Raw genomic sequence first — 132089 nt, 5'->3', positions numbered from 1 at the left:
GCTGCCTATAGTTGTTTGCGGATAGGTTCAGGTTTGCGGTCAATCCAGATACCACATCCCCAGAGCTGGTCGTCGGTTTAGTTACTTAGCTAGTCAAACTTGCCATCCTTGCCACTAGGATCATAACAGACGAGCTCTGGAGTAGGTGGCCTCTATACTGACCGCAGACCCTGAACTTAACACCGCAACTATAAGTAGCCGTGGGATGTTCCTGTCACTCCCTCGACACCTCGTCACAGCCGGAGGACTAATTACCCCTAAAGAAAGAAACAGGAAAACTATCTTGCATCAGAGAAAATCCCCAAAGGAAAGACAGCCCCCCACAAATATTGACTGTGAGAGGAGAGGGAAATTACAAACGCAGACTGAAAACAGAATTTAGCAAAGGAGGCCACGCTACCTAGAAAGAAAAGACAGGACAGAGTACTGTGCGGTCAGTATTAAAATACTACAAAAATCCACCACAGAGAATACAAAAATCTCCACACCTAACTAAAGGCATGGAGGGTAACTCTGCGACTCCAGAGCTTCCAGCTTGGCTGAATAAATCCTTACACAGACAAAGCTGGACAAGAAAAAACATAGCAATTCACTGAACTATAAAGTCCACCGCATGTGGACTGCAAAAACAAAGCCAGGACTTATCTTTGATGATTTGGACAATCCAGCAGGAGAAACCAAGCAGAGAAGTGAATCCTCCAGAAAAACAATGGACAACTGGCACTCCCTAAAGGGTGAAGCCAGACTAAATAGTCCTGTCCAAAGTGGAAGCACCTGATGACTGCTGTGAAGGACAAACAGCAGCACTACCACTTATAACCACCGGAGGGAGCCCAAGAGCAGAACCCACAACAGAATTCACAACAGGCTCCTTTTGCATCAATTACTGCATCAATGTGGCGTGGCATGGAGACCATCAGCCTGTGGCACTGCTGAGGTGTTATGGAAGCCCAGGTTGCTTTGATAGCAGCCTTCAGCTCGTCTGCATTGTTGGGTTTAGTGTCTCTCATTTTCCTCTTAACAATACTCCATAAGTAGTGTAGCATCGGGTGGTTTCGTCAAACTCAATCTGACAGGTGGCCCGCCCCCTATCAAGATGTATCAAAAGGGTGTAACCCCTCCTCCCCGCCCTGTCAGCAGCTGCCTCTCCTTGTCTGGGTGTCAGCTTGTGCTATAGTATGATATTGTTTGATCCCTGGATTATTATCCTAGTATTTGTTTTAATTAGATTTTGGTATTAATAGTTTGATACAGCGCTTGCATTCAGTAATCAGGGCATGTGGCCCCATGGTGTGTCGTATTTCTTTTATAGCAACAGCCTCATTATATGGAGCTGCGATATTAAAACATTTGTTTGGGGCATCTGTAACATGTATTTTAGAAACAACTGGCCACTGCACATTTAGAATGAAACAGCATATTTTTCAGCTTATAACGCAGTTTCTCACTTTCATGCGTTTTAAGAGGTCATGTTATGTGTGATAAGGGGGCTACATGCTCGTGTGGTTAATAGATAAAATACAGATATGATATGCCAATTCACCAACAGTGACCGGCTTACACATAACTCGACAATAATCAAGGGTAGATATACAATACAAGGCAATAGACTTTATTAAAGTATGTATCAGACAGGCGTGATATTTACTAAGGCAGCTGAAATGAATTTGCCTCTGTAATCAGAGCAGTGTATTTTATACACAGTGTTCACATATAGTGAATAGTGCTTCTATATGTATTTGTGCTGAGAGTGCATTCTGCAACCAGAGCAATACTGCTAGCTATCAGTGTGAAACTTTCAGACAAGTACAGTATATTCTGGACATATTATGTATAATTATTAGTTAATTGTTCACTAAAACGATCATTTCTGACAGAACAATGTCAAATTTTGACAAAGACAATTCAATAATATAAAAATTCTTACAGAATATAAAAAGCAAAAACATTAAATATGTATGTACACATGCATGATTTAGCTTAAAAGACATATTATGTATAATTATTAGTTAATTTTTCACTAAAATGACACAAAATTGTGTTTTATAATACACCATGCTGTTTATTCATTATATGTTGTATTAAATAGAGTCTAACTATCACATTACATGTCTTGCTGTACCAGTATGTATCAGACTGCAATGGCACATCACACTGCTTGCTGTAGTGAATAGAGCTTCTATATGCAATTGTGCTGAGAGTGCAATCTGTTATCAGTGCAATACTGCTAACTATCAGTGTGAAACTTTCAGAGGACTGTGTTATGTGTGATAACTTACCGAAGCGGTAAAAGCAAAACACAGATGTAGAAGTGCAAAAAATGACAGTCACTGTATGAGTTTTAATAGACTTTAATAAAGTATGTATCAGACAGGCGTGATATTTACTAAGGCAGCTGAAATGAATTTGCCTCTGTAATCAGAGCAGTGTATTTTATACACAGTGTTCACATATAGTGAATAGTGCTTCTATATGTATTTGTGCTGAGAGTGCATTCTGCAACCAGAGCGATACTGCTAGCTATCACTGTGAAACTTTCAGACAAGCACAGTATATTCTGGACATATTATGTATAATTATTAGTTAATTTTTTCACTAAAATTATAATCTCTGCCCGAACAGCGGATTAAACTTGAAAATTTTGACAAAAACTATCCTATATTAATGTGCGTATTTTTATTACACTCACCCCAGGTCATATTATGTATAATTATTAGTTAATTGTTCACTAAAATGATAATTTCTGCCCGAACAGCGGGTTAAACTTGAAAATTTTGACAAAAACTATCCTATATTATGGCTCGTATTTTTATTACACTCATCCCCAAATGAGCCATTGCTAATTTGATGACACAATTTTTAGCATTTCAACACTATACATTAACTAAATGCTAGAGCTTATGTTACAGTATTTTATCTGTTTATTTTATAGCATTTTATCTGTTTATTTTATAGCATATTAGATTTTCACATTATTTGTAGCTGTTTGTGCGGCTGCCTCTGTAAGCCGCATTTTTCTGCCGACAGGCCATAAAGATGTGACCGTAGCCGCAGCTCGCTGAGCGTTACCACCGGACTCACTTCTCTTTGGAGGCTTCTGAATGTACACTATTCCCACCCACGGACAGTTTTCATTTAAAAATATGAATATTATTGAATATAATGTATTACCTATGTTACAGTATTTTATTTTCCCGGTGTTACATTTGTTTTGCTGTCTGTTTTACCACTTCAATGCTATACATTAACTAAATGCTAGAGTTTCTGTAACAGAAACTAGGGACCAGTGTTTTGACAGGGTATAAAGCGGTTGTTTTATACATGACAGGTATATGAATATAAAAAGTAAAAATCATCACATGTACAATTAACATACACCATTACACTTCTTATAAAATAGAGTATATTATGTATATTCTGTGTTTCTGCCCGATTATTTGATTATTTGATTTATACCTCACTGTATGGGATTATTATGTATAGATATGAATATTACTGAATAGCCTCATATCTCCCCGGCCGTAATAGGCTCTAATGCTATAACATCCCACCTCTGCTTGCTGTCTCAGATCTCAACCACAGTAATAGAGTCTGGTGGTATAACCGGCCACCTCAGTTTCTGTAGGGGGAGCGGGGTGTGTTTCTACAGTATTATTCTGTTGTGAGCTTGAAGTCTGGGCACTATAACTGCTAACAGCTGCTAAGATTTTCTGTGGTGCAGATACAAGCACTCAACTTGCTAGCAGCTGTTAAAATGTATCTGTACTGACCACTAACTAGATGTCAGGTTGTGTGATATAGTTTAATTTGTTAATACAGTGAATATTATCCCAGTAATTGTTTTATATTAGATGTTTATATGATATATTAAGATTAGTCTTGCTTGACAAGCCAGTGTTCTGACATTTTCATAAACCTATAGCCCCAATAATATTTATTTGGACTGCAGATAATTAATTAAAAGCGCATAAAGCGTGTTAAATAGACAGTACACCAAAATCACAGCGAATCAAAATGTATTAAATTGATTACTGATACGCTTCCAACAAATTGATAATAATATCAAAAGTGTACCAACAATATTTATTCTCTTTTATTGACATCGGATATCGTAGCGCCTGTGCCGTCTATTTGCACACAATCATTTTGAAACCGTGTTTTGCTGACCTTAAACATTTTGTATAACAGATGTGTTTCTCCGGATTTTTCTAGCGCAGCTCGCTGAGCGTTACCACTGCACTCACCTCTCTTTGCTGTTTCTGAATGTACACTATTCTTACCCATAGACAGCTTTCCTTTAAATAATACGAATATTATTGAATATAATGTTTTACATATGTCACAGTATTTTATTTTCCTGGTGTTACTTTAATAATAATAATGATAATAATAATAATAATAATCATACACCGCAAAATTGTGTCAATATTGAACGACTATGAAATTTTCCATAAAAATCTTCTTGGTTAGCCCAAGACACGTAAGAAACAAATGCAGGACTTTTACAACCGCCACAGACACGTATATTATTCCATCATTCTTTAATTCAACATTATTTTATCACACATTAATTTCACAGATGTCTGTGCCATCTATTTGCACACAACCATTTTGAAGCCGTGTTTTGCAGACCTTAAACATTTGTATAACAGCTGTGTTTCTCATGATTTTTCTAGCGCAGCTCGCTGAGCGTTACCACTGCACTCATTTCTCTTTGCTGCTTCTGAATGTACACTATTCCCAACCATGGACAGTTTTCCTTTAAAAAATATGCGTATTATTGAATATAATGTTTTACATATGTTACAGTATTTTATTTTATTAATAGTTACTTTTAACTATTCTTTTAGAGTGCCTAGTAGATTTATATTCTTTGCCTGATATATTTCTACACAAAGCTTCAAACTATTTTGTAATTTATAATGTATCACAGTAGTTTCATATGAAGTTACATCTTAGGCCCCATTCAGACTATTGTAATATCTGTAGCTTAAAATAGAGCCAAATAGCTACTTTCAAATCCGGACATACACCACTGATTTTAATGGGGTCTAAGGGGGTTCTATCATGGTTTCCACATAATAGTTATGGAAAGAATAATGCTACAGAATTGGCCGCTCCGGTTATAAAACAAAAATGATGAAAATTATCCATGATGTTAATGTGAAAAAGGCTTATGCCGTGGGTTTATGGATCTCTACAATAAACACCATGTGTAGAAATTTGGCTCTAGAACTTGTTGGATTAGTGAATATAATAACGTTTGTCATATTTTATAACATGCAGCTAATGATTCCTGCTTTCAACTTGTATGTAACTGGATTAAAATAAAGAATAATGACCTAGCTGATTTGGGTGATATTGTAAAACCATTTATTGTTTCTACTACTTGGCAATTGTTACATTCAGTTATTTTTATTTATTTATTTATTTTTATTTTTATTTATTTATTTATTTATTTTTCCATGGAATTTGTTAGTCATTACAATTATTTTTGCTCCCAAGATAGGCTATTAGAGCCACCAAGCTACATAAGTGTGCAGGCTCCTGAATATTACAATTACAAAACATTCAAAGTTTGTTTCTCCACTTTTTGCAGATAATAAATCTTAATTTCTTTATAATCTGACTTTTAGTTATAGTTTGTCGCCGTTCTTTGGCGTTCTATGTATACCGTAAATTTTGCTTCCTTTCAGTGAATAATATAAGACAGATTATTTTTATTCAAAAAACATCTAACTTATGTATACTTTTAAAGCTTTGTTACATTTCTAACCGGTCTTCACCATGCTGTGTAACATAAATACATGCGGCCTTGTAGTGATTTAATATAGTGCACCAAACATGATATGGTTTTTGGTTTCTCTGAACTGACGCAAACAAAACATATAAGGTAGTACGGCACAAGACGTGAGACACAACACATGCAACACACACAACAAACACACACAACAAACACACACAACACATACAGCAAACACACACAACATACAGAACACACACAACACATACAACACAAACAACAAACATACACACACACAACATACAGAACACACACAACACATGCAACACACACACACACACAACAAACACACACAACACATACAACACACACAACAAACATACACACACACAACATACAGAACACATGCAACACACACAACAAACACACACAACAAACACACACAACACATACAGCAAACACACACAACATACAGAACACACACAACACATACAACACAAACAACAAACATACACACACACAACATACAGAACACACACAACACATGCAACACACACACACACACACAACAAACACACACAACACATACAACACACACAACAAACATACACACACACAACATACAGAACACACACAACACATACAGCAAACACACACAACATACAGAACACACACAACACATACAACACAAACAACAAACATACACACACACAACATACAGAACACACACAACACATACAACACACACACACACAACAAACACACACAACACATACAACACACACACAACAAACATACACACACACACAACATACAGAACACACACAACACTGCAACACACACACAACAAACACACACAACAAAACACACACACAACAAACACACACAACAAAACACACACACAACAAACACACACAACACATACAACACACACAACAAACATACACACACACAACATACAGAACACACACAACACATGCAACACACACACAACAAACACACACACAACATACAGAACACACACAACACATGCAACACACACACACACACAACAAACACACACAACACATACAACACACACAACAAACATACACACACACAACATACAGAACACACACAACACATGCAACACACACACAACAAACACACACAACAAACACACACAACACATACAGCACCTTTCGACAATTCTCACCTCTCTTTACAGAGCCACAAACTTATAATGGCAAAATGTTGATGCCTCCATCAGCACAAAGCTGGATTTTTGCATTATTTCACAGTGAATGATGAGTTCAGGAGGCAAAGGTGGAGGAGAAGTGGCCATGAGTGCAGAAGTATTATTTCTATAAAGATTGAGCTGCGGGCACGCTCACGGCTTGTGCCGTACTACCTTATATGTTTTGTTTGCATCAGTTCAGAGAAACCAAAAACCATATCATGTTTGGTGCACTATATTAAATCACTACAAGGCCGCATGTATTTATGTTACACAGCATGGTGAAGACCGGTTAGAAATGTAACAAAGCTTTAAAAGTATACATAAGTTAGATGTTTTTTGAATAAAAATAATCTGTCTTATATTATTCACTGAAAGGAAGCAAAATTTACGGTATACATAGAACGCCAAAGAACGGCGACAAACTATAACTAAAAGTCAGATTATAAAGAAATTAAGATTTATTATCTGCAAAAAGTGGAGAAACAAACTTTGAATGTTTTGTAATTGTAATATTCAGGAGCCTGCACACTTATGTAGCTTGGTGGCTCTAATAGCCTATCTTGGGAGCAAAAATAATTGTAATGACTAACAAATTCCATGGAAAAATAAATAAATAAATAAATAAAAATAAAAATAAATAAATAAATAAAAATAACTGAATGTAACAATTGCCAAGTAGTAGAAACAATAAATGGTTTTACAATATCACCCAAATCAGCTAGGTCATTATTCTTTATTTTAATCCAGTTACATACAAGTTGAAAGCAGGAATCATTAGCTGCATGTTATAAAATATGACAAACGTTATTATATTCACTAATCCAACAAGTTCTAGAGCCAAATTTCTACACATGGTGTTTATTGTAGAGATCCATAAACCCACGGCATAAGCCTTTTTCACATTAACATCATGGATAATTTTCATCATTTTTGTTTTATAACCGGAGCGGCCAATTCTGTAGCATTATTCTTTCCATAACTATTATGTGGAAACCATGATAGAACCCCCTTAGACCCCATTAAAATCAGTGGTGTATGTCCGGATTTGAAAGTAGCTATTTGGCTCTATTTTAAGCTACAGATATTACAATAGTCTGAATGGGGCCTAAGATGTAACTTCATATGAAACTACTGTGATACATTATAAATTACAAAATAGTTTGAAGCTTTGTGTAGAAATATATCAGGCAAAGAATATAAATCTACTAGGCACTCTAAAAGAATAGTTAAAAGTAACTATTAATAAAATAAAATACTGTAACATATGTAAAACATTATATTCAATAATACGCATATTTTTTAAAGGAAAACTGTCCATGGTTGGGAATAGTGTACATTCAGAAGCAGCAAAGAGAAATGAGTGCAGTGGTAACGCTCAGCGAGCTGCGCTAGAAAAATCATGAGAAACACAGCTGTTATACAAATGTTTAAGGTCTGCAAAACACGGCTTCAAAATGGTTGTGTGCAAATAGATGGCACAGACATCTGTGAAATTAATGTGTGATAAAATAATGTTGAATTAAAGAATGATGGAATAATATACGTGTCTGTGGCGGTTGTAAAAGTCCTGCATTTGTTTCTTACGTGTCTTGGGCTAACCAAGAAGATTTTTATGGAAAATTTCATAGTCGTTCAATATTGACACAATTTTGCGGTGTATGATTATTATTATTATTATTATCATTATTATTATTAAAGTAACACCAGGAAAATAAAATACTGTGACATATGTAAAACATTATATTCAATAATATTCGTATTATTTAAAGGAAAGCTGTCTATGGGTAAGAATAGTGTACATTCAGAAACAGCAAAGAGAGGTGAGTGCAGTGGTAACGCTCAGCGAGCTGCGCTAGAAAAATCCGGAGAAACACATCTGTTATACAAAATGTTTAAGGTCAGCAAAACACGGTTTCAAAATGATTGTGTGCAAATAGACGGCACAGGCGCTACGATATCCGATGTCAATAAAAGAGAATAAATATTGTTGGTACACTTTTGATATTATTATCAATTTGTTGGAAGCGTATCAGTAATCAATTTAATACATTTTGATTCGCTGTGATTTTGGTGTACTGTCTATTTAACACGCTTTATGCGCTTTTAATTAATTATCTGCAGTCCAAATAAATATTATTGGGGCTATAGGTTTATGAAAATGTCAGAACACTGGCTTGTCAAGCAAGACTAATCTTAATATATCATATAAACATCTAATATAAAACAATTACTGGGATAATATTCACTGTATTAACAAATTAAACTATATCACACAACCTGACATCTAGTTAGTGGTCAGTACAGATACATTTTAACAGCTGCTAGCAAGTTGAGTGCTTGTATCTGCACCACAGAAAATCTTAGCAGCTGTTAGCAGTTATAGTGCCCAGACTTCAAGCTCACAACAGAATAATACTGTAGAAACACACCCCGCTCCCCCTACAGAAACTGAGGTGGCCGGTTATACCACCAGACTCTATTACTGTGGTTGAGATCTGAGACAGCAAGCAGAGGTGGGATGTTATAGCATTAGAGCCTATTACGGCCGGGGAGATATGAGGCTATTCAGTAATATTCATATCTATACATAATAATCCCATACAGTGAGGTATAAATCAAATAATCAAATAATCGGGCAGAAACACAGAATATACATAATATACTCTATTTTATAAGAAGTGTAATGGTGTATGTTAATTGTACATGTGATGATTTTTACTTTTTATATTCATATACCTGTCATGTATAAAACAACCGCTTTATACCCTGTCAAAACACTGGTCCCTAGTTTCTGTTACAGAAACTCTAGCATTTAGTTAATGTATAGCATTGAAGTGGTAAAACAGACAGCAAAACAAATGTAACACCGGGAAAATAAAATACTGTAACATAGGTAATACATTATATTCAATAATATTCATATTTTTAAATGAAAACTGTCCGTGGGTGGGAATAGTGTACATTCAGAAGCCTCCAAAGAGAAGTGAGTCCGGTGGTAACGCTCAGCGAGCTGCGGCTACGGTCACATCTTTATGGCCTGTCGGCAGAAAAATGCGGCTTACAGAGGCAGCCGCACAAACAGCTACAAATAATGTGAAAATCTAATATGCTATAAAATAAACAGATAAAATGCTATAAAATAAACAGATAAAATACTGTAACATAAGCTCTAGCATTTAGTTAATGTATAGTGTTGAAATGCTAAAAATTGTGTCATCAAATTAGCAATGGCTCATTTGGGGATGAGTGTAATAAAAATACGAGCCATAATATAGGATAGTTTTTGTCAAAATTTTCAAGTTTAACCCGCTGTTCGGGCAGAAATTATCATTTTAGTGAACAATTAACTAATAATTATACATAATATGACCTGGGGTGAGTGTAATAAAAATACGCACATTAATATAGGATAGTTTTTGTCAAAATTTTCAAGTTTAATCCGCTGTTCGGGCAGAGATTATAATTTTAGTGAAAAAATTAACTAATAATTATACATAATATGTCCAGAATATACTGTGCTTGTCTGAAAGTTTCACAGTGATAGCTAGCAGTATCGCTCTGGTTGCAGAATGCACTCTCAGCACAAATACATATAGAAGCACTATTCACTATATGTGAACACTGTGTATAAAATACACTGCTCTGATTACAGAGGCAAATTCATTTCAGCTGCCTTAGTAAATATCACGCCTGTCTGATACATACTTTATTAAAGTCTATTAAAACTCATACAGTGACTGTCATTTTTTGCACTTCTACATCTGTGTTTTGCTTTTACCGCTTCGGTAAGTTATCACACATAACACAGTCCTCTGAAAGTTTCACACTGATAGTTAGCAGTATTGCACTGATAACAGATTGCACTCTCAGCACAATTGCATATAGAAGCTCTATTCACTACAGCAAGCAGTGTGATGTGCCATTGCAGTCTGATACATACTGGTACAGCAAGACATGTAATGTGATAGTTAGACTCTATTTAATACAACATATAATGAATAAACAGCATGGTGTATTATAAAACACAATTTTGTGTCATTTTAGTGAAAAATTAACTAATAATTATACATAATATGTCTTTTAAGCTAAATCATGCATGTGTACATACATATTTAATGTTTTTGCTTTTTATATTCTGTAAGAATTTTTATATTATTGAATTGTCTTTGTCAAAATTTGACATTGTTCTGTCAGAAATGATCGTTTTAGTGAACAATTAACTAATAATTATACATAATATGTCCAGAATATACTGTACTTGTCTGAAAGTTTCACACTGATAGCTAGCAGTATTGCTCTGGTTGCAGAATGCACTCTCAGCACAAATACATATAGAAGCACTATTCACTATATGTGAACACTGTGTATAAAATACACTGCTCTGATTACAGAGGCAAATTCATTTCAGCCGCCTTAGTAAATATCACGCCTGTCTGATACATACTTTAATAAAGTCTATTGCCTTGTATTGTATATCTACCCTTGATTATTGTCGAGTTATGTGTAAGCCGGTCACTGTTGGTGAATTGGCATATCATATCTGTATTTTATCTATTAACCACACGAGCATGTAGCCCCCTTATCACACATAACATGACCTCTTAAAACGCATGAAAGTGAGAAACTGCGTTATAAGCTGAAAAATATGCTGTTTCATTCTAAATGTGCAGTGGCCAGTTGTTTCTAAAATACATGTTACAGATGCCCCAAACAAATGTTTTAATATCGCAGCTCCATATAATGAGGCTGTTGCTATAAAAGAAATACGACACACCATGGGGCCACATGCCCTGATTACTGAATGCAAGCGCTGTATCAAACTATTAATACCAAAATCTAATTAAAACAAATACTAGGATAATAATCCAGGGATCAAACAATATCATACTATAGCACAAGCTGACAGCCAGACAAGGAGAGGCAGCTGCTGACAGGGCGGGGAGGAGGGGTTACACCCTTTTGATACATCTTGATAGGGGGCGGGCCACCTGTCAGATTGAGTTTGACGAAACCACCCGATGCTACACTACTTCCATAGATTCTCTGTGAGGTTAAGGTCAGGTGAGTTTGCTGGCCAATAGTGATGAGTGAGTATACTCGTTGTTCGGGTGTCCTCCGAGTATTTTTTACATGCTTGGAGATTTAGTTTTTGTCGACACAGCTACATGATTTACAGCTGCTGGACAGCCTGAATACATGAGGGGGTTGCCTGTTTGTTAGAGAATCCTCACATGTATTCAGGCTGTCAAGCAGCTGCAAATCATGCAGCTGCGTCGACAAAAACTAAATCTCCGAGCACGCCAAAATACTTGGAGGACACCCCAGCATGCTCGGGAAAACCTGAGCAACGAGTATGCTCGCTCATCATTACTGGCCAATCAAGCACAGTGATACTGTAGTTTTTAAACCATGTATTGGTACTTTTGGCACTGTGGACAGGTGCCTGTTGTGAAATTGGATTTTGGGCTCCCCCGGTGGCCACTGGTGGAATTGAACTGGTGTGCATCATCCTCTCTGTTCACCTGTTTCCATCTGGATGTGGGAGTCGCTATTTAGCCTTGCTCCTCTGTCACTTCCATGCCGGTCAACATTGTAATCAGAAGCCTTTCTGTGCATGTTCCTGCTGCTAGACAACTCCCAGCTAAGTTGGACTTTAGTCCTTGTTTGTTTTTGCATTTTGTTCCAGTTCACAGCTGTAGTTTCGTTTCTGTGTCTGGAAAGCTCTTGTGATCTGAAATTGCCACTCTGATGTTATGAGTTAATACTAGAGTCTTAAAGTAATTTCAGGATGGTATTTTGATAGGGTTTTCAGCTGACCATGAAAGTGCCCTTTCTGTCTTCCTGCTATCTAGTAAGCGGACCTCAATTTTGCTAAACCTATTTTCATACTACGTTTGTCATTTCATCTAAAATCACCGCCAATATTTGTGGGGGCCTCTGTCTGCCTTTCGGGGAAATTTCTCTAGAGGTGAGCCAGGACTATATTTTCCTCTGCCAGGATTAGTTAGTCCTCAGGCCGGCGCTGGGCGTCTAGGGATAAAACGCAGGCTACGCTACCCGGCTACTGTTAGTTGTGCGGCAGGTTTAGTTCATGGTCAGTTTAGTTTCCATCCTTCCAAGAGCTAGTTCTTATGTTTGCTGGGCTATGTTCTCTTGCCATTGAGAACCATAACAGTTTGACCGGCCAACAAGGGTTAAATTAATTGACAGAGAAAGGAGAGAAAAGAGAAGTCTGCTGAAGATTTTTTTTTTTTTTTTTTTTTTTTCCTTCAGTTCTGAGTGTGCTTGTAATTGAATCTCTTGCAAGTCTGCCTATATTGCAGCCTTTCTCTCTCTCTCTCCTTCTAATCCTGGAATGGCTCTGTGTTCACCTGTTTAAAATGGATATTCAGAGTTTAGCTGCAGGTTTGAATAATCTCACCACGAAAGTTCAAAATTTACAAGATTTTGTTGTTCATGTTCCTATATCTGAACCTAGAATTCCTTTGCCTGAATTTTTCTCGGGGAATAGATCTTGCTTTCAAAATTTCAAAAATAATTGCAAGTTGTTTTTGTCCCTGAAATCTCGCTCTGCTGGAGATCCTGCTCAGCAGGTCAGGATTGTGATTTCCTTGCTTCGGGGCGACCCTCAGGATTGGGCTTTTGCATTGGCTCCAGGGGATCCTGCGTTGCTCAATGTGGATGCATTTTTTCTGGCCTTGGGGTTGCTTTATGAAGAACCTAAGCTTGGTTCATTACCTCCGCACCGGGAGTGCGATTGTGCCATAGATTTGATTCCGGGTAGTAAATACCCTAAGGGTCGTTTATTTAATCTGTCTGTGCCTGAACATGCTGCTATGCGAGAATATATAAAGGAGTCCTTGGAAAAGGGACATATTCGTCCTTCGTCATCTCCCTTAGGAGCCGGTTTTTTCTTTGTGGCTAAGAAAGATGGCTCTTTGAGGCCGTGCATTGATTATCGGCTTTTGAATAAAATCACGGTTAAATATCAATATCCGTTGCCACTGCTGACTGATTTGTTTGCTCGCATAAAGGGGGCCAAGTGGTTCTCTAAGATAGATCTCCGTGGGGCGTATAATTTGGTGCGAATTAAGCAGGGGGATGAGTGGAAAACCGCATTTAATACGCCCGAGGGCCACTTTGAGTATTTGGTGATGCCTTTTGGTCTTTCAAATGCCCCTTCAGTCTTTCAGTCCTTTATGCATGACATTTTCCGTGATTATTTGGATAAATTTATGATTGTGTATCTGGATGATATTTTGATTTTTTCGGATGACTGGGACTCTCATGTCCAGCAGGTCAGGAGGGTTTTTCAGGTTTTGCGGTCTAATTCCTTGTGTGTGAAGGGTTCTAAGTGCGTTTTTGGGGTTCAAAAGATTTCCTTTTTGGGATATATTTTTTCCCCCTCTTCCATCGAGATGGATCCTGTCAAGGTTCAGGCTATTTGTGATTGGACGCAACCCTCTTCTCTTAAGAGTCTTCAGAAATTTTTGGGCTTTGCTAACTTTTATCGTCGATTTATTGCTGGTTTTTCTGATGTTGTTAAACCATTGACTGATTTGACTAAGAAGGGTGCTGATGTTGCTGATTGGTCCCCTGCTGCTGTGGAGGCCTTTCGGGAGCTTAAGCGCCGCTTTTCTTCCGCCCCTGTGTTGCGTCAGCCTGATGTTGCTCTTCCTTTTCAGGTTGAGGTCGACGCTTCTGAAATCGGAGCTGGGGCGGTTTTGTCGCAGAGAAGTTCCGATTGCTCCGTGATGAGACCTTGTGCTTTTTTCTCACGTAAATTTTCGCCCGCCGAGCGGAATTATGATGTTGGGAATCGGGAGCTTTTGGCCATGAAGTGGGCTTTTGAGGAGTGGCGTCATTGGCTTGAGGGGGCTAGACATCAGGTGGTGGTATTGACTGACCACAAAAATCTAATTTATCTTGAGTCCGCCAGACGCCTGAATCCTAGACAGGCGCGCTGGTCGTTGTTTTTCTCTCGGTTTAATTTTGTGGTGTCCTACCTGCCGGGTTCTAAGAATGTTAAGGCGGATGCCCTTTCTAGGAGTTTTGAGCCTGACTCCCCTGGTAATTCTGAACCTACAGGTATCCTTAAGGATGGAGTGATATTGTCTGCCGTTTCTCCAGACCTGCGGCGGGCCTTGCAGGAGTTTCAGGCGGATAGACCTGATCGTTGCCCACCTGGTAGACTGTTTGTTCCTGATGATTGGACCAGTAGAGTCATTTCTGAGGTTCATTCTTCTGCGTTGGCAGGTCATCCTGGAATCTTTGGTACCAGGGATTTGGTGGCAAGGTCCTTCTGGTGGCCTTCCCTGTCTCGAGATGTGCGAGGCTTCGTGCAGTCTTGTGACGTTTGTGCTCGGGCCAAGCCTTGTTGTTCTCGGGCTAGTGGATTGTTGTTGCCCTTGCCTATCCCGAAGAGGCCCTGGACGCACATCTCGATGGATTTTATTTCGGATCTTCCTGTTTCTCAGAAGATGTCTGTCATCTGGGTGGTGTGTGATCGTTTCTCTAAGATGGTCCATTTGGTTCCCCTGCCTAAGTTGCCTTCTTCTTCCGAGTTGGTTCCTCTGTTTTTTCAAAATGTGGTCCGTTTGCATGGTATTCCGGAGAATATCGTTTCTGACAGAGGTACCCAATTCGTGTCTAGATTTTGGCGAGCATTCTGTGCTAGGATGGGCATAGATTTGTCTTTCTCGTCTGCTTTCCATCCTCAGACTAATGGCCAGACCGAGCGGACGAATCAGACCTTGGAGACATATTTGAGGTGTTTTGTGTCTGCAGATCAGGATGATTGGGTTGCTTTTTTGCCTTTAGCGGAGTTTGCCCTCAATAATCGGGCCAGCTCTGCCACCTTGGTGTCTCCCTTTTTCTGTAATTCGGGGTTTCATCCTCGATTTTCTTCTGGTCAGGTGGAATCTTCGGATTGTCCTGGAGTGGATGCTGTGGTGGAGAGGTTGCATCAGATTTGGGGGCAGGTAGTGGACAATTTGAAGTTGTCCCAGGAGAAGACTCAGCTTTTTGCCAACCGCCGGCGTCGGGTTGGTCCTCGGCTTTGTGTTGGGGACTTGGTGTGGTTGTCTTCTCGTTTTGTCCCTATGAGGGTTTCTTCTCCCAAGTTTAAGCCTCGGTTCATCGGCCCGTACAAGATATTGGAGATTCTTAACCCTGTGTCCTTCCGTTTGGACCTCCCTGCATCTTTTTCTATTCATAATGTTTTTCATCGGTCATTATTGCGCAGGTATGAGGTACCGGTTGTGCCTTCCGTTGAGCCTCCTGCTCCGGTGTTGGTTGAGGGCGAGTTGGAGTACGTTGTGGAAAAAATCTTGGACTCCCGTGTTTCCAGACGGAAACTCCAGTATCTGGTCAAATGGAAGGGATACGGTCAGGAGGATAATTCTTGGGTGACTGCCTCTGATGTTCATGCCTCCGATTTGGTCCGTGCCTTTCATAGGGCTCATCCTGATCGCCCTGGTGGTTCTGGTGAGGGTTCGGTGCCCCCTCCTTGAGGGGGGGGTACTGTTGTGAAATTGGATTTTGGGCTCCCCCGGTGGCCACTGGTGGAATTGAACTGGTGTGCATCATCCTCTCTGTTCACCTGTTTCCATCTGGATGTGGGAGTCGCTATTTAGCCTTGCTCCTCTGTCACTTCCATGCCGGTCAACATTGTAATCAGAAGCCTTTCTGTGCATGTTCCTGCTGCTAGACAACTCCCAGCTAAGTTGGACTTTAGTCCTTGTTTGTTTTTGCATTTTGTTCCAGTTCACAGCTGTAGTTTCGTTTCTGTGTCTGGAAAGCTCTTGTGATCTGAAATTGCCACTCTGATGTTATGAGTTAATACTAGAGTCTTAAAGTAATTTCAGGATGGTATTTTGATAGGGTTTTCAGCTGACCATGAAAGTGCCCTTTCTGTCTTCCTGCTATCTAGTAAGCGGACCTCAATTTTGCTAAACCTATTTTCATACTACGTTTGTCATTTCATCTAAAATCACCGCCAATATTTGTGGGGGCCTCTGTCTGCCTTTCGGGGAAATTTCTCTAGAGGTGAGCCAGGACTATATTTTCCTCTGCCAGGATTAGTTAGTCCTCAGGCCGGCGCTGGGCGTCTAGGGATAAAACGCAGGCTACGCTACCCGGCTACTGTTAGTTGTGCGGCAGGTTTAGTTCATGGTCAGTTTAGTTTCCATCCTTCCAAGAGCTAGTTCTTATGTTTGCTGGGCTATGTTCTCTTGCCATTGAGAACCATAACAGGTGCCAAGTCCTGCTGGAGAATGAAATTTCCATCTCCAAAAAGCTTGTCAGCAGAGGGAAGCAAGAAGTGCTCTAAAATTTCCTGCTAGACAGCTGCGCTGACTTTGTTATTGATGAAACACAGTGGACCTACACCAGCATATGACATGGCTCCCCAAACCGTTACTAATTGTGGAAACTTCACACTAGACCTCAAGCAGCTTGGATTGTGTGCCTCTCCACTCTTCCTCCAGACTCCAGGACCTTGATTTCCAAATGAAATGCAAAATTTACTTTTATCTGAAAACAACACCTTGGACCACTGACCAACAGTCCAGTTCTTTTACACCTTGGCCTGGGTAAGATGCTTCTGGTGTTGTCTATTGGTCATGAGTGGCTTGACACAAGGAATGCGACATTTGTAGCCCATATCCTGGATACGTCTGTGTGTGGTGGCTCTTGAACCAATAACTCCAGCAGCAGTCTACTCCTTGTGAATCTCCACCAAATAATTGATTGGCCTTTTCTTAACAATCCTTACAAGGCTGTGGTTATCCCGGTTGCTTGTGCACCTTTTTCTACCACACTTTTTCTTTGCACTCAACTTTCCATTAATATGCTTGGATACAGCACTCTGTGATCAGCCAGCTTGATTAGCAATGGCCTTTTGTGGCTTACCCTCCTTGTGGAGTGTGTCAATGACTGCCTTCTGGACATCTGTCAAGTCAGCAGTCTTCCCCATGATTGTGGAGCCTACTGAAACAGACTAAGGGACCTTTGTAAATGTTTAGGAAGCCTTTGCAGGTGTTTTTTGTTAATAATTCTAATTTACGGAGATAATGACTATTGGGTTTTCATTGGCTGTAAGCCATAATCAACAACATTAAAAGAAATAAACACTTGAAATAGATCACTCTGTTTGTAATGACTCTATAATATATATGTGTTTCTCTTTTTGTATTGAAGAACTGAAATAAATTAACTTTTTGATGACATTCTAATTTAGTGAGGAGCACTGATATATCAAAAATCACGATCTCCTATGAAAACCTGCCATGAGCCGGCGTTCGCAGAAGATTCACAATGACAGGCACAGGGGTCTCACGTAGACCCCCAGCTGTCATGGCAACCCAACAAGAGATTCACTTTTTGTTTTGAAGAACTGAAATAAATTAACTTTTTGATGATATTCTAATTTTGTGAGGAGCACCTGTATATGAGGGTTTGTTTATGAAGAGGAGGTTTCTAGATGAGGCTAGAACTATTTTGATATATGTATAATTTTATTCAATATATTATAATTCTTTGTGATGGTATGCTAGCTCCACCCCATAATATCTTCCATTGTTTTCAACTATGCTTCACAGTTTTTTCCCCAGTTTTTTAAGTAAAATGTACAAATACAGCAACATTAAATATAAATAAGCTATAGGTTTTTTTTTTACTTTGAAGTACGGTACTTTTACTCAATAAAAACTTGATTTTGAGAAAAAAGTCTATTGCAAATTGCTTAAAGGGTTATTCCCAAAATCATAATGTGGTCTTATAATAATGTACACATTTATTAAAGGAAACCTGTCACCCCCCAAAATCAAAGATGAGCTAAGCACACCAGCATCAGGGGCTTATCTACAGCATTCTGTAATGGTGTAGATAAGCCCCTGATGTAACCTGAAAGATGAGAAAAAGAGGTTAGATTATACTCACCCAGGGGCGGTCCCGCTGCCGTCCGAGTCCCCATGGCTGTACCCCATGTTTGTACAAAAAATTGGCCCTCATATACAAAATAATTATGTTGTAAAATAAATTGTATGCATTCTTGGATGAACTGAACCTGTGTTGATTTATAAGTACCCAATAGTTCAAGGTAGTAACTTGCTGCCTGGCAGCTCTTGGTCTATCTATCCGATCTATCTAAATTAAACAAATTATTTTTTGTTTAAAATGTCCATAGACTTTACCCTTAGAGCATAAAATATTTAATTTCTTTGCGAAATATGTGGTAGGGTCGCTTTTTAATTTTTTGTATGTAATTGCATCGCTGACCAATGTATGGTCACCGCAGATATTAGGAGAATATATAAAAAGAAACCGATATTTAATTTTAATAAATTAAATAAATTTATTTTTAAAATAGATGTAAATATTTTTCACTCTGTCCTCCCTTTTCTTAAACTAGTGAATGCCTTCATGTTTATAACTATAAGGTTAACCAGCTCTTAACATGGGGAACCGAGGGCTTATATCCTTGCTTGGAATCTTGGGTTAAAATAAGGGGCGGGGCATCACCTGCACAGAGTATTTATGAAGGATCTGAGGTTTGGGGGACCATAACCCTGATGAAGAAGAGCGCAGCTCTTTGAAACGCGCTGGTTGGTCCATCCATCCCTTTTTGAGCGCCACAGCCCTCCTTCCTTAGTGTGATGTCACAGGCAGGTGGAGCCTAGCGGCCATTTTTTCCTGTTCCGCGCTGTATCTAGGGACGCCTTCGGCCGGGGAGTCCCTGGCTCTATACAAGCGCTTGAACATCGGATACACACGGCACCGGACTCTCCTGGAGTCCTCTTCAAGTAAGAGATTCTGCACTCAGCATTATGGCATCTTTGCAGTGACATCGCATGCTGGATAACACCCAGTAATTACAGGTAAGTTGACAGCTGAGTATACTTGTCACGTACACTCTCTCGGGGGCGCAACTCCATAACCCCCCCCCCCTGTTACTACACACTGACCCGTGGGGAATCTTTGAGTATGTTAATGCTAATACCACTGGGCGGGTGGATACTGTATTAATTAGCTAGTTTACTACATTCCTATCGTGGCTTTGTGTTATACAATCTGCATGTAACAATCCTCTAGCACGGCACCTTTTAAATCTGCCCCAATCCCCATATATCACCCACTAAAGTATCACGCTCCATTTGCCATTGGAACCATCCTAGTGTAGTTTCAGTGCTACTAGACAATTATATACAATGCTGTGTCTCTCAGCTGGCTTAAGGTGATGAGTCTCCTTCATTACAGTGCAAAGCTCATATCAGGAAATAGCAGTGTGGCGGTGTGCTGATAACTAAGAGGATCAATATGCTGCAGGATGGGTCTGTGTATAGAGGGGCTGAAAAGTTTCAATTACCACAGTATGGGGATGAAAGATGTGGTGCACTACTGGATAGGGGTATAGAGGGGCTTAGATGATTGATATATTACAGGATGAGGCGTATATAGTAATGTAAGGCTGTTCATCACCTGTCTCACACAGGTTACTTTAGCAAAAAATAAAGTGTCATAGCAGGTCATAGTATCAGTGACCTGTATACAATGATACAGGGTAACAGACAGTTACTTTATCTGACATGTCTCAAAGATCAGAATAGCATGTAACTGCTTATCCCATATAGGTTATCCCAGCAGATAAAGTGTAGCAATAGATGAAATATCAGTGCTATGCATAATATGCGGTAATATAGATTAGCAGGATTTATTTATCCCATCTGAAATGCCTCAATGCGTGTTTACCCATTGGTGGTTATCAGGAGGCCCCAATAGTTGAGATACAAATTGATCTAAAGATGGATAGAGGATCAGGGATGCTGTCATATGCACTGTGTCTGTTCGATTTAAATATCCCACCTAAAATTAAAAGGAGGCTCATTTCTGGGACCTGATTAAGTGTATGTGTTACTCATACCTGTGCCACATCCAATGCGTATGCATCAGACAGGATGCTGTGGGATATGCAAGTTCTGGGCTGGTTTTAGACAAAGTGGGGCCCTGGGTAAAAGTTTAAAGTGGGGCTCTAAATGCTCACATATTGCACTATCACATAGAAACATTTTGGCTGTATTTACATGCACTGAGTTCAGGCTGTTAAATGAGCGTGATCGGCAATAATTAAGTTTTTCAACGCTTGTTTCCTAGCCTGTACACCGGCTGAGGAAGAATGATGGACTCAGAACGATCACTGTTAGATCAATTTGTCCCCATACAGTATGATATTATCAACAGCATATCTGCAGTTTCACCAGGCAATGTGCTGCTTAGAACAATGATTTCTGTTCCGGCATACACAATATAATCAATCAATGAATAGGCAGCATTTTGCTTGTTTAGTATAATATACCCCATAGTCCTCCATATAGTATAATGCACCCCATAGTGCTCCGCATAGTATAATGTTCACCCCATAAGCCTCCATATAGTATAATGTGCCCCATATCCCTACATATACTTTAATACACTCCTCATAGTACTCCATATAGTTGTCACAGGTGTGTCTGGCTACAGAAGGTCTCTGCATTTGGCATTGCAGATGTCTTCTTAATCCTTCTGACTTTTGGACCCAGTGGCAACCTCCCAATGGCTCTAATTGACACACCTGGACCTGGGTGTTTATGGACTCCCAGTCAGCTTCAGGGAGCAGTCGGTGATATTCACATTTTCCCTTGTGAAGGCTTACAACAATAGAAGTTGGCTAACTTCCTGTCTTGTGCTGTTGGAGAACGTTTGGTGTTATCTCTCTGAGTCTGCTCAAGATATGTTGCTTCCACCTTGTTTGTCTCCCTTCTTTTCTTTAGTGTACAGTGGGGTCTGACCAGTGATACCCCCCACCCTCTCTATTCAGGGTCTAGCTCTAGGGATATACAGAGCTTAGGTCCTGCTCAGCAATTGTTGGATCCAATATATGGAGGGGGCAGGGTGCAACTAGATCTGCCTAGGGTTTTCCACTCCCCTTTCCCGAGCATCTGTGCTTCCTTCCCTTTTTCCTCTCGTTGCATTTAGTCTTCCCACACTGTGCATGACATTATCACCAGCCGTGCATATTTAGGGGAAAAAAACTGACAGGTGGTTTTATTAGTGTATGTTTTTTCCTTTGGGCGTGTTTTTTTCCTTTTCTCCCTTGGTTATGGATCTGTTTGCAGGGCTGGCAGAGCAGCTACGCTGTCTGTCTCGGGAGGTGAGTGACCTCCGCTATGAGGTTCAGCAACAGCAAAAGCGGCTGCAGGTGGTTGATGTTGAGGTCTCTGCAGGTAGGCCAGTCCAGCTGGGACCCAAGGTTACCCTCCCGGACAGGTTTTCTGGAGGTAGAGACAAGTTTTTTGTGTTCAAGAAAGCTTGCAAACTGTATTTTAAACTCCATCCTCACTCCTCTGTAAATGAGGAGCAACAAGTTGGTATTGTGATCTCTCTGCTGCAAGGAGATCCTGAATCCTGGGCTTTCTCATTGCTGCAGGATTCGGTTAATCTCCAGTCTGTGGAGGGATTTTTTTGGCTCTAGTTCTTATCTATGATGACCCTGACCGAGTCTCCTTGACTGAGTCCAGGTTGCATTGCCTTCAGAGGGGAGGGAAATCGGTCAGTGGAGACATATAGCTCCAAATTCCATAGATGGGCAACCGATACAAATTGGAGTGACCTGGCTCTCAGAAGCCAATTTCTTCAGTGCCTTACTGAAAGGTTGAAGAATACTTTGGCAGTGTTTGAAACCCCTGAGTCATTGGAGGCTGCTATATCGTTGGCTATACCTGTTGATAGATGACTTTGGGATAGGTGGGTAAGACCACCTTCGCCGGAGCCTCTTTTTCTGGGTAATGCCCCTTTGCCAGGGGAGTGGTCAAGCAGTGAACCAGTTCTGTGGAAGGTGGAGGAACCCATGCAGTTAGGGGGTGCCTCTGCATTGTACATTTCCCCGGAGATTCGCAAAAAGAAAGGAGTGTGATTTTTGTGGGAAAAAGGGACATTTTATTAGGGCCTCTAATTTGATGCCTAAGCAAAAGGAGACTCGATTAACCCTAGTCTGAAGTTGAATAAGCAAGGGGTGCATTTATCGTCAACCTGCAGTTCCCGGTTGATCCTGACAGCAGAGGTGGTGCTGGAGAGCAAAACCGAGGAGATTCCTGTGTTTGTTGACAGTGGAGCTGGAGTCAGCATGATTGATGCTGAGTTTGCTAGAACTCATGGGCTGGCTTGCTTTACTTTAGTTAAGCCCATTCCCATCTTCGTCATCGACTCAGCGCCACTTGCACAGAAAGCTGTGACTCAGATTGCACATAATGTAAGACTGAGGGTGGAGTCGATTCATTGTGAGATAATTCCGTGCTATGTCCTGGACGGTCTTCCCACCCCAATTGTATTGGGTCTTGCCTGGTTGGTGAAACATAATCCATTGGTGGAGTGGCAAGCCAGAGCGATCGTTGAGTGGAGAGATTACTGCCATGCGAACTGTTTAAGGATTTAATTACGGAAAGTCTGGAGAAGGGATATTGCCGACTCTCATCTTCGCCCGTGGCAGCAGGGTTCTTCTATGTAAAGGAAAAAGATGGCGGTCTACGTCCCTGTTTATATTTCTGGGAATTAAATTAGATTACCATTCGAGATCAATATCCTCCTCCTCCTCTGATTCCGGATCTGATTATCCAGCTAAGGTGTTTTCCAAGTTAGATTTAAGGGGGCCTACAGCTTGGTTAGAATCAGAGAAGGTGATGAATGGAAAATGGCTTTCAACACCCCTGAGGACCATTTCAAGAGTCTGGTCATGCCTTTTGGTCTGACCAAAGCACCCGCAGTTTTCCTACATTTCATTAATGATCTTTTCCATTATTTGGTGGGCAGGTTTGTGGTGGTCTCTCTGGACAATATTTTGGTCTACTCACCAGATTTTGAGACACATCAGGGGCATGTTAAACAGATGTTGCAAATATTAAGGGATAACAAAGTACATGCAAAACTAGAAAAAATCTCCTTTTGCCGTCCAGGAGGTACAGTTTGTGGGGTACCTGTTGTCATCTTCAGGTTTTCAGATAGATCCAGAGAAGGTCCATGCCGTCCTTAATTGGGACCGTCCCTAAAACCTGAAGTCTCTACAACGTTTTCTGGGCTTTACTAATTTTCATCGGAAATTCATCCAAAATTATTCTGTAGTTGTGTAACCCCTTATGGACATGACAAGAAAGGGGTCTGATTTTTGCAAGTGGTCGGATGCCACCCTAGAAGCTTTTTCCTCCCTAAAGAGCTGTTTTTCCACTGCCCCTATACTCAGTCATAGAACCTACAATTGAATTTCCTTAGCCAGACCGGAAAACAACCCTTAGGCTAAACACTTTAAACCTAAAACACTAACTTTTTTATATATTGTAGAACCCCAGAAGAAATATATATATATACTGTATATTCCCAATGTATTATATGACAATAATCATACAGTCAGAGGAGTTCGCTGAAAAGATAAGGGGATTTCAGAATTTAACCATATAAATCTTTATTAAATATATCAAATGCAACAAACATCTATATAGACAAACAGTGTATATATATATAAGAGACAGCTAAAAATGATTTCCTGGCGTAACCAGAGATGGATAGTCTGACGTCAGGAATGGGAGAAAAAGATCGTGTCCCACCAAACAGCACTATGCACCATTAGGTGGAGTAATGAAAGCTTTTTCCTCCCTAAAGAGCTGTTTTTCCACTGCCCCTATACACAGTCAACCTGATGTTTCCCAACACTTTGTTGTGGAGGTTGATACGTCGGAGGTGGAGTTGGGGCTGTGGTGCCTCAGGGTTCGTCCCCGGGTAAATGGCGTCCATGCGCTTTCTTTTCTAAGAAATTGTCTTCAGCTGAGAGAAATTATGACGTGAGCAATAGGGAACTTTTAGCGATTAAATTGGCATTTGAAGAATGGTGACATTGGATGGAGGTGGCTGTCCATCCCATTACTGTTATTACTGACCATAAGTATCTCTCATATCTTCAATCGGCTAAATATGTCAACCCTAGGCAAGCCACATGGCCCCTGTTTTTTACAAGGTTCAATCTTGTTGTCACTATCCATCCAGGGGTCAAAATGTCAAGGATGATGCTTTGTCCCTGAGCTTCCTTGGTGGTAGTGACCATGGCAACCCTGCCCCGATATTGCAGAAGGGGGTAGTTATTTCGGTTCGGCCTCCTGCCCTTTATTATTTATTATTATTATTTATTATTATAGCGCCATTTATTCCATGGCGCTTTACATGTGAGGAGGGGTATACATAATATAAACAAGTACAATAATCTTGAACAATACAAGTCACAACTGGTACGTACAGGAGGAGAGAGGACCCTGCCCGCGAGGGCTCACAATCTACAAGGGATGGGTGAGGATAAAGTAGGTGAGGGTAGAGCTGGTCGTGCAGCGGTTTGGTCAATCGGTGGTTACTGCAGGTTGTAGGCTTGTTGAAAGAGGTGGGTCTTCAGGTTCTTTTTGAAGGTTTCGATGGTAGGGGAGAGTCTGATGTGTTGTGGTAGAGAGTTCCAGAGTAGGGGGGATGCACGAGAGAAATCTTGTATGCGATTGTGGGAAGAGGAGATAACAGGTGAGCAGAGAAGGAGATCTTGTGAGGATCGGAGGTTGCGTACAGGAAAGTACCGGGAGACGAGGTCACAGATGTATGGAGGAGACCGTTTGTGGATGGCTTTGTATGTTATGGTTAGGCTTTTGTACTGGAGTCTCTGGGTAATGGGGAGCCAGTGCAGGGATTGACAGAGGGGAGAGGCCGGGGAATAGCGGGGGGACAGGTGGATTAGTCGGGCAGGTTCTTTAAACAACATAGTAGAGAGGAATATCATAGATTGGGGATCACCAATGACGAGATGGAGGGATATCATACTCTAATGGGACTTTTACAAGAAAACTAAAGGGACAGGGGAAAGGGACCGTTCAAGGACCTAAAAAGCAAGAGTAAAAAAATACCCCCACAAAATGATCTCACGAGTGTGGACATATTCATTAAATTAGTGGATGAAGATCTAAAATAGATTCCACATGACAATCCCTTGCAAGGATCCAATTTATCTGATGAAGAGCAGCGTGCTATACATGAATTATAGAAAATCAAACATCTAATTCTAATACCTTCAGATAAGGAGGAAAAGTTTTCTTAATATACCACTCTCAATACTCAGATGAGGATGCATATGAAGTAATTAGATGGGATCCTAGCCTACATGAAGCAAAAACAGATCTACTTTTATCAAATAATAAATATAACTATCTTCTCCCTATTTTCCCTACGTTACCAATGTTCTCCTTTCTACCCAAGATTCACAAAGGTCTAGACCCACTCAAAGATCGCCCCATTGTGTCAGGCATCAGGTCAATCAGCGAGAACAGTGGAGTCCATATTGATAACATTCTGCGGCCCTTTGTGACATCCCTGTTATACCTGAGGAATACGTCTGACCTGAGGAGAAAGCTGGAGAGGGTAACTGTTGGTGATGGGATCATACTGGCTTTCATCGATATTGAGGTCTTATAGAGCAGTATACCTCATAATCCAGGGATAGGAGCAGTGAGGCACTTTTTAAAAACAAAGGTGGTTGAATATTAGAGACATAACACATTTATGGAGAAACGTCTCCATTTTGTGTTTAATCATAAGTACTTCATATTTGACGGAAAATACTTCAGCGATCTCAGGGGCACTGCGATGGGGAGCCCATGTGCTCCCACATATGCCATTATGTTCCTGGGCCAGTGAGAGTAAACTCATGTATTTGGGGATGACAATGAGTGGTGGTGTCCACACATAAGCCTCTGGACCAGATTCATTGGATATTTTCATCTTGTGGTCTGGCAGCTCAGAGACTGAATTTTTGGACTTCCTCTGTGGCCTCAATATAAATAAACTCTGTCATGATATGTACTTTTGCCCTGTCCTGTATTTGAATAATATGCCATTTGATGTATGTAACTGTTCTCTGGTTTCTATTAGCTGTAATTTATGTATTTTCTTGTGCTGGGAGTTCACCTGTAACAATATGTCTCCTTCCCCCAATACTTGCAGCCCTAAGCTATAATGTAATTAAGCTTTGTCAACACCACTAGTGGAGGAATAGCCATTCTTCCTCACAGCAGGTGGCTAGTCAAATGTACATACTATATAGACTAAGCGGAGCCCACCAGTCTAGAATCTTCTGGTGGACCCAACCATTGAATAGAAGGTGTGACTTCATGGGCGGAACCCAGGAGCTCAGACAATCCATTCTTATTTTTGAGATGAGATGTGAGTTGATCTTTGAAGGAGAAGGAGTGGGGATTCTTAGCTGAGGCAAGACCCCACGTCCATCTCGGACTGCGGAAGCGAACGGGGTGAGACTTGAGCTGAGGACATATCTCGTCGTTCGTGAGATTGTTTTGGGATCCCTTGGACTCATGTGGACTATTGCTTTGTTAGCTGGCACAAGGATTATCGGGAGGTGCCCCCGAACCTGTTCCGTTGGACTAATTGTGGACTCTGTAGATCTACCTGCATGTGTTGTTCCAGCGTTCTTGATAATAAATCTGTGGAATCATCCCTTGGCCTGTTGTCCCTTCTTGCTCTGCCGTACACCCCGTCACAAACTCTGCCTGAGGTTCACCTCTGAACATGATGCCAATAGCATTGCGATCTTGAATTTAAACATCAGTAAGGATGAGAAGAGGTATTTTAGTACTAATATCGATCGGAAGCGCACATCCACAAACAGTTTTTTAATATGGGACAGCCACAACCCCCTACCTTTAAAGTGTGGAATACCAAAAGGACAGTTCCTTCGAGCTAGAAGGAATTGTTACAATATGGAGGATTTTGAGGCACATGCCCAAGATATTACAATGAGATTCTCTGTAAGAGGATACTCCCCAGGCTCTTAGTGCATCATATTCGTATGCTCTAGAATAAGATAATAGAGAAAGGCTACTACAGAACAGAAGAAATATAAAAGATGAAGAATACACGAGGATAGTCAGCACAAATGACAATCAGGCTGATAGGGTTAATAATGTTATATTTTGATAGATTGGACTTTTATGACAGTGATACCAAATATTTTTACTTTTTAATATACTTTAAATAAGGAAATAAAGGGGCAATTTGAACTGTTGTGTATTAATATTTTTTAAACTTTTTTTTTACTTTTTAGTAGCTGTCCTATCACATTGTTGATCACCTGAGGAGTCTGGCAGCAGTTTTCTCATAGAGAACAGAGGAGCATTTGGCAGATCTGTGTTTTAAGCTAATGTTTTTATTGATATAATCTTGAAATGACTGAAAGTGTCATTTCTGATATTTCCATTTTTTTATGGATCACTGGTGTTTCCCAGAGCCCAGCAAAGAGTTACAGTACTTGAGAAAAAGTTTCACATTAAATGCAGAGAAGAGTCAGTTAGCCAAGACAAATAGAGAAATTGCTTGACAAAGTGTTTTCTAGAATAATGCTGAAATTAAAACAGAAGTAGCATCCTCACTATCTGTTCAAGCATTTTTAATCATAACAGAGTAAAACTGCATCCCTGCCCCCATTTTCTAGGGCTTAGCCCCCCAAAAACGCGTAGGGTCTCTTCTGAAGTGTTTACCTTGGTGTTTGGCAGATAGGCTCACAAAAATGTGGTTCAAGATGTGCGCTAAAAAAGGTAACCTGACAGCCGATACCTGCTGCCCAATCCAGGTTCAGCATGTACAGTATCAGACACTAGCTGCATGATTTTGGCCATATATGTTTCACTCTGAAATGCAGCAGCATTTCAGTGGAAAAACACTATCTATTAGCCAATGGGGACAAAGCAGCACAGGAGACTTGTTGGGTCCCTGGTGATTTCTGCCCTGCCTGCTGCCCTGGAATGCCCTTATTGTGTCTCCCTGCAGCTTTTAAACTGTGTTTTTGTCACGATTCCACCTGTCTGAGTGTCTGGACACAGACAATTCAGCTCCAATATCGGAATGGGGCGTGCTGAGCTGTCAGTGTTTGGAGTGACAGTTTAGCCATCCATTCTGAGCTGTCAGTGTTTGGAGTGACAGTTTAGCCATCCATTCTGAGCTGTCAGTGTTTGGAGTGACAGTTTAGCCATCCATTCAGGGCCAGGATGTGTTGGGGCTTCATCCACGTGTCTCTTGTCAAAAGTGATTATCTGGCTACTTAACCATCTCTCTGCCTTTGATTGCTACCAATTGTAGCTTTGCTCATGAGGTGTGTGTTTGCTCTGTGATCCTTGTCCGGTATTCTGATCTTTGCTGTTTGGCCTTGGATTTGTCTTGATCATCCATTTGCCTAGCCCTTTTGTTGTGATCACTATCTTCTTGGAATATTGACCTAGGACTGTTTCCTGACTACTTTTGCCTCACCCCTCCGTCTATGACAGACTCTGGTGGCTTCTTACCTCAGACCTCTTGACTATCCAGCCTCACACCATGTCCGTGAGCAGTGAGTAGAGTCACAATGTTTTTCCCAAAAGCTGCATTGTTTTTCAGAGTCAAACATTTATGGCTGAAATCTTGGATTAGGCAGCATGTATCAGATGCCAGGTTCCCCATTCTTATACTTAATGCTAGCATATACTTCTGCATGCTGTTACATATGTTTGTGCTTCTTTCTTTCTGTACAGGCACACAGTGAGATTCAATACATTATTCATAAGCTACTTCTTCATTTTTAAATACCATACTTTTTTCTGTTCCTGTGGTAACATACGAGGGGCATGCATTAAAGATTTCCCCTGACCCACTTCCACACCTCCCAACCGTCCCGGATCCAGCGGGACAGTCCCGATTTTGACAGTCAGCCCCGTGATCACGGGCGGGACATTAGTTGTCCCACACTGGTTGGGATGTGTGTAATATCAGCCGGTCAGCTCCCTGAGTCCCTGCACCCGCAGAGCAGCACACCACATATTGGCTGCACTGTGCGCATAGGACCTGTGATGAAGTCACAGGATGGGAGGAGTCAGGGGTCACATGATCGGGAGGACCTCCGTGTACAGGACTCTGCTGGCTATCATGGCGCTGGATGAGGGTAAGCGTACTGTGTGAGGTCAGGAGGTGTTTACAGTGTGGATGTAGCAGAGCCGTGTGTGTACGAGGTGTATAGATAGGAGCAGCATGTGAAAGGTGTATGGAGCAGAGTCTTGTGTGTAAGAGGTGCTGAAGTGGTGTGAGGTTTGATAATAAGCCCAGTGGAATACAGAGCAGTCATCTAGTTCCTTTACTTGAAAGGCTGCACACCAAAGGAGACATTTGATGAGATTAAAAAGGTTTATGGTGATGATTTCCCATCATATGATGTAGTCAAAAACTGGCATTGTCAATTCAAATATGGTCGGACTTCAGTGCAAACAGCTCCATTTCCAGGGGGACCGAACTCTGCTATTGAAGAATACACCATCCAGCAAGTGGAGGTCTAGCCCAAAATGTCAAGATTAGTGTGTGCTCCGTAGAAAAAAATCATCCAAGACCATCTTCACATGCATAATTATCCGCTCACTGGGATCCCCAGCTGCTCACACCTTTCCAGAAGCAGGAACGAGTCGAATGCTCTCAGGCTCTGTTTACGATGTGCCATGGAAACCAGGAGGACTTTTTCAACAGACTGATCACACAGGATGAAAGCTGGGTCCATCACTATTATCCTGAGACTAAAGTCCAGTCGATGCAATGGAAGCATCATGACTCACCGCCTCCAAAGAAGGCACGTGACCAAGCCTCGGCAGGCAAGGTCATGCTCACAGTATTTTGAGACCAGCACGGAGTAGTATTGATGGATTTCCTAGCAAGGGTACCATGATCACTGGGGCATACTATTCTTCACTGCTGCGGAAATTGCGGGAGGTCATCAAAACCAAGAGACATGGCATGCTCACCAAAGGTTTCCGCCTTCTGCAAGACAATACACCAGTTCACAACTCACATGTTGCCCAAATGGAAGCACGCTCCTGTGGCTTTGAAATTCTACCCTATCCCCCTTTTTCACCCAACCTCACACCATCGGACTTCCCCCTCTTTCCAACAATGAAGTTATTTTTGAAGGGCAAGCATTTTCCAGAGCAAGGTGCTTACAGTTGCTTAAAGAGATGGGAGAAATGTGTGTCCCTAGGTGGCCCCTTTGTAGAGAAGGACTAATAAGTGTGCCAAGTTTCATTGTCTCAGTCTACAGGAAGTGGGTCAGGGAAAATCTGCATGAACACCCCTCGTATATTAACTTGATGGAAGCCAAAAGGACATTTTTGGGCTTCTATCAGCTTAATGGAATGATACAGATACACTGAGGCCCTGATTCATTAAGACTGTTGTTTTGAACTCCGTGTTAAAAACAGGAATTGCTGGAATAAGGTGCACATGCTACTTATTGAATTAGGAACATTTTACAATTGCCAGTTATTTCCAGCAGAAATGTTACTCCTGTTAGGGACCAGAGTATATTTCAAGAAAAATGTGTGCAATTTAATTAGAGGAATTAGAAGAGCAGGCTTTTGCTATGCACCATCCCTTGCCCATTTTGGCAGAGCTTGCAAGACAGATGTGAAAAATACCAACTTTGAGTTGCGCAAAAAAATTGTGCGACTTTTGAAACTGCCTGAAAACTGGTAAACAAATTGATTAATTGAGTCTTTAGTGTATGTACCGTGAGCCTTTTCTGCCATGTATGCTAAGTGTAGCTCACTAACATGGTGTGAACAAGGCCTAATGCTGCTTTTATATGAGTAAATAATTGAGTTTGCAGCCTTCAAGCCATCTAAACAGGCCGGAAAAACACTTGTTTGTCAGGTGTTATTATGTTTTAGCCTGTTTACAAATGATTATTATTATTTATTTATATAGCATCATTGATTCCATGGTGCTGTACATGAGAATGGGTTACATACAAGTTACAGATATCACTTACAGTACACAAACTAACAATTACAGACTGATACAGAGGGGCTAGGACCCTGCCCTTGCGGGCTTAAGGCCCCGTCACACACAGCGACGCTGCAGCGATACAGACAACGATGCTGATCGCTGCAGTGTCGCTGTTTTGTCGCTGTGTGGTCGCTGGGGAGCTGTCACACAGACTGCTCTCCAGCGACCAATGATGCCGAGGTCCCCGGGTAACCAGGGTAAACATCGGGTTACTAAGCGCAGGGCCGCGCTTAGTAACCCGATGTTTACCCTGGTTACCAGTGAAGACATCGCTGAATCCGTGTCACACACACCGATTCAGCGATGTCAGCGGGACCTCAACGACCAAAAAAAGGTCCAGGCCATTCCGACACGACCAGCGATCTCACAGCAGGGGCCGGGTCGCTGGTACGTGTCAAACATAGCGAGATCGCTACTGAGGTCGCTGTTGCATCACAAAACTTGTGACTCAGCAGCGATCTCGCTAGCGATCTCGCTATGTGAGACGGGGCCTTAACATTCTACAGGATTATGGGGAAGGAGACAATAGGTTGAGAGTTGCAGGAGCTCCGGTGTTGGTGAGACAGTATTTACGGTAGTGATGAGGAGGCAGCGTGGTCAGTGCAGGCTGTAGGCTTTCCTGAAGATCTGGGTTTTCAGGTTCCGTCTGAAGGATCCGAATGTGGTTGATAGCAGTCGGACGTGTTGGGGCAGAGAATTCCAGAGGATGGGGGATATTCTGGAGAAGTCTTGGAGGTGGTTGGATGAGGAGCGAATAAGCGTGGAGGAGAGAAGGAGGTGAATTAGTGGGGCAACAGAGTTAAGGATGATAGTTTTTGGCTGCACATAGTTGTGTGCAAATGGGACATGAGCTGCAGGGAACAATGATATCCTATGTGCACAGAACAATCGTACTAGCTGTCGTCGGCCAAATATCTTGCATGTAGCTGATCACCGCAGTCAAATCATGTAAACCCAACATAACAAAAAAATTCTGGTCTTTTCTGTACATGCTAGAAAAATTACAGTCTATGGAATAGAGTTATGTTATCTCTGTGCACACAAGTCCCTGGTCCGTAGCCAACAGTGTTCTCATGTAATTGAACCCTCCTCTATTGCAGCATCACAGGGGAGGGAGCAGGATATTGAAAGCTGCCGAAGTAAGAAAGCCAGAAGAGCAGGAAGGCCACCAACAAGAAGGGGAAGCCCTGGATATAGCAGAGCGCGTAACATCGAAGAAAGATTAAGCATGTACCTCATCCCAGATTTCTCCAAAGAAACCTGGATCCTGCTCATCTCACTGCTGGCACTTCTCACTTAGTAAGTTTCCTATCCTTCACTCTCTCTTTATATGAAATGCTTTGTGTGTTGTTTTGATATAACAGGAGAAGGATGGTGAGGGTGACTTTATATCCATGATCCTGAATGTACATGTTCCTCATTAATAGATGGGACATATTTACGATAAATGTTCCTGCCGCCTCCTATTCCTGAGATCAGCAGTAGGTGCTGAGCCTAATATGTTACCACGTCACTGCACATCATGTTCTGTAAATGAACACTTTTATCTTCACCCTTCAATAAAGTATATAGTAGTAGGTGCAAGCGGAGATATATAGACCCCTCTTCATCATATTGTTTCTCCCCTTTTCTGCACCAATTTGCTCCTTTTCAATTAGTTTAATGTTTGCGCCTTATTCTCCATACGATTTGCTCCACTTTTTTTTAGGTGTTTATCTTCTTTTAAAATTTTTTTTTATTCTTCCAGAAGAACTTTTGCTTCTTTAGATGGTTTAAACATACTTGTTTCATTTTATTTTGGAGTAAGATTTCTGGAGGAGATTTAAATTTAATGCATTTTTTGCAATTTTCTTTTAAATAGATTTTGGCGCTACAAAGTTGCATAAACTGGTGTAAGAAAAAACTTATCATTGGAGTGTCGCCTTAGGCCTCATTCAGACATCATATTTTTTTGAATACGAGAAAATCAGACTGAGTTTCATCAGCAATTTTCATCAGAGTTTTATGAGATTTTCATCATTTCCATCCAAGTTTATTCCAAATTTTCACCAATTTTTCTCATACGTGGAAAAAAAGTTTATCCACTTTTTATAAACCAGAAGGTAGAAAATGAACATCACACGGATGGCATCCGAGTGCTGTCAGATTTTTTTTCACAGACCCATACACTTGCATTGCTGAGTTGATCCAACACTCGGATTAAGGCCACATTCATACCTACAGTATTTGGTCAGTATTTTACCTCAGTATTTATAAGCCAAAACCAGGAGTGGGTGATAAATACAGAAGCGGTGATGTGTTTCTATTATACTTTTCCTCTGATTGTCCCACTCCTGGTTTTGTCTTACAAATACTGAGGTAAAATACTGCCCAAATACTGAACGTGTGAACATGGCATAAGATCGGACATGTCTTTTCGAAAAAGTCACAAATATGTGAACAACGTCATAGACTATCATAGGTATGAGCGCTTTATGTGAAAACCACAGATATCACTCGTAAGCGAAAAACTGATGTGTGAATGAGTCCTTCCTTATGCCACAATAGTATGTATAAGCAGCTTTCCTTCATTTGTAGACATTTTTACTTCTCTTATCTTCAGATGGATGCTCTTGATCCGTACACCACTGGGCTTTTTTATAATTACATAAATTTTATATAATTCACAAGAATTTTCTGCATGTAAACTTCACAGAAATTTGACATTTGGCCTAATAGCATTTCTTTCTAGGAGTGAGTTGTTGTCCACCAGGACCAGTGCAAGGTATTTTGGTGCCCCAGATGAAGCTGATGGTGCCCCCCACCCCACCATCAACCCTCAGCCCCCAAGTGTAGGAATGGGTCTAGGGACTAAAGTAACAGGTCCACCACTTTCACTAAAATTATTATCTTTTTTCTCCCAAAAATTCCAGCAAAAGTAAAAAGAAGTGGTGTATTTAAGGGGTGAGGCTCAACAGTGGGTGTGTTTTCAAAGTTAGCTATAGAATTATTAATTGTTTGCAGACCATTTAGACAATACATTGACAAATGATGATGTTCATCCCTGATGTCCTATATTTTAAAGTCATACCCAAGGAGGATCATGGAAACTAATATAGCTTAACTATAATGGGGTCTGTTTGAATTCAATTAAGGTGTCCAGCATTTGGCTGATATCCTGATGGAAACTAAACAGACCCCATTACAGGTTATGAAATACATCTGGTGGTTTTTAAGTCCTTCATGCGACAAATACAGTTTGCAGCAAAACTGATGGTGGTTCTGGTGCCATGTTCCTGTACAAACTGTGGTTCTTGTGATTTATTCATGTACAGATGGTGGTTCTTTTGACATATTCATGTAGTGATGGTGATATATTCATTATAAGAACCATCATTAGTACATGAATACAAAAACAAAATACTCATCAGTACATAAATAGAACACCAGACCTTTCAATAGTACATGAATATGGTACCAGAACCATCATCAGTAAATCAATAGGTCACTAGAACCACCAATAATACATGAATACAGCACCAGAACCACCATCAGTAGACAAATGCATCACCAAAATCACCATCAGTGCATCACCAGAACTATAATCAGTACATGAATATATCACAAAAACCACTTCCAGTAAATAACTACAACACCAGTACCATCATCAGTACATGAACAGTGGGTACAGAAAGTATTCAGACCCCTTTAAATTTTTCACTCTTTGTTTCATTGCAGCCATTTGGTAAATTCAGAAAAATTTCATTTTTTTCTCATTAATGTACACTCTGCACCCAATCTTGACTGAAAAAAACAGAAATTTAGTAATTTTTGCAAATGTATTAAAAAAGAAAAACTGAAATATCACATGGTCATAAGTATTCAGACCCTTTGCTCAGTATTGAGTAGAAGCACCCTTTTGAGCTAGTACAGCCATGAGTCTTCTTGGGAATGATGCAACAAGTTTTTCACACCTGGATTTGGGGATCCTTTGATATTCTTCCTTGTAGATCCTCTCCAGTTGTCAGGTTGGATGTTGAACGCTGGTGGACAGCCATTTTTAGATCTCTCCAGAGATGCTCAATTGGGTTTAGGTCAGGGCCGTGGCTGGGCCAGTCAAGAATGGTCACAGAGTGTTCTGAAGCCACTCCTTTGTTAGTTTAGCTGTGTGCTTAGGGTCATTGTCTTGTTGGAAGGTGAACCTTTGGCCAAGTCTGAGGTCCAGAACACTCTAGAAGAGGTTTTCATCCATGATATATCTGTACTTGCCACAATCATGTTTCCTTCAATGACAACCAGTTGTCCTGTCCCTGCCGCTGAAAAACACCCCATAGCATGATGCTGCCACCACCATGTTTCACTGTTGGGATTGTATTGGACAAGTAATGAGCAGTGCCTTTCTCCACACATACCGCTTAGAATTATCACCAACACGGTTTATCTTTGTCTCATCAGACCAGAGAATCTTATTTCTTATAGTCTGGGAGTCCTTCATGAGTTTTTTAGCAATCTCTATGTGGGCTTTCATATGTCTTGCACTGAGGGGAGGCTTCCGATGGACCACTATGCCATAAAGGGCTGCAGTAATTACCTCTGTAACCAACGCTTTTCTCCCACAATTGCTCAGTTTGGCTGGACGGCAAGGTCTAGGAAGACTTCTGGTGGTCCCAAACTTCTTCCATTTAAGGATTATGGAGGCCACTGTGCTATTAGGAACCGTGAGTACTGCAGAAATTCTGTTGTAATCTTGGCCAGATCTGTGGATTGCCACAATTCTGTCTCTGAGCTCCTTGGCCAGTTCCTTCAACCTCATAATTTTCATTTGGTCTGACATGCACTGCGAGCTGTGGGGTCTTATATAGACAGGTGTGTGACTTTCCAAATCAAGTCCTATCAGTTTAATTAAACACAGCTGGACTCCAGTAAAGGAGTAGAACCATCTGAAGGAGGATCACAAAGAAATGATAAGTATGTGACTTAAATATGAGTGTCTGAGCAAAGGGTCTGAATACTTATGACTAGGGTTGAGCGAAACGGGTCGGCCATTTTCAGAAGTCGCCGACTTTTGGCAAAGTCGGGTTTCATGAAACCCGACCCGACCCCTGTGTGGGGTTGGCCATGAGGTCCGCGATCTTCTGAATCTGGTATCGGAATTCCGATACCGAGTTCCGATATGTTTGCGATATTGGGAATCGGTATCGGAATCCATATTTAAGTGTTAAATAAAGAATCAAAATAAAAAATATTGATATACTCACCCTCGGACGCGCCCTGGTACTAACCGGCAGCCTTCCTTCCTAAGAATGAGCGCGTGAATGACCTGCGGTGACGTTGCGGCTTGTGATTGGTCGCGAGCGGTCACATGGGCGGTCACGCGACCAATCACAAGCCGCGACGTCATCTAAGGTCCTTCACGCGCTCATTCTTAGGAAGGAAGGCTGCCGGAAGGAAGCATGGCGCGTCCGAGGGTGAGTATATACCTAATAGGAATATACTCACCCTCGGACGCGCCCTGCTTCTTTACGGCAGCCTTCCTTCCTAAGAATGAGCGCGTGAAGGACCTTAGATGACGTCGCGGCTTGTGATTGGTCGCGTGACCGCCCATGTGACCGCTCGCGACCAATCACAAGCCGTGACATCACCGCAGGTCATTCACGCGCTCATTCTTAGGAAGGAAGGCTGCCGGTTAGTACCAGGGCGCGTCCGAGGGTGAGTATATCAATATTTTTTATTTTGATTATTTATTTTACACATTAATATGGATCCCAGGGCCTGAAGGAGAGTTTCCTCTCCTTCAGACCCTGGGAACCATAGTATCCCATTGCACTGCATTGGGTTTCGTGTTTCGGCCGACCCCGACCCCGACTTTTTTATAGGATCGGCCGATTTCACTCGACCCGACTTTTGAGAAAGTCGGGTTTCGTGAAACCCGACCCGATCCTATAAAAATAAAAGTCGCTCAACCCTACTTATGACCATGTGATATTTCAGTTTTTCTTTGCTATTAAATTTGCAAAAATTTCTACATTTCTGTTTTTTTTCAGTCAAGATGGGGTGCAAAGTGTACATTAATGTGAAAAAAATGAACTTTTTTTGAATTTACCAAATTGCTGCAATGAAACAAAGAGTGAAAAATTTAAAGAGGTCTGAATACTTTCCGTACCCACTGTATAACCAGTACTATTGTGATGAATCATGTGTTTGGTTTTAATATAATCGAATAAAATTATAGTTTTTAGTGGGGGATTTTCTTCTTTAGTTATTCTATTTTGGCCCCCTAAGGTCATAAGCTATTTTATTTTTGTAGTTTTGGTACAATCTCTAAAAAGAGAATTTAAATAACATGATCAACATTGCCCACGAATAGCGCAGTACGTATCAGGTGTCAATTTCTCTTTAAACATAATCACATATGAACAAGTTCTAATATTAGAAATGTTGATAAATATTCTGCAATTATTGTATTAAACATTAAATAAATAACACCATTTTTTAAATTTCCTATCTTCTTTCCAGTTATGGGATCTGGCCATACAGAATATTCAAAAAATATGGAATCCCCGGTCCTAGACCCCTACCATTTATTGGAACTTTTCTTGAAAACAAAGATGTGAGTATAAAGACATATAATCTGATTCCATCCATTATATTAAAGTATTCTATTATGAAGGTATCTAGTAAATAAATCAAATAAAATACTAGACTTTCTCATTAGTTTTGCGGTTAGAATTTATTTCAGTGAGCAGCAAATCTTTGTGAAACTATACTTACTGTTACAGCTAAGGGGGAGGAAATAAATCCAACAAGATAACCTTATGTCTTTTTAATAAAATTGCTTTATTAACAGTGCAAGGCAAGAGGGCAATGATGACAACATAGTCGCCCAATAAAAATATAAAAACAACTAATACACACAAAGAACACCGGGAAAACCACCTGCAGACCCATATCAGAAGGTTCTTATCAGTAGGGTTGAGCGACCTTGACCTTTTTAGGGTCGAGTTATGTTTTGCGAAACCCAACTTTTTGAAAAGTCGAGTCGGGCGAAATCGGCCGATTACTGCGAAAAGTCGAGGATTGGCCGGAACACGAAACCCTATGCACGTCAATGGGGATATTTTTATTTTTTTCTCTCTCTCTCTCTCTCCCTCCCCTCCGTCCCATATTCCCCTCCGTCCCATATTCCCCTCCGTCCCAGCACAGAAAATCTCGTGTTACACATTGCAAATCCCTACTGCGCACAAGCGATAAAATGATGATAGCCGTGCACGCCCCTAACCCCTATGTCATCACTCTGCCCACACTCCTTCATTGGCTGAAAAAATGGCGCTAAACGCGTCATACGAAACGCGACTTTGGAGCCAAGATCGCGTACCGCATGGCCGACCCCACACAGGGATCGGGTCGGTTTTCATGAGACGCCGACTTTGCCAAAAGTCGGCGACTTATGAAAATGAACGATCCGTTTCGCTCAACCCTACTTATTAGAGCTATCAACATATTGGGTCAAAGTTGCAAGACCAATAGGGGGACTCAGCCTATATCAAAAAGGCCCATGTAAAAAGTCGCTGTGTCCTATACATAGTAATGCCACAATCAGCATACAATCTAATACAGCATAATGCAGAAGGAAAGAGCGATAAGAAAAGTTAATACATCACCCCAGAATATGGTATTTGGCAGGTGCAGAGTCCCGGTGTTGGATTTTGGATGTTGGTGTTGGTTGTTGGATTTATTTCCTCCCCCTTGCTTGTATATTGTCTGGATAACTGTCTTGATCCAATACTAGGGCAAAAAAATTCCATCTGTGAGTCATTGCTATTTAATATATATTTTTTGTTTATTATTATTTATCCAGATGGTACATTATAGATACCGTATTTTTTGCCTTTGGTTACCCCTATTCTTCTTCTTTACTGTTACAGCTCCACATCATTCCTTAGTACAGTTTACGTTTGTTTCCCTGGTTGTGCAACTACAGCAAACAAGATGCGTGTCTGAACTGTATTAATGTGAAAGACTAAAAGCTTTTTGTTACTGGCCAAGGTAGAGCTTCACTGACAAACAGTATTTGTGTGGAACAAATATTCTGGATGACTCTGCTAATCTCAACTGCCAAATCCTTACATTTTGGTTCTTCTTGCACCATAGGCAAAATAATGAGCTGCACAAATGTGATGGCCTGGTGTTGAAGCCAGAGTGGCGCTCACATGTACCTTTTCCATCTTGGCACAGTATGTGACGGAACATAATAAGAATAATCATGATGGGACCTTTAGCCCGGCTACTTTTTCACATTAATCAGTGAAGGCTGGACCTTCCGAATATGAAAGATTGCAAGATACAGTTATAGTTATAAATGATTAACCTAAAATAAGACAGCACATTGCACCAGTCAGCTAATTTTTTAGGAAAATAAAAAAAATTGGAGTCCGGCTCAACAGGACTGGATTTTCCTTTTCTTTTTATTTTTCAAAAGAAAATATAGTGCATACAAAATAAAAATTTACATGTTCCACATGACCCTAGTCGACGCCTTTCGACTGCACTAAGCAGTCTTACTCATGTATTACTCACTATATTTTCTTTTGAAAAATAAAAATGAAAGGAAAATCCAGTCCCGTTGAGCCGGACTCCAATTTTTTTTATTTTCCTTGATGTGAGGCCAGGGCGAGGCAGGTGTCTAAGCCCCAGATGGATGAGCATAGAACTACTAGGTGAGCAGGAATCAAATTTTTAGCACATTTTTTTAACTCAAAATATTCATCCATTGAAAGACTTTGCACAAGCCTCTCCACTTAGCAAGCTCCAAGACCACCTTGGTATTTTCCCTTTCACCACAATGTAAGGCTTTCACCTTTCCTGGATGGACCTCTGGGTAGTAGCTTCTGGCTAGTTGAGCAAGTTTAGGGGAAAACATATAACATGCTGGCTCAGTTATGTATGCAGTGAGCCACGGAGGAGGCGACAGTTGTTGCAGCGGGTCCAGCTGGGACATGTAGTTCCGCTCGCAGCAGATTTTAATGTCACGGTAGCTGAAGTGGATCTCTGGATCTCTAAAACAGTTCTCTCCTGTCCACAACAATTGTCAATAGCGGGAGGTGGCACTTTTGGGGACAGCATAGTACGCGGGGGGCACTCCTGTGCACATGTTGGAGCACCTGTCATGTTAGTGTAATTACAAGTAGCCAGACACATGTAAATTTGGAAACATAACACTTTACTAAAGTTGAAAACAGAGTACAGTCTCTCACTTAAAGGCAAAGTGGCGGTAGTTCACAGTATAGGTTGCACTGCGTACTGCGTATTTTGTGTATGAAAGAAGGTGACTTCTCCTCATGAAACAAGCAAGTTTAGGGCCTCTCAGGGCGGCTGGAGCACAGTGTTTTTTACTTGCTATTCGGGGCGGAAAATATTATGCAGTCCAAGTAATGCTACAGTGATGGAGGGACCTTCACGTGTTGATCCCCGTGGCCACACAGCAGTAGTGTGGGAAGAATCACGGTTTATGCCCTACCATTCCTTATTGCAGGGGGTAGGTCAGATAAAGTTCATGGCTTGGCTGACACGTGGATGTGGTTTCCAGCTTGAAGCACATAGGATAACCAGTAGACAGGAGAGCACTTGTTCAGCCTTATCTCTTCTGACTGTTTGAGGCTTCACTCCTTTGTGGAGGCAACTAGGTGGAGAATGATGTCTCCTCAGCGTTGACTGGAATAGATTCTGGGAGCAATGGAGCTTCCTTCCTCTGCCTTGACTAGACAGGGCTATAATAGACTAAACTGGTTTGTACCAGCTCACAGGAAGTTTGTAAGAACGGAGCTGGGAGGCTCCTCACAGCCGTTTCTATGGCATCCTGTTGTGAGGAAATTAATCACCTAACTTTCATGTGCACACTTTGGCCAGTAGATGGCAGCACAGTACAATTTACAATGCACATTTATGAGTCCGCAGTGTACTCTCACATGAAACGTATTACATTTCCTAAGGCTACTTTCACACTTCCATCCGTACAGGGCCGTCGCAAACCGTCGGCCTGACGTACCGACGGACGTTGTGCTAAATGTAGCACAACGTGGGCATTGGATGCAGTTTTACAATGCACCCGCTGCCCATTGTGAGTTCTGGGGAGGAGGAGGCAGAGTTTTGGACGTGCATGCGCGGTCGAAAATGGCGGACCCGACGTACAAAAAAAGTTACATTGAACTTTTTTTGTGCATCGCGGCAGCCAAAACACAACTCATCCGTCGCACGACGGATACGATGTGTGGCCATACGTTGCAATGCGTCGCTAATGCAAGTCTATGGAGAAAAAACGCATCCTGCGGGGAACTTTGCAGGATGCGTTTTTTCTCCAAAACGATGCATTGCGACGTACGCCATAAGACGGAAGTGTGAAAGTAGCCTAATTCACAATGCTCGAAGTAGTTCTTTCACACTGGAACAAATCCACTGCCACAAAACAACTGTCTCACTCAGCAGCAGTGGTCCACAACAAGCGGCGGACGCCGCATCAGACCACACACCAGGCTATTGCACCATTATTAACACCCCCTGGATTCAAAGGAAACTAAGTCTTTGAAGCCTTTGAAACACATCATAGGATATAAAGGAGGCACAGTGTCTTGTTCCTCTTTACTAATACTCTGCCCCAAATAGCAGTCGGTACACTGATGAAGGTCATTGTTAGACCGAAACATCTGGACTTTGTACTACAGTTTTTGACTGCATCAAAATCCACTTCATTTCTTCAAAAGTTGAGTGCCAAGTTTCTTTTTCACAGCAATTGGTTTGGGACCCTACTTGAGCACCACCCCAGTAGTGCCACATTCAGAGGCGTAGCTAAGGTTTTGGTTCAGGGGGGTGCGAAACTTCTGAGTGGGCCCCTAACCAGGTAACCTTGATTACAACTTGGTGATGCGCCCTTATAGTTGAGGAGAACCACAGCAACTGACCGCGCTGTTACTGAAGATAATCTCTATATAACGACCAACATGGATATTACCGCCATATGGTCAGAGGTAGATACCAGTCCTACAGAACATATAAGAGCTCACAGCACAGTTACAGATAATGACTTACAGCTGACATTCTTTCTGATGGAATCGTTCACTTTTCTAATCTTTTCCATCTGGCCCGGACCGACATGACAACTTCTTCCAGCCAGGACTCGGCTACAGAGAATACACCAAAGACATATTTCACATCTCACATTTTCAGCATGTCACCATCTATTCCCAACCTGCGCAAACTCCTCATCCTTCTGGTACCCCAATGCTGCTGCTGTATGTGTCCCTATTACTGCACCTTCTGTGTGGTTCTCTGTACCCTCTAAATTCTAAAGCACGCCTCTAGAATATAGTAATGCAAAGTGCAAGTGCCCTAGAAAACAGTGCCCACATTTTGTCCCCTAAAAAGTAATAATGCCCTCTGTGTGCCCCTTTGACAGTCACACTAACCTGAGTTCCCCTATAACAATAAGTGCCCAGTTTACATTTAATAATGTCCCGAGTCTCCCCATGTACAGCTCCCCTATACACAGTATGATGCTCTCTTATACACTGCAATGCCCCCTCACTGTATATATACTGACCCCTTAATATCCCCCAAACTGTTTAATGGCTCCAATTCTGTATGATGGCCCCTTCACTGTAATATCCACAGTATAATGGCCCCCTAGAAAGCCTCCATATAGCATAATACACCACATAGTCCTCAATATAGTACAATGCACTACCCATAGGTTTCCACATATTATAATGCACTCCCTATGGGTCTCCATATTGTATAATGCACTCCCCATAGGTCCACCGTCTCCATATAGTATAATACACTCCCCATAGGCAGACTCTATATAGTATAATGCACTCCCCATAGGCCTTCCTATAGTATAATGCATGCCCCATAGGCCTCCTTATACTATAAAACATGCCCCATAGGCCTCCATGTTGTATAATGCACTCCCCATAGGCAGACTCTATATAAAGTATAATGCACTCCTCATAGGGCTCCATATAGTATAATGCACTCCTCATAGGTCTCCATATAGTATAATGCACTCCCCATAGATCTCCATATAGTATAATGCACTGTACATAGGTCTCCATATAGTATAATGCCCTCCCCATAGGCCTCCATATTGTATAATGCACTCCCCATAGGGCGCCATACAGTATATTGCACTCCCCATAGAGCTCCATATAGTATAATGCACTCCCTATAGGTCTTCATATAGTATAATGCACTCCCCATAGGTCTCCATATAGTATAATGCACTCCACATAGGCAGACTCTATACTGTATAATGCACTCCCAATAGGCAGACTCTATAGTATACTGAATTCCCCATAGGCAGCCTCTATAATGTAATGCTCCCCCATATACGCCAGTGTCAACGTCTACAGTGAAGAGGCGACTCCAGAATGCTGGCCTTCAGGGCAGAGTGGCAAAGAAAAAACCATATCTGAGACTGGCTAATAAAAGAAAAAGATTAATATGGGCAAAAGAACACAGACATTGGACAGAGGAAGATTAGAAAAAAGTGTTATGGACAGATGAATCCAAGTTTGAGGTGTTTGGATCACACAGAAGAACATTTGTGAGATGCAGAACAACTGAAAATATGCTGGAAGAATGTCTGACGCCATCTGTCAAGCAGGGTGGAGGTACTGTGATGGTCTGGGGTTGCTTTGGTGCTGGGAAAGTGGGAGATTTGTACAATGTAAAAGGGACATTGAATAAGGAAGGCTATCACTCCATTTTGCAACGCCATGCCATACCCTGTGGACAGTTCTTGATTGGAGCCAATTTCATCCTACAACAGGACAGTGACCCAAAGCACACCTCCAAATTATGCAAGAACTAGTTAGGGAAGAAGCAGGCAGCTGGTATCTATCTTTAATGGAGTGGCCAACCCAGTCACCAGATCTCAACCCCATTGAGCAGTTGTAGTAGCAGCTTGACAAATTTTTGAACGGTAGTGTATAAATTAAAAAAATTTCTGTTGTTATTCTATTTTATGGTTTATTGTTGCTCTGTTCTTTTCTTCTCTGCATTACAATGTTTATATCATTGTGTGCAGTCCATGATTTTTCACAGACTCAAAGACTTTTATAGGTAATTTTGGTCCATGTCAAAAATGGATGTCTCTGTGATTTTTTGTAGGACACACGGTCTGCAAAAAAATCACAGACGTGAACAGCCCCATAGAATATAATGGCTATGTGTTCCATCCACAAAAAAAAAGATAGAACACGTACGTAAAAAATGGAGGTTTGGATGAGGCCTGTGAAAGAAGTGGTTAATTTCTGTTCTGAATAAAATAGAAGAAAATAGTAAGTTATCATCTGTCTACATGCCAATATTCTTATGGCTAATGGTCAGTTCCTACGATTCCCAGAAATTGTCAAAGACATGTTGTTTTTTTCAATATGGTCTGTAATCGCCCAAAAATTCTATTTCTTCAACCAGATTCTCTTGAGAACTTCAATTTTTGAACTAGAACACACTGACATAAGGGAGGTACCCCCACATTCTCTTATGTAATTTATCTCATATCATAGGATGTGTTTGACAACCCATTGTATAACTCATATTTCTGCCAGATTATTGTGTAATGCCTCATTTCCCTCTTTGATCTTGTACTATTAAAGAACATCCTAACCCCCCATTAAAGAGACATTATTTGGAAAGGCAACGAGCAGTGTTTCTCTGTGATTATTGCTTCATCGCTTAGGTACCTAAGTGTTGTGGATTCTGTTTTTGGGCTCCCTCTGGTGGTTACAGCTGGTACTGGGTGACTTTGGTGGGTTGCGGTCTCTGGTTTCCACCTGTCCATCAGAGGCTGGGTGTTTCCTATTTAACCTGGCTTTCCTGTCATTCCCTTGCCGGCTATCAATGTATCAGTGTGTCTCTGTTACCTTTGCTACCTGCTCCTAGGCCTTCAAGACAAGCTAAGTCTGGATTTCCCTGTTTCATGTTTGCTTTCATGTTTTTAGTCCAGCTTGCAGATATGTAATTCTCTGCTGCTGGTTGCTCTAGTGGGCTGAAATTACCACTCATGTACCATGAGTTGGCACATGAGTTCAAGTAATTTCAGGATGGTATTTTGAAGGGTTTTAAGCTGACCACGCAGTTCACCTTTTGTATCCTCTGCTATCTAGCTTAAGCGGGCCTCATTTTGCTGAATCTGTTTTCATAACTACGTTTGTGCCTTCCTCTCATTTCACCGTCATTATATGTGGGGGGCTGCTATTTCTGTGGGAATATTTCTCTGGAGGCAAGATAGGTCTGTGATTCTTCTGATAGGGGTAGCTAGATCTCCGGCTGGCGCGAGACGTCTAGAGTCCCCCAGGAACGTTCCCCGGCTGCTGTTAGTTGAGTGTTGAGGTTCAGGATCGCGGTCAGCTCAGGTTCCATCACCCTAGAGCTCGTCCTGTTTTTGCCCGTGTTATGTGTTTAATTCCCTGCCATTGGGAACATGACAGTATAGCCGGCCCACAAAGTGTTAATTGTTTGGGCTGAAGCAGGAGAAAAAGAAGTGTTGAAGGGAAATTTTTTTTTTTTTTTTTTCCCCAGAGTTTTGCTGCCTAGCCCTTAATTGCTGTCTAGCTGCTTCTTACCTCCTCTTAACCCTTGAATGGCTCTGACCTTAGCTGTTTAACATGGATGTCCAGAGTTTGGCTTCCAGCCTGAATAATCTTGCTGCAAAAGTTCAAAACATACAGGATTTTGTTGTTCACACTCCCATGTCTGAACCTAGAATTCCTATTCCAGAGTTTTTTTCTGGAGATAGATCTACCTTCCTGAATTTCAGGAACAATTGCAAATTGTTTCTTTCTTTGAAATCTCGCTCCTCTGGAGACCCTGCTCAGCAGGTCAAGATTGTAATATCTTTCCTGCGGGGCGACCGTCAGAATTGGGCATTTGCATTGGCACCAGGGGATCCTGCATTGCTCAGTGTGGATGCGTTTTTTCTGGCACTGGGATTGCTCTATGAGGAACCTAACCTGGAGATTCAGGCTGAAAAGGCATTATTAGCCCTCTCTCAGGGGCATGATGAAGCGGAAGTATATTGTCAAAAATTTCGGAAATGGTCGGTGCTTACTCAGTGGAATGAGTGCGCCCTGGCTGCAAACTTCAGAGATGGTCTTTCTGAGGCCATTAAGGATATTATGGTGGGGTTCCCTGCGCCTACAGGTCTGAATGAGTCTATGGCTATGGCCATTCAGATTGATCGGCGTTTACGGGAGCGCAAACCTGTGCACCAGTTGGCGGTGTCTTCTGAACAGGCACCTGAGACTATGCAATGTGATAGAATTCAGTCCAGAAGTGAACGGCAAAATTATAGGCGGAAAAATGGATTGTGTTTTTATTGTGGTGATTCAGCTCATGTTATATCAGCATGCTCTAAACGCACAAAAAAGGTTGATAAATCTTTTGCCATTAGTACTCTGCAGTCTAAATTCATTTTGTCTGTAACTCTAATTTGTTCACTGTCATCCATTTCCGTCGATGCCTATGTGGATTCGGGCGCTGCCCTGAGTCTTATGAATTGGTAATTTGCCAAACGCTGCGGTTTTAGTCTGGAGCCTCTGGAAGTTCCTATTCCTTTGAAGGGAATTGACTCTACACCATTGGCTATGAATAAACCGCAGTACTGGACACAAGTGACCATGCGCATGACTCCCGTTCATCAGGAGGTGATTCGCTTCCTTGTACTGTATAATTTACATGATGTACTAGTGCTTGGTCTGCCATGGTTACAAACTCATAATCCAGTCCTGGATTGGAAAACAATGTCTGTGTTAAGCTGGGGATGTCAGGGGGTTCATGATGATGCACCTCTGATTTCAATCGCTTCATCTACTCCTTCTGAGGTCCCTGCGTTTTTGTCTGACTATCGGGATGTTTTTGAGGAGCCTAAGCTCAATTCGCTCCCTCCTCATAGGGATTGTGACTGTGCTATAGAATTAATTCCTGGCAGTAAGTTCCCTAAGGGTCGTTTATTTAATCTGTCAGTGCCAGAGCATACTGCTATGCGGAATTATTTTAAGGAGTCCTTGGAAAAGGGACATATTCGTCCATCTTCGTCCCCTCTGGGAGCAGGTTTTTTTTTTCGTGGCAAAAAAAGATGGTTCCCTGAGGCCTTGTATAGATTATCGCCTTCTGAATAAGATTACAGTCAAATATCAGTATCCATTGCCATTATTGACTGATTTGTTTGCTCGCATTAAGGGGGCTAGGCGGTTCACTAAGATAGATCTTCGCGGTGCGTATAATCTTGTGCGGATAAAGCAGGGTGATGAGTGGAAAACCGCATTTAATACGCCTGAGGGCCATTTTGAGTATTTGGTAATGCCTTTTGGACTTTCTAATGCTCCTTCAGTCTTTCAGTCCTTTATGCACAATATTTTCCGTGAATATCTGGATAAGTTTATGATTGTGTATTTGGATGATATTTTGGTGTTTTCTGATGACTGGGAGTCTCATGTTCTACAGGTCAGGAAGGTGTTTCAAGTCCTGCGGGCCAATTCTCTGTTTGTGAAGGGCTCAAAATGTCTCTTCGGAGTCCAGAAGATTTCTTTTTTGGGGTACATTTTTTCTCCTTCTACTATTGAGATGGATCCCGTCAAGGTTCAGGCGATTTGTGACTGGACACAACCTACATCTGTTAAGAGTCTTCAGAAGTTCTTGGGTTTTGCTAATTTTTATCGTCGGTTCATTACTAATTTTTCCAGTGTTGTTAAACCTTTGACTGATTTGACTAAAAAGGGTGCTGATGTTGCTAATTGGTCTCCTACGGCTGTGGAGGCCTTTCAGGAACTTAAGCGCCGGTTTTCTTCTGCTCCTGTGTTATGTCAACCAGATGTTTCACTTCCTTTTCAGGTTGAGGTTGATGCTTCCGAGATTGGAGCGGGGGCGGTTTTGTCACAGAGAAGTTCCGATGGCTCGGTGATGAAGCCATGTGCGTTCTTTTCTAGAAAATTCTCGCCCGCCGAGCGCAATTATGATGTGGGTAATCGGGAGCTTTTGGCCATGAAGTGGGCATTTGAGGAGTGGCGTCATTGGCTTGAGGGTGCTAGACATCGTGTGGTGGTCTTGACTGATCACAAAAATCTGATTTACCTTGAGTCTGCCAGGCGTCTGAATCCTAGACAGGCTCGTTGGTCGTTGTTTTTTTCTCGTTTCAATTTTGTGGTTTCATACCTGCCAGGTTCAAAGAATGTGAAGGCAGATGCTCTTTCCAGGAGTTTTGTGCCTGACTCTCCTGGAGACTCTGGGCCTACTGGTATCCTTAGGGATGGGGTAATATTGTCCGCCGTCTCCCCAGACTTGCGACGTGCATTGCAGGAGTTTCAGGCGGATAAACCTGATCGTTGTCCACCAGAAAGACTGTTTGTTCCGGATGATTGGACCAGTAGAGTCATCTCCGAGGTCCATTCTTCTGTGTTGGCTGGTCATCCTGGAATATTTGGTACTAGAGACTTGGTGGCCAGGTCTTTTTGGTGGCCTTCCTTGTCAAGGGATGTGCGCACCTTTGTGCAGTCTTGTGAAGTGTGTGCTTGGGCTAAGCCTTGCTGTTCTCGGGCCAGTGGGTTGTTGTTATCCTTGCCTATCCCGAAGAGGCCTTGGATGCACATTTCCATGGATTTTATTTCAGATCTCCCTGTCTCACAGAAAATGTCCGTTATCTGGGTTGTGTGTGACCGCTTTTCTAAGATGGTTCATTTGGTACCCTTGCCTAAGTTGCCTTCCTCCTCTGAGTTGGTCCCTTTATTTTTTCAGAACGTGGTTCGTTTGCATGGAATTCCGGAGAATATCGTTTCTGACAGGGGATCCCAGTTTGTGTCTAGATTTTGGCGGACGTTTTGTGCTAAGATGGGCATTGATTTGTCTTTCTCGTCTGCATTCCATCCTCAGACGAATGGCCAGACGGAGCGAACTAATCAGACCTTGGAAACTTATTTAAGGTGTTTTGTTTCTGCTGATCAAGATGACTGGGTTGCCTTTTTGCCACTGGCCGAATTTGCCCTTAATAATCGGGCTAGTTCTGCTACTTTGGTTTCTCCTTTCTTTTGTAATTCGGGGTTTCATCCTCGTTTTTCCTCTGGTCAGGTGGAGCCTTCGGATTGTCCTGGAGTGGACGTGGTGGTGGACAGGCTACATCAGATTTGGAATCAGGTGGTGGACAATTTGAAGTTGTCTCAGGAGAAGACTCAGCAGTTTGCTAATCGCCGTCGCCGCGTGGGTCCCCGACTTCTTGTTGGGGACTTGGTGTGGTTGTCTTCTCGTTTTGTCCCTATGAAGGTCTCTTCTCCTAAGTTCAAGCCTCGGTTCATCGGTCCTTATAAGATCTTGGAGATTCTTAACCCTGTATCTTTTCGTTTGGATCTCCCAGCATCGTTTGCTATTCATAATGTGTTCCATCGGTCGTTATTGCGGAGGTATGAGGTGCCCGTTGTTCCTTTGGTTGAGCCTCCTGCTCTGGTGCTGGTGGAGGGAGAATTGGAGTATGTTGTTGAGAAGATCTTGGATTCTCGTGTTTCCAGACGTAAACTCCAGAATTTGGTTAAGTGGAAGGGTTATGGTCAGGAGGATAATTCCTGGGTGGTCGCCTCTGATGTTCATGCGACTGATTTGGTCCGCGCCTTCCATAGAGCTCATCCTGATCGCCCTGGGGGTTCTCGTGAGGGTTCGGTGACCCCTCCTCAAGGGGGGGGTACTGTTGTGGATTCTGTTTTTGGGCTCCCTCTGGTGGTTACAGCTGGTACTGGGTGACTTTGGTGGGTTGCGGTCTCTGGTTTCCACCTGTCCATCAGAGGCTGGGTGTTTCCTATTTAACCTGGCTTTCCTGTCATTCCCTTGCCGGCTATCAATGTATCAGTGTGTCTCTGTTACCTTTGCTACCTGCTCCTAGGCCTTCAAGACAAGCTAAGTCTGGATTTCCCTGTTTCATGTTTGCTTTCATGTTTTTAGTCCAGCTTGCAGATATGTAATTCTCTGCTGCTGGTTGCTCTAGTGGGCTGAAATTACCACTCATGTACCATGAGTTGGCACATGAGTTCAAGTAATTTCAGGATGGTATTTTGAAGGGTTTTAAGCTGACCGCGCAGTTCACCTTTTGTATCCTCTGCTATCTAGCTTAAGCGGGCCTCATTTTGCTGAATCTGTTTTCATAACTACGTTTGTGCCTTCCTCTCATTTCACCGTCATTATATGTGGGGGGCTGCTATTTCTGTGGGAATATTTCTCTGGAGGCAAGATAGGTCCGTGATTCTTCTGATAGGGGTAGCTAGATCTCCGGCTGGCGCGAGACGTCTAGAGTCCCCCCAGGAACGTTCCCCGGCTGCTGTTAGTTGAGTGTTGAGGTTCAGGATCGCGGTCAGCTCAGGTTCCATCACCCTAGAGCTCGTCCTGTTTTTGCCCGTGTTATGTGTTTAATTCCCTGCCATTGGGAACATGACACCTAAGACACAGAACACCAGAGTAGGTTATAAATCCCTTCTCTGACAACTTGGAGGCCCCAGCAAGATATAATATTCCCCTTCGACTTTCATCTCAGACTGAACAATTGACTGCCTCCGTCCCGGTCAGAAAAACAGATCCAGGGTAAGTGAGTAGATTTATTACTCACACAGCTTTCTCTCCAGGAAAGTAGGCTTTCTAGAGTCAGTATTTGGGGATTTCTAACAGGAAAACCCTCAGGTAAAAGAAAGAAAGTATCTGTTATTTGTTAGTGTCAAATCCAAGAGGGCATCCAGGGGTTAAGGCCCCGTCACACATAGCGAGATCGCTAGCGAGATCGCTGCTGAGTCACAAGTTTTGTGACGCAACAGCGACTGTTGTGAATTAGACTTTTTGGCTCCCTCTTGTGGTTACTAGTGATATGACTCTGGGATTGTCTTTCCTCAGTTTGGCACCCACCTGGGTCGTTAGTCCAGGGGTGTTGCTATATAAATTTCCTGGATCCTTAGTCCAGTGCCTGGCATCGTGGAATCAGATCCTTTCTGTTTGCTCCTGTCTGCTGCTCCTTGTTCGTGCAAAATTAAGCTAAGTCCTGCTTCTTTGTTTTTTGGTTATTTGCTTTGCTCTTACTTTTGTCCAGCTTGTACTAAATGTGATTCCTGACTTTGCTGGAAGCTCTAGGGGGCTGGTGTTCTCCCCCCAGGCCGTTAGACGGTTCAGGGGTTCTTGAATATCCAGCGTGGATATTTTGATAGGGTTTTTGCTGACCATATAAGTCATCTTACTATATTCTGCTATTAGCTAGTGGGCCTCTCTTTGCTAAATACCTAGCTCATTCTTACGTTTGTCTTTTCCTCTTACCTCACCGTTATTATTTGTTGGGGGCTTGTATCCTACTTTTGGGGTCTTTCCTCTGGAGGCAAGAAAGGTCTTTCTTTTCCCTTCTAGGGTTAGTTAGTTCTCCGGCTGGCGCGAGACGTCTAGAACCAATGTAGGCACGTTCCCCGGCTGCTGCTATTTGTGGTGCTAGGATTAGATATATGGTCGCTCAGTTACCACTGCCCTATGAGCTGTTTTTTTGTGTTTGCAGACCTAGTAATTATTTCTGAGACCCTCTGCCATTGGGGTCATAACAGTATGCCAGGCCAACATTGAATGTTTAATGCATTGCAGAAGTGGGATAATAAGAAAGGAAATTCTGAGTTTTTTTTTTTTTTTTTTCCCTCTCTTCCTCCCCTTTACCTCTGAGTGGCTTGTGCTTGCTGCAGACATGAATGTCCAGACCTTGATTACAAGTGTAGACCAGCTTGCTGCTCGTGTGCAGGGCATACAAGATTTTGTTACCAGTAGTCCAATGTCTGAACCTAAAATACCTATTCCTGAACTGTTTTCTGGAGACCGATTTAAGTTTAGGAATTTCAGGAATAATTGTAAATTGTTTCTATCTCTGAGACCCCGTTCATCTGGAGATTCAGCTCAGCAAGTTAAAATTGTTATCTCTTTTTTACGGGGCGACCCTCAGGATTGGGCTTTCTCGCTAGCGCCAGGAGATCCGGCATTGGCAAATATTGATGCGTTTTTTCTGGCGCTTGGATTGCTTTACGAGGAACCCAATCTTGAAGTTCAGGCAGAAAAAGCCTTGCTGGCTATTTCTCAGGGCCAGGATGAAGCTGAAGTGTATTGCCAAAAATTTCGGAAATGGTCCGTGCTTACTCAGTGGAATGAGTGTGCTCTGGCCGCAAATTTCAGAAATGGCCTTTCTGAAGCCATTAAGAATGTGATGGTGGGTTTCCCCATTCCTACAAGTCTGAATGATTCCATGGCGCTGGCTATTCAAATTGACCGGCGTTTGCGGGAGCGCAAAACCGCTAATCCTCTGGTGGTGTTGTCTGAACAAACACCTGATTTAATGCAATGTGATAGAATTCAGACAAGAAATGAGCGGAAAAATCATAGACGTCAGAATGGGTTGTGTTTTTACTGTGGTGATTCTACACATGTTATATCAGCATGCTCTAAACGCCTAACAAGGGTTGTTAGTCCTGTCGCCATTGGTAATTTGCAACCTAAATTTATTTTGTCTGTGACTTTAATTTGCTCATTGTCTTCTTACCCTGTTATGGCGTTTGTGGATTCAGGTGCTGCCCTGAGTCTTATGGATCTGTCATTTGCCAAGCGCTGTGGTTTTGTTCTTGAACCGTTGGTAAATCCTATTCCTCTTAGAGGTATTGATTCTACGCCATTGGCGGAAAATAAACCGCAGTTTTGGACGCAGGTGACCATGTGCATGACTCCTGAACATCGGGAGGTGATTCGTTTTCTTGTTCTGCATAAAGTGCATGATTTGGTCGTTTTGGGTCTGCCATGGTTACAGACCCACAATCCAGTCTTGGATTGGAAGGCAATGTCTGTGTCAAGTTGGGGCTGTCAGGGAATTCATGCTGATTCCCCGCCGGTGTCTATTGCTTCCTCTACTCCTTCGGAAGTTCCTGAGTATTTGTCTGATTATCAGGATGTATTCAGCAAGTCCAGGTCCAGTGCTCTGCCTCCTCATAGGGACTGTGACTGCGCCATAGATTTGATTCCAGGTAGTAAATTTCCTAAGGGAAGACTATTTAATCTGTCTGTACCTGAGCATGCCGCAATGCGTTCGTATATCAAGGAGTCTCTGGAGAAGGGGCATATCCGTCCATCCTCTTCCCCTCTTGGTGCGGGATTCTTTTTTGTGGCCAAGAAGGACGGATCTTTGAGACCTTGTATTGACTATCGGCTTCTGAATAAAATCACTGTTAAATTTCAGTATCCTTTGCCTCTGTTGTCGGACTTGTTTGCCCGGATTAAAGGTGCCAAGTGGTTCACCAAGCTAGATCTTCGTGGTGCGTACAACCTTGTGCGCATTAAGCAAGGAGATGAATGGAAGACAGCATTTAATACGCCCGAAGGTCATTTTGAGTACTTGGTGATGCCTTTTGGGCTCTCTAATGCTCCCTCAGTCTTTCAGTCCTTTATGCATGATATTTTCCGGAAGTATCTGGATAAATTTATGATTGTTTATCTGGATGATATTCTGGTTTTCTCTGAAGATTGGGACTCACATGTGGAGCAGGTCAGGATGGTGTTTCAGGTTTTGCGTGAGAATGCTTTGTTTGTTAAGGGCTCAAAGTGTCTCTTTGGAGTACAGAAGGTTCCCTTTTTGGGGTTTATTTTTTCCCCTTCTGCCGTGGAGATGGACCCAGTCAAGGTCCGAGCTATTCATGATTGGACTCAACCCACGTCAGTTAAGAGTCTTCAGAAGTTCTTGGGTTTTGCTAACTTCTACCGTCGTTTTATCGCTAATTTTTCTAGCGTTGTTAAACCTTTGATGGATATGACCAAGAAAGGTTCTGATGTTGCTAACTGGGCTCCTGCAGCCGTGGAGGCGTTCCAAGAGTTGAAGCGCCGGTTTACTTCGGCGCCTGTTTTGTGCCAGCCTGATGTCTCACTTCCCTTTCAGGTCGAAGTGGATGCTTCTGAGATTGGGGCAGGGGCCGTTTTGTCGCAGAGAGGCCCTGGTTGCTCGGTAATGAGACCATGTGCTTTCTTCTCTAGGAAGTTTTCGCCTGCTGAGCGGAATTATGATGTTGGCAATCGGGAGCTGCTGGCCATGAAGTGGGCATTTGAGGAGTGGCGTCATTGGCTCGAGGGTGCTAAGCATCGTGTGGTGGTCTTGACTGATCACAAAAATCTGATGTATCTCGAGTCTGCTAAACGCCTGAATCCTAGGCAGGCCCGCTGGTCATTGTTTTTCTCCCGTTTTGACTTTGTGGTCTCGTATTTACCAGGTTCAAAGAATGTGAAGGCTGATGCTCTTTCAAGGAGCTTTGTGCCTGACTCTCCTGGAGTCGCAGAACCAGTTGGTATTCTTAAAGAGGGAGTTATCTTGTCGGCCATTTCTCCTGATTTGCGACGTGTGTTGCAGAGATTTCAGGCTGGTAGACCTGACTCTTGTCCACCTGACAGACTGTTTGTTCCTGATAAGTGGACCAGCAGAGTCATTTCCGAGGTTCATTCCTCGGTGTTGGTAGGGCATCCGGGAATTTTTGGCACCAGAGATCTGGTGGCTAGGTCCTTTTGGTGGCCTTCCTTGTCACGGGATGTGCGGTCATTTGTGCAGTCCTGTGGGACTTGTGCTCGAGCTAAGCCTTGCTGTTCTCATGCCAGCGGGTTGCTCTTGCCCTTGCATGTCCCGAAGAGGCCTTGGACACACATTTCCATGGATTTCATTTCGGATCTCCCGGTGTCTCAGGGCATGTCTGTCATCTGGGTGGTATGTGATCGCTTTTCTAAAATGGTCCATTTGGTGCCTTTGCCTAAGCTGCCTTCCTCTTCCGATCTGGTTCCTGTGTTCTTTCAGAATGTGGTTCGTTTACACGGCATTCCTGAGAATATTATGTCTGACAGAGGATCCCAGTTTGTTTCCAGGTTCTGGCGATCCTTTTGTGCTAGGATGGGCATTGATTTGTCGTTTTCGTCTGCCTTTCATCCTCAGACTAATGGACAAACGGAGCGAGCTAATCAGACTCTGGAGGCTTATTTGAGGTGTTTTGTTTCGGCAGATCAGGATGATTGGGTGACCTTCTTGCCGTTGGCTGAGTTTGCCCTTAATAATCGGGCTAGTTCCGCTACTTTGGTTTCGCCATTTTTCTGCAACTCTGGTTTCCATCCTCGTTTTTCCTCGGGACATGTGGAGCCTTCTGACTGTCCTGGGGTAGATTCTGTGGTGGATAGGTTGCAGCAGATCTGGAATCATGTGGTGGACAACTTAAAGTTGTCACAGGAGAAGGCTCAGCGTTTTGCCAACCGCCGCCGCGGTGTGGGTCCCCGACTTCGTGTTGGGGATTTGGTATGGCTATCTTCTCGATTTGTTCCTATGAAGGTCTCCTCTCCTAAATTTAAGCCTCGCTTCATCGGTCCTTACAAGATATTGGAAATCCTTAATCCTGTGTCCTTTTGCTTGGATCTTCCGGTGTCGTTTGCCATTCACAACGTGTTCCATAGGTCTTTGTTGCGGCGGTACGTTGTACCTGTGGTTCCTTCTGTTGAGCCTCCTGCTCCGGTGTTGGTTGAGGGCGAGTTGGAGTACGTGGTGGAGAAGATCTTGGATTCTCGTCTCTCCAGACGGAGGCTTCAGTATCTGGTCAAGTGGAAGGGCTATGGTCAGGAGGATAATTCCTGGGTGGTTGCTTCTGATGTGCATGTGGCCGATTTAGTTCGTGCCTTTCACGCTGCTCATCCTGATCGCCCTGGTGGTCTTGGTGAGGGTTCGGTGACCCCTCCTTAAGGGGGGGTACTGTTGTGAATTAGACTTTTTGGCTCCCTCTTGTGGTTACTAGTGATATGACTCTGGGATTGTCTTTCCTCAGTTTGGCACCCACCTGGGTCGTTAGTCCAGGGGTGTTGCTATATAAACTTCCTGGATCCTTAGTCCAGTGCCTGGCATCGTTGTAATCAGATCCTTTCTGTTTGCTCCTGTCTGCTGCTCCTTGTTCGTGCAAAATTAAGCTAAGTTCTGCTTCTTTGTTTTTTGGTTATTTGCTTTGCTCTTACTTTTGTCCAGCTTGTACTAAATGTGATTCCTGACTTTGCTGGAAGCTCTAGGGGGCTGGTGTTCTCCCCCCGGGCCGTTAGACGGTTCAGGGGTTCTTGAATATCCAGCGTGGATATTTTGATAGGGTTTTTGCTGACCATATAAGTCATCTTACTATATTCTGCTATTAGCTAGTGGGCCTCTCTTTGCTAAATACCTAGCTCATTCTTACGTTTGTCTTTTCCTCTTACCTCACCGTTATTATTTGTTGGGGGCTTGTATCCTACTTTTGGGGTCTTTCCTCTGGAGGCAAGAAAGGTCTTTCTTTTCCCTTCTAGGGTTAGTTAGTTCTCCGGCTGGCGCGAGACGTCTAGAACCAACGTAGGCACGTTCCCCGGCTGCTGCTATTTGTGGTGCTAGGATTAGATATATGGTCGCTCAGTTACCACTGCCCTATGAGCTGGTTTTTTGTGTTTGCAGACTTAGTAATTATTTCTGAGACCCTCTGCCATTGGGGTCATAACAAGCGACCTCAGTAGCGATCTCGCTATGTGTGACACGTACCAGCGACCCGGCCCCTGCTGCGAGATCGCTGGTCGTGTCGGAATGGCCTGGGCCGTTTTTTGGTCATTGAGGTCCCGCTGACATCGCTGAATCGGTGTGTGTGACACCGATCCAGCGATGTCTTCACTGGTAACCAGGGTAAACATCGGGTTACTAAGCGCAGGGCCGCGCTTAGTAACCCGATGTTTACCCTGGTTACCAGCGTAAATGTAAAAAAAACCAAACAGTACATACTCACCATCTGATGTCTGTCAGGTCCCTTGCCGTCTGCTTCCCACACTGACTGAGCGCCGCAAAGTGAAAGTGAAAGTACAGCACAGCGGTGACGTCACCGCTGCGCTCTGCTCTCACTGTATGGCGGCACTCAGTCAGAGCAGGAAGCAGACGGCAAGGGACCTGACAGACATCAGATGGTGAGTATGTACTGTTTGTTTTTTTTTGTAACCAGGGTAAACATCGGGTTACTAATCGCGGCCCTGCGCTTAGTAACCCGATGTTTACCCTGGTTACCCGGGTGCTGCAGGGGGACTTCGGCATCGTTGAAGACAGTTTCAACGATGCCGAAGTCGTTCCCCTGATCGTTGGTCACTGGAGAGACCTGTCTGTGTGACAGCTCCCCAGCGACCACACAGCGACTTACCAACGATCACGGCCAGGTCGTATCGCTGGTCGTGATCGTTGGTAAATCGCTATGTGTGACGGGGCCTTTAAACAGGAGAATAAACCGGAACAAAGAAGGGTTTAAAAATTGTCAATTCAATAAACAGCAGCATGTCTAGTACAGAGACGTGATAACTGGCAATAACTGAAGCCTAGTAGTGATTAAATAAAGTATCCAAGCCACAAAGCCCATGCCAATTAGTCCGCTAACCCACTATAGTGTTTAGTCAGCCAACAGGGCCATTGCCAAATCTATCCATAGTTATGGCATTAGAGGAGTGCGGACTGTCAGTGTTCCTGTTCTCCTGGCTGGCCGATGCAAACACTCGCAGCATGAGATTGGACACTTCCCCATCAATGCTGCCACCAGGAACATCCAGAGCATTGGCATCTGACAGTAGTGACTAACATGGGATCGGGAGTGGATAAGATTCTTAAAAATGCAGCAGGTTCATCCAATATTGAGAAGTTGAGGTAAATTGGAGAATTATTGCAATGATATTATGTAGTAATTGTAGTGCAAATTTCCACACAATGAATTAAAAAAACAACTTGAAGACATTTGACCACCTTGCTGTAAACTGAGCTGTATATTTCTTCCCATTTTCTCCTTCCCTTCAAATGTTCTCCTCAAAGTAGCTCTTGAGGACATTGCTGTTTCATTATGAAAAGTGGTAACATTCCTAAATGTTATAGTCCGAAGGACCTTAAGGCTTGTAGGGGAGCTATCCACAGGCTTACATGGACCCTTTCACAGGAAAGTAACATCAGGCCCTGTCTTCCTCACAAAGCCTAACAAACATGGAGCGTGTACCATGAGATCTCCAGCCTAGTGAGCCTTTGTTTCTTTGGTGTTGATGCTGGACCTGCATGGATGTTTAAAAGTATCTTTCTATGAGTTTGTAGCTTAAACTTATGTCTATGCACACATCACATTTATAGACATATCCATAGGAGCCGAGCACATGTGGACAGATTACTGGAATGCAGCAGCACAGATAATAATCATGCAGAAGTTGTCAACTCAACTAAAGCTGTTCATTCTCCTACCATAGAATGAAAGTTTAACTATTTCAACAAATAGTTATTCGGGTATAGGGTAACAAGTCATAGAATCTTAGCAATAATAATATTAATCACAACAGTAATAATATCTTGTGATGGATTAACGCCTTTCTGTCTCAGATCAACAGGCGTCAGTCCCAATGATAGGCCTGTCACTGCAATTATGCTGTTCACCCGCTTCTGATTATTATGCTAGCAGTAACTGGGGTCGCCAGTATTTCCTGCTAGGCTAAAAATCCATTTTATAAGCGAGCCACTTAGTACCTTGTTTGTGTTCGTCAATCTGGCCACCCTCAGTCCCTTCTGGACTGCAGCACTGGCCCACATCCTGTAGTACCCTGTTAGTGTTCGTCAATCTGGCCACCCTCAGTCCGTTCTGGAATGCAGCAGCGGCCCACACCCTGTACTGTACATCTATACTGGATGTAAGGTTCACTCGAGTCTCCTTGTCACCATGGCAGGTGTCCAATCTTCTACAATGATTAGCATCCGACCTTCAGTGCTTGACCTGCTGCGTCTCAATATCGAGTTTTGGCTTGTGAAGGCTAGACTTTGGGTCTTCACCAATGGAGTCTGGGCCTTCGATGTTGACAGGTGAAGTCTGAGCTTCGGTGCTTGACCAACGATGTCTCGCCTGCCTCGGTCCTCAGCCACCCTTCAGTCGCTCTGCCTCGGTGTCCTACCGCTCACACATCCCCTGTCTCACTTGTTGGCGTCATCTTAAAACTCTGGCCTTTTATAATTGATAGCTGCGCCAAAGCTACTACCTGACCCAGCATCCCATTCAAGTCCATTGCTTCATAATTGCTTCCTCTATTTTTTAGTACCTCCCTACTGTTTTCTCTTGAGATAGTGACATTTGGTTGTGACTAGTGCTATAGAGCATTGATGAACCACATCTTCTGCTCTCCACTCCCTTACACGCACACACAAACTCATAACTCTATAAAGGGGGATCCTCTAGAGCAGGGGTGCAGTCTGCAATGCCATTCTGTGCAACTCCTACAACCATATGGACAGCAAAATGCTTGACTGACAGGTTAACTGTATGTGAGCAGCCACACATAGAAGAGTAGTGGCAGCAGCTGAGGAACAGGGACAGGCAAGTACTATTGGCACCTTGTGTGGACATCTCAGGGTGGTGCCTCATAAATAAGGAGGATTGGGTCGCTAAACCTATTTGGCACTTCAGAAAATCATATCTGACTTAGACAGGTGGCTTGCGTGTCTGTGGCTCTCTTCACTAAAATATATTGGAGTTCTGAATCATTAGGCAGTAAACAAAAACCCATTATCTATTGTAAAGAGCTGTGTGCACAACCTCTTCTTCTTTAGGGCTTATTCAAACAGTTTTCTTTACTAAGATTTAGAAAAGGATTTTGCTGCAAGTCCACATAAAAAATGTTTCAAATACTCTTAGGATAAGCTTCCTATTAGTTTTATTGCGAAAAGTTCAAAATAACGTGAAAAACTTCACTGTGTACACTAACGGAGCTTTATCTTTTGAAGTAAATCGGGAACTTATTTAAAGAGTATTTGATACAGTTTTGATGTGGATTTAGGAACAGAATCTATTTCTAAATCCTCTTAAAAAAACCTCAATGCGAACATACCAGACATAGCATATGAGATTGTATAACAGAAGCATAAATGTCATTACCCACCAGAGACACTTAGAGCAATGTCCCAATTTCAAGGCGAATATTTATGTTTTATGAGGGCTTGTTACATCTATCTGTAATAACTGACTGTACAAGCCAGTTACTCTATCTACATCTAACAATGCTCTTTCCCTAGGTTGCATATTATCTCTTTTTTATTACTTATTAGAAAAGCAAATACTTTTTTTTTTGTCTTTAGGGAGTTTTTGAGTTTGACCTGGAATGTTCCAAAAAATATGGAAAAATATGGGGGTAAGTAAAAATCATAAAGGAGAATTTAACACTCTATGCTGAGAAATTGGTATATAAAATTTTGTGAAAAGGGAGCAGTGCTTAGAGGAGGAGCGTGACCTAGCACAGCCCAACAGATTTTGTAATAATTTATGCTAGAATTTCGCTTGAAATATAGCAAAAATGTACTGTGACTCATGACTGGAGTACATTTCTGACCCTGGTGCATGGACAGGCTGAAAAATGAGCCAAACTAATTAAAAGTCTTATTACTCCAGCAGTCTTTTAAGGTACCTTCACACTCAGCAACTTTACAACGAGAACGACAACGATCCGTGACGTTGCAGCGTCCTGGATAGCGATCTCATTGTGTTTGACACGAAGCAGCGATCTGGATCCCGCTGTGATATCGCTGGTCGGAGCTAGAAGTCCAGAACTTTATTTCGTCGCTGATGACCCGCTGTCATCACTGGATCGGCGTGTGTGACGCCGATACAGCGATGTGTTCACTTGTAACCAGGGTAAACATCGGGTTACTAAGTGCAGGGCCGCGCTTAGTAACCCGATATTTACCCTGGTTACCATTGTAAAAGTTAAAAAAAAAAACACTACATACTCACATTCTGATGGTGCACTGCTGCCGAGAGCTTCCCTGCACTGACTGTCAGCGCCGGCCGTAAAGCAGAGCACAGCGGTGACGTCACCGCTGTGCTCTGCTTTACGGCCGGCGCTGACACATTCAGTGCAGGGAAGAATGTGAGTATGTAGTGTTTTTTTTTTAACTTTTATAATGGTAACCAGGGTAAATATCGGGTTACTAAGCGCGGCCCTGCGCTTAGTAACCCGATGTTTACCCTGGTTACCCGGGTGCTGCAGGGGGACTTCGGCATCGTTGAAGACAGTTTCAACGATGCTGAAGTCGTTCCCCTGATCGTTGGTCGCTGGAGAGAGCTGTCTGTGTGACAGCTCCCCAGCTACCACACAACGACTTACCAACGATCACAGCCAGGTCGTATCGCTGGTCATGATCGTTGGTAAGTCGTTTAGTGTAACGGTACCTTTAATCAGGACTTGCTGAATTATCTACTGGGTAAATAAAGTCCACCTTTTCCACTTACCGTACTTCTATTGGAGTGCTGTTTCCAATATATAATATAATTTTTTTTTAAATATACAGTATGTATATATATATATATATATATATATATATATATATATATATATAATATTTTATTGCAATTTGACAGCATTTCAGCCTGTTTGCTGTAATTATCTATAGCTTTGAATATTATACGCAGTTATTTGCATCCCTCTGTTCACCTTGCTGAAAATGTCATCAGTATACAGGATTATATAACAGCACTTTCCAACAACGGTATTTTGCATCAGCATTTGCAAATGAAAACATGACTAATGCTCAATATCCTCACATGACTGATGGACCTGGATACAAAAAAACAATATGTTAATTTGCTTTGTTCACATCTAAATTGTGACTTCGATTTATAATGGAAACTTCAATGTAATGCCAGGGATCCATGATATGACAACAGCACCTGATGGATCCAAACGATGTATAATGAAGTCTATCGGTTCGCATCATTTTAATAGACATTACTGTGCTGCAGGCAGTTTTTTATTATTTTTTTATATAATTTCATCATTTCTAATGTTGAAGTTCCAACTATAACCCAATATGTTAACAGATGATTTGAAAAAGAACAGTGCCTTAATTGGAAAATAGGTTTTAGCAGTGACTAATGGATAGAAACCTAGACCAATACAACCAAAGCACACCTAGATAATTTCAAGATTCTATACTTTTTAAGGGACTTATCAAGGTTAAGTTAATTTGTGTTTTCTTCTTTCTAAAAGGAGTTTTCCAGGTAATAAAAATTTCTTAAAAAGACTCAGTCTGGCTAAAAAAATTGAATCATTACTCCTCTGTATTGATGCCCAGCAGGTACCACTCCAGAGCTCAACTAGACCACTAGTTGTATCCTCAACACACTGAAAGTGGCCAGAAAAGCTCACTCCGCCAATCATAAGTGGAGTTAGGTCACCGTGACTGTGTTTGTTTTTCATGGAAATTCCCAGTATGTCAAGTTCAGGATCAGGAATCATAGACCATCTGGAACTGGGTGAGTGCTCACAGGTACCTGCTGGAGATCGTGTGGGTGAGTATTGATTCTTTGCTAAACCTGAGTTTCTAACTATACTCCAGACTGAATGGGTTAAGTCTGTTTGTCCATCTATTGAGCCATTTAGAATCAGGTACTCCTCTCTGGCCAAGTGTGATGGTCCTGTTTTAAAAGTCTCAACCACTGTAAAAGACTTTGAGTTTCACAGATTGTTTGGTACCACTGCATAATATAACGGTTCTTGTCTCCAGCGTTATATTTATTTTTATTTTTTTAGAATTGTGCACATTTTCTACAGTTGTGATATTCTGTGAATACATTTATATGATCTAAAGATCTGTGCATTATAGTCATTGTAGACATAAAGGGAACCTGACCTGACAGCTGATTTGTGCTGACCAAGCCACAGGTAGAATGAGTCAGACATTGGTTCTGTCATTTCAGTAAGGTGCAGCAAGTCACTGGAAAGTTGGCTGGGCCAATGCTATATTTGAGTCTGGTCCAATAAGTCTGTCCCCTTCATGTTTCCCTGCCGTCACTCTTCTTGAATTACAGTTTCTCCTTATATACACACGTAGGAGGGGAGCGAGTAGAAAAAACCAACTAGGGACCGGCTTCTTGTACCAGTTACCCAAGCGGTATGGTCCTGACCAGACTTTAAATGTGTTTTCTCTGAAAAGCTGCGTTTAAAAGGAAAAACGTACCTGGCTGAATTGACAAAGCTGGACTCTACAGTCAGGATAAAAGATAGAATATATTAGTCTTTAGAATATTTACCTTGCTGAAACATGTGTGAACACAATTTCCGTAGATAAAGGTTTTTTTTTACCAAGATTGACAATTATACCTCATCCAAAACAAAAGCTAGAGTATAGCTTACTAATCACTGGGACCCCCATTTACCCAGACAATGGGGCTCAGAAGAGGCCTGTCTGAATGGAGTTGAGGTCGAGCATACACATTGGCACTCCATACATTGTGTAACACCCATTGCCGGCTCCCCTTCATGGGGTTCCCCTTCTACCTCCATGCATGGACGCTGACATACTCACTACCCCGGCCGCGGCAGCATCCTTGTGCTCCTCTGCCTCCTTCTCCTGTGCACGCTGCACAGGCTTCCAGCGGCGCACCTAATGCGCACACTCCCCTGTTCTTAAAGAGGCAGCACATGCATCTGCAAAGATGCCACCAACCAATAGCTGTGAGACATCTCGTATAAAAGGCACCCTTCACAATAGAGAGGTGACTGAGCAACCTCTATAGTTTCCTTAGTGGTAATGTGTGGTCAGCTGTATGTTGTCAGGTCCTCCGCCCTCAGTCTATTATAATTATTTCCTTATTCAGTATCTTCCCTATAATTTTGTGTAGTTTATCCGTGACCCAAAAGCCATTGCTGCAGTATCAGAACAGTTTCCAGAGACCTGTGCGTTTGAACGAGTACCTATCCTCGAATTTCATATTGTTCGGACTGTCTATCAGTCTCCGAATACTACGTTTCAGTGACTCTGGGCCCATGTCCATGTTCAGCGAACCCAACCTTGGGATCAGCAGCTGCAGTACTGGTAACTGCCTAAGATTGTTACCTGGTGGCTACCTGCAGCTCAAGGCTGACTCCACCATCAGGAGCGCTTGTGAAGACAAGGTAGCCGCTTTGCTACGACCCTCCTAGGAAAGCCCGGCCCGGAGGCACAGTAGATCCACAAACTGAGTAGAAGTGCATACACTTGACCTCTTCTGCATTTAAAATTATATAGAGCCCCATTCCCTGAATCAGTGGGGTCCAGTGGTTGACTCCAGCTCTCTGTACGTTATGCCATATCTTATGAATAGTCGATAACCCTGGTAAAATCCCTTTGTCTACAGAAATCTACACTGCCCCATAGTATAAAATTTTTATTGGATTGTACTCGTCCAATATATTTTCTTGTGTGAGTGAGCCCTATATCTGAACACATCTGCTTTCCTTACCAGGTTCTTTGATGGGAGACAGCCGGTGCTGGCAGTAATGGACCCCGCAATCATTAAGTCCATCCTAGTTAAGGAATGCTATACGATATTTACCAACAGAAGGGTAAGTGCACGAACCATATCTTGGTATGATATTATATATTTCTGGTAATTTTTGTTTTCTATATTAAATAACAAATTGCTTATTTTTAGAATTTTGGTCTTAACGGCCCTCTTGAATCGGCAGTGTCAATTGCCGCTGATGATCAATGGAAAAGGATACGGACAGTGTTGTCACCAACCTTCACCAGCGGTAAACTTAAGCAGGTAAAATATGAAGGCAGATTATATATATATATATATTTATATATATATATATATATATATATATATATATATATATATTAACGAAACTCCCAGAGTCATGGCAATAGTCTGGGCCAGAGCACATAAGCATTAAGTGCCCCCAGACAAAATAAGCTCTATAAGATACACATATAAGCAAGAGAAATAAGGAGCATATAGTATTAATTTATATAAACAAGTGTCTTTTATTGATACAAAATATTAAAACAGTAATACATTCCAAGTAATGGGCGTTTCCTAGTCAAGCACAAGAAGGGGAGTTTTCCCCCTGGATTGCCCCCATATATAAATACATAAATGGTCACAGAAGGGGGACAAAAACGCCCCACATAAAGAGTAAAGATAAGCAAAACCTAGGTATGTTTAAGCTAGTGCAATAGCCAAAAGGAGGGCTGTAATAATGATAGTAAATGATGCATAATAATATTATAGATACCACAGGTAGGCTTACCGATCAAGAGGGCAAAGGAGGGGGGTCCCACCGGAACAATAAAGCGCCCCTGTGGTATCTATAATATTATTATGCATCATTTACTATCATTATTACAGCAATCCTTTTGGCTATTGCACTAGCTTAAACATACCTAGGTTTTGCTTATCTTTACTCTTTATGTGGGGCGTTTTTGTCCCCCTTCTGTGACCATTTATGTATTTATATATGGGGGCAATCCAGGGGGAAAACTCCCCTTCTTGTGCTTGACTAGGAAACGCCCATTACTTGGAATGTATTACATAATATATATATATATATATATATATATATATATATATATATATATATATATATGTGTGTGTGTGTGTGTATGTGTATATGTACATAATATTTATATATATATGTATGCATGCATATACAGTGGGTACGGAAATTATTGAGATCCCTTTAAATTTTTCACTCTGTTTCATTGCAGCCATTTGGTAAATTCAAAAATGTTTTTTTCTCTCATTAATGTACACTCTGCACCCCATCTTGATGGAAAAAAACAGAAATGTAGAAATGTTTGCATATTTATTAAAAAATAAAAGCTGAAATATCACATGGTCATAAGTATTCAGACCCTTTGCTCAGTATTGATTAGAAGCACCTTTTTGAGCTACTACAGCCATGAGTCTTCTTAGGATTGATGCAACAAGTTTTTCACACCTGGATTTGGGGATCCTCTGCCATTCTTCCTTGCAGATCCTCTCCAGTTCCATCAGGTTGGATGGTGAACGTTGGTGGACAGCCATTTTCAGGTATTTCCAGTGACGCTCAATTGGGTTTAGGTCAGGGCTCTGGCTGGGCCAATCAAGATTAGTCACAGAGTTGTTCTGAAGCCACTCCTTTGTTATTTTAGCTGTGTGCTAATGGTCATTGTCTTGTTGGAAGGTGAATATATACACTGTATATATATATATATATATATATATATATATATATATATATATATATATATACACACGAGTTACACAGTGGGGGAAATAAGTATTTGATCCCGTACTGATTTTGTAAGTTTGCCCACTGAAAAGGCATGGACAGTCTATAATTTTAAGGGCAGGTTAATTTTAACATTGAGGGGTAGAATGTAAAAAATTAAATCCAGAAAATCACATTGTACAAATTATATAAATGTATTTGCTTTTTGCAGTGAGAAATAAGTATTTGATCCCTCTGGCAAACAAGGCTTAATACTTGGTGGCAAAACCCTTGTTGGCAAGCACAGGAGTCAGGCATTTTTTGTAGTTGATGATGAGGTTTGCGTACATGTCAGGAGGAATTTGGTCCATTCATCTTTGCAGATCATTTCTAAATCATTAAGATTTTGAGGCTGTCACTTGCCAACTCGGCGCTACAACTCCCTCCATAAGTTTTCTATGGGATTAAGGTCTGGAGACTTGCTAGGCCACTCATTGACTTAATGTGCTTTTTTTGTGCCACTCCTTTGTTGCCTTGGCTGTATCTTTTGGGCTATTGTCTTTCTGAAAGACCCAGCCACGGCCCATTTTTAATGTCCTGGCGGAGGAAAGGAGGTTGTCACTCAGGAATTTACGGTACATGGCTCCATCCATTCTCCCATTGATGCAGTGAAATAGTCCTGTGCCCTTAGCAGAGAAACACAACCAAAACATAATGTTTCTACCTCCTTGCTTGACAGTGGGGACAGTGTTCTTTGGGTCATAGGCAGCATTTCTCTTCCTCCAAACACAGCGAGTTGAGTTAATTCCAAAAACCTCAATTTTTGTCTCATCTGACCAAAGCACCTTCTCCCAACCACTCACAGAATCATCCAGGTGTTCATTGGCAAACTTCAGATGGGCCTGCTCATGTGCCTTCTTGAGCAGGGGGACCTTGAGGGCACTGCAGGATTTTAAATCTTTATGGCATAATGTGTTACCAATGGTTTTCTTGATGACTATGGTCCCAGCTGCCTTGAAATCATTAAAGAAGTTGTCCACTACTATAACCTTTTTTTTTTTTTTTTCATAAATCTTGCTATTATGGGCCACTGAAAACATCTACTGTGTTTATTTTAGCAATATTACCTTTTATCATGCTGTAGCAGCACATTTTAGTGCTGGATTCAGCTCTCATGGGGTTAATCGACAACTTCCTTTCTCCTGAGTCATTGTGCTCTAATACTACAAGTTCCATGATGCATTGCACTGCTACTAAGCACGAACCTACCACACCCACTCCAAAACACACCCAACCCCTCCCTCCTCTTCCTCCTCTATCTTCAAAAAGATTTGTGATGTCATTTCTGTCCGACCTCCTCTTTTACATTTGTCCAACCCACACTCCATTACACACAGATAGATAGATAGATAGATAGATAGATAGATTGATAGATAGATAGATAGATATGGGATAGATAGATAGATAGATAGATAGATAGATAGATAGATAGATAGATAGATAGATACAGATATATATCTATATATCTATTTCCATACATATGTCCATATCCATGTTTCTAAACCCCTTCACCCCCTGGAGGTTTTTTGTTTTCGTTTATCGCTCCCCTTCTTTCCAGAGCCATAATTTTTCCATCAATATGGCCATGTGAGGGCTTATCTTTTGCGGAACAAGTTCTACTTTTGAACGCCATCATTGGTTTTACCATGTCGTGTAACAGAAAATGTGAAAAAAATTCAAAGTGCAATGAAATGGCAAAAAAAGTGCAATCCCACACTTGTTTTTTGCTTGGCTTTTTGGCTAGGTTCACTAAATGCTAAGGCTGTGCACACGTTGCGGATCTGATTGCAGATCCGCAGCGTTTTTTGCTGCACTGAATTGCATCAAATCCGCAGTGTAGTGTACAACCAATGTAAGTCTATGGGAGCCGCAAACTTGTTGTGCACATGCTGCGGAAAAAGCCGCACCGAAACCACACCAAGAACTGCATCAAAACCGCACCAAAAACTGTATCAAAACCGCACCAAAACTGCGAAACTGCACCAGGTTTTGGTGCAGTTTTGATGCAGTTTTTGGTGCAGTTTTTATGCTTTTTTTGGTGCGGTTTATGCGCGGTTTTAATGCCGTTTTTGGAAATAAGTAAATAAACGGAAAATGTGCATGATTTGAATGGAAACATGCATGAAAAAACGGATTCCAAGGCCGGATTCATCATTTCACAGCTCAGTTTCATACTTTTTTTGCCGGATCCGTCGCTGTGCGTTTTTTCGCCGGACAGAAAAAACGTTCCTCTGTATGTGTTTTCCATCCGGCGGAAACAGCTTTTTTGACGGATCCGGCAAAAAACGGATGAAACTCTATGAGAAAAAGACGGATCCGTCGGAAAAAAAATGGATCCGTTTTTTTCAAAACTCGCCGGATTGTGCCTCACGGCAAAAACCTGATGTGTGAAAGCACCCAAATATATGGATAGATACATCTATGTATCTATAGATATATCTATAGATAAATATATCTATAGATAGATATATCCATAGATATATAATAGAAAGGCCGATGTTTCTATAAGGCTACTTTCACACTTGCGTTTTTCGCAATCCGTCTTTTTGGGAAAAAAACGGATCCTGCAAATGTGCTCGCAGGATGCGTTTTTTACCCATAGACGTGTATTAGTGAAGGATCGCGACGGATGGCCACACGTCGCGTCCATCGTGCAACGGATGCGTCGTGTTTTGGCGGACCGTTGGCACATCCGTCACGTCTGCCATTTTCTACCGCGCATGCGCGGCCAAAACTCCGCCCCCTCCTCCCCGGACTTCAGAATGGGCAGCGGATGCGTTGAAAAACTGCATCTGCTGCCCACGACGTGCACAAATTTCACAACGTGCGTCAGTACGTCGGCCCAACGCATAGCGATGGACCCGTGCCGACGCAAGTGTGAAACAGGGCTTAATGAGCGTTTAATTTAATAAAAAACTGAAAAAAACGACGTGGGCTCCCGCGCAATTTTCTGCGCCAGAGGGGGAAAGCCGACGGCCGAGGCCAATATTTGTAGCCTGCTATGAATATCAGCCCGCAGCTGTCTGCGTAGCCTTTACTGGCTATTAAAATAGAGGGACCCCCCAAAAAAAATGACGTGGGGTCCCCCTATATTTTGTAGCCAGAAAGGCTACGCAGACATCTGCGGGCTGATATTAATAGCCTAGAGAGGGGCCATGGATATTGGTCCCCCCCCCCCCGGCTACAAATACCAGTCCGCAGCCACCCCAGAAATGGCGCATCTGTAAGTCTACGTTCACATTAGCGTTCGGCGCCGCAGCGTCGCCGCATGCGTCATGCGCCCCTATATTTAACATGGGGGCGCATGGACATGCATTGTGCTGCGTTTTGCGACGCATGGGTTTTTTTGGCCGCAAGCGTTGGGCGCAGAGGACGCAGCAAGTTGCATTTTTTTTTGCGTCCAACTTTCGGCCAAAAAGGACGCATGCGTCGCAAAACGCAGCGTTTTAGCGTGCGTTTTGTTGCGTTTTTGTTTGCGTTGTGCGTTGCGTCTCCGACGCTGCGGCGCACAACGCAAATGTGAACGTAGCCTTAGATGCGCCAATTCCGGGACTGAGGCTGGTTTCACACTTGCGTTTTTGGACGCTGCGTTTCAGCGCTAAAAAACTCATGCGTTTTTTTCCTATACTTAACATTAAAAACGCATGCGTTTTTTCGCATGCGTTTTGACGCGTTTTCGGCAACGCATGCGTTTTTGAACGCGCGCGTTTGTTTGCGTTAAAAACGCATGCGTTTTTATAGAAAAAAACCAGAAAAAACACTGAAAAACCACCCACCACCATCAGGGTGATAAAGGGATCCAAACCCTAACCCTACCCCTAACCTCACCCCTAACCGTTTAATGAACATTTTATGACAGTGCCACGATATTTCAGTGCCACGTATATAAGTGCCACGTATGTAAGTGCCACGTGCCACATATGTAAGTGTCACGTATGTAAGTGCCACGTGCCACGTATGTAAGTGCCACGTATTAAGTGTCACGTATTTAAGTGCCACGTATGTAAGTGCCACATATGTAAGTGCCACGTATGTAAGTGCCACGTGCCACGTATGTAAGTGCCACGTATGTAAGTGTCACGTATGTAAGTGCCACGTATATAAGTGCCACGTATGTAAGTGCCACGTGCCACGTATGTAAGTGCCACATATGTAAGTGCCACGTGCCACGTATGTAAGTGCCACATATGTAAGTGCCACGTGTGTAAGTGCCACGTGCCACGTATGTAAGTGCCACGTATGTAAGTGTCACGTATGTAAGTGCCACGTGTATAAGTGCCACGTATGCAAGTGCCACGTGCCACGTATGTAAGTGCCACTTATGTAAGTGCCACGTGCCACGTATGTAAGTGCCACGTATGTAAGTCACGTATTTAAGTGCCACGTATGTAAGTGCCACGTGCCACGTATCTAAGTGCCACGTATGTAAGTGTCACGTATGTAAGTGCCACATATATAAGTGCCACGTATGCAAGTGCCACATGCCACGTATATAAGTGCCACGTATGTAAGTGCCACGTGCCACGTATTTAAGTGCCATGTATGTAAGTGCCACATATGTAAGTGCCACGTATTTAAGTGCCATGTATGTAAGTGCCTCGTGCCACGTATTTCAGTGCCACGTATTTCAGTGCCACGTATTTCTGTCACGGTTAGGGTTAGGGTTAGGCCCTAACCCTACCCCTAGCTATTTCTATTTATAGTGGGTTTTCTTGTGGATTTTGATGATTGGCAGCTGTCACACACTTCTCAGCATGCGTTTTAAAAACGCAAACGCATGAAAAAACGCATGTAAACGCGGCAAAACGCCGCATTTTTTTTCTACATGCAAAAACGCATGCGTCTAAAAAACGCAGCGTTTTGCCACGTTTACATGCGTTTTTTCACACATGCGGTTTTTAAAAAAACGCATGCAGATAAAAACACAAGTGTGAAACCAGCCTAAGCCCCTCTCTTCCCACTCCCGTGTAGCGGTGGGATATGGGGTAATAAGGGGTTAATGTCACCTTGCTATTGTAAGGTGACATTAAGCCGGGTTAATAACAGAGAGGCGTCAATAAGACGCCTATCCATTATTAATCCAATATTAATAAAGGGTTAATAAAACACACACACATTAGGAAAAAGTATTTTAATATTCTTCATTTCACCATACTTACCATACTTCAGCCCCTGCAAAAAACGTATCCCACGACGATCTCCCCTATAGAACAGAGACATCGGGTGATGTCACTGCTCTATAGGACCTTCAGTGACACACTGACAGGAGACAGTGGCTCCTGCAGTGCATCACTGAGGTTACTATAGTTCACTGGTCTCACTTTATGGCAAAAAGCTGCGTGGGAACTTTCTCATACAGCATACCATAAAGTGAGACTAGGGACTATTTTCTCACAGGGGCGTAGGAATACATTGTGGGGAATACATTGTGGAAGGATACCTTCCTCCCCTCATTGTCTTCCTGGAGCCCCTGGAGAGTGGTTGCATCAGCAGAAGCTGCTGCTCTCCACGGGAGATCGTCGTGGGACACTCGTTTTAATTGGATTTCTGCGGATCAGGGAGTATATTGGTTGTTTATTATTTTAATATTTTTTATGACACTGGCTTCGGGGATCAAAGTGACAAGTGATGGTGAGTATGTAATCTATGTTACATGTACTGTATGTCTGTATGTATGTATGTACTGTATGCGCATGTCGTCGCATGGCGCATGTCGTCGCATGGCGCATGTCGTCGCATGCCGTCGCATGGCGCATGTCGGCGCATGTCGTCGCATGCAGTCGCATGCAGTCGCATGGCGCATGCAGTCGCATGGCGCATGTCGTCGCATGGCGCATGCAGTCGCATGGCGCATGTCGTCGCGTGGCGCATGCCGTATGCCGTCGTATGCATCATGTCGTCACATGCATCATGTCGTCGCATGTCATCGCATGCTGCATGTTGTTGCATGGTGCATGTCGTCGCATGGCGCATGTTCTGTATGTGTGTATGTACTGTATATGTGTGTTTTTTTTTGTTTGTTTTTTTTTTTACATTCAACACATTAGCCGGATGATGGGACTACTACTGTCCCATCATTGGCTAATGTGTCACTGACTGTCACTGTAGCAGGCAGAGCACGATGGGACTTGTAGTCCCATCGGACAATGCCTGCACACAGAGACACACACACACACACACACACCAAAGACCACCCCACCCCCCGCAGCAGACCCAGCACATACCGGGCAGCAGAGCCCCGGCGCCGTACCTACATACCGGCGCTGGCACGCAGAGCACCGGCGCCGGCACGTACATACAGACCTCAGCGCCCGCACCTTCATCATCACTGCCTAGCCCCGCCCACCCCCAGCACAGCCCTGCAGGCAGCCACCAGCCCCGCCCACAGCCCAGTCACTCTTGATGAGTTACTGCTGACTGTGCGGCTGGGACACACCTGCTGCTGACGTCACATCAATTTCCAGAGTCTGGAAATTGACGTGACGTCGGCGGAAATAAGCGGCGGCTGCAGCCTGGGGGTCACGTGACCCGGACTCAGCCGCCGCTACAGCGCCGCTCACAGGCAAAAACGGCAACAAAAGGTATTTGCACAATTCATCAGGGGCCCCGGGGGGATACATTGGGGGGTTAATTGAAAGTAGTGGACAACCCCTTTAACAAGTTTCTCCCTCATGTAGTTTTAGGCTGATCTCTCACCTTCCTCATGATCAAGGATATCCCACGAGGTGAGATTTTGCATGGTGCCCCAGAACGATGTTGATTGACAGTCATTTTGCATTTTGCAGTTCTTCCATTACCTTACTATTGCACCAACAGTTGTCTCCTTCTCACCCAGCGTCTTACTTATGGTTATGTAGCCCATTCCAGCTTTGTGCAGATCTATGATCTTGTCCCTGACATCCTTATAAAGCTCTTTGTTCTTGCCCATGTTGTAGAGGTTAGAGTCTGACTGATTGATTGAATCTGTGGACAGGAGTCTTTTAAAAAGGTGACTATGTAAGACAGCTTTCTTTAATGCAGATAATGAGTTGATTAGTAGCATCTAACTGGTCTGTAGGAGCCAGATCTCTTAATGGTTGATAGGGGATAAAATAATTATTTCTCACTGCAAAATGCAAATACATTTATATAATTTATACAATGTGATGTTCTGGATAGGGCTGAGCGAAACGGGTCGGCCATTTTCAGAAGTCGCCGACTTTTGGCAAAGTCGGGTTTCATGAAACCCGACCCGACCCCTGTGTGGGGTCGGCCATGAGGTCGGCGATCTTCTGAATCTGGTATCGGAATTCCGATACCGAGTTCCGATATGTTTGCGATATCGAAAATCGGTATCGGAATCCATATTTAAGTGTTAAATAAAGAATCAAAATAAAAAATATTGATATACTCACCCTCGGACGCGCCCTGGTACTAACCGGCAGCCTTCCTTCCTAAGAATGAGCGCGTGAATGACCTGCGGTGACGTCGCGGCTTGTGATTGGTCGCGAGCGGTCACATGGGCGGTCACGCGACCAATCACAAGCCGCGACGTCATCTAAAGTCCTTCACGCGCTCATTCTTAGGAAGGAAGGCTGCCGGAAAGAAGCAGGGCGCGTCCGAGGGTGAGTATATTCCTATTAGGTATATACTCACCCTCGGACGCGCCCTGCTTCTTTCCGGCAGCCTTCCTTCCTAAGAATGAGCGCGTGAAGGACCTTAGATGATGTCGCGGCTTGTGATTGGTCGCGTGACTGCCCATGTGACCGCTCGCAACCAATCACAAGCTTCGACGTCACCGCAGGTCATTCACGTGCTCATTCTTAGGAAGGAAGGCTGCCGGTTAGTACCAGGGCGCGTCCGAGGGTGAGTATATCAATATTTTTTATTTTGATTCTTTATTTTACACATTAATATGGATCCCAGGGCCGGAAGGAGAGTTTCCTCTCCTTCAGACCCTGGGAACCATAGTATCCCATTGCACTGCATTGGTTTTCGTGTTTCGGCCGACCACGAACCCGACTTTTTTATAGGATCGGCCGATTTCACTCGACCCGACTTTTGAGAAAGTCGGGTTTCGTGAAACCCGACCCGATCCTATAAAAATAAAAGTCGCTCAACCCTAGTTCTGGATTTTATTTCTATCTCTCAATGTTAAAATTAACCTACCCTTAAAATTATAGACTTTTCATGTCTTTGTTAGGCTACGTTCACATTTGCGGTCTGCGCCGCAGCGTCGGGCGCCGCAGCGTCGCCGCATGCGTCATGCGCCCCTATATTTAACATGGGGGCGCATGGACATGCGTCGCACTTGCGTTTTGCGCCGCATGCGTCCCTGCGGCGCCCGCGTCCGGGCGCAGAGGACGCAGCAAGTTGCATTTTTGCTGCGTCCAAAATCAATGAAAAAAAGGACGCATGCGGCGCAAAACGCAGCGTTGTGCATGCGTTTTGCTGCGTTTTTGTTTGCGTTGTGCGTTGCGGCGCTGACGCTGCGGCGCACAACGCAAATGTGAACGTAGCCTTAGAGGGCAAACTAAGAAAACCAGCAAGGGATCAAACAATTATTCCCCCCACTGTGTATGTATGTATGTATGTATATATATATATATATATATATATATATATATATATATATATATATATATATATATATATATATATGTGTGTGTGTATGTGTGTATTTGCACATTTATTTTGATCATAGGTGAAGTAATAAACTAGAAAATAATTTGCCTGTGGTGATTTTAACTTTTTTTTCCCAGCACGATAACTTATCGCATTAAAACTACAAACTGCAATTCATTTATGATTGTGATAACTAATCTCTGAGACTCCATGATCAGTAAAATGAACAGGCTGTGGTGTTCACACACTGTTTATAGTTTATTACAATGTCATAAACGACTATAGTGGAAAAATCCTTTTTCTGGACTTTGGACTTTTATAATGTGGACAAGCAGAAAGGAGACGCACACAGCTATTGTAGCAAAGAGGAGGTGCTAGCTGAACAGGATATATATCCAAGATTCAACATGTAAGAGTTAAATCAGCCGCACTCTCAACTATTTGCAAAGATATTTAATTTATGTAATTAATTGCACCACAAAAGGCAAAAAAAAAAAATTTCTAGTGATGAGACAGAGATCAAGTAGCGTGTGGCGTTTCGACCTCGTCTGGGTCTTTTTCAAACAATGTTAGAATTATCTCATGCTGGCCTTAAGTTCTGTCTTACAGCAATATAAAGCTGAAGTTTGCTGGGGGTTTGCTGCAAGGTATGGTGTCCGGGGGGCTCAGAGTAGGTGAACGGTTATGAAAAGAAGATGGAGCCAGGAAATTACAAGCCAGTGAGCCTTACTGTTATATTAGCAAAGATCTTTGAACAAATTATTAAATAGCATGTATGTAAGTACTTGGATAAGAATACAGTAATTAACCAGAGCTAGCATGGGTTTGTAGCAAACAAATCAGACCAGATTAATCTAATTTGCTTCTATTATGGAATAACTGACTGGGTTGATCAGGGATGCAGCAAAGCATTTCATAAAGTATCTCATACTCTCTTTATTGAAAACATGACCAAATATGGGATTGACAAGCATTTTTATAAATGATCTAGATAAGGGAACTGAAAGTGAAGTAATCAATTTGCACACCATGCAAAGCTTGAACAATAGGCAGTGTGACTAATAGAATGGTATTTAACAGGGAAAAACGCAAGATTCTACATCTGGCCAAGAAAAGCAAAAATTACATCTATAGAATGGGAGGAATAGAACTAAGCAACAGCACTTGTGAAAAAGACTAATAGATCACAGACTGAACATGAGTCAACAGGGTGATGCAAATGCAAAAAAGGCAAACACAGTTCTGGGATATTTTAAGAGAAGCATATAGTCTAGATCACGTGAAGTAATTATCCCCCTCTATTCCTTCTTGGTCAGACCTCATATGGAATACTGTGTCCAGTTCTTGGCACCACATTTTAAAAAATACATTGAAAAATGGGAGCAAGTTAATTGAAGAGCAAAGATTATGGTGAGTGGACTGCAAACTATGTCCTACGAGGAATGGTTAAAGGATCTGGGAATGTTTAGCTTGCGAAAAAGAAGGCTATGAGGAGACGTAATAGCTATCTACAAATATCTGAAGGGATGTAACACTATAGAGGGATCATCCTTATTTGCACCTGGAAACATGAGAAGCAATGGATTGACACTGAAAGGGAGGAGATACAGATTAGATATTTGAAAACATTTTGATAGTGAGGGTGATCAATGAGTAGAACAGGCTGCTATGAGAGGTGGTGAGTAGGGTTGAGCGAAACGGATCGTTCATTTTCATAAGTCGCCGACTTTTGGCAAGTCGGCGTCTCATGAAACCCGACCCGATCCCTGTGTGGGGTCGGCCATGCGGTACGCGATCTTGGCGCCAAAGTCACGTTTCGTATGACGCGTTTAGCACCATTTTTTCAGCCAATGAAGGAGTGTGGGCAGAGTGATGACATAGGGGTTAGGGGCGAGCACGCCTATGATCATTTTAGCGCTTGTGCGCAGCAGGGATTTGCAATGTGTAAAACAAAATTTTCGGGGCTGGGACGGAGGAGAGAGAGAGAGAGAGAGAGAGAGAAGAAAAAGAAGAGAAAAAAAAAAAAATCCCCATTGACGTGCATAGGGTTCCGGCCGATCCTCGACTTTTCGCAGTAATCGGCCGATTTCGCACGACTCGACTTTTCAAAAAGTCGGGTTTCGCAAAACATGACTCGACCCTAAAAAGGTCAAGGTCGCTCAACCCTAGTGGTGAGTTCTCCTTCAATGGCCGTCTTCAAACAGAGGATGGACAGACAAGTCTTAGATGGGTTAGTGAATCCTGCATTGAGCAGGGGGGTTGGACACGATGACCCTTGAGGTCCCTTCCAACTGTAACGTTCTATCATTCTATGAAGGAGTGCAGATTGAAATATAGTTAAAGGAAATATATCCAAAAGATAATAGCATAGATTATAATTTGTAAGATTTTGTCAGTTTTTCCATAAAAGAATAGTAGATTCTATTAATGGGTGATCTACATATATATAGTTATTAAGGTTGAAGGAAGACTGTAAGTCCATCTAGTTCAACCCATAGCCTAACCTAACATGCCCTAACATGTTGATCCAGGGGAAGGCAAAAAAAACCCATGTGGCAAAGAGTAACTCCACCATGGGGAAAAAAATTCCTTCCCGACTCCACATACGGCAATCAGACTAGTTCCCTGGATCAACGCCTTATCAAGGAATCTAGTGTATATACCCTGTAACATTATACTTTTCCAGAAAGGTATCCAGTCCCCTCTTAAATTTAATTAATTAATCACTCATTACAACATCATACGGCAGAGAGTTCCATAGTCTCACTGCTCTTACAGTAAAGAATCCGCGTCTGTTATTATGCTTAAACCTTCTTTCCTCCAGACGTAGAGGATGCCCCCTTGTCCCTGTCTCAGGTCTATGATTAAAAAGATCACCAGAAAGGTCTTTGTACTGTCCCCTCATATATTTATACATTAAAATAAGATCACCCCTTAGTCTTCGTTTTTCCAAACTAAATAGCCCCAAGTGTAATAACCTATCTTGGTATTGCAGACCCCCCAGTCCTCTAATAACCTTGGTCGCTCTTCTCTGCACCCGCTCCAGTTCAGCTATGTCTTTCTTATACACCAGAGACCAGAACTGTGCACAGTATTCTAAGTGTGGTCGAACTAGTGACTTGTATAGAGGTAAAATTATGTTCTCCTCATGAGCATCTATGCCTCTTTTAATACATCCCATTATTTTATTTGCCTTTGTAGCAGCTGCCTGACACTGGCCACTGAATATGAGTTTGTCATCCACCCATACACCCAGGTCTTTTTCATTGACGGTTTTGCCCAGAGTTTTAGAATTAAGCACATAGTTATACATCTTATTACTTCTACCCAAGTGCATGACCTTACATTTATCCCCATTAAAGCTCATTTGCCATTTATCAGCCCAAGCTTCTAGTTTACATAAATCATCCTGTAATATAAAATTGTCCTCCCCTGTATTGATTACCCTGCAGAGTTTAGTGTCATCTGCAAATATTGAAATTCTACTCTGAATGCCCCCTACAAGGTCATTAATAAATATGTTAAAAAGAAGAGGGCCCAATACTGACCCCTGTGGTACCCCACTGCTAACCGTGACCCAGTCCGAGTGTGCTCCATTAATAACCACCCTTTGTTTCCTATCCCTGAGCCAGCTCTCAACCCACTTACACATATTTTCCCCTATCCCCATTACTCTCATTTTATGTAACAACCTTTTGTGTGGCACCGTATCAAAAGCTTTGGAAAAGTCCATATATACTACGTCCACTGGGTTCCCTTGGTCCAGTCCGGAACTTACCTCTTCATAGAAGCTGATCAAATTAGTCTGACATGAACGGTCCCTAGTAAACCCGTGCTGATACTGGGTCATGAGGTTATTCCTCTTCAGATACTCCAGCATAGCATCCCTTAGAATGCCCTCCAGGATTTTACCCACAGTAGAGGTTAAGCTTACTGGCCTATAATTACCGAGTTCAGTTTTTGCCCCTTTTTTGAATATTGGCACCACATTTGCTATACGCCAGTCCTGTGGTACAGACCCTGTTATTATGGAGTCTTTAAAGATTAAAAATAATGGTCTATCAATGACTGTACTTAGTTCCTGCAGTACTCGGGGGTGTATCCCATCCGGGCCCGGAGATTTATCAATTTTAGTTATTTTTAGACGCCGCTGTACTTCCTGCTGGGTTAAGCAGGTGACATTTAATGGGGAATTTTTATCACTAGTCATTTTGTCTGCCATGGGATTTTCTTTTGTAAATACTGATGAAAAAAAGTCATTTAGCATATTGGCTTTTTCCTCATCCTCATCCACCATTTCACCCACACTATTTTTAAGGGGGCCAACACTGTCATTTTTTAGTTTCTTACTATTTATATAGTTAAAGAATATTTTGGGATTATTTTTACTCTCTCTGGCAATGAGTCTCTCTGTCTCAATCTTTGCTGCCTTGATTTGCTTTTTACAGAATTTATTTAATTTTCTGTATTTATTTAATGCCTCCTCACTACCTACTTCCTTTAATTCTCTAAATGCTTTCTTTTTGTCCCTTATTGCGCCCCTTACAGCTCTATTTAGCCATATTGGTTTCCTCCTATTTCTAGTATGTTTATTCCCATATGGTATATACTGTGCACAGGTCCTATCCAGGATGCTAATAAATGTCTCCCATTTTCTTTGTGTATTTTTGTGTCTCAGGATATTGTCCCAGTTAATTGCACCAAGATCCTCTCTCATCCGTTGGAAATTTGCCCTCCTGAAGTTTAGTGTCCTTGTCACCCCCCTACTACCCATCTTATTAAAGGTTACATGAAAACTTATTATTTTGTGATCACTATTCCCCAAGTGACCCCCAACCCTTATATTTGATATGCGGTCTGGCCTGTTGGTTAATATTAGGTCTAGCAGTGCCCCCCTCCTTGTTGGGTCCTGAACCAGTTGTGAAAGGTAATTGTCTCTCATAGTTGTCAAAAACCGATTACCTTTGCTGGAACTGCAGGTTTCTGTTCCCCAATCTATTTCAGGGTAGTTGAAGTCCCCCATAATAATGACTTCTCCTTGAGTCGCAGCTTCATCTATTTGCTTTACGAGGATATTCTCCATTGCTTCCATTAGTTTTGGAGATTTATAACAAACCCCTATCAGTAATTTATTATTTTTTCCCCCTCCCCTTATCTCCACCCACAGGGACTCTACATTTTCATTAAATTCACCTATATTATCACACAGGATGGGTTTTAAGGAAGATTTTACATATAGACACATCCCTCCCCCTCGCTTATCTGTACGGTCATTTCTGAACAGGCTATAGCCCTGCAAGTTAACAGCCCAGTCATGGCTCTCATCCAGCCACGTCTCAGATATCCCCACCATGTCATAATTATGCTCCAACAACATTAGTTCTAATTCATCCATTTTGTTGGCGAGGCTTCTGGCATTAGTATACATGCACTTGATGTTACTCTCTGTACCTCTATTCTTTCTTAAATTACTAACTGTTCTAACCCCACCCCCCATGCCACCGCCACCCCCAACTTCCTTATTTGTGCCCAGGTCTCTATCTGTACTATCTTCCCCTCCTATAAAATGAATACCCTCCCCCCCATTCCCTAGTTTAAACACTCCTCCAACCTTCTAACCATTTTCTCCCCCAGCACAGCTGCACCTTCCCCATTGAGGTGCAGCCCGTCCCTAGCGTAGAGCCTGTAGCCAACTGAGAAGTCGGCCCAGTTCTGCAGGAACCCAAACCCCTCCTTCCTACACCAATTCTTGAGCCACTTATTAACCTCCCTAATCTCCCGTTGCCTCTCTGGCGTGGCACGTGGTACAGGCAGTATTTCGGAAAATACCACGTTGGAGGTCCTTGCTTTCAGCTTGCAGCCTAATTCCCTGAAATCATCTTTAAGGACCTTCCACCTACCTCTAACTTTGTCATTTGTGCCAATGTGCACCATGACCGCTGGGTCCTCACCAGCCCCTCCCAGTAATCTGTCCACCCGATCAGCGATGTGTCGGACTCGAGCGCCAGGTAGGCAGCACACCGTCCGACGATCCCTGTCTTTGTGACAGATTGCCCTATCTGTTCCCCTAATAATTGAGTCCCCCACTACCAGCACCTGTCTGGCCTGCCCTGCTCTCCTATTTCCCCCCTTACTGGAGCAGTCACTCCTCCGGCTTTCAGAGGACATGCCTGGCTGCAGCAGTGCTACCCCTGTACTGGCACCTAGGCATCTAAGGATTGTAAAGAATGATGTAGCAAATTGGAGAAATTGAGGGATGACAAAGGAGAAACTTGTTAAAGGATTTCTCCATACTTGCCCAACAAGGCCTTCCTTCCTCTATAAATCAATTTCTACTTTGCAAAATAATGTTGGTATCGCCATAGGCTTGGATATTGGGTAGCTCAATACCTTCTTTCCCTTTGGACTTAAATAAGTGTTTTTGCAATTCTTGCTAGTTTAGCTGCCATATATAATTAAATAATTGCTTATGAAGCTTTTTAATCCAAAGATCTTGGATCAGGATAGAAATTGTCCTTAAAATACATAGTAAGTTAGGTTAAATTAATCATTTTATTACTGTACAATCCTTCCTAACCTAGAGGAATTTACTTTATCAAATTTTCAATGGAATTTTGGATCAGTTTTATAATATTAGGTTCTGATCCTGAGCATTATATAGTGGATCTGTTATTTTTATTCATAAATAAGGAATATTAGATTTTTTCCCAAGAGAAAAGAAACTCATTTTGGATTGAGTATCTTAGGTGGGAGTCCAAGCAAAAATCTATGATTTTTTAATTTTTAACTTTAATTTTATAGTAAGAAATTGAGGCAAAGTCTTTACTGACTCAATTCCTTAAAAGCTGTCTTCTCAGTAATTAATTGTAAATAGTGCAACATCCGCAAATAACCCAATTTTTGTACTGCCAATGGTTCAGGGGAATGCCCTTTATCTGCTGATTAGTTCCAATGGATTCCACAAAAGGTTCCATAAGAAGAAGGAAGAAGAGAGGGGAAAGTCGGAAACCTTGAAGGGTATCATTAGATATAAAGATATTATTAGATAGGTGATTGTTAACATAAACCTTTGCTGATGGTTGAGAGTACAAAGTTGAAATTACCTTAAGAATATGACCTTGAAAACCAAATTTATAAAATTATAAATTCCCAATTAATCAAATCTAGTGCTTTTTCAGCATCTTAAGATAACAAAATAGCTGGGGATTTCTTCTTTTTCACTGATGAAAAAAGTTTAAAAATTTTACTTGTGCCGTCCGAGGCTTGTCTCTATTTGAAAAAATCAACTTGGTCCGAATATACTAATTTCGGAATTATTTTTAGTAATCTTTCAGAGATCAATTTGGAATAGATTTTTATATCTGTATTCAAAAGTGAGATACTTCTATAATTCAAGACCCACTCAGGGTCATTCTTTTGCTTAGGTATAACTATGTATGTATTGATTGTTTGTAAATGAGCCTTCAGTGAAAGCTTGATTAAACCTAAATGTTAAGGAAAGAGAAAAGTGAAGCCCAAATAGCTTGTAGTACTCATTAGGAAGACTGTCAGTACCTGTAGATTTGTTCTCCTTAGGCTAAGTGCACACGTTGCAGAATTGCCGCTGAAATTTCTGCGGCAATTCCGCAACTCCTGCCGCGGTTATATCGGATGCGAAATTGGCATGCGTATTCCCGCTAAACACTTGCATTTTGCAAGCGTTTTTAGCTTGCAGAATGCTAGCGTTTTCCAAGCAATCTGCAGCATCGCTTGGAAAACTGATTGACAGGTTGGTCACACTTGTCAAACAGTGTTTGACAAGCGTGACCAACTTTTTACTATTGATGCTGACTATGCAGCATCAATAGTAAAAAGATAGAACGTTAAAAATAATAAAAAATCATGATATTCTCACCTTCCGGCATCCCCGGCAGTTTTCCCGCTCCACGCGATGCTCTGGTCCCAATAATGTATTGCGGCAATGACCGCTACGTCATCACAGGTTCACAATGCATAATTGGGAACGGAAGACTGCCGGGGACGCCGGAAGGTGAGAATATCATGATTTTTTATTTTCATTATTTTTTTTAACAATTATATGGTTCCCAGGGCCTGGAGGAGAGTCTCCTCTCCTCCACCCTGGGTACCAACCGCACATGATCCGCTTACTTCCCGCATGGTGGGCATAGCCCGATGCGGGAAGTAAGCGGATCAATGCATTCATATGTGTGCAGAATCCCCGCAATTCCGCACAAAGAATGAACATGCTGCGTTTTTTTCCAGAATGCGATTCCGATCGAGGAAAAAAATCCAACATGTGCACAAAAATTGCGGAATGCATTCTAATAATAGGATGCTTAATGTATGTGTATTTTTTCGCTGTTTTATTGCGTTTTTATAGCGAAAAACCACGAAAAATCCTGAACGTGTGCACACAGCCTAAAACTTATGAATTGCTGCCTCAGTATCATCAGTGGAGAAAGGGGATTTTAGTGAATTAATGTGGTCAGAACTTAAATTATTAATATTAGAAAGCGATTACTCTTGATGTTGACCTTATTTTCTGTAGTTTAACTTGGGCATGGGTTTACTCATTCTAAGAATATTAGTGATTAAGTTTAGCTGTATTCATTAATTTGGCATAGTCATCCATCAACACCAATTTTAGTTCAGCTCTCAATCTAAGAATTATGAGATGAGTTTCATTTGTTGATTTTTTTTCTTGTTTGTTTTTCTTTTTTATTTTCTCATCATTCATTTTTTGGAACAATGGATTGGATACTTTCCTTTGATTTCTTTCTAGGTTGTGCATTTAGTTGAATGAGAGCCACTTTAATTACAGCCTTATGGGTATTCCAAACAAACACTTTTTTTAAATATAATTTTATGGCATTATCAATTTATTTTTGTAACCTAGGTGGTGGAGTAAGAAGGAATTACATCTCCATAGTCTATTGTTATATCCCTGCGATGTAGAGTTGAAGGGAAAAAGTAGTCGGAGCATGGTCCGACCATATAATGTTACCAATTTGTATGTTCTTAAAGTTTTGTAAAGTATAAATATTAGTCAAGACCAAGTCGATTTTTGAGATAGATTAATGCTTGTCGGAATAATAAGTATATTCTCTTGATGAGCAGTTCAATCATCTAAATGCATCAAATAGTTGTTCCTTGATTATCCAATTTATCAAGGTAAACATTACATTCCTGGAAGAAGATGAAGTGTCCATACCTTGATCGGGGATTATATTGAAGTCAGTAAATAAGATTAGTAAATATAGAAAAACTGACTGAACAGCCATCTAGTCTGAACTGGTGCATAACCAAAAAGTCTTACATAGCAAATAGATAATGGCTGCACTCAATTTTATTGTGCTAAGGCAAGGAAATGTGCAATATATGAAATGTGAACAGCATAATGGCTTGTGAAATTTATGAAAAAACACATGAGATTTTTAGCACAAGATTTGGCCAAAAGTTGTGAGCCCATCCACCAAACGTCAAGGTAATCTCAAAACGGATGGGTAACTAACCTGTCTGCCTAGTGTAAACACTTACCTATGGGTAATAACATGGTAAAGCCTGCATTTATAGGGGAGGTTAGAACCAACTGTGTTTGGATGTAATTAAAATCACAGCATGGTGAAGGGCGGGGCGTTCAAGTCAGAAAAAGCAATACATAGTAAATATAGAAAAACTGACTGAACAGCCATCTAGTCTGAACTGGTGCATAACCAAAAAGTCTTACATAGCAAATAGATAATGGCTGCACTCAATTTTATTGTGCTAAGGCAAGGAAATGTGCAATATATGAAATGTGAACAGCATAATGGCTTGTGAAATTTATGAGTTTGGAGGTCTTTTTGATCAATTTGTTAAGAGAGGAAATTTGTCCTCTATTAGGGCATAAATATTTACTAAAGTATAGGTATGATTACACATATAAGGATATAGAAATGCCCATTATTATCTATAATTTCCTCCAAGAATCGGAAAGGCAGTGTCACCTATAGATGTAAATACACCGGCCTTCTTCTTTTCCAAAGAAAATCTGCAAGTATGAAAATTCTTATGGGAAAAATTTGGAGGATTGTTTTGGCACTTTTGGCCAAGCTTATCTCTTAAAAGGACTAATCTGTCCTTTGACTTTTGTGAGTATTTTTTAACTCCATATTTAATTATGAGAAAGCCAGAAAACTTTCAAATACAAATTTTCCAAGAATTCGAAAAGACCAACCTATGGTAGAGCAAATATCATAATATACAAGCCTAAAAGAAAAAAACTGTTTAAGCAGCAAATCAAACCCTACCCCCAAAAACACTGCCTGATGCCTCTCAGATGACATGGGGATAGAGGTTGAGAACAGAGTAGAGCAATTAGAGCAATTTCTCGAATATTTCATCTTAAGAAAAAGGGAGAAAAAGTTCAGCATGCTCTGCCCTTAAGTCCTGAAATAAGCTTAAAATTGCATATAGGCAAACATTAGAAGACCAAAATAATAGCATCTAAAAACAACTAGAAAAAGAGAAAGATTGAACATCTAAAATCTTATTCTGGGGGTGCTTCTCTTCTTTCTCGTGAAGAATGGTTTAAATTCTCGGAGATGTTTTGCAAGATTAGAAAGTTCTGACCTTCCTCTGGATCTTGTTGTGATGATTTCACCAGGGACTTCTCTAGGTAGGAGCTTTGACTTCGGTAGATTATGTGATCTATCAATTGTCAGCTCTAGGTTAGAAAACGCAGGAAGGGTTTTGTGTAATAAGTCGTTTATATAGGAGTCAAGATCAAGGTAGGACTCTCTCAGGGATCCCTCTAAATTTGAGGTTGTTTTGACTGTTGCAATATTCAAGATCTGTGAGTTTTGCTTTAAGCCTTTTTACTTAATTTTTCAGTAACTTGTGATCTTTTTCAAAGACATTTTGCTTAATGGAAACAGATTGCACTGAATATAATAAAATCTTTGTGTTATTTATCTAGCTTTTGGATTGTGGACTTACCGCAATTTTACAGATTTCTATGTGAATGATTTAAGTTTCCTGGTTGCCAATCAACAGAGAGAGCATGTGTTCTTCAGAACTTTTGGAATCAGATGTAATAGTAGGATGAGAAGCAGGACGACTCATTGTGTCCAATCTTGGGCACTACTTGTATGGAGAGAAATTTGTAGAGATATCCTCAGAGACCTCATCAGTCTTTGATGGCAGCATTTCCATTAGATTTTTATTATCTTTATTATTGCTAGCCAATTTCTTTCTTTTATTCAAGGGAGGGATTCTTCTGTTGAAAATGAAATATTGTTATCAATGGCTTTAGTTGGATGTTTAGAGCCTTTTTAGTATTGTTCCTAGGCTATATGTCTCTTATACTGTCTCTGACAGAGGGGTCTTTCTGAACCTGAACCCAAGAATCAGCTGGCTGAGCTGTAATATGAATTGTGCGTGCTTGCGACAAGCTGCTATTTTTCTCCTTAGGGGATTTCTCAGAGTACAGGGACTCATCTGAGCTTCTATAAGGCTACGTTCACATTTGCGTTGCGTCGGGCGCAGCCGCAGCGACGCATGCATCATGCGCCCCTATATTTAACATTGGGGGCGCATGGACATGCGTTGTCTAGCGTTTTGTGACGCATGCGTCATTTTTGGCGCAACTGTCAGAGCGCAGACAACGCTGCATGATGCAGTTTTTTGGCGTAAAAAAAATGAACGCGTGCGTCACAAAACGCTGCGTTATGCATGCGTTGTGCATGCGTTGTGCATGTGTTGTGCGTTGCATCGCCGACGCTGCGCACAACAACGCAAATGTGAACGTAGCCTAAGAGACCTTTTTAATACTAATAACACCAGAGTTACCTGCCGGGATCCTTATGTGGCACTCCATATCACTACTGCTCCAGAAAAGTGATGTGCTTCGGTGCAGAAGAGAAGTTATGCTCATCGCAGCAGCATCTTCTGCTTCTGCGCAGAAACTTGTTTGGCAATTTTCGGTAATTTTTCTTCTCACTACCGTAGGTGGTCCCATGAGGTTTTCAGGGGGAGTTACCATGGTCCCTTAATGGTTGAAGCAATGCAATCAAGGAAGCGGTGAAGTGTGATGGGAAATTTCTCTCACATAAATCTTCTTTCTTGAATAATTCAGCCATTATAAGCTCTACAGAATCCAGGGAGATCTCAAAATGATCAAGGAATATCCAGGAAGATTGTAGTAGAGTGTGCAAGGTTCCCAGTCTTCAATTTAGTCCTTAAATTTACATTTCAGGAGCCCAGACATGAGCCTCAGAAACATGCGACAATTCCAGTGCGCCTTCAGGCCATGCCCTCAGTATTGATATATGAGCCATATTGTCTTCTCCATCCCTACATGTATTTATTATATATCCAATAAGAGCGTGAAGCATTGCATGCTGCTCGTGACAAATTTTATGTAAAAAAATTCATATTATTATCGCATCTTGTGTTGAAGACTTTATTAGACGTCTCTGTTGCAAATTACAGTAAAATCTTTTTGGTAAAATATACACTATGAAACAAACCCTTTGTTGTCATCCTGACAGATGTTCCCGATAATAAAACAATATGGAGACCTTTTAGTTACGAATATTCAGAAGAAAGTTGATAACAAAGAATGTATAGACATGAAAGAGTAAGTACACAGATTTATTAGTTTCCATACTCTACCACATCGTTGTTACCATATTACTGCACATAAGGGCAGACTAGCCGGACACTGACTGACTAGAGGGATCTGCCGTACATATTTATTCACAAATACACAGATGCAACTGACAATGTAAGAAATATTACCGTATGTACAGTACAGACCAAAAGTTTGGACACACCTTCTCATTTAAAGATTTTTCTGTATTTTCATGACTATGAAAACTGTACATTCACACTGAAGGCATCAAAACTATGAATTAACACATGTGGAATTATATACTTAACAAAAAAGTGTGAAACAACTGAAATTATGTCTTATGTTCTAGGTTCTTCAAAGTAGCCACCTTTTGCTTTGATGACTGCTTTGCACACTCTTGGCATTCTCTTGATGAGCTTCAAAATGGACAAATAATGGATCCATGGGCTCAAATATTCGTGCAAACATATATACAGTCTGTCTCTTTCTCTCTCTCTCTCTCTCTCTCTATATATATATATATATATCAGTGAGACACATACAGTATATATTTATATTTAATACAGAGCTAGATAGCATAAAAGCCGGTAATTCAATTGCCGGCTTTCACTAAGTCCTTACCAAACCCGACAGGATAGGAGACATGGTTTACACACAGTAATAAACCATTTTATATCCGTTATATATTTTTACATCTCCCTCACTAATAATGTTATTAGTTTGTGTGTGCAAAATTTTGGAGCTCTAGGTGTTAAAATAAAGGGTTAAATCACGGAAAAAACTGGCATGGGCTCCCGCGCAATTTTCTCCACCAGAGTGGGAATGCCAGTGACTGAGGGCAGATATTAATAGCCTAGAGAGGGACCATAATTATTGGCCCCCCTGGCTAAAAACATTTGCCCCCAGCCACCCCAGAAAAGGCACATCTGTAAGATGCGCCTATTCTGCCACTTAGCCACTCTCTTCCCACTCCCCTGTAGCGGTGGAATATGGGGTAATAAAGGGTTAATGTCACCTTGCTATTGTAAGGTGACATTAAACCTGGTTAATAATGGAGAGATGTCAATAAGACACCTATTCATTATTAATCCAATATCAGTAAAGGGTTAAAAGTACACACACATTAAGAATAAAGTATTTTAATGAAATAAATAAACACATGGGGTTTTATTATCTTTATTGTACAACTCAATCCAACTGCACTGTAAGTTCCTCTTTCGGGCATGCGCAGTTTGCGCTGCTCTTCGACTCACATCACATAATGGGAACTTACAGCGCAGACGCCGGGGACGTTAATGAAGGCACAGGAGGCGGCGCCCAGCGCATAGAGGGGCCGAGTGATGGCTGGGAGGCGTTTGTGTCCGGGGGAAAAGACATGCCCCCCGGACAGACTACAGGTATGGCGGGCAAATTATAAAAACGAATATTTCAGCATTGGAAGGGACCCCAAATAAAAGAGCCACCTTGACAGAATGCAGCATTAGTGCTGCACAAGGTGGCTTTTTTAGTTAAAAACGCCGGGGGGGGTGACAGGTTCCCTTTAACAAGCTCATTCTGGTATTTCACCATTTTGTCTTTTCAGCATCTTTGGAAGCTACAGCATGGACATAGTCCTGAGTACATCGTTCAGTGTGAATGTGGATTCATTGAACAATCCCAATGATCCATTTGTGACCAATGGAAAAAAACTTTTCACCTTCTCCTTTTTCAACCCTTTGTTCTTAACAACACGTAAGTTAATACACTATTCAATCACATTCATTAATCCCTTAACCCCCGGAGGTATTTTCGTTTTTGTTTTTTGCTCCACTTCTTCGCAGAGCCTTAACTTTTTTTATTTTTGGGTAAATATGGACATGTGAAGGCTGTTTTTTGCGGGACGAGTTGTACTATTGAACTACACCATTGGTTTTAACATATCGTGTACTGGAAAACAAGAAAAAATTTCCAAGTGCTGTGAAATTGCAAAAAAAGTCCAATCCCACAGTTGTTTTTTTGTTTTTTTAACCATGTTCACTAAATGCTAAAACTGACCTGCCATTATGATTCTCCAGGTCAGTATGAGTTTATAGACACTAAACACATCTAGGTTCTTTTTTAGCTACCGGTAAGTGGTGAAAAAAAATTCCAAAGTTTGTTAAAAAAAAAATTGTGCCATTTTCCGATACCCATAGCGTCTCCATTTTTTGTGATCTCTGGTTGGGTGAGGGCTTATTTTTTGGGAGCGGAGCTGGCCTTTTTAATGATACAATTTTGGTACAGATACCAATTGCCCATAATTGCATTTTAATGCAATGTTGCAGTGACCGAAAAAAACGTAATTTTGGCGTTATTACATTTTTTTTCTTGCTACACCGTTTAGCGATCGGGTTAATTATTTTTTTATATTGATAGATTGATTGATATATTTTTTTATTGTTTTATTGTGAATGGGGTGAATGGGGTGCGATTTGAACTTTTATATATTTTTACTTTTTTTAAATTTTTAAAAACTTTTTTTTTACTTTTGGCATGCTTCAATAGTCTCCATGGGAGACTAGAAGTTGCCATAATCTGATCAGCTCTGCTACATACATGCGATGATCAGATCACCTGTATGTAGCAGAATACCTCACTTGCTATGAGCGCCGACCACTGGACGGCGCACATAGCAATCCGGTAGTGACAGCCATAGCGGTCTCCTGGAGACCTCTGGTTGTCATGCCAACCCATTGGCGACTGCGGTCATGTGACACAGGCGCCGATGTTTTCTAGAGTGCTTGTTGGAAGCACAAGTTAAAAGAGAATGACAGTGGCATTTAACAGGTTAACAGCTGCGGGTGGATCGCAATTCCACCGGCAGCTGTTAGATGCACAGGTCAGCTGTTCAAAACAGCTGACATGTGCCGGGAAAGATGTGGGCTCAGCGCTGGAGCCCACATCAAAGGGAGGAAGTCCAACATTGGGGTACATTTACGCTCGATGTCGTAAAGGGGTAAAAGATATGCCACTTTTTACCTGATGTAAATGTTGCTGATCTTCTAAATCTGAAATTGATCATTATTTGCTTCCATGCCTAGCTGTCCCTGAGATGTGGCCTCCTCATCCCTGTACATATTGCTCGCCTTGAGGACCACAGCTGGTTGGCTAAAAAGACTCCCATAGAGCATAGTTGTGAACCATGTTCACTTTGCTAAAATGACTAGATTAATATACAGGGAAGAGAACGCCATATCTCAGGAATACAGAGGCACAAGAACAAAAGAAAATTAACATCAGATTCAACAGACTTTACAAAAAAAATCACGTATGTGTAGCAAGTGACAGATCCTTTTAAGACCTTATGTATGATTTGGTAATATGTTGTGCAAATGCTTGATGATGATATCTCAATGTCATACTTAGAAAACAGATTTAGTTACATTTGGCATCTGATATGCTCTACTGTCTGAGCAGCTATTTCTTAACCACCAAGATTTAGACATCACACCACGAATAGCCATCACTTCTCCTGTCTCCATAAAAGTGAGAAAAGGCCTCTAGCTTCTAGAAAATAAGAATCAGAATGCTCATGAAATCTTGTTTTCTTGTATAATTTTTCTTACAGTTCTGTGTCCATTCCTGATTCCTCTTTTTGAAAAACTGAATTTCTCCTTTCTTCCAATGAGTGTCCTCAACTTTTTTCAAGATGCTATAAAAAGCATTAAGAAAAACAGACAGAAAGGAATTCATACAGTAAGTGAATATGTAACTCCAACTGGGAAATATGCAGTGGTGGGATTCCCTTTTCGTACTCTGCCACCCATCTTGATTGTTATGGAATGGACAAAATGTTGATGTTTTTTTAATTCTGAGCCTAAACTGATTTTTAAATATTGTATAAACCCATTAATAAAAGGGCTTGGAACAATATATGATGCCACAATGTAAGAAATAGTAAAGGTAGTCAGTCACTAAATTATCTGAGACAAATTACAAAAGTAGAATGCAAAGGATTAAAAATACTGGATCTTTGCTTGTTCAGATCTTTACTTATGTCTTTTAGGATCGAGTAGACTTCTTACAACTTATGGTAGATGCTCAATCTAGAGGCAACAGTACAGGAGAGTCAGATCATGGCTATAAAGGTATGAAGGCTGACTTTCCACATCTTTCTTAAATGGTGTTCCATGTGGCCTTCAGATGCTGTTAAGCTTTTACAGATTAGAATTTTGCTAGAACCCATACAATAATCTTGTGATGCAATGTACAGTATTATTACATAACTCAATGTAAAACATTAGTATAAGAGAATTTACTTGACAACGATATTCATTCCATTCGAAGCATACCGACGGAGGGTGGTTTACTTCAAGAAGACCACTGCCTGTTGATCTCTGGCACACTGTTTAGGATTGCAGAAGAAGTCCAGCATTTTTAAATAATATAAGACCCCTTAAACAACAAACATATGCTTTTGTCTTTTTATTGACCAGTGTGAATATAGCCTTCTCTCTTTTGCTTTGGGCTCTATTGACATATTTGTAATTTAATGTACAAGTTAGCCAATAAAATTTTCAGGTTTTTGGTGCAGACAGGTGTACACCGTCTCTCATGTCAGATAACCAAATCTATGTTGTATTTATTTCATAGAATTGACAGACACGGAAATTATGGCTCAGGGACTTATCTTCATTATGGCTGGTTATGAGACCACCAGCACTACACTCATGTTTCTGGCTTACCATCTAGCAACTCATCCGGATGTCCAAACAAAACTTCAGGAGGAAATTGACACCTTTCTCCCCAATAAGGTAACACCGATATGGAATAATGGTGTGATGCTAGTCACTACTCATGGAAAAGCCGTGAGGCAGGGTAACATTCAACAGTCAAACATTCTGGGGTCAGATACCAAGAGTGCACATAGTAAACTAAAGGAGAAAAGCAAAGGCGAAGTCGAGTCACAATCCGAAGTGAAAATACCAGGAAGGTAGCGGATCATGGTAAAGGGGCAAACAGATGGTCAGAACGAGGTCCAAAGTCAGGCAGCAATAGATCAATAAACAGAGTTCAGAAATCTAAGGCAACACATTGAGCAGATTCTGAGTCTGACAGAGATCTGGGACCGACAGCTCAGCTAAGTAGCTGGGTAATAACCTGAAACAGGGAACACCTGTAGGAAGTGCATCACCTCCTAGGATCGGATTAGATGGCAGAGCTGTCCATCAAAACACCGACAGCTCAGCATGCCCCTGCACCAGATTGGATGACTTAGCTGTCAGTCACAGCATCCAAGACACACTGAGCGGAGCTATCATGACAAATGGCACTAAATGGTGCTCTCTAATTATATATACTATATGTATCAGTATTGTGTCTCATATTCAGTACAATATCTTGGGTGTCTGAGGTCCCGAAAGCTTGATATAGAAAAGCTAAATACAGTGGGGAAAATAAGCATTGATACATTGCCAATTTTTCAAGTCTTCCCACCTACAAAGAATGGAGACGTCGGTAATTTTTATCATAGGTAAACTTCAACTGTGAGAGAAAAAATCTAAAAAAAAATCCAGAAAATCACATTGTATGATTTTTACATAATTAATTTTTATTTTATCGCATGAAATAAGTATTTGATACAATTGAAAAACACAACTTAATATTTGGTACAGAAGCCTTTGTTTGCAATTACAGAGATCAGACTTTTACTGTAGTTCTTGATCAAATTTGCACACACTGAAGCAGAGGTTTTGGCCCACTCCTACATACAGATTGTCTCCTGATTTTTCAGGTTTTTGGGCTGTCGCTGGGCAACATTGAGTTTCAGGTCCCTCCAAAGATGTTCTATTGGGTTAAAGTCTGGAGACCGGGTAGGCCACTCCAAGAACTTGAAATTCTTCTTAAGGATCAACTCCTTAGCTGCTCTGGCTGTGTGTTTTGGGTCATTTTCATGTTGGAAGACCCAGTCACCACCCAACTTCAATGCTCTTACTGAGGGAAGGAGGTTGTTAGTCAAAATCTTGTGATACATGAACCCATGCTCCCTTCTATACGATGCAGTCACCCTATCCCCTTTGCAAAAAAGCACACGAAAAGTATGTTGTCCCCCACCATGCTTCACAGTTGGGATGGTATTCTTGGGGTTGTACTCATCCTTTATCTTCCTCCAAACACTGCGAGTGGAGTTCATACCAAAAAGTTCTATTTGGTCTCATCTGACCATATGACCATCTCCCATGCCTCCTCTGGATCATTCAGATGGTCACTGATGAACTTCAAATGGGCCTGGATATGTGCAAGCGTGAGCAGGGGAACCTGCCCTGCAGAATTTTAATCCATGATGGTGTAGTGTGTTACTAACGATAGTATTAGAGGCTGTGGTCCCAGTTCTCTTCAAGTCATTGACCAGGTCCTCCCATGTAGTTCTGGGCTGATTCTTGACCTTTCTCAGAATCATTCTTACCCCACAAGATGAGATCTTGCATGGAGCCCCAGACCAAGGAAGATTGACAGCCATCGTGTGTTTCTTCCATTTTCTAATAATTGTGCCAACAGTTGTTGGCTTCTCACCAAGCTGATTGCCTATTGTCCTGTAGCCTATCCCAGCGTTGTGCAGGTCTACAATTTTGTCCCTGGTGTCCTCAGACAGCTCTTTGGTCTTGACCATGGTGGAGAGTTTGGTGTGTGTGATTTATTGTGTGTGTGGACAGGTGTGTTTTATACAGGTAAGGAGTTTAAAACAGTTACAATTAATAAAGGTAATGAGTGCAGAGTAGGAGAACTTCTTAAAGATAACCTAACAGGTCCATGAGAGCCAGAATTCTTGCTGGTTGGTAGATGGTCAAATACTTATTTCATGCAATGAAATGCAATTTAATTATTTTAAAAACCATACAATGTGATTTTGTGGTTTTTATTTTTAAATTCTGCCTTTCACATTTTCTCACTATAGTCTCTCACTATAAAAACTATAGCCCTCTCCATTCTTTGTAGGTTGGAAAACTTGGAAAATCATCAGTGTATCAAATACCGCATATACTCGAGTATACGCCAAGATTTTCAGCCCATTGTTTTGAGCTGAAAGTCCCCCTCTCAGCTTATACTCGAGTCATACCCAGGGGCCATAATCAACATTTGTGCAGCACTATATGGGGCAAATATCTTTATGGAGCATCTTATGGGGCCATAATTAACGTTTGTGGAGCATTACGGTATATATGGGGCAAGTGTCTGTATGGAGCATCTTATGGGGCCATAATCAAGGTTTGTGCAGCACTATATGGGGCAAATATATTTATGGAGTATCTTATGGGGCCATAATCAACATTTGTGCAGCATTATATTGGGCAAATGTGTCTATGGAGCATCTTATGGGGCCAATATTAACCTTTATGCAGGATTATATGGGGCATATTTTAATATGGAGCATCTTATGAGGTCATCATAAACTTTATGGAGCATTATATGGGGCTCCTGATTCAATATGGATATTCAAAAACACTTAACCTACTGATGTCTCAATTAATTTTACTTTTATTGGTATCTATTTTTACTTTTGACATTTACCGGTAGCTGCTGCATTTCCCACACTAGGCTTATACTTGAGTCATTAAGTTTTCCCAGTTTTTTGTGGCAAAATTAGGGGGGTCGGCTTATACTCTGGTCGGCTTATACTCGAGTATATACGGTACTCGTTTTCCCCACTGTAAATAAATACATTTGGAGTACATGTACAGAACCAACAATCGTAGATACAAACCAGGCAAAAAATATTTACCCAGGAAAATAACTACAACTACTTTAAATACATCCAAAATAACAGGCACAAAGACACATTGATAAGTGAACCTATAGAGAAACACCGTTAGTAACATGGTACTAGTCACAATAATCAGACAGTGTATAAAAATGCCCAAAAGAGTATAATATATAGACTAATTTAAATTGTAGTGACAATAGAATGATTTCCTTGAAAGAGGGTCAGAAACGGTACAAGCATCGGTTGCAGATTAATAATAAGGCGCTCACCCACCATACACACAACAAGCATTTTATAAATAGTTTGTCAAGGGTCCTGTTTTGGACATATTCATGTTTTTGTTTTTTTTTAATATTTAATAAAAGTTAATTTTTACCCTTTTACAACAACTTTGGTCCCTGCACGTTTTTTGTTCTTGTTACACAGTTGTGCACTTGGACTCCCTACCTCACCTAGTGTTCCAATTTCTGTGTTTGTTTTCAGGAAAATAACTATTATATTGGTACAAGATATGGAAGTAATGCCATTTATTTTATATAAATATATATTAATGATATCTAAATGCTTTTCCAGCACATTCTCATTAAGTGAGATGACTAACTATTCTTATTTCGTTCCAATAGTAGCACTATTAGTAGATACAGGAAACAGCATTTAATATTATGTCCAGCACTGTAGATACAACAGTTTTTCAGGTATAATGAAAAGAATTGTCCTCTTCTCTCAAAGAAATTAAATATTATTCCAGTTAGAAATGGCCTGCTCCTGTTTTCTGCTGTAAGGGCTTGTTCAGACATTGCATTTCAAGATTCTAAGCAAAATTCCACATTAAAGCCAGAAAAGACATAATAATGGTCAAAATAACAAAACACGCCTCATGAAAAATGAATTACTAATAACATAACTTGTAACAACTTGCTATCATTGGTGAATGTGGTGGAAATATATGACTGTCTGATTACAGTATTTTGTGGATTATAAGATGCACTGGATTATAGGACGCACCCCAAATTTTGGGGAAGAAAACAGGAAAACCATTATTTAATAAAATGGTGGTGCGTCTCGTCATCTGCCGTTAGCTTACCTGGTGGGCGGCAGTGGAGCGGGGCCCCAGTTGGCAGGGTCACTGCTACAGGAAGCTGGCGGCGGTGGAGGCAGGAGATGCTGCAATTCCCAGGCTGGTAGGAGGTGGTGTTTGGCTGCGCGGGGCCTCCACCGACATTTTGTAAAAGTCCCGAGCCAATTGCTTTTTAATGCGGTGGACTCCGGAAAAATGGCTGACGGAGGCGGCGCACACGCAATTGAGTTCTTGGGAGCCGAGATCTGGGTGCCGAGATCTATGCATGCGCCGCTTCTGGCAGCCATTTTTCCAGAGTCCACCGCATTGAAAAGCATGGACAGTGAGGGAGCTCCGAGTTTTCACAAAATGTCGGCGGAGCCCTAGCACCTTCGAACATCACCTTCTACCAGCCTGGGACCCGCAGCACTGCCCCACTCTTTCACCGCCACTAGAAGCTTTCTGCAGCAGTGACGCCGGGACCCTGCTCCACCATAGGTGGTAAGCTACATTCGAATTATAAGATGCACCCCCACCATTTCCCCCACATTTGCAGAAAAAAGTGCGTCTTATAATCCAAAAAATACGATACATTAGAAGATGATCTTGGGTACACCAAAGTTAAAGAAGTAAAGTATTCAGTGCATTCATTGTCTTCAGGCTCCTCCGACATATGAAGCTCTGATGCAGATGGAGTACCTTGATATGGTGCTTCAAGAAACCTTACGACTCTACCCCGCAGCTGGGAGAATTGAACGTGTTTGCAAGACCACAACTGAGATCAATGGAGTGACTATCCCAAAGGGCGTTGTGACTGTTATCCCGGTCTTTGTGCTGCACCGTGACCCTGAGCTTTGGTCTGATCCAGAGGAATTCCGACCTGAAAGGTATCATATATGTGGGGGTGTTTTTTGGAAAAACATAAGAGCCCCAATTCATCATTAGTGTTTTTTTTAAGTCCCTTTCCTTTTTGTCTTATAGTATTTGTTGTAATTTTTGTGTCAAATTAATCAAAATGACGCACACAATTCATGAATTTAGCACTATATAAAAAATTTGCTTTTTTCCTGTCTTGAACTACATTTGGGATTTTTGGTGCAACAATTATTTCAGATTTTGGCCATATACTGTACAAAAATACACCAGGGGGACTGAAGTGAAGCTGCGCCAAATTTTGTGAATTTTTAAAAATCAGGAGAAAACATCTAGAATTTCTAAACTCTGCCTCCAAAAAGGAAAAGAAAAAAATCCAGACAAGCACTGCTAGACCTAATATTTACCAACAGGCCAGACTGCATAGCAAATATAAGGGTTGGGGAATAGTGATCACAAAATAATAAGTTTTCATGTATCCTTTAATAAGATGTGTAGTAGAGGGGTTACACGGACACTAAACTTCAGGAGGGCAAATTTCCAACGGATGAGAGAGGATCTTGGTGCAATTAACTGGGACGATATCCTGAGACACAAAAATACACAAAGAAAATGGGAGACGTTTATTAGCATCCTGGATAGGACCTGTGCACAGTATATACCGTATGGGAATAAACATACTAGAAATAGGAGGAAACCAATATAGGTAAATAGAGCTGTAAGGGGCGCAATAAGGGACAAAAATAAAGCATTTAGAGAATTAAAGGAAGTAGGTAGTGATGAGGCATTAAATAAATACAGAAAATTTAATAAATTCTGTAAAAAGCAAATCAAGGCAGCGAAGATTGAGTCAGAGAGACGCATTGCCAGAGAGAGTAAAAATAATCCCAAAATATTCTTTAACTACGTAAATAGTAAGAAACTAAAAAATGATAGTGTTAGCCCCCTTAAAAATAGTCTGGGTGAAATGGTGGATGAGGATGAGGAAAAATACAATATGCTAAATGACTTTTTTTCATCAGTATTTACACAAGAAAATTCCATGGCAGACAATATGATCAGTGATAACTAAAATTCCCCATTAAATGTCACCTGCTTAACCCAGCAGGAAGTATGGCGGCGTCTAAAAATCACTAAAATTGACAAATCTCCGGGCCCGGATGGGATCCACCCCCTAGTACTACAGGAATTAAGTACAGTCATTGATAGACCATTATTTTTAATCTTTAAAGACTCCATAATAACAGGGTCTATACCACAGGACTGGCGTATAGCAAATGTGGTGCCAATATTCAAGAAGGGGACAAAAGCTGAACTCGGAAATTATAAGACAGTAAGCTTAACCTCTACTGTGGGTAAAATCCTGGAGGGCATTCTAAGGGATGCTATACTGGAGTATCTGAAGAGGAATAACCTCATGACCTAATATCAACATGGGTTTACTAGGGACCGTTCCTGTCAGACAAATCTGATCAATTTCTATGAAGAGGTAAGTTCCGGACTGGACCAAGGGAACCCAGTGGACGTAGTGTATATGGACTTTTCAAAAGCTTTTGATACGGTGCCACACAAAAGGTTGATAAATAAAATGAGAATAATGGGGATAGGGGAAAATATGTGTAAGTGGGTTAAGAGCTGGCTCAGGGATAGGAAACAAAGGGTGGTTATTAATGGAGCACACTCGGACTGGGTCACGGTGAGCAGTGGGGTACCACAGGGGTCAGTATTGGGCCCTCTTCTATTTAACATATTTATTAATGACCTTGTAGAGGGCATACAGAGTAGAAATTCAATATTTGCAGATGACACTAAACTCTGCAGGGTAATCAATACAGAGGAGGACAATTGTATATTACAGGATGATTTATATAAACTAGAAGCTTGGGCTGATAAATGGCAAGTGAGCTTTAATGGGGATAAATGTAAGGTCATGCACTTGGGTAGAAGTAATAAGATGTATAACTATGTGCTTAATTCTAAAACTCTGGGCAATACCGTCAATGAAAAAGACGTGGGAGTATGGGTGGATGACAAACTCATATTTAGTGGCCAGTGTCAGGCAGCTGCTACAAAGGCAAATAAAATAATGGGATGCATTAAAAGAAGCATAGATGCTCATGAGGAGAACATAATTTTACCTCTATACAAGTCACTTGTGCGACCACACTTAGAATACTGTGTACAGTTCTGGTCTCCAGTGTATAAGAAAGACATAGCTGAACTAGAGCGGGTGCAGAAAAGAGCGACCAAGGTTATTAGAGGACTGTGGGGTCTGCAATAACAAGATAGGTTATTATACTTGGGGCTATTTAGTTTGGAAAAACGAAGGCTAAGGGGTGATCTTATTTTAATGTATAAATATATGAGGGGACAGTACAAAGACCTTTCTGATGATCTTTTTAATCATAGACCTGAGACAGGGACAAGGGGGCTGTTGTGAATTCTGTTCTTGGGTTCCCTCCGGTGGTTGTTGGTGGTATTGCAGCTGTCCCTGGCTTGCAATCATGGTCAGGTGTCCCGGCTGATTGCAGGCCTGACTGGGGTATTTAGGGCTGCTGGATTCATTAGTCAGTGCCAGCTGTCCATTGTTCTTGGAGGGATTGCTTCTCTCTCTGGTTCCTCATGCTCTGCTGCCAATTCATCTAAGATAAGTGTCTGGTTTTTTGTCTCTGTGCACACATGCAGTGTGCTTGTAATTCAGTGCAATTCATTTGTGTTTTTGTCCAGCTTAGACTTTGTTTGGATTTTTCAGTCATGCTGGATTCTTAGGAGTTGCAGATATACTTGCTATGTCTTTAGTTAGATGTAGTATATTTGTATTTTCTGCTGTGGATATTTTTAGGATTTTTATACTGACCGCTTAGAATTCTGTCCTATCCTTTTCTATTTAGCTAGAAGTGCCTCTTTTGCTAAACTCTGTTTTTCTGCCTGCGTGTGTCTTTCCTCTTATACTCACAGTCAATATTTGTGGGGGGCTGTCTGTTATGACCCCAATGGCAGAGGGTCTCAAAAGTACATACCAAGTCTTCAAACACAAAAAACCAGCTCATAGGGCAGTGGTAACTGGGCTGACCATATATCTAATCCTAGCACCACAAATAGCAGCAGCCGGGGAACGTGCCTACGTTGGTTCTAGACGTCTCGCGCCAGCCGGAGAACTAACTAACCCTAAAAGGGAAAAGATAGACCTTTCTTGCCTCCAGAGAAAAAGACCCCAAAAGTTGGATACAAGCCCCCAACAAATAATAACGGTGAGGTAAGGAGAAAAGACAAACGTAAGAATGAACTAGATATTTAGCAAAGAGAGGCCCACTGACTAATAGCAGAATATAGTAAGATGACTTATATGGTCAGCAAAAACCCTATCAAAATTTCCACGCTGGATATTCAAGAACCCCCGAACCGTCTAACGGCCCGGGGGGAGAACACCAGCCCCCTAGAGCTTCCAGCAAAATCAGGAATCACATTTAGTACAAGCTGGACAAAAATAAGAACAAAGCAAAAAAACAAAAAACAAGGAAGCAGGACTTAGCTTAATTTTGCAAGATCCAAGACCAGCAGACAGGAGCAAACAGAAAGGAACTGATTACAACGATGCCAGGCACTGGACTGAGAAACCAGGAAGTTTATATAGCAACACCCCTGGACTAACGACCCAGGTGGGTGCCAAACTGAGGAAAGACAATCCCAGAGTCATATCACTAGTGACCACAAGAGGGAGCCAAAAAAGTCTAATTCACAACAGTACCCCCCCTTTAAGGAGGGGTCACCGAACCCTCACCAAGACCACCAGGGCGATCAGGATGAGCAGCGTGAAAGGCACGAACTAAATCGGCCGCATGCACATCAGAGGCAGCCACCCAGGAATTATCCTCCTGACCATAGCCCTTCCACTTGACCAGATACTGAAGCCTCCGCCTGGAGAGACGAGAATCCAAGATCTTCTCCACCACGTACTCCAACTCACCCTCAACCAACACCGGAGCAGGAGGCTCAACAGAAGGAACCACAGGTACAACGTACCGCCGCAACAAAGACCTATGGAACACGTTGTGAATGGCAAACGACACCGGAAAATCCAAGCGAAAGGACACAGGATTAAGGATTTCCAATATCTTGTAAGGACCGATGAAGTGAGGCTTAAATTTAGGAGAGGAGACCTTCATAGGAACAAATCGAGAAGACAGCCATACCAAATCCCCAACACGAAGTCGGGGACCCACACCGCGGCGGCGGTTGGCAAAACGCTGAGCCTTCTCCTGTGACAACTTCAAGTTGTCCACCACATGATTCCAGATCCGCTGCAACCTATCCACCACGGAATCTACCCCAGGACAGTCAGAAGGCTCCACATGTCCCGAGGAAAAACGAGGATGGAAACCAGAGTTGCAAAAAAATGGTGAAACCAAAGTAGCGGAACTAGCCCGATTATTAAGGGCAAACTCAGCCAACGGCAAGAAGGTCACCCAATCATCCTGATCTGCAGAAACAAAACACCTCAAATAAGCCTCCAGAGTCTGATTAGTTCGCTCCGTTTGTCCATTAGTCTGAGGATGAAAGGCAGACGAAAATGACAAATCAATGCCCATCTTAGCACAAAAGGATCGCCAGAACCTGGAAACAAACTGGGATCCTCTGTCAGACACAATATTCTCAGGAATGCCGTGTAAACGAACCACATTCTGAAAGAACAAAGGAACCAGATCGGAAGAGGAAGGCAGCTTAGGCAAAGATACCAAATGGACCATCTTGGAAAAGCGATCACATACCACCCAGATGACAGACATGCCCTGAGACACCGGAAGATCTGAAATGAAATCCATAGAAATGTGTGTCCAAGGCCTCTTCGGGACAGGCAAGGGCAAGAGCAACCCGCTGGCACGAGAACAGCAAGGCTTAGCTCGAGCACAAGTCCCACAGGACTGCACAAATGACCGCACATCCCGTGACAAGGAAGGCCACCAAAAGGACCTAGCCACCAGATCTCTGGTGCCAAAAATTCCCGGATGCCCTGCCAACACCGAGGAATGAACCTCGGAAATGACTCTGCTGGTCCACTTATCAGGAACAAACAGTCTGTCAGGTGGACAAGAGTCAGGTCTACCAGCCTGAAATCTCTGCAACACACGTCGCAAATCCGGAGAAATGGCTGACAGGATAACTCCCTCTTTGAGAATACCAACTGGTTCTGCGACTCCAGGAGAGTCAGGCACAAAGCTCCTTGAAAGAGCATCAGCCTTCACATTCTTTGAACCTGGTAAATACGAGACCACAAAGTCAAAACGGGAGAAAAACAATGACCAGCGGGCCTGTCTAGGATTCAGGCGTTTAGCAGACTCGAGATACATCAGATTTTTGTGATCAGTCAAGACCACCACACGATGCTTAGCACCCTCGAGCCAATGACGCCACTCCTCAAATGCCCACTTCATGGCTAACAACTCCCGATTGCCAACATCATAATTCCGCTCAGCAGGCGAAAACTTCCTAGAGAAAAAAGCACATGGTCACATTACAGAGCAACCAGGGCCTCTCTGCGACAAAACGGCCCCTGCCCCAATCTCAGAAGCATCCACTTCAACCTGAAAGGGAAGTGAGACATCAGGCTGGCACAAAACAGGCGCCGAAGTAAACCGGCGCTTCAACTCTTGAAAGGCTTCCACGGCTGCAGGAGCCCAGTTAGCAACATCAGAACCTTTCTTGGTCATATCCGTCAAAGGTTTAACAACGCTAGAAAAATTAGCGATAAAACGACGGTAGAAGTTAGCAAAACCCAAGAACTTCTGAAGACTCTTAACTGACGTGGGTTGAGTCCAATCATGAATAGCTTGGACCTTGACTGGGTCCATCTCCACCGCAGAAGGGGGAAAAATAAAACCCAAAAAGGGAACCTTCTGTACTCCAAAGAGACACTTTGAGCCCTTAACAAACAAAGCATTCTCACGCAAAACCTGAAACACCATCCTGACCTGCTCTACATGCGAGTCCCAATCATCAGAAAAAACCAGAATATCATCCAGATAAACAATCATAAATTTATCCAGATACTTCCGGAAAATATCATGCATAAAGGACTGAAACACTGAAGGAGCATTAGAGAGCCCGAAAGGCATCACCAAGTACTCAAAATGACCTTCGGGCGTATTAAATGCAGTTTTCCATTCATCTCCCTGCTTAATGCGCACAAGGTTGTACGCACCACGAAGATCTATCTTGGTGAACCACTTGGCACCTTTAATCCGGGCAAACAAGTCCGACAACAGAGGCAAAGGATACTGAAATTTAACAGTGATTCTATTCAGAAGCCGATAGTCAATACAAGGTCTCAAAGATCCGTCCTTCTTGGCCACAAAAAAGAATCCCGCACCAAGAGGGGAAGAGGATGGACGGATATGCCCCTTCTCCAGAGATTCCTTGATATACGAACGCATTGCGGTATGCTCAGGTACAGACAGATTAAATAATCTTCCCTTAGGAAATTTACTACCTGGAATCAAATCTATAGCGCAGTCACAGTCCCTATGAGGAGGAAGAGCACTGGACCTGGACTCGCTGAATACATCCTGGTAATCAGACAAATACTCAGGAACTTCCGAAGGAGTAGAGGAAGCAATAGACAACAGCGGGGAATCACCATGAATTCCCCGACAGCCCCAACTTGACACAGACATTGCCTTCCAATCCAAGACTGGATTATGGGTCTGTAACCATGGCAGACCCAAAACGACCAAATCATGCATTTTATGCAGAACAAGAAAACGAATCACCTCCCGATTTTCAGGAGTCATGCACATGGTTACCTGTGTCCAAAACTGCGGTTTATTTTCCGCCAATGGCGTAGCATCAATACCTCTAAGAGGGATAGGATTTACCAACGGCTCAAGAACAAAACCACAGCGCTTGGCAAACGACAGATCCATAAGACTCAGGGCAGCACCTGAATCCACAAACGCCATAACAGGGTAGGAGGACAATGAGCAAATTAAAGTCACAGACAAAATAAATTTAGGTTGCAAATTACCAATGGCGACAGGACTAACAACCCTAGTTAGGCGTTTAGAGCATGCTGATATAACATGTGTAGAATCACCACAGTAAAAACACAACCCATTCTGACGTCTATGATTTTTCCGTTCATTTCTAGTCTGAATTCTACCACATTGCATTAAATCAGGTGTTTGTTCAGACAACACCACCAGAGGATTTGCGGCTTTGCGCTCCCGCAAACGCCGGTCAATTTGAATAGCCAGCGCCATGGAATCATTCAGACCTGTAGGAATGGAGAAACCCACCATCACATTCTTAATGGCTTCAGAAAGGCCATTTCTGAAATTTGCGGCCAGAGCACACTCATTCCACTGAGTAAGCACGGACCATTTCCGAAATTTTTGGCAATACACTTCAGCTTCATCCTGACCCTGAGAAATAGCCAGCAAGGCTTTTTCTGCCTGAATTTCAAGATTGGGTTCCTCGTAAAGCAATCCGAGCGCCAGAAAAAACGCATCAATATTTGCCAATGCCGGATCTCCTGGCGCTAGCGAGAAGGCCCAATCCTGAGGGTCGCCCCGTAAGAAAGAGATAACAATTTTTACTTGCTGAGCTGAGTCTCCAGATGAACGGGGTCTCAGAGATAGAAACAATTTACAATTATTCCTGAAATTCCTAAACTTAAATCGGTCTCCAGAGAACAGTTCAGGAATAGGTATTTTAGGTTCAGACATTGGACTACTGGTAACAAAATCTTGTATGCCCTGCACACGAGCAGCAAGCTGATCCACACTTGTAATCAAAGTCTGGACATTCATGTCTGCAGCAAGCACAAGCCACTCAGAGGTAAAGGGGAGGAAAAAAGAGAGGAAAGAAAAAAAAAAACTCAGACTTTCCTTTCTTGTAATCCCACTTCTGCAATGCATTAAACATTCAACCTTGGCCTGGCATACTGTTATGACCCCAATGGCAGAGGGTCTCAAAAGTACATACCAAGTCTGCAAACACAAAAAACCAGCTCATAGGGCAGTGGTAACTGGGCTGACCATATATCTAATCCTAGCACCACAAATAGCAGCAGCCGGGGAACGTGCCTACGTTGGTTCTAGACGTCTCACGCCAGCCGGAGAACTAACTAACCCTAAAAGGGAAAAGATAGACCTTTCTTGCCTCCAGAGAAAAAGACCCCAAAAGTTGGATACAAGCCCCCAACAAATAATAATGGTGAGGTAAGGAGAAAAGACAAACGTAAGAATGAACTAGATATTTAGCAAAGAGAGGCCCACTGACTAATAGCAGAATATAGTAAGATGACTTATATGGTCAGCAAAAACCCTATCAAAATTTCCACGCTGGATATTCAAGAACCCCCGAACCGTCTAACGGCGCGGGGGGGAGAACACCAGCCCCCTAGAGCTTCCAGCAAAATCAGGAATCACATTTAGTACAAGCTGGACAAAAATAAGAACAAAGCAAAAAACCAAAAAACAAGGAAGCAGGACTTAGCTTAATTTTGCAAGATCCAAGACCAGCAGACAGGAGCAAACAGAAAGGAACTGATTACAACGATGCCAGGCACTGGACTGAGAAACCAGGAAGTTTATATAGCAACACCCCTGGACTAACGACCCAGGTGGGTGCCAAACTGAGGAAAGACAATCCCAGAGTCATATCACTAGTGACCACAAGAGGGAGCCAAAAAAGTCTAATTCACAACAGCTGTCTATCCTTTGGGGCTCTGCTCTGAGGCAAGATAGAATTTCCATTTCCACCTATAGGGGTATTTAGTCCTCCGGCTGTGTCGAGGTGTCTAGGACGGGTTAGGCACACCCCACGGCTACTTCTAGTTGCGGTGTCAGTTTAGGGTTTGCGGTCAGTACAGATACCACTTACTCCTGAGAAAGTCTCTCATGCGGCTCCTAGGTCACCGGATTATAACAGTACAACTGGCCAACAATGAGTTAAATGCATCTCAGAAGAAGGGAAGAAAGGTGTTGAGCCATTTTTTTTTCTGTAGCCTGTTTTTTCTTTCCTTCCCTCTTTTCCTCTGGGTGACTGAGGAGACTTGTGCTAGCATGGATGTTCAGGGATTAGTTTCTCGTGTAGACCAGCTTGCTGCTAGGGTACAGGGTATTTCGGATTATATTGTTCAGACTCCGCTCTTAGAGCCTAGGATTCCTACTCCTGATTTGTTTTTTGGGGACAGGTCCAAATTTTTGAGTTTTACAAACAACTGTAAACTGTTTTTTGCTCTGAAACCTCGTTCCTCTGGTGATCCCATTCAGCAGGTTAAAATTGTCATCTCACTGTTGCGTGGCGACCCTCAGGATTGGGCATTTTCACTGGAATCTGGGAATCCGGCCTTGCATAATGTAGACGCCTTTTTTCAGGCTCTAGGATTATTATATGATGAACCGAATTCTGTGGATCAAGCGGAAAAGACCTTGTTGGCCCTGTCTCAGGGTCAAGAAGCGGCAGAATTGTATTGTCAGAAATTTAGAAAATGGTCTGTGCTGACTAAATGGAATGATGAAGCTTTGGCTGCAATTTTCAGAAAGGGTCTTTCTGAATCTGTTAAAGATGTTATGGTGGGGTTTCCCACGCCTGTTGGTCTGAGTGATTCTATGTCTCTGGCCATTCAGATTGATCGGCGCTTGCGGGAGCGCAGAACTCTGCGCGCTGTGGCGTTGTCCTCAGAGCAGATGCCTGAGCCTATGCAGTGTGATAGGATTCTGTCTAGAACGGAACAACAAGGATTCAGACGTCAGAATAGGTTGTGTTTTTATTGTGGCGATGCTTCTCATGTCATTTCAGTCTGCCCTAAGCCTTACAAAGAGAATCGCTAGTTCAGTTACCATCAGTACTGTATAACCTAAATTTCTGTTATCTGTGACCTTGATCTGCTCATTGTCGTCATTTTCTGTCATGTTCAGGATGTATTCGATGAGTCCAAGTCCAGTTCCCTTCCACCGAATAGGGACTGTGATTGTGCTATTGACTTGATTCCAGGCTGTAAGTTTCCCAAGGGCCGACTTTTCAACCTGTCTGTGCCGGAACATACCGCCATGCGGAGTTATGTTAAGGAGTCTTTGGAGAAGGGGCATATTCGGCCATCTTCTTCACCGTTGGGAGTGGGATTTTTTTTTGTTGCTAAGAAGGATGGCTCCTTGAGACCCTGTATTGATTATCGCCTCTTGAATAAGATCACGGCCAAGTTTCAATACCCTTTGCCTTTGCTTTCTGATTTGTTTGCCAGGATTAAGGGGGCTAGTTGGTTTTCTAAGATTGACCTTCGGGAGGCATATAATCTTGTTCGTATTAAGCAGGGTGATGAATGGAAAACTGCGTTTAATACGCCCGAAGGCCATTTTGAATACCTTGTGATGCCATACGGACTCTCTAATGCTCCATCTGTTTTTCAGTCCTTCATGCATGATATCTTCCGGAATTATCTTGATAAATTCATGATTGTATATTTGGATGATATCTTGATTTTTTCCGATGATTGGGATTCTCATGTGAAACAGGTCAGGATGGTATTTCAGATCCTTCGTTATAATGCTTTGTTTTTGAAGGGGTCTAAGTGTCTCTTTGGAGTGCAGAAGGTTTCTTTTTTGGGCTTCATTTTTTCTCCCTCATCTATAGAGATGGATCCGGTTAAGGTTCAGGCCATTCATGATTGGATTCAGCCCACATCCATGAAGAGCCTTCAGAAATTTTTGGGCTTAGCTTATTTTTATCGCCGTTTCATTGCTAACTTCTCCAGTGTGGTTAAACCCCTGACCGATTTGACGAAGAAAGGCGCTGATGTAGCGAATTGGTCCTCTGCGGCTGTCTCTGCCTTTCAGGAGCTTAAACGCCAATTTACTTCTGCCCCGGTGTTGCGTCAGCCGGATGTTTCTCTTCCGTTTCAGGTAGGGGTTGACGCTTCTGAGATTGGGGCAGGGGCCGTTTTGTCTCAGAGGAATTCTGTTGGTTCCTTGATGAAACCGTGTGCCTTTTTTTCTCGTAAGTTTTCGCCTGCTGAACGCAATTATGATGTCGGCAATCGGGAGTTGTTGGCTATGAAGTGGGCGTTTGAGGAGTGGCGACATTGGCTTGAGGGAGCCAAGCACCGTATTTTGGTCTTGACCGATCATAAAAATCTGATTTACCTCGAGTCTGCCAGACGGCTGAATCCTAGACAGGCTCGATGGTCCTTGTTTTTCTCCCGTTTTGATTTTGTGGTCTCGTATCTTCCGGGTTCTAAGAATATTAAGGCTGATGCCCTCTCTAGGAGTTTTTTGCCTGATTCTCCGGAGGTATTGGAACCGGTCGGCATTCTGAAGGAAGGGGTGGTCCTTTTGGCCATTTTCCCTGATTTGCGACGGGTTCTGCAGGAATTTCAGGCTGACAAACCTGACCGCTGTCCAGTGGGCAAACTGTTTGTTCCTGACAGATGGACTAGTAGAGTGATTTCTGAGGTTCATTGTTCTGTGTTGGCAGGCCATCCTGGTATTTTTGGTACCAGAGATTTGGTTGGTAGGTCCTTTTTTTGGCCTTCTTTGTCGCGTGATGTGCGTTCTTTTGTGCAGTCCTGTGGGACTTGTGCGCGGGCCAAGCCTTGTTGTTCCCGTGCTAGCGGGTTGCTTTTGCCTTTGCCGGTCCCTGAGAGGCCCTGGACGCATATTTCTATGGATTTTATTTCAGATCTTCCGGTTTCCCAGAGGATGTCGGTTATCTGGGTGGTTTGTGACCGGTTCTCTAAGATGGTTCATTTAGTGCCTTTGCCTAAATTGCCTTCTTCTTCTGATTTGGTTCCGTTGTTTTTCCAGCATGTGGTTCGTTTGCATGGTATTCCGGAGAATATTGTGTCCGACAGAGGTTCCCAGTTTGTTTCTAGGTTTTGGCGGGCCTTTTGTGCTAGGCTGGGAATTGATTTGTCTTTTTCTTCCGCATTTCATCCGCAGACAAATGGCCAGACCGAGCGAACTAATCAGACTTTGGAAACTTATTTGAGATGCTTTGTGTTTGCTGATCAGGATGATTGGGTGGCTTTCTTGCCATTGGCCGAGTTCGCCCTTAATAATCGGGCTAGTTCGGCTACCTTGGTTTCGCCCTTCTTTTGTAATTTTAGTTTTCATCCTCGTTTTTCTTCGGGGCAGGTTGAGCCTTCTGATTGTCCTGGTGTGGATTCTGTGGTTGACAGGTTGCAGCAGATTTGGGCTCATGTGGTGGACAATTTGGTGTTGTCTCAGGAGGAGGCTCAGCGTTTTGCTAACCGTCGTCGGTGTGTTGGTTCCCGGCTTCGGATTGGGGATTTGGTCTGGTTGTCTTCCCGTCATGTTCCTATGAAGGTTTCTTCCCCTAAGTTTAAGCCTCGGTTTATTGGTCCTTATAGGATTTCTGAGATCATCAATCCGGTGTGTTTTCGTTTGGCCCTTCCGGCCTCTTTTGCCATCCATAATGTTTTCCATAGATCTTTATTGCGGAAATATGTGGTGCCCGTTGTTTCCTCTGTTGATCCTCCTGCTCCTGTGTTGGTTGATGGGGAGTTTGAGTATGTGGTTGAGAAGATTTTGGATTCTCGCCTTTCGAGGCGGAGGCTTCAGTACCTTGTCAAATGGAAGGGTTATGGCCAGGAGGATAATTCTTGGGGTTTTGCCTCTGATGTCCATGCTGCTGATTTGGTCTGTGCCTTTCATCTGGCTCGTCCTGATCGGCCTGGGGGCTCTGGTGAGGGTTCGGTGCCCCCTCCTCAAGGGGGGGGTACTGTTGTGAATTCTGTTCTTGGGCTCCCTCCGGTGGTTGTTGGTGGTATTGCAGCTGTCCCTGGCTTGCAATCATGGTCAAGTGTCCCGGCTGATTGCAGGCCTGACTGGGGTATTTAGGGCTGCTGGATTCATTAGTCAGTGCCAGTTGTCCATTGTTCTTGGAGGGATTGCTTCTCTCTCTGGTTCCTCATGCTCTGATGCCAATTCATCTAAGAAAAGTGTCTGTTTTTTGTCTCTGTGCACACATGCAGTGTGCTTGTAATTCAGTGCAATTCATTTGTGTTTTTGTCCAGCTTAGACTTTGTTTGGATTTTTCAGTCATGCTGGATTCTCAGGAGTTGCATATATACTTGCTATGTCTTTAGTTAGATGTAGTATATTTGTATTTTCTGCTGTGGATATTTTTAGGATTTTTATACTGACTGCTTAGAATTCTGTCCTATCCTTTTCTATTTAGCTAGAAGTGCCTCTTTTGCTAAACTCTGTTTTTCTGCCTGCGTGTGTCTTTCCTCTTATACTCACAGTCAATATTTGTGGGGGGCTGTCTATCCTTTGGGGCTCTGCTCTGAGGCAAGATAGAATTCCCATTTCCACCTATAGGGGTATTTAGTCCTCCGGCTGTGTCGAGGTGTCTAGGACGGGTTAGGCACACCCCACGGCTACTTCTAGTTGCGGTGTCAGTTTAGGGTTTGCGGTCAGTACAGATACCACTTACTCCTGAGAAAGTCTCTCATGCGGCTCCTAGGTCACCAGATTATAACAGGGGGCATCCTCTACGTCTGGAGGAAAGAAGGTTTAAGCATAATAACAGATGCGGATTCTTTACTGTAAGAGCAGTGAGACTATGGAACTCTCTGCCGTATGATGTTGTAATGAGTGATTCATTACTAAAATTTAAGAGGGGACTGGATGCCTTCCTTGAAAAGTATAATGTTACAGGGTATATACACTAGATTCCTTGATAGGGTGTTGATCCAGGGAACTAGTCTGATTGCCATATGTGGAGTCGGGATGGAATTTTTTTCCCCAATGTGGATCTTACTCTTTGCCACATGGTTTTTTTTTGCCTTCCTCTGGATCAACATGTTAGGACATGTTATGTTAGGCTATGGGTTGAACTAGATGGACTTAAAGTCTTCCTTCATCCTTAATAACTATGTTACTATGTGACATCTAATATATAAAGCTGAATGTGTGTGTGTATGTCCGGGATTGGCATCTGCACTGTCACAGCTACAGCCACAAAATGTTGCACAGTCACACGTCTGGATCCCGAGAGCGTCATAGGCTATGTTGTGAGGCGAAATTTTAACCCCGCGCTTTCCAATTCACCAAACAATTTTGCCCCTATCTACATAATGGGGAAAAAGTGAAAGGAAAACTGTTGGAGGCAAATTGACAGCTGCCAGATGTGAACAAGGGGGACTTAAAGAATGAGAGCGATGGCGCTAAAGAGTATATACTGTACAGTTGCTAAGGTGGGGCCCCGACATGGGATACTCACCACACACGGGGATATGAACACACACAAAATGTGCCACACACTACCACGTGCTTGAAAACATATATCACCCTCAGCACACATTTCACCACACATACACCAGCCTTGCCACATAAAAGTCGAAACACAAAAGTCACCGCTCAAAACTCGCCACACGCAAAATTCGCCACATGCAAAACTCACCACATGCAAAACTCGCCACAAGTGCAAAACTCACCTCATGGAAAATTCGCCACACGCAAAACTTGCACGCGGGGAAAAATTGCCACATGCACAAAAGTTGCTACACATGCAAAAGTTGCCTCACACAAAACTTGCACATACTCAAAACACACCACACATAAAACTCGCCACACGCAAAACTTGCTGCACACAACTTGCTACACTAACTTGCCACATGCAACTCGACACACAAAAAGTTGCTACATGCATGTCACCACACAAAACTCATCTCACAAAAGTTTCTACATGCATGTCGCCACACGCAACTCAACACACACAACGTGACACATGAAACTCGCCCTAAAACACACACAAGTCTGGTATTATCCTTCAAAAATAAAAATCTGATTAATAAGCAGACAAACTACAAGAGCAACAAATGTACCATATAGGAAATACGGCAGCTGTCAGTCACATGATCTGTCTATTATGTGTATGTGTGAGCTAATATATACTGCCAGGGAGAGGGCTTCCTGTAGGCTGGGGATTTATCAGGCTGCCAATTTAGCTTACAAATACTGAGGTAAAAATACTGACCAAATAATGTGTGAATGAGGTCTAATACAGGAGGAGATGACACACAGATATATACTATATACAGGGGAGATGACACACGGGTATATACTATATATAGGGGAGATGACACACACATATATACTATATACAGGGGAGATGATACACAGGTATATACTACATACAGGAGGAGATGACATACAGGTATATACTATATACAGGGGAGATGACACAGGTACATACTATATACAGGGGAGATGACACACAGGTATATACTATATACAGGAGGAGATGACTTACAGGTATACACTATATACAGGAGATAACATACAGGTATATACTATATATAGGAGGAGATGACATACAGGTATATACTATATACAGGAGGAGATGACTTACAGGTATACACCATATACAGGAGATAACATACAGGTATATACTATATATAGGAGGAGATGACATACAGGTATATACTATATACAGGAGGAGATGACACACGTATATACTATATACAGGAGGAGATGACATACAGCAGGTATATCCTATATAAAAGAGGAGCTGACTCATAGGTATATAGAGGAGGAGATGACATACAGCAGGTATATACTATATACAGGGGAGATGACATACAGGTATATACTATATACAGGAGATGACATACAGGTATATACTATATATAGGAGGAGAAGACATACAGGTATATACTATATACAGAAGAGATGACATACAGGTATATACTATATACAGGAGGAGATGACACATAGGTATATACAATATACAGAGGGAGATGACATACAGCAGGTATATACTATTTACAGGGGAGATGACATGCAGGTATATACTATATACAGGGGAGATGACATACAGGTATATACTATATATAAGTGAGATGACAAACATGTATATACTGAGGGGAAAATGAGAGGTGTGAGGTGAAAATGAGAAGTGTGAGGTGAAAATGAAAAGGTGTGAGTGCAAAATGAGAGGAGTGAGGGAAAATAGTTGAGTGATCGGAAAATGACAGATGTGAGGTCGAAATGACAAGTGTTAGTGGGGAATGAGACGAGTGAGGGGGGAATGGGAGGAGTGAGGAGGAAAATGAGAGGAGTGAGGGGGAAAATAAGAGGAGTGAAGGGGAAAATGAGAGGTGTGAGGGAGAAAATGAGAGATGTGAGGGGAAAATGAAAGATGTGAGGGGGAAAATGAGAGGCGTGATGGGAAAATAAGAGAAGTGAGGTGCTATAACTAACCACAGATATTTACTATGCCCAGGCAACGCCGGGCTCTTCAGCTAGTATAAAATATAGTGCAAACAAAAAAAGGCATAAATCACATGAAACTAGACAAAAAACAGGCGCAAAGGCAATGATGAATCTGGGCTAAGGAGTATAAAGAGAAACTCTATCATATTAAATAGCCAGATAATTCTGCTGCATTCAATAGGTTCTGATAGCTTTACTCTAATGTATTTGGGGATCTATACACTATAGTTGAAATGTTAAGCTGGTCATACAGTATTCATTTTCTTACATTTTGTATTATATTCATGCACAGATTTAGTAAAGAGAATAAGGAGGCACGAGACCCCTACATCTTCCTACCCTTTGGGGCTGGACCACGGAATTGCATAGGGATGAGATTTGCCTTGATCAGTATGAAATCAGTCATCTCCCTGCTGCTGCAGAACTTCTCTTTCCGAACGTGCAAAGACACTCCAGTAAGTACTGTACATATAAATATGTGTGTATATATGCAGTATGTATTCGGGGGCACGGTATATATTTTATTACTATATATATTCAGTGAGGTGCCCCTTCAGTGTGTGTATATATATATATAAATATATATATACACACACTGCTCAAAAAAATAAGGGGAACACTTAAATAACACATCCTAGATCTGAATGAATTAAATATTCTCATTGAATACTTTTTTCTGTACAAAGTTGAATATGCTGACATCAAAATTACACAAAAATCATCAATGAATGGAAATCAAATTTATTAAACAATGGAGGCCTGGATTTGGAACGATACTCAAAATCAAAGTAGAAAATGAAGTTACTGGCTGATTCAACTTCAGTGGAAATGCCTCAAAACAAGGAAATGATGCTCAGTAGTGTGTGTGTGTGGCCTCAACGTGCCTGTATGATCTCCATACAATGCATGGGCATGCTCCTGATGAGGAGGCGGATGGTCTCCTGAGGGATCTCCTCTCAGACCTGGACTAAAGCATCCGCCAACTCCTGAACAGTCTGTGGTGCAACGTGACATTGATGGATGGTGTGAGGCATGATATCCCAGATGTGTTCAATCTGATTTAGGTCTGGGGAACGGGCGGGCCAATAGCTTCAATGCCTTCATCTTGCATGAACTTCTGACACACTCCAGCCACATGATGTCTGGCATTGTCCTGCATTAGGAGGAACCCAGGGCCAACCGCACAAGCATATGGTCCCACAAGGGGTCTGAAGATTTCATCTTCATACCTAATGGCAGTCAGGCTACCTCTGGCGAGCACATGGAGAGCTGTGCGGCCCTCCGAAGAAATGCCACCCCACACCATTACTGACCCACTGCCAAACTGGTCATGATGAAGGATGTTGCAGGTAGCAGATCGCTCTCCACAGCGTCTCCAGACTCTGTCTTGTCTGTCACATGTGCTCAGTGTGAACCTGCTTTCATCTGTGAAGAGCACAGGGCACCAGTTGCAAGTTTGCCAATCCTGGTGTTCTGTGGCAAATGCCAAGCGTCCTGCACGGTGGTGGGCTGTGAGCACAACCCCCATCTGTGGACATCGGGCGCTCAGACCATCCTCATTGAGTCAGTTTCTAACCATTTGTGTAGACACATGCACATTTGTGGCCTGCTGGAGGTCATTTTGCAGAGCTCTGGCAGTGCTGATCCTCTTCCTCCTTGCACAAAGGCTTAGGTAGCGGTCCTGCTGCTGGGTTGTTGCCCTCCTACAGCTCCCTCTACGTCTCCTGATGTACTGGCCTGTCTTCTGGTAGCGCCTCCAGCCTCTGGACTCTACTCTGACAGACACAGCAAACCTTCTTTCCACAGCTCGCATTGATGTGCCATCCTGGATGAGCTGCACTACCTGAGCCACTTGTGTGGGTTGTAGAGTCCGTCTCATGCTACCACAAGTGTGAAAGCACAACCAACATTCAAAAGTGACCAAAACATCAGCGAGAAAGCATTGGTATAGAGATGTGGTCTGTGGTCCCTACCTGCAGAACCACTTACTTATTGAGATGTCTTGATAATTGCCAATAATTTCCATCTGTTGTCTATTCCATTTGCACAACAGCATGTGAAATTGATTGTCAAACAGTGTTGCTTCCTAAGTGGACAACAACAAATCAAAATTAACTCATAATTGATTAAACATAGGATATCACCCTATAGTACTACCATAACCTTCTCAAAAGAATAGGGTGAAAAAATGCCAATACAAACATATTATAATAAAAATATGAAATTTTATTAATAATATTAAAATACATATATAGATTAAAAAAGGGGGGACAAACTAACAATAGAATAAGAAAAACCGCCAGTGCAATAATTGGAGTGGGTACATGGACACAGTCATAAACTGATAGATTTATGAAGAGAACCCATTAAAATATAGCCAATATATATATGCAAACCTGCATTCCAAAGTCAATAAGGCAACAATAATAGGATAAAGGAAAAATCTTTTTGCATTATAAAGTCCATACCTAATAATATCCAGTTTCCTCCAACGCACGTTTCGCCTGGTAATGGCTTTTTCAAGGAGACAGAAAGTCCAAACAAGTCGCATAATTCTTCATGCTCTCTTCTTACAAATCCTTTAGGGATCAATCCTTCTATATTATTTCAAAATACTCTTTTTCGGTGATTACTTTGTATCTCTGTTCATACTGCACCCACACACACAAATGATACACCTCTTGAAAGGTAAGCTTGCCCCCTTCATCAAGAAAATAGCCAAACAAACCACACATCCACGATGTGATCACAAAATACATTCTAAACATTAATTTTCATAAAACTGCAGTAAGCAAAAATGACCTGCAGGTGGCACCACGCTACCCCAAAGCACAATACCACAAGGCTGAAACAAATCCTAACATTTGCTTTGGGAGTCTTTCCAGCTTGCCGAACTCCTTGCCCAGCCGATTTCAGGCAGGTACATATAAAATATTTGCTACATATGTGGAACTAGAATAAAAGTAAAACTTTACCTGTTTAAGACTTCAGCTTTAACCCCTTTCTGCCATTGGACGTACTATTCCGTCCATGTGGGGAGGGCCCTAATTCCCAAGGACGGAATAGTACGTCCAGCACGATCGGCCGCGCTCACGGGGGAGCGCGGCCGATCGCGGCCGGGTGTCAGCTGCCTATCGCAGCTGACATCCGGCGCTATGTGCCAGGAGCGGTCACGGACCGCCCCCGGCACATTAACCCCCGGCACACCGTGATCAAACATGATCGCGGTGTGCCGGCGGTACAGGGAAGCATCGCGCAGGGAGGGGGCTCCCTGCGGGCTTCCCTGAGACCCCCGGAGCAACGCGATGTGATCGCGTTGCTGCGAGGGTCTCCTACCTCCTATCCCTGCAGGCCCCGGATCCAAAATGGCCACGGGGCTGCATCCGGGTTCTGCAGGGACTACTTCCGGGTGCCGTGCAGGTGCTTGTAAGCCTGCACTGCTGTAAGTGAGATCGGTGATCTGACAGAGTGCTGTGCACACTGTCAGATCACCGATCTGTAATGTCCCCCCCGGGACAAAGTAAAAAAGTTAAAAAAAAAATTCCCACATGTGTAAAAGAAAAAAGAAAAAAAAATTCCTAAATAAAGAAAAAAAAAATATTATTCCCATAAATACATTCCTTTATCTAAATAAAAAAAATCAAACAATAAAAGTACACATATTTAGTATCGCCGCATCCGTAACGACCCCACCTATAAAACTATATCACTAGTTAACCCCTTCAGTGAACACCGTAAAAAAAAAAAAACGAGGCTAAAAACAACGCTTTATTCTCATACCGCCAAACAAAAAGTAGAATACCACGCGATCAAAAAGACAGATATTAATAACCATGGTACCACTGCAAACATCATCTTGTCCCGCAAAAAACGAGCTGCCATATAGCATCATCATCGAAAAAATAAAAAAGTTATAGTCCTCAGATTAAAGCGATGCCAAAATAATTATTTTTTCTATAAAATAGTTTTTATCGTATAAAAGCGCCAAAACATAAAAAAAATGATAGAAATGAGGTATCGCTGTAATCGTACTGACCCGAAGAATAAAACTGCTTTATCAATTTTACCAAACGCGGAACGGTATAAACGCCTCCCCCAAAAGAAATTCATGAATAGCTGGTTTTTGGTCATTCTGCCTCACAAAAATCGGAATAAAAAGCAATCAAAAAATCTCCCGTGCCCGATCATGTTACCAATAAAAACGTCAACTCGTTCCGCAAAAAACAAGACCTCACATGACTCTGTGGACTCAAATATGGAAAAATTATAGCTCTCAAAATGTGGTAATGCAAAAAATATTTTTTGCAATAAAAAGCTTCATTCAGTGTGTGACAGCTGCCAATCATAAAAATCCGCTAAAAAACCCGCTATAAAAGTAAATCAAACCCCCCTTCATCACCACCTTAGTTAGGGAAAAATAAAAAAATTTAAAAAATGTATTTATTTCCATTTTACCATTAGGGTTAGGGCTAGGGTTAGGGCTAGGGTTAGGGCTAGGGTTAGGGTTAGGGTTGGGGTTAGGGTTAGGGTTGGGGCTAGGGTTGGGGCTAGGGTTAGGTTGAGGCTAGGGTTAGGGCTAGGGTTGGGGCTAGGGTTCAGGCTACAGTTAGGGTTGGGGCTAAAGTTAGGGTTAGGGTTGGGGCTAAAGTTAGGGTTAGGGTTTGGATTACATCTACGGTTGGGAATAGGGTTGGGATTAGGGTTAGGGGTGTGTCTGGGTTAGAGGTGTGGTTAGGGTTACCGTTGGGATTAGGGTTAGGGATGTGTTTGGATTAGGGTTTAAGTTATAAGTGGGGGGTTTCCACTGTTTAGGCACATCAGGGGCTCTCCAAACGCGACATGGCATCCGATCTCAATTTCAGCCAATTCTGCGTTGAAAAAGTAAAACAGTGCTCCTTCCCTTCCGAGCTCTACCGTGCGCCCAAACAGGGGTTTACCCCAACATATGGGGTATCAGCGTACTCGGAACACATTGGAGAACAACTTTTGGGGTCCAATTTCTCCTGTTACCCTTGGGAAAATACAAAACTGGGGGCTAAAAAATAATTTTTGTGGAAAAAAAAATATTTTTTATTTGCATGGCTCTGCGTTATAAACTGTAGTGAAACAATTGGGGGTTCAAAGCTCTCACAACACACCAAGATGAGTTCCTTAGGGGGTCTACTTTCCAAAATGGTGTCACTTGTGGGGGGTTTCTATTGTTTAGGTACATTAGGGCCTCTGCAAACGCAATGTGACGCCTGCAGACCATTCCATCTAAGTCTGCATTCAAAATGGCGCTCCTTCCCTTCCGAGCCCTCCCATGCGCTCAAACGGTGGTTCCCCTCCACATATGGGGTATCAGCGTACTCATGACAAATTGGACAACAACTTTTGGGGTCCAATTTCTCCTGTTACCCTTGGGAAAATACAAAACTGGGGGCTAAAAAATAATTTTGGGGGGAAAATTTTTATTTTTTATTTTCAAGGCTATGCGTTATAAACTGTAGTGAAACACTTGAGGGTTCAAAGCTCTCACAACACACCCAGATGAGTTCCTTAGGGGGTCTACTTTCCAAAATGGTGTCACTTGTGTTTTTTTTTTACTGTTTAGGTACATTAGGGCTCTGCAAACGCAATGTGACGCCTGCTGTTATGACCCCAATGGCAGAGGGTCTCAAAAGTACATACCAAGTCTGCAAACACAAAAAACCAGCTCATAGGGCAGTGGTAACTGGGCTGACCATATATCTAATCCTAGCACCACAAATAGCAGCAGCCGGGGAACGTGCCTACGTTGGTTCTAGACGTCTCGCGCCAGCCGGAGAACTAACTAACCCTAGAAGGGAAAAGATAGACCTTTCTTGCCTCCAGAGAAAAGACCCCAAAAGTTGGATACAAGCCCCCAACAAATAATAACGGTGAGGTTAGGAGAAAAGACAAACGTAAGAATGAACTAGATATTTAGCAAAGAGAGGCCCACTGACTAATAGCAGAATATAGTAAGATGACTTATATGGTCAGCAAAAACCCTATCAAAATTTCCACGCTGGATATTCAAGAACCCCCGAACCGTCTAACGGCCCGGGGGGAGAACACCAGCCCCCTAGAGCTTCCAGCAAAATCAGGAATCACATTTAGTACAAGCTGGACAAAAAATAAGAGCAAAGCAAATAACCAAAAAACAAGGAAGCAGGACTTAGCTTAATTTTGCAAGATCCAAGACCAGCAGACAGGAGCAAACTGAAAGGAACTGATTACAACGATGCCAGGCACTGGACTGAGAAACCAGGAAGTTTATATAGCAACACCCCTGGACTAACGACCCAGGTGGGTGCCAAACTGAGGAAAGACAATCCCAGAGTCATATCACTAGTGACCACAAGAGGGAGCCAAAAAAGTCTAATTCTCAACAGCCTGCAGACCATTCCATCTAAGTCTGCATTCAAAACGGCGCTCCATCCCTTCCGAGCCCTCCCATGCGCCCAAACAGTGGTTCCCCCCCCACATATGGGGTATCAGCGTACTCAGGACAAATTGGACAACAACTTTTGGGGTCCAATTTCTCCTGTTACCCTCGGGAAAATACAAAACTGGGGGCTAAAATATAATGTTTGTGGGAAAAAAATGTTTGTTTTATTTTTACGGCTCTGCATTATAAACTTCTGTGAAGCAGTTGGTGGGTCAAAGTTCTCACTACACCTCTAGATAAGTTCCTTAGGGGGTCTACTTTCCAAAATGGTGTCACTTGTGGGGGGTTTCAATGTTTAGGCACATCAGTGGCTCTCCAAACGCTACATGGCATCCCATCTCAATTCCTGTCAATTTTGCATTGAAAAGTCAAACGGCGCTCCTTCCCTTCCGAGCTCTCCCATGCGCCCAAACAGTGGTTTACCCCCACATATGGGGTATCAGCGTACTCAGGACAAATTGTACAACAACTTTTGGGGTCCAATTTCTTCTCTTACCCTTGGGAAAATAAAAAATTGGGGGCGAAAAGATCATTTTTGTGAAAAAATATGATTTTTTATTTTTACGGTTCTGCATTATAAACTTCTGTGAAGCACTTGGTGAGTCAAAGTGCTCACCACACCTCTAGATAAGGTCCTTAGGGGGTCCACTTTCCAAAATGGTGTCACTTGTGGGGGGTTTCAATGTTTAGGCATATCAGGGGCTCTCTAAACGCAACATGGCGTCCCATCTCAATTCCAGTCAATTTTGCATTGAAAAGTCAAATGGCACTCCTTCGCTTCCGAGCTCTGTCATGCGCCCAAACAGTGGTTTACCCCCACATATGGGGTATCGGCGTACTCAGGACAAATTATACAACATCTTTTGGGGTCCATTTTCTCCTGTTACACTTGGTAAAATAAAACAAATTGGAGCTGAAGTAAATTTTGTGTGAAAAAAAAGTTAAATGCTCATTTTTTTTTAAACATTCCAAAAATTCCTGTGAAACACCTTAAAGGGAACCTGTCACCCCGTTTTTTCGGTATGAGATGAAAATACTGTTAAATAGGGCCTGAGCTGAGCATTACAATAGTGTAGTTTGTGGAACCCGATTCCCCACCTATGCTGCCGAAATACGTTACCAAAGTAGTCGTTTTCGCCTGTCAATCAGGCTGGTCTGGTCAAAAGGGCGTGTTGTCTTCCCCCAGATTTTGCGTAGTTTTCCGTTGGTGGCGTAGTGGTGTGCGCATGCACAAGGTCCAGAATCCTCTGCCAGGGGATTTAAAAGAGCGCGCTGTTCGTTATTTCATTGGTGATCGGTGGGCGCGGCCATCTTCCTTTGGCCGCGCGTGCGCAGAAGCGGCGCTCTGCTGGCCGCGGCGCTCTGCTGGCCACGGCTTCAGGAAAATGGCCGCCGCGATATCCATCTGCGCACGCGCGGCATCCCGCGGCCATTTTCCTGAAGCCGCGGCCAGCAGAGCGCCGCGGCCAGCAGAGCGCCGCTTCTGCGCACGCGCGGCCAAAGGAAGATGGCCGCGCCCACCGATCACCAATGAAATAACGAACAGCGCGCTCTTTTAAATCCCCTGGCAGAGGATTCTGGACCTTGGGCATGCGCACACCACTACGCCACCAACGGAAAACTACGCAAAATCTGGGGGAAGACAACACGCCCTTTTGACCAGACCAGCCTGATTGACAGGCGAAAACGACTACTTTGGTAACGTATTTCGGCAGCATAGGTGGGGAATCGGGGTCCACAAACTACACTATTGTAATGCTCAGCTCAGGCCCTATTTAACAGTATTTTTATCTCATACCGAAAAAACGGGGTGACAGGTTCCCTTTAAGGGTTAATAAACTTCTTGAATGTGGTTTTGAGCACCTTGAGGGGTGCAGTTTTTAGAATGGTGTCACACTTGGGTATTTTCTATCATATAGACCCCTCAAAATGACTTCAAATGAGATGTGGTCCCTAAAAAAAAATGGTGTTGTGAAAATGAGAAATTGCTGGTCAAATTTTAACCCTTATAACTCCCTAACAAAAAAAAATGTTGGTTCCAAAATTGTGCTGATGTAAAGTAGACATGTGGTAAATGTTGCTTATTAAGTATTTTGTGTGACATATCACTGTGATTTAATTGCATAAAAATTCAAAGTTGGAAAATTGCAAAATTTTCAAAATTTTCGCCAAATTTCCGTTTTTTTCACAAATAAACGCAGGTAATATGAAAGAAATTTTACCACTCTCATGAAGTACAATATGTCACGAGAAAACAGGGTCAGAATCACTGGGATCCGTTGAAGCGTTCCAGAGTTATAACCTCATAAAGGGACAGTGGTCAGAATTGTAAAAATTGGCCCGGTCCATAACGTGCAAACCACCCTTGGGGGTGAAGGGGTTAAAACTGAAGATATAAATGAATGCAGCCTAATAGGGACCGGACAGGTTCTGAACCATCAGATTTTCCATATTATTGGACAGTCATTGAAAAGTCTACCTTCCTTCTAAGGTTGCAGCTTATTAGTGACCTGGAGTCACCTTTGGTTCCAAGTAAAAACTGCAGCATTGACATAACTCAGACTATACATTGTTTCCCGATGGGAGAGATTGGTGGACACAACCTTGCAAAAATTAAAAGAAAAAAATCCAACCTTAGGGAAAAAAAGGGCAAAATAATCTGCAGATATTACTTTTTTTTTAAAGGGATATTCCCAATTATTATACAATGGTGTAAATATGCTCAGTTATGGGGTCAATTCTCCTTCATCATTTTTACTGTCAAAGTGGCACTGCTGTACAGGGAGCTGCTCCGTTCACATACATAGGGCTGTGTTGCACTTCCCTGCACTGCAGATAGATGATAGTGGTGCTGTAGAGGGGAAAAACATGCTGCTGCCCCTGTTCTTTTGCAAGGTTCTGACAATCAGACCCCTTCTGATCAGTCAATAAAATACCATTATGTTTAATGCTGCTTTAGGCTGGAGTCACACACAACATATAAAAAATCGGTTCGTTTTACACGGACGACAATCGCAGAAATGGTCCCTGAACAGTGATCCATATGTCATCCATGTGCAGTGCGAGGATAAGATTTTCTCGCATGTAAGCATCCGTGTGACATCCGTATGGCGAGACTTTCTCGCCGGCTTGCAAAATGGACATATAATGGACCCATGGGCTCAAATATTCGGGAAAACATATATACAGTCTCTCTCTCTCTCTCTATACAGTATATATATATATACAGTGCCTTGTGAAGGTATTCGGCTCCCTGGATCTTTTCAACCTTTTCCCACATATCATGCTCCAAACATAAAGATACCAAATGTACATTTTTGGTGAAGAATCAACAACAGGTGGAACACAATTGTGAAGTAGAACGAAATGTATTGGTTATTTTAAATTTTTGTGGAAATTCAAAAACTGAAAAGTGGGGCGTGCAATATTATTCGGCCCCTGTAACTTAATACTTTGTTGCGCCACCTTTTGCTGCAATTACAGCTGCAAGTCGCTTGGGGTATGTCTCTATCAGTTTTGTACATCGAGAGACTGAAATTCTTGCCCATTCTTCCTTGGCAAACAGCTCGAGCTCAGTGAGGTTTGATGGAGATCGTTTGTGAACAGCATTTTTCAGCTCTTTCCACAGATTCTCGATTGGATTGAGGACTGGACTTTGTCGTGGCCATTCTAACACCTGGATACGTTTATTTGTGAACCATTCAATTGTAGATTTTGCTTTATGTTTGGGATCAATGTCTTGTTGGAAGACAAATCTCCATCCCAGTCTCAGGTCTTTTGCAGACTCAAACAGGTTTTCTTCAAGAATGGTCCTGTATTTGGCTCCATCCATCTTCCCATTAATTTTAACCATCTTCCCTGTCCCTGCTGAAGAAAAGCAGGCCCAAACCATGATGCAGCCACCACCATGTTTGACAGTGGGGATGGTGTGTTCAGGGTGATGAGCTGTGGTGCCTTTACACCAAACATCGTTTGGCATTATTGCCAAAAAGTTCAATTTTAGTTTCATCTGACCAGAGCACCTTCTTCCATATGTTTGGTGTGTCTCCCAGATGGCTTGATGCAAACTTTAAACAACACTTTTTAAGGATATCTTTGAGAAATAGCTTTCTTCTTGCCACTCTTCCATAAAGGCCAGATTTGTGCAGTGTACGACTGATTGTTGTCCTATGGACAGACTGTCCCACCTCAGCTGTAGATCTCTGCAGTTCATCCAGAGTGATCATGGGCCTCTTGGCTGCATCTCTGATTAGTCTTCTCCTTGTTTGAGATGAAAGTTTAGAGGGACGGACGGGTCTTGGTAGATTTGCAGTGGTGTGATACTCCTTCCATTTCAATATGATCGCTTGCATAGTGCTCCTTGGGATGTTTAAAGTTTTGGAAATCATTTTGCATCCAAATCCGGCTTTAAACTTCTCCACAACAGTATCATGGACCTGCCTGTTGTGTTCCTTGGTCTTCATGATGCTCTCTGTGCTTCAAACAGAACCCTGAGACTATCAGGGTATGTACACATGCTGCGGATTTTGCTGCGGATCCGCATTAGATTTGACGCTGCGGATCTGCAGAAGTTTTCCATGAGTTTACCGTACCATGTAAACCTATGGAAAACAAAATCCGCAGTGCACTTGCTGCGGAAAAAAATGCACGGAAACGCAGCGGTTTATATTCCACAGAATGTAAATTCTTTGTGCGGATTCCGCAGCGGTTTACACCTGCTCCTCAATAGGAATCTGCAGGTGTAAAACCGCAGGTGGAATCTGCCGAAAAAACACGGAAAATCTGCGGTAATTCCGCAGTAAATCCGCAGTGCGGGTTACCTGCGGATTTACCAAAATCAGTGAGGAAAATTCCGCACACCTCTCCGCAGCGTGTGCACATATTATATTTATCATCATTAGGCATTACGGACAACATTGCATCATTCAGAGATCCACAATGAACTTCTGGAGTGAGTTTGCTGCACTGAAAATAAAGGGGCCAAATAATATTGCACAACTCACTTTTCAGTTTTTGAATTTCCACAAAAATTTAAAATAATCATTAAATTTCATTCAACTTCACAATTGTGTTCCACTTCCAAAAATGTACATTTGGTATCTTTTAATGTTTGAAGCATGATATGTGGGAAAAGGTTGAAAAGTTCCAGGGAGCCGAATAATTTCGCAAGGCACTGTATATAGTATATACGTCAGTGAGACACATACCTCTCTGTGTTCATCATCTCATTAAATACATTTACATTTGACCAGCTTGATTTTGCTGAAATTGCTGGCGCCCCTGATAACCAATGTGCAAAAATTTGTTTGCACGGGCCAACAACTAGTAATTCTAAAATTTATTGCTTGTTCCCTAGGTTAATGGCCACCTCCACAGTAACATTTTTTTAGTGTTCGCTTACACCACCGTATCTTTTGTCTGTGTGCGATTCGGCGATTGCACTAAAATCAATGTTATTATATGGGCCCAGGCAGATGTCCGATTTTTTCCTAGGACCGAGATTATCTGAGGAAAAGATCATAGTATGTGCAGGTTTGATCCTATTATCGGATTGCATGCCATGTCGGCCATCTGTAAGAGGGTGTGACATAAAGGATGAGAATTCCCAGTGCTGTGCGAGGACTACCATCTACTTTCCAAACAGGACCCTGCAGAACAGTTTCTGTAGGCACAAGTGTGGATGGAGCACCGAGACAGATGACCTTGATTATGTAGTTCCCTGGTATAAAAGTTCAGCATGCCAGAACAGGAGTAGATTTGGCACCAAGAGAAGAGACGTCAGTGTCGAGTAAGACACTGAGGTCGGGAGGTCAGGCCGTGGCAGGATACATGAACCAGCAGACAATGGTGTGCATGGAAGCAGAACCCAGGCGGGGCCAGACAAGCTCCAGAACCCAGATGATGCCAGTCAAGGCCCAGAGACCAGACCTGCGCCAGGCAAGCTCTGGAACACAGACTGTGCCGGTCAAAGCCCAGAGACCAGATCTGTACCAGGCAAGCTTTGGAAACCATACTATGCTCATCAAGGCCCAGAGACCACACCTGGTCGAGATCTGGAGGCCCAGACAACGCCACTCAAAAGCCGAGGCCCAGCCCTTATCCCACCAAGTACGGGAGACTCATCAAGCACCAAAGATCAGTGAGGAAACTATGTTCGGGGGTGGACGATTGTGGTGGTGAACAGGAGACAGGGCAGGGGCTGGTTAAAGCGTAGGTGGCTCAACGAGCCTTGTTAGACTTTGTTAGGAGGACTTGCAGCCTAGCAGCCTAGCATAGCCTGTGATAAGGAAGAAACAGCGCTGTGATTCTCATAGTACAGGGATCATTACCCCTGTTAGAAAGTTAAAAGACTATATAACAAAAGACTGTTGCAATACTTAGAATGATCCTGAGGATTCATTGTATATCTTTTTTGCATATTTCACATTGTAATTAAGCTGCTTTGTATTATTCACTGTTACTATAGTTACTACAATTTCCCGCCACCCTAGAGAAATAAACAGTTTAATTGATTACTTCTGCCTTGTCCCTGTCTGCATGTTGCATCCAGTCATCTGCTTACACATGCAAGTCAACGAGTGGAAATCATCGGAGTGCACTTGGATGATATCTGAGAGCAGTCCGATTTCCGCACACTGACACAATGGAGAAATTTTGTTCTCCATCTTCTCCTCGCAATGTGATTCGATTCTCTCAGATGATTACACTATGCTGACACTGTGATAAAGTTTAATCAGAGTGTCATATGAGAGAATCTAATTCCGTCTTCACCTGTTTTAGATCTTACAAGCACTGATCTAAAGCTGGTCAGATTGCTGGATCTGGTGTCCCTGCCTTAGGTTTCTGTCACACTATCAGTATTTGGTCAGTATTTTACATCAGTATTTGTAAGCCAAAACCAGGAGTGGGACAATCAGAGGAAAAGTATAATAGAAACATGTGCACCACTTCTGCGTTTATCACCCACTCCTGATTTTGGCTTACAAATACTGATGTAAAATACTGACCAAATACTGCTAGTGTGTCGACAGCCTTACCCTAATGCTATAGCAGTAAATCTGCCTCTACTTGGAGAATAGGAGAGTGCGCAGTTGAGGCTAGTGGCACATTCTTGCTGCCAGCCTATACGGTTAATCTTCAGGAGCACACCTCCCCCTGGCAAGCGGGAGGCAAGGGAGCAGTGAGCTCCTGAAAAACAGTTTGAGAATAATGGGAATATGTCAGTAAGATTTGTTTTAGGCAAGCATAAGTATTGTAGGCTAGGGTTATGTTAAATCCTACAAAGGACGCATATATACCTGGGGGCTAATGCCGGAAGGGGAAGCGAATAGGAGCTGGGGACAGCAACTGCACTTATATGCCCACTAGTGATGAGCGAGTGTGCTCATTACTCGGGTTTTCCAAGCATGCTCGGGTGTTCTCCGAATATCTTGGGCGTGCTTGTAGATTATGTTTGAGTCCCCGCAGCTGCATGATTTGCAGCTGCTAGACAGCCTGAACACATGCAGGGATTGCCTATTTGTTAGGGAATCCCCACATGTATTCAGGCTGTCTAGCGGCCGCAAATCACGCAGCTGCGGGGACATAAACATAATCTACGAGCATTCCAAAATACTCGGAGATCACCTGAGCATGCTCTAAAAACCCGAGTAACGAGCACACTCGCTCATCACTAATGCCCACCAGGGCACTTGCTAATTTGCATATGAATTTATATATGAATTTCACAGCAAGGGAGCATCAAATACAGACAAAAAGATCTACCTGGAAAGGTTTTACACATCCCTATCCATGTTATTTAATGAACTAGTGAAGATAAGCGATTTTGTTTTTCACTGCATGTGAAACAAATGGCACCATGGACTAGTTTCTTGCGAAAATAGGATTATACATGTCCATTCAAGTCTATGGGTGCATAAAAAAATCATCATATGCCATATTGAGCCACAGTATGGCGTCCTTTTTTTGGCTACATTACCATTCTATAATATAGGAAACTGTAAATGGTTTTGTAAATGATTAATAGCTGCTGTAAAAAAACAGATTCTATATGGACTGCACATGGATAAGTGAAAAATAAATTGTCCGACTTTTCTGGATGAAAATATACATAATTTTTTATACTCTCATGTGTACTTACCTTAACTTAACTTGATAAATCTAATTTTACAGATCCCTCTGGAAATTGACACCCGAGGATTCCTAAAGACAACAAAACCTATTTTACTCAACCTCGTGCCTAGAGAAGCCCCGAAGACTGAAAGTTAGATGCCGAAGACCGCTATGTGTGGGGCACCGATATCGGTACTCAACAGAGTACAAATGAGTTGTCTGGAATACTCTATAATCAGAAAATATTTCATTACCGCTGTCATAAAATGTCATTGTTTCTAACTGCAGCATGTACAGTTAGTAGCAGCACATGTGTAAAGCTTCTTATAGCCACTTACTGATCTATCTGAAATTGTAGAACGAGTTGTTATCAGCTACACATCACTAACCAAGCTCTGATTACTATAAGGAAAATAAATAATATTGATCTTTTGTAAAATTATTTAACCCCTTCACCCCAAAACCTTTGTGACCGGGCCAAATTTTACAATTCTTATCAGGGTCACTTTATGTGGTAATAACTCTGGAATGCTTCAACAGATCCCAATGATTCCGAGCATGTATTTTTGCAACACATTGTACTTCATGTTAGTGGTAAATTTTAGCCTGATATTTCGTTGAAAATGTTTCAATTTTCAAATTTTTATGCTCTTAAACTAGATAGTTATATCATGCAACATAGTTAATAAATAACATTTCCCACATGTCTATTTTACATTTGCATCATTTTTTAAACATAATTTTTTTTTGTTAGGAGTCTAGAGTGGTTAGAAACAATTTTTTAAATTTTCCAACAAAATTTACAAAACCAATTTTTGTAGCGACCACATCACATTTGAAGTGACTTTGAGGGGCCTATATGAAATAAAATATCCAATAGTGACTCCATTGCAAAAACTGTACCCCTTAAAGTGTTCAAAACCACATACCAAAAGTTTATTAACCCTTCAGGTTCTTCACAAAATTTATAGCAATGTGGAAGGAAAAAATGAAAATTTTACTTTTTTTCCACAAAAATGTTGGTTTTGTCCCAAGTTTTTAATTTTCACAAGGGTAACAGGAGAAAATGGACTGTTCAATTTGTTGTGGAATTTCTCCTGAATACATTGATAATTCATACTGTATGTGGTGGAAAAAAAAAACAAAACTGAAAAATAGGTTTTATTAATGCAAACAACAACACATCACATGCAATGAGACAGACTAATATAAACAATTAAATAAAAACAAAGAATGATTCAATCACTATAGATATGCAAATAGTTAGCATCAGACGAGACAGGTCCCCTGAAGAAGCCAAGGATGTTGGTGGCGATACGCGTGGGGTCTGCTCCTTCCAATATGGCTCCAGAGAGAAATTTTACATCCGTATATCAGCAGGTTTGAACCTTGATCATTCCCCGCAGATGCTATCTATTTGCAAGCAAGGATTTCTTGCATACAACATTTTCTATGTTTTCGACTACCTTTTCTATTTCTGGGACAATAATTCTTCTGGTTAACCTTCATGCAGCCTATAACTAGCTGTACTTTCTGAACTTTAGTACTATTGCTGAGCTACTATCTGTTTTCTTATTGAGTTATAACATGGTGCTGTGAATAGGGGCATTTAGCGTTTGGCTGTTTCATGCTGTGCGCTTTTGTACATCTATGGGTTTATTGGTTTAACCATATAATAACATTGCATATAAATATTCTGTTTCCTATAAATCTCTACTTTTTTACTGGAACCATATTCTGATATATTGCCAATTAAATTTAGTGGAGGATGGTTATTGCCATTTTATGGGTGTAATTAGTCATTGAACCATTCTTTGTTTTTTTAATTGTTTTTATTAGTCCATCCCATTGCACATGATGTGTTGTTGTTTACATTAATAAAACCTATTTTTGGGTGTTCCCTACTTTTTCAGCATGCATCTTTCTCTCTTCTATTTAATCTATTGCCATGTAGAATGCTTCAGGAAATCCCCTTTGGTTTGATTATTGATCAGTGGTGCCCTCTATTTAAATTTTTTTAAATTATGTGATTGGATCTTTCTGTCTGTCCATTGGTATGCATATACTTTTTATCTTTTTCAGATTTGTAATAAAATTGATTGTTTATCTTTAAAATTCCCAAATGGCTGATATTTTAGTGTAATCCATTTCTGGGGGTCATTACTCCATTACATTGTAGGATATACTCATTTGGGAGTTCACCATTTTCTGGAGGGGTTATGGTCTCTGTACACACCCATAGTTTTTGTGTTATGCAATTGAAGTAAGATGCAATAAGAGGTGATCAAAACATCGAATCTACCCCAAACTGGTATTAGTAAAAATTTCCACTCGGGGCTCAAAAAGTAAGCCCTCATGGTGCGCCATATCCAGAAGAATGCAAATGTAATGGGTCTCAGAAAATGGCGACTCAAGCAAAGTTTTTTTTCATATATACATTTCTGAATTTGCTATCAACACTTAAATAAAAAAAAATATTCATGTTTGGTATCTGCGTACTCGTACTGACATTGGTAATCATATTTTTACGCACACATTAGCCAAGTACAGTAAATTCACAGCAAGAACACTCAGAATAGATAGATATATCGAATAGATAGCTAGAATAGATAGATGTCCTGTAGATACTGTATATAAGTTCACAAGCCTGCTACATATAATAAGCTTGCACTAAAGGGTGTTTAGCCTTGTTTAACCTAATAAATAATTAAGAAAAGACATGGGCTTCCCCCCTATTTTTTTTATAACCAGCAAAGGTAAAGCAGATAGCTGTGACCTGATATTTTCAGTCTGGGAGGGTCCATGATTATTAGGCCCTTCCGAATCTAAAAATACCAGCCCGCAGATGCCCCAGAAGTAGCGCATCACATTAGATACGCCAATTCTGGCACTTTGCCTGACTCTTCACGTTGGCCCTGGTGCGTTGACAATCAGGGTAATGGTATTTAGGGTTGATTTCAGCTGTGATTTGTCAAATAGCACAGCTTTCATCAAGCCCTGGTGTTAGTAATGGAGAGGTGTCTACCAGACACCCCCATTACTAAGGGTATGTTTCCACGTTCAGGAAACGCTGCGTTTTTTAGGTCTGCCGTCGTCCACTGAATCCAATGTAGTCCACCGAATCTAATGTAGTCCACCAATGGGTACCTGAAAAACATAAAAAGAGAGAGAGAAAAAAAACAATACATTATCCTTCGTTCACCAATTTGCTAAAAAAATCATGTTTCCAGCATTAGCCGAATCTGGCCCCGGCAACTCTGAATAGCAGTAACGTTACTGCTATTCACAGTCGCCGGATAGTGACATCACTGGCTTATGCTGTGCTACATGAGACCCAGCGGCTCTGAAAAGCGGTGACTTCAGTAACTATACCGCTCATCAAAGTCGCTGAGTCTCACAGAGGGCAGCGTGACTCAGACTGGTATTTTTAGGCTGGGAAAG

The 132089-nt window shown here is 42.2% G+C and overlaps 1 protein-coding gene across 1 annotated transcript; it reads left to right on the top strand.

The window, feature by feature from the left end:
* The first annotated feature begins 33006 nt into the window (after positions 1–33006).
* LOC143793007 (cytochrome P450 3A24-like) lies at positions 33007–131136 on the top strand. The gene is made up of 13 exons (XM_077279561.1): positions 33007–33179; positions 38376–38469; positions 61042–61094; positions 65186–65285; positions 65375–65488; positions 88115–88203; positions 89780–89928; positions 91784–91911; positions 92222–92303; positions 92809–92969; positions 97635–97861; positions 114378–114540; positions 128709–131136. Exons 1-13 carry the CDS (start codon positions 33109–33111, stop codon positions 128802–128804), a joined length of 1527 nt encoding a protein of 508 aa, XP_077135676.1. The 5' UTR covers positions 33007–33108; the 3' UTR covers positions 128805–131136.
* The last annotated feature ends 953 nt before the right edge of the window (positions 131137–132089 follow it).

This window comes from Ranitomeya variabilis, chromosome 1 (genome assembly GCF_051348905.1).
Source record: "Ranitomeya variabilis isolate aRanVar5 chromosome 1, aRanVar5.hap1, whole genome shotgun sequence".
In the NCBI taxonomy this organism is placed as follows: domain Eukaryota; kingdom Metazoa; phylum Chordata; class Amphibia; order Anura; family Dendrobatidae; genus Ranitomeya; species Ranitomeya variabilis.
This window is presented reverse-complemented; position numbering and strand designations above follow the sequence as displayed.

Coding starts and splice junctions, on each gene's coding strand:
- LOC143793007 (XM_077279561.1), top strand. CDS start 33,109: ATGTACCTCATCCCAGATTTCTCCAAAGAAACCTGGATCCTGCTCATC. Junction 61,095..65,185: donor AAATATGGAAAAATATGGGG/GTAAGTAAAAAT, acceptor TTTCCTTACCAG/GTTCTTTGATGGGAGACAGC. Junction 97,862..114,377: donor GAGGAATTCCGACCTGAAAG/GTATCATATATG, acceptor ATTCATGCACAG/ATTTAGTAAAGAGAATAAGG.